General features: G+C 42.3%; 1 protein-coding gene across 1 annotated transcript; it reads right to left on the reverse strand.

The window, feature by feature from the left end:
* Positions 1-34,564: 34,564 nt before the first annotated feature.
* KCNK9 (potassium two pore domain channel subfamily K member 9) lies at positions 34,565-121,383 on the reverse strand. The gene is made up of 2 exons (XM_054385591.1): positions 120,801-121,383; positions 34,565-35,406 (listed from the first exon to the last, which is right to left on the reverse strand). Exons 1-2 carry the CDS (start codon positions 121,381-121,383, stop codon positions 34,565-34,567), a joined length of 1,425 nt encoding a protein of 474 aa, XP_054241566.1.
* Between the last annotated feature and the right edge of the window lie 513 nt (positions 121,384-121,896).

Here is a 121,896-nt window from a genome sequence, read left to right on the forward strand (position 1 = left end):
AACTTAAGAGAGATTAGAGAATACTAACAGCCACCATGTCCCCCCAACATATCCTACAGATTTCAGTACAAACTCAGACTAAAAATAAACACATCATGATTTCTACCCATTCTCCTCATCCTCATTTAGAGAAACTGCTTCAGTCAGGACACAGTGAGGAGCTATCATCATTAACATCCAAGATCCCCAGGGAATCATTTAGAGAGTAGTGACTGCAAACATCTGTATTCTGCTTCCCAGAAGTTCAGACTCCCATGTAAGTCAATACACAGTTCTCAATCTATATGATCATTTTACTCAGTAGCAGTTAATCAAAAGCCAATCCATGGGCCTAATGAGCCATGACTACCATTCAAGATTATGTGGACATGGAACAGGAACTTCTATTTTTGTTTCCAAACTTCTTCCATCTTAGGTGCATTTTGCCCTACTGTGGATACACTGGGCAGTTGAATGAAGAAAGCATTAGGAGTCAGAGGCTTCTAACCTGCTATCAATACTCCTCATAAAGAAATGTGTCTGTTCTCAGAAGATTACAAGTTTGGCTTAAAATAACAGCTTTTATGAAATGCTGGCCTCTCTGCCCAAAGGGAGACTTCCATTCATGCATTCTTTCCTTCATGACAGTGTGTGCTAGAATTATTTGATTTAATCAGCTCTCTTGCCTTTTCAAATGAGAATACCAAGCCTTTGCTGTTGATTCTGGCAGCTGGGACTTGTTCTAAGAAAAACATCAACTATGATTTGGCTAACAATTGTGTCACCAAACTCCACAGGAATACCATTGCCACCCTTCCAGCCTGCTTTGTTCAAGTAGCCATACCATTTTGGATGGTATATGGAAGATATCTTTTCTCCCTAATCAGATGTCTTTACTCCCAAATCAGAACAGAGCATGAACCAGATCCCTGCATCCAGTCTCTACAGTTTAGTCATTAGATTACTCCATTATGTGATTTTGGTCTGTACTAACTTGAGCAGTGACTGCTGCCTGCCTCATAGGGCAGTGCAGCCTCACCACTGGGGTCAGGAGGTAGCATAGACTAGTCAGGTCTCAATACACAGTTTGGACAAAATGGTTGGGAAGATGATTCAGTTATATGCATATAAGTTGTGCCATATCACCTGCTCTCACAATCAGAAGCTAAAGCAAATTTTCTTACCAGGGAAGACACAGCTGTCAAATCCAAATACACAAAGTATTCAAGAAGGGACAAAGTCTCACCTTTGCTGAAACTGTTCATTAGGCAACACACAAATTCATTATTTTTTTAATAAAAAGACCCACAACTGTGTTCACTATCTTGTCAGAGTGCTTTCAGCCCAAATCCTTGCTTTCATAGTGCTCTTGCATTGTGCAGGTCTTGAAGCTCTCTGTCATATCACAATATTACAATTCACAAGATCTTTTGAGGTTTAAAAAAATGTATTAGTACTAATCTTTCTTTTTTTTCTCTCTCTCTTCTCACCTGTGTAGTTAGCCAGATGGTAACTAAAGCAACCTGGATTTATAGTGGGATGTGCAGACTATAAAATGTTTTGTAAGTCTCTAACTCATAATATATCTGTAAGAATCTGTGGCATATACAAACCAGGAGTATAAGAGCCACTCATGAATAACACAGCTGTCCTGTGCTTTTAATGATTTAAACAGAAGCTCCAAATCTCCCTCCATCATTTCCCATCTCTATTCCCTCCCATTTCCCATCTCTAGAGCCTATACTGGATTTTCAGTAATGGCACTTTATTTTGCCTTCAGACCATGAGTAAATTTCCAGACAGCTTATGTCTAAAAGTCAAAGTTAATGATGTCAAGCAAACATTCTTGGAGGAATCAGATCTGTTTGCCAAAAAAAAATAAATCCCATAAAATTGAGGATTTCATCTCACTCTTGCTTAGTTATTGGACAAGACTTTTCCCAACAGCTATTTTGAAGTCTGATGTCTTGCATGGCAGTAACACTAGAAAATAGAGGTGGGATCTGCAAGAGGTGAGGAAGCCATCTCTGCCCGGATTCATACAGAGGTGGGAGATATGGATAAAAGGAGTCTCACAGGCAGAATACATCATTCCCATGTCTTAAGGCATTGGAGCCCAAAGCAAAGGAAGACAAATTAATTTCAGGAGCCACTTGAGGAAAAAAAAACAAAATATCAACAAAAACCCAACCTGTTTCTGTTCCTCTTGTCTTCACTGCATCTCTTTTGAGACCTGTTTCAGTCTCAGGTTCAGGGTCTTCTGTGCCACCACCAGAGGATGTTGTTTCCATTATGTGTCTGGACAGTGTCAACACAGAACTAGAAATGCTTGTCCTCTTCTCATATTGCAAAAGAAAAGACTCAAAAGCAGACAGAGAAAGTTTACTCAAGGTTACTCAGATCTGGAGAAGGGTATTGCTTTATAGCAAAATATTGTAATGTACTCATAAGCTAATTCAGTGTCTATATGAAGCCTAGGCACTTGCTGAGACTCAGCAGTGTCTGCAGGTGACTGCACTCAATAATGTGATGAGACCCTGATCTCCTGCCAAGCCAGTTCTCAGTTCAAGGATGCCTGGACACAGCAAGACATAGATTCAACCCACATTTCCAGATCCACCTCCATCACTCTTCATCTGTTTGCTCCTGCCTCGCATTGTTCTCCTTCTGCTTTGTATTTGAAGGGTCTTTATAGCCAAACATGTTTGCTTTTTACTTCCAGTGCTAGATGTACCTTTCTTTTCACAAGATAGCTTTTGCATTTCCTTTCCCTGCAGCAAATTCTTTTCAGAACTGCAACCTGTGGCATGGGCCTGGCTGTGACTGGGGCATGGCTGCACAGAGAGATTTAGCCACAATTTATCAGTTACCCTTCCAGATTCTTAACAGGCTCACTCTATCTTTTTATCACAGGAGCTTGTACATCAGCAAGGCGAAGTTACAGGCAACACCCCATGAGCAACTTTTTCCCTCGCAGGGTTTGTATCACTACCACCTGGTGATAGCAAGAGCTAGTGCAGAGTGTCAGGACACCAGCACACTGAGATCATCTTCCAAATGCTTCTCCACTGCACTAACAACAGCATGTATACAGAGATCTGCATGACTCCAATTAATAGATGAGGACACCATTTTTCAGTAAATATTGAAAAAAAAAAAAAAAGTAACAGAGAAGCCTCCAGTGCTGATGAATGCAATGTTATCCTTTCTATTAAAAAAAAAAAATCCTTGCCTGAAGTTTGTTTGCAGAGATACCTGAGCTGGATAATGCTTTGAACTCTGAGACATCGATGTCACCAATGGCTTGATGTCGAAGACTGCTGCTGTGATGCTCTGTGAACCAGGGAAATAAAAATCCTGGGATCAGGCACAAACAAAGCTGTAGAAGTTACTTGAGAAATGGAGCAGTCAGTGGTGTAATTACTTGAAAACTAAGGGATTGTGCAAGCGATGATGTCTGTGCTACACAAAAAAAAATTCAGTCCCTTCTCCTAGGAAAGGGTCCTTGATAGATTATAACAGCACATTCTGGAGAGAGAGAGATTGTCTGCCTGATGCCTAGACTTTCATTGAAGTCCAGGGTTGTGAAATGTTAGATAAGTATCACTTTCAAATTGGATTATAATTTGCAAAGGCACAACATATTCAGGGCAGAACCGTGCCAGACACCAAGATAAGGACTCCAGGAGGCTCCACTGCTTGGTAGTTTTGTGGACAAGGAAGAAGAGTGCTTGGAACATCACAGGAACATATGCATAAAGAGACCTGCTATAATTCAGCTTGAGACAAAGGTGGTTTGTCAGACATTCCAAGGCAATTGCCCTGGAGAACTGAGAAGACTGTCCAACATGCAGCTGTTTCTGGTGCTTTGGCACACCTATGTGTTATTAACACAACTATTGCTAAGTCTTATTTTCCCTTGTGTTCTGTGAAAAGCTATGGCATTCACTGCTGTTCCAGTGACCATCCTTTGAACATATTTTCATTTACCTTTTTCCCATGTAATGCATTTGTCTAAGTCCAGTAAAACAAATAAGTAGAAGAGCTGCCAGCTCTGACTCAGTGGGATGCTGGATGCCACAGGCATCTTCCCAGAGGAAGGGAGTGTGAAGGTTTCCGCAGCATGGACTGACGCATGCTTTGCCAGCTTCATGGAAAATCTGGAATTTAAATGAAGGAAATGCAGGTCTCCCTCCTAACCCAACTTCTCTGAGAGATGTCAGTGGAGTGAGTCAGAGATGAGCTGCTGTTGCTGCGTCATCACTGCAATCATTTGGGAGAAGCCCGAGTCACAGGAGAAGTTTAAGCCATCGAGCTACTCCTCACCAGAGTGCTGAGGCAGGCAGAGGAGGATGACATTCAGCTGTGGGCTCAGAAGCAATTCCCTAGTAGGATTAAGATGCTTTGAAGAAGAGGCCTCCCCTTCCCCTGGTGTTCCTTCCCTACCAAGCTTTGAATTGACCTACAAGAGGTTAAAGTCATTCACAGTGTGATAATAAATGAGAGTGTTTTAGTCTTTGAAGCCATTATAAAAAGGATGAAAGTGCACAGACTCACAAATGATTTGTGAGTTTTGTGTCCAGTTCGGTATGGAAACACGAGAAGGTGTCAAAGATTTGGATCTAGCCATTGGCTTTGCCAGAGCTTTTAGTGAACTGGATAAACCACTGACACGCAGTTTTTCTCCTATCCATGCAGGCAGTTCAAACCATTGCTTAGATACTATCAACATAGTGGAAACTACTGATCAGGCCTCACCTGACCTACGCAATTTAGGAACTTGTCTTCTCCAGAGACATACTCAAAAAAAACTCAGTATTTGTCCATCAACTTCAGCTGATGTGCATTTCATGCAACTAGCCCAAAGCAAGACTATGGAGGTGTCTGATCCCAGGTTTCTCTTGTTCATCCATAGGTCTGAATTCTGGGTATGGTATCTGCACTTTGAAAGTCTTATGGTACAGGAACACCAATAGAGGCTTGTGGTGTGTAAGAGAAGGCGGAAAAGTGGAATGTGTTCTTGGCATCATCTGTGTCTTTCTAAACTCCACATAGTTATTCTGTGGAGAATGAGACTCCAGGTGCTCTCTTGCACTCCTAAGAGGAAATGTCCAAGGGATTATTATCTGACTGGATTTTTTTCTGTATTTGAACCTGGATTGTTTCTCCTTGACCTGAATTTTATATTCCTTTTTACTCTGGTACTTGCACTTCACTATCGAATTTTTCAAGGATCCACCATTTCTCTTGACTTATGAGACAAGAGTGACAAGCCTGATTAATCACTATGTATCTCAGTCTATGACATCAATCTTTCAAGCAGGTCAAGGAGGACCTGCCATGAAAGTTATGGTCCCTTAAAAATAATTTAGACATGGAAGTTGAATTTTTCTTAGCCCTCCCCATTCCTGGCAGGATCAGCGTCCAGAAGCACAAACCCACTGTTCTCAGTTTTTCTTCCTCTGTCCCTCAATAAAACCTCCTCCTGCTTCAGTCTCTTTTCTAAAACCCATTCCTTCTTTAGGGACCTCACAGTGTTGAATTTTCCTGGACTATCATAAGTGAAGAAGACACAATGGGCATTGCTGTGGCCCATTCTCCCCTTTCACATAAGGGGAGCACTAATCCTTAGCCTTGGGGTAGCATGAGGATTCATTAACACATGTTTACACAGAGCTAACTATTAATTATTAAGTCAAGCTGCCACTGAGGGGAACAAAAGTCCTTGGCTTTCTGAATAACAGGGCAAGCACTCCTTGAAAGACTCCCACAGCCTGTTTGACAGGTGTGCAGTGTGACATGGCATGTAGGAAACTGCAACTATATTTTCCTTTAAGTCACATCAATTAAAGTCATGAGTTGGCTGAAGCTTCACCTAATAGTGTAGTACATTGGAAGGAAAACTGCAAAGCTTTGTGAAGAGATGGAGCTGTGAAGATGAGAATTTACTGGTGAAAGCTACAGACAACATGACTACTAATCAAATGGTGAATAGGGTTGTGGGGGGCGTGTGTGTGTGGGGGTGTGGGGGGGGGGGTGTGTGGGGGTGTGTGGGGGTGTGTGTGTGTGTGTTAAGAGAAAGGCATGCACAAAGAAGCGAACATTTCCCTTTTAGTAACAGTTATTTTATTAGCACAACAACAGTATGCCAATGAAAAAGTTAACAGTAAAGACAGCCCTTGTTGTTGTTACTATTTTTATTACTATTGTTGTTATTTATTCCTTGTTGCTTTTACTAATAATAGCAGTGCTGATGCACAACTCGGTATGTTATATCACTTGTATTAGTAATAGTAGTAGTAGTAGTAACAATAACAATAGTAATAGGAGCATTATTCTTAGAAACCATGGTCACAACTTCAGCTTTACTCTTAACTGAAAAAAAATCTCCTAAAGTATCTCAGCTTAGTCACACTGGAGAAACCAGTTCAGTGTGAGGAGGGAACCTTGCTGGTGATGCATGCCTACTTGAAAATAGTGTAGCATCTCTAGCACATTTCCCAAAGGTACCATGACACTATCAGATGGCAGCAGCACTTAGAACTAACCTGGGTAACAACAGCAATATGCAGCCAAATGAGTAAGGGTGGAGCACGAGGAGATCTTCATTTGGAGTGCGCTGGCTCTGCTCAGATTTACTGTCACCAGTTAACTGGGTCTGTAAGGCAACCACTTATGTGTAACTGATAGCTAGTAAAAAGAATTATTTGATGATTATCCCATTGCCTTTCCATTACTGGCCTGACCTGATAAGAAGCAGCTTCCCTATCCATCACAGCTGTGCCTGTTCTAACTGAACTCATTTTTCAGACCACTATCAGCCAGCCTTGGCTATTTTTACTCCGAGATTTATGGGGCAAATTCATCCCCTAAATTCAATTTTCTTTGATGAAAGCTTTTCTGATTTTTTTTTTCATCCTTTCCCTATTGTCTGTGAGTTATGCTTTACCTTCTTTCTCCCACATGTAGGAGATTACATTGCCTTCCTATATTTCTTTTTAACTGCTGGGATTATTCTTTTCAGAAATAATATTTTTCATTCAGATCTCACAGTAAGATTCAGGAAATCCTAAAACAAAGTAGAATCTGTGTTTGTGTATGTAGAGGTTTTTTTTTCCTTCCTCCCCAATAAACTTTGGATCAGCTGGTGAGCTGTCTGTGAGTTTTTGTAGAAGTGAGGCTCTCAGCTGATTACATGCTGGAGGATGCTCACCATTCACTTGTATTTCTGCTTCAACTATCCATTAATACCTGCAGCAGACTTGGATATGGCTGTCTGTGTTAGCCACTTTGCATCAGTTTGAACATCTCACTAAGAGGGCAAGTGAAAAATAACTTCCACAGAAGGGAAGGAAGTCCTCAGGGAAAAAAAAAATTCCCTAATAACTCAAACACCTACTCAGCTGGAAATGTTCTGTTGCACACTGTCAGCCCTAGGCAGGGATGTTACTGCAAGCCTACTGCTTCTCTCCAAACCTTCTTGGCACACAAGGCATGGAAACTGAGAAAGGATAAAATCCAATACTGTCAAACATGTCATTCAAAGCACTGGGGCCAGATCCAACCCCAGAGAACAGACTATTGAATCTCCTCTGCCATGTGCATGGGTGTAGGTGAGTTGAAACAATGAGCCAGATCAGGTGTTAGACCCTGTAGAGACATGCAAAAATAATGTCAGATCTAGAACTGGTGAATTGGAAGTTTCCTGTCATCAGGGTATGCCTCTTTCCACTGAACCTGCAGTTAGTATTTAGGATGGATGGAGACCCTTCACTCAGGAGTGCTGGATTAGATATGAGGGAACAAAAGCATTGCCCAAGCCCTGAAGATCTGGCTCTGACTTTTGCCTTTGGCATAGTATAGACATTTAAAGCCAAAAGCCCAGGATCCCATGTGCTTTCAGGGGATGCTTGCAAAGGAGCGATTTAGTCCCTCTAAATTCTGAGTTTTCAACTAATTTATTTTTTCTATTTTTTTTTCCATTCCTCAACAAAGCAGTAGCTTGCCTTGATTTTAAACATCATGACTGCTTTTAAGGGAACAAATCTCCAAAAGAAAACAAGTAATAATTCTCTGCAGTAACCAGGTCACTCCTACTTTCATAGCAGCTCTCAGTTCCTGTTTATAAAGCTCATACTCCAGCCCTCAGTGGTGACCACTTGGCAGAAGAAAGCAGTAATGCACTGCCACACCACTCCAAGTAATTATTCACTATCCCATGGCATCATAACATACTGCTGTGTTGAAACATGGTAATCTCTCACCCTCAAATCCCACCCATGTCAAGATACAGCCATAAGACAGACTTTGGTTTAAAACATTGACAAACACTCTGTGTGATGTGCTGATTACCCTTCACCACTCATCAGCAATTCAGTGGCAAAAGAGGTGACTTTGAAAGCGTCTGGCCTGAGGAGTATGGAGAAGAGCAGGAACCATCTTGCTACAGGGCACAGATAAGTGTTGGTTGAAACCACACACTAAAAAAGGCTCAAGATAAAAGCATTGCAGTGATAAATATTGCCTCATCTTCCCTCACAAGGTGCCCTCAACTCCTAGTTTGATGCCAGTCTCCTGTGGCCATCCAGCTGTATCTTCCTACCCAGCTTATTCTCATTGTTCCTTCTACCCTTCTTGCCATTGTCTTATATTCCACCCTTTTCAACTTCTGCTATAGATTGTATGTGTGTGTGTCTGATTTATGACAGCCACCAGAAATTTCACTGGATGTTACTCTTTAGGAAACAGCACTTGGATTTCAAGATCAGGTTTGTGTTTGAATAACCAGGATGCTGCTGTGCTAGAGGCTTCAGAAGGGCTCCTCTCTCTTTTTTCATCTCCCTCCCTCCCACTAAGAATCTCCCTGACAATGTTTCACCACTGGAAGGATCCCCCTCAGCTGCACTGGCACTGAGCTGGTCCCAGCTGTGGCAGACAGATCTCCCAGTAAGGGAATGCTCTCTGACATATCTTACTTTTCTAACACCCTACATGCATGCCCCAGCCCCACACCTTGAGCGCTGAATCCCACCCACCATTCCCTGGGTAAGGAGAGATGGAGATGGTGCCCCATCAAGTTCTTAACTGTTCTTCAGGTGCTGTGTTTCCCTGGGAGATACTGCTTAAGTAAATTAAGTTTCCTGGCAGAGACTCACTACAGGTGTAGATAGCTGCACATTCCCTGAGGACCATGAGAATTGGTTTTATCATTCTGCAGTGGTGTAGACCTTTGAAAGGACTAATCCTCTGCATTATACTGATCTGTCTCTCACTGAACAAGCTTTGATCGATTAAGGATGTAACTGTTTCTCACACTATCACTAACCTTCTTAACCTTGACACCAAGACAAGAACTGAGACACTCAGGGAAAGATCTGAAACCTGACAGCATGTACCTCCATAATCAGGCCAAGGAGCTCAGCTACTTTTGTTTTACTGGTAAGAACATCTGTTACAAAACTACATTATGAAAAAGAAAAAAAAAGCAGGTGCTGCACTCACTGATGCCGGTTCTCAAGTAAACTGCAATAAATGAACTGTAGCCTCCCCCAACCCAGACTATTCATGGGATACACTTGCAATCCAAGCAGCTGGCCTCTGGGCCAAGAAATTCTTCCAGGGAGAGGACCACCTTCTCAGGACAGTGTTAGTGGAATGAGCCTGTTCCTGATACCAGCCTGTTGCCTGTGTCTCTATAGATCCTTAGAGCTCTTGCAAAATCAGTGGTCTCAGCAAAAAAGCTCCTGGGTCTACTGCACATCAAAGACCTTCTGGCTTATGAGTGGCCATGAAAAGATTCTCCTTGCCCCCAAGTACCATGCTTCCAGGCATCCTGTGGGGTGTAAGGGGATGCACACTCCCATTGTCTTGGGATTTTCTGGGAACTGACCACTTTTGGAGTATCTCACAACTTCATTTTAAGGGCTGGCATGCCAAAACAATGACAAGATTTGATATTAGCTCATTATTTCTAAATCACCTCATTTCAAGGTGGCTAAGGTAAGAGCAAGTAGTAGTAATACAAGATAGAGTACATAGTGTAGGATAGTGTAGGACTAGAGAATACAGTTCAGAGAAACATTTCTATAAATATGCTACTTTCTAGTCTAGCAGGTTTCAAAGTTTCTTTCACACTCTGTGATTCAGCTAATAAGCTGAAAGTTGCTTCTCAGCCTTCTTATTCAAGGACTCACACAACCCATTCACCATCTGGCTGCCTCACAAAAGGCAACCCTTGGCTCTTTTATAATTTAAGTTTGCAATTTCTACAGATCCAGAGATTTCTAACTCAGTCAAGAAGACTGTTGCTGTATCCTATCCCCATACCATGGCTTGGCCCTGCTACCATTCCGAAGAGGAATAACATTTGGATATAGCCTGCTGCAATTTCTGTTTGTCCAGATGGTCAGTAAAGGTATTTAATGAATATTCCTGTGGTGATGGGATACATTATTGAGTCACTGTGAAATAAAATTAACTTCTTTCCTGCACTGGCTATAGTCAAATGCCAGAGTGAAGCCTCATTATTCATCTTCAGATTCCACACAGCCATGTAAACTGACAACCACATTTTATCCAGCTAAATATACAGTACTGATGTGTGTGGCCTATTATTGGATTTTGATTAAGTCTATATTTTACTGTTAAGTAGTTTGTGATTAAGTGATCCATAAATTATTTTGAGAGAAACATCATCAGAAATCCATGCTAGTTCCTACCTCTGAAACACACAGGAGTTCAGTTGGTGAGGTTCTTTGTAGCAAATATCAGAATGCCATTAGAAACAAATGGGTCTGAAGAGAGACTCAGACCTGGAGCCTAACTGGATAGACATTCAGTTCTTTGAACCTTGAGTACAGAGCAGCCCATCACTGGCTCTGTGGGTTACTCCTTCTTTGGCATATGATTTCTCCATAAATATCTTCCTATATCTCACTTCTTTTAAATTCTCTTTATTCTCTGAAGTCTTGGACTTTCCTTTCTCATTTTCAAAAGCTCATTTGTTTGATTTACCAATAGGACTGTGTATTAGCTAGAGGAACTTGCTCAGGGTCATATCCATTCAGGTTTTAAATACCTCCAAGGATAGAGACTTCATAAACTCTCTGGATGATGTGTTCCAAAGTCTATCCTGTTCTCCCTCCCCACCTTCTCCCTTCCAATCTCCCTCCTTCCAAAATAAATGTTTTCTCTTAGTTTTGAATGGAATTTCCTCTATTTACACTTCTGTCATTTCATTTTGTACTGTCACTGAGCACCGACAAGGACATCTCACATATTGCAAGATGGCTCCATCTTCTTTACTTCACCCCATCAGATATTTATACCCACGGATAAGATCTCTCAGAATCTCCTTTTCTTGAGGCTGAATAGTCCCAACTCTCAGCCTCTCTCCAATATCTGAACTAACTTTGTGGTCTTCCACTGGCCTCACTCCAGTATGCCCATGTCTCTCTTGTGTTAAGGAGCCCAGTGCTAGACACAGTGTCTCACCAGTGCTGGGTGGAAGTGAAAGATCACCTCCCTCAATTTTCTGAAAACACTCTGTTTTATAGAGCCCAGGAAGCAGCTGGCCTTTTTTTTGCTGCAAAAAGCATATTGCCTGCTCATGTGCAACTTCTTGTCCACCAGGACCTCTATATCCTTTTCTGCAAAGTTGATCTCCAGCTCCTTGCTCCCCAGCTCCTTGCTCCCCAGCCTTCACTGCTGCATGAGGTTATTTCTCCCCAGAGGTAGGACTTGGAATTTCCTTTGCTGAACTTCATGAAGTTCTGTTAACCCGTTTCTCCAGCCTGTTGAAGTAGCCTTGAAGGCAGTGCAACACTCTGGTCTCTCAAATACACCAATCAGTTTTGTATTGTGTACGTAATATAGGACACACAGAAATCTCATGTAGGACATCTCAGTACTACTTTTAGAACTAGAGGAATGAAAATTGGATACCACAGAAAGTAGCTTCAGGAATTCCTTATTAGTTCTGGATCTGAGAGTCACTCTCCCTGTCATATCTCATTATCCTCCACTGCTCACTGGAAAGACCATATTTACATATCACAGGCCCAGTACATTCACTTTATTTCAGCCTCCTCGTGTGTTATTATTATTGGTATTGATTTTCTGAGAGTTTGCAGCAGAGATGGCAAAGAGGTCTCTGCCTCACGCTCTCTGCACAGCACTCCACTCACACGTCACTGCTTTCACAAATATGAAAGCTCCATCTCAGCTCTCCACATGCCACAAAAATCTCCTAACAATGAACCTTGAAAACAAAGCCACCTCACAGCTCCTGTCTTTTTTAAAGCTGTTTGCTTGGGTTTGTGTTTGTTTCGTTGACCTGACTTTGCTGACTGAAGTTAATCTCTGCAAGGAAGTACTGAGATTTTGCTTCTTCCCTTAAAGCTGATCAGAGGACAGCATGAGTGCAGATGAGCACTTTTGTGAATCTAGGGAACATTTCTCTTCCTCCTCTGCCCTTTTGCAGGAGCTCCACTAGGAGGACCTCATTAGGAGTTCTTACTTAAGGCAGCTTCAAGCCATCTGTTGCTACAGAAGAAGGTGTCTGTTGAAAGCATTTATTTTCCTAAACAGTTACTGAACAGTTGGTGTTTGGTGTACTCCTGGAAGGCAGTCAGTGTTCAAACAGGACCTGTCTAGTAACACACTTTCAGTCCTGCTTTTTGCTAAAACACACCAAGCCTCAGGATCTGGCTGGATCCTGACAGATGTCAGTTGAACATACAAAGACCTTTCCTGGATTTGGAACAAAACTTGTGCTCTTTCTAAATTTCTTCTCAGCAACTAAAGTGGTCTCAGCCAAATGATGCACAGAACTCCGACGTTCCCAATTTCACTCCCGCTTCACAAGCTGTGGTTTCTTTTGCACTACAGAAGAGGGCACTGTTCTGATATTAGGAGATGAGGCTGTCACAAGTGGGTTTCCATTTCACTTTTCTGATGGGGTATTCTGTAAGCCAAGAATCTGTTTTGCATTCCCTGAGCATTAGACACATGGGGATCCTTAACCCTTCCTGTAATGTGTTAAAAGGCTAGTAGGACACAGAGCCTAGAGAGAGTCTTCCTCTCTGGGAAGGCAGGCCCAGATTATAGTTGAACTATTCACTGTGATGAATGCCATTGTTTGGTTTAGGATCCCTTTCCAACAGAAAGAATTCACAGCCTCTGTGTCAACCCCTAGAATCACTGGGAAGGTGGCAAGTATCACAACTATCTTTCTTTCAGGATTAACTAAAGAAGCAAACAAGTTCAGTGACCAGAGTCACTGTTTAAAGCACAAACTAGTGGCTTTTTCATAAGGACCTGATGGGAGAGGCTATGCACAGGACCTCTGTTAACAGAAACAGTCACAAGATGGCAAAAGGAAGGGCTGGGAAAGAAGGGGAAGCGAGAGAAACAGTAACCATATGAACCTGAGAGAAACAAGGCAAGATGCGGTGTTGCACTGATTTCAAAGAGGTTGTGATCTGAGCAAAGACAATAGTATCTTCTGTGTTTGGAGAAGTGGTATATTGCACATTCATTAAAAAAAAGAGTACTCTGTTAGAGAAGCATATTTAGTCTATAATCAATCAGGAAAAATATATCAATAAAATAAGACTGAATAATAAAAATATGGAAGTCATAAATTCATCAGAGTAAGAACAAGAACAAACATAGAAATATATCAGATATCTTGACATTCTTTGACTTATAGAGCTCAGAAAGTCAGCTACTCTTCTTTTTGGTAGCCAGCTTAGAGTTATTACAGAAGCTGGCCCAAAGGTGAATCTGTAGGGTCTGAGTAAGGTCTAACCCACAACTTTAGTGAGGAAAGAGCTAGAGATATAGATGTCTTTGCAAACTTCTGTGGATATTTCATTCATTCTCTTGCCTACACATTAATAACAAAACCAGTTTTACTGAAATCTTGGCCCAACTTTGAAATGGGCAAAAACAGATATTCATGTGTATGACCCATCTGAAGAACAAGCTTCAGGTTTACCATCTGCACACAGGCAAAAAAGAGGTATCAATTTATTCCCCAAGACACAGGCAATATCCATTTCTTATCCTCTTCCTTGCTGAGGGATCCTAAGCTTTTGCAAATGCTGCTGAGGTGAACACACACCTCAGAGAACAAAACTTGTGGTTAAAGAGAAGAGTGGTTTTCCCACTCTTGAGGTTGGACTAGGTGATCTCCTGAGGTACCTTCCAAACCGAAGTATCACATGATCCTGTTCTATCATTGCAATTAGCTAATGATGCTGATCTGAAGACGCATCTCATTTTCTGGCTGTTGTGGTATCAAAGGGCTCCAGAAGTAAATAATAAACACAGAGCTTGGTCAAGTGTACAGTAATGAGTCAGCCAAGGGCAATACAACAGCTGAGAGAGGAGCAGTGGGGAGATTTGCCTTACCCATTCACTATAGGCAAAATTGTGAAATTGTAGAGTCCTCTGCAAAAAGATACAACAGAAGCAACATCATTTCAGTTACCTTAAACTCAGACTAGGCTGAACACAGTGCCATAGGATAAAGGAGGCTTCTTGAAGTGCCTGTGACAGGGAATCTTAAAGGAACAAAACCATTTATGTTGGAAGCAGAACTTGATCATCTAATCTCTGACTGCAGCAGAGCCAACCTCAACGTCAGAGCAATCTGCTAAAGAGCTCTTCCAGTCAGGCTTTTGTTGTTTCAAGGTTAGTACTGAGACAACCTCTTCCAGGGTTTGACCATTCTCATTGTGATTCATTTTACCCTGGTACCTAATGGGAGTTTCACTTGCTGGAGCTTGTGTCTGTTGCTGCACATCTTTTTTTGGCTGCAGAGCTCCAACTGGAGTCTGACTCCATCTTCTCCATAATCACCCATGCAATGTAGGAATGGTCCCACATTTTTAGTGCTGGTATTGTTCTACTGAAAATCAGTTGAGTTGCACTGAGCTAAAATAAAGGCACAAATCTGATTATCCTTCTGTGGATTCAGAGAGTGGTGAAATTTTCTCCTACTTGGTGTAATAATTCTTCAATGTCTTTGTGTCATTTCCTGACTTGCTTTTCTTTACACGTCGATCTCAACACTGTCTTTCATGATACAGAGGAAAAGAACTATTTAATACCTCATATCCCAGCATCTACTCTTGGTACCTCACTGGGATATTGCCATGGAAACAGGCAAAGTTTGAAATAAAAGTGAATACACTCACTCTTCTTATTTTTCAGTAGAGACTTCAAAATTTACTGTCATATAAAACAATCCATGTACCATCTGCTTGTTGAAAACTGAATTCAAATGTTTCTTTTCTTTCCTCTGGATCTCTAAATCTCTGCCATGACATATCCCCTCAGAAGCATCTTTAGAGGTGAGTTTATGCAGCTTCCTATCCAGAAGTTAAATAGATGAGAAATATCCTTTTCTTTCAGCCATGGATGGCACAGACAAAGAATAGACTGAACCAAAGTGGAAGGCCACAGGCAGTGGAGACAAGCAGAGCCTTGAAATCAGCTGGTGCAAGAGAATTTCAGCTGTATGTCACATAGCCTCCCAGTTACATTTTGGGAAGGTTGTTTGTTTTTTTTTTTTTACATATTCATAGAATTCATATTCATACTGATAAGTGTGTGTAGGGTAGTCATAAAAAACACACTAGTATAATTTTTTTTCTCTCTGTGGTCACTTCCTCTGTGAATCTATTGAGTCAAGCATCACTGAACAGGAGAAGGGTCCTCTTTGCAGAGGCAAAAGCACATCTCCTAGATGATATGACTGTGATTTATTTAGACTGCCTTCTAATAAGGGGCACCAGAGCACAGGTGCTGATAAAGACAATGGAGATAAGCAGCCACAACCTTTTTTCCCTACTGCCTTTTGAGGTATGTAAAGCATCTCATTTTCTCTTCAAGTTACATGCTACAGCAGAGACCTAAGTCCATCTTAGGAGGTGGCTAGAAGGAAGTTAATTTCTTTTTACATCTTTGGTCATTCTCACAGTATTGAGATGCTACGAAAAATTTTGGCATCATTTTGAGTGCGGCTTTTACAACCCAGACACTTGCCTGTCACAACCTGTCTCTCTGAAATGGGCTATTGCTCTTTACACTAGTGTCAGTGTTGTGGTACACAGGGAAATTCCCCCTGACTTGAGGAGATAGTCCAAGCCCACCAGCCTCTGGCAGCTTCCTAAGGGACAGACAAGATGTGGCGATATTGATAAGTGCAGCTGTCTCTTTGCACCTGATTTCCACATCAGTGGTCAAAGAGCTTATGTCTCTATGAATTTCCACAGACCTAGGTTGACAAGGGGAGGCTTTTCCTCAAGAAGCAGAGAGAACAACCCAGCTGTTTCTGAGTTGCACTCTGCTCAGCACATAACACTGCTTTGCAGGCAACTCACAAGGCTGCAGCCATTGCAGGGCCATCCATCTCCTGCATGACTTCACCTTTCCCTGAGCTGTTACAGGCAAGAGGTGTTCAGGTAGCAGCTGCAGGCAGATGGTGTTTTCTGTTACTGTTTTGCTGGTAATCAGACAGCTACACTAATAACCATGTCCTTACAACCCTGGCTCCTGCTTATCACAGCCTTCTTGAGAATGCAAGCACACGGTGCCCTGTTCACTCAGCCATCCGTCACTTTGCCATCCTGAATGATTAATGTCTACCTACCAAAGCCTGCACACAGCATTCCCTTGGAGGCAGTGAAACTGCATGTTTGGGTCCAGTGGAAGATGGGAATAACTGTGTGATCATTTCATAAGAAGATCAGGGTGCTACTACGCTTTGCAGGAGGCAAATTTTGAGAGTTCTTAGATTATGTTCTTTTAAGCTCCCTACTAATGCATAAACATCAGGTCACATCATCCACTCTATCCATTTGGAGTTACACATTTATTGTCTCTGGAGAAGTGTTCATATTGAGAGACTATGATTTAGTAGCTGTTGTGTCACTGCTGCTGTATCTATAGAACAAGTCTTCGTTCTAGTGTGCACTCCACCACAATCTTCTTAAGGCTGGGAGGGACCTCAGGAGTCCAGTCCAACCTCCTAATCCAGGTTAAGCCAGTGCTAAATTCATACCAAATTGTTTAATTGTTTACAGCTTTCTCCTCTTCAACAGAAGGCTAAGCTTGGCTAAGGGACAAACTCCCATCCAGCTATTCTCTCACTCCCTGACAAAGTAGGGGAAAAAATAGGATGAGGAACCTCATGACTCAAGTTAAAGACAGGAAGATAACTTACTGGTTACTGCCATGGGCAAAATATCCCCCTGCTTTGGCCTGGTGCCCTCAGTGGGCTGAAGGTGGGTTTCTGCTCCAGCAGGGTCTCTCCATGGCTTCAGGGGATGCCTGTTCCTGACCTGCAACATATCCTGCCTTGATGCTCCTCCAGCCTCCCTCTGCTGCTGCTCCTCCTTGGCTTCTTCCTCCACTGCCTGCTCTTCCTTTGGCCCTGTCTGAAATCTGCTTTTCCCCACAGTGCCCCTAACTTGGCTCAGGGGCTCAGCTGTATCACAGAAGCTGCCCTGCTACCAACACCTGGGCATAGAGAGACAATACAGGTGCTGACTCATTACCTTTTCTGGACAATTACTCTCCCATCCTTTTTATCTTTGTGTTGCCTCCTTTACTCCTGCCTTCCTAGTTGGAGTAGATTTTGAATGACAGATCTTCATCTCTAAACGGCCCCTAGGTGGTGTTCCTTCTGCCTCTGACACAGCAGCAGCTGCAGACTTACCTGCTAACAGCTACTAGCAGTATATGGTAAGGTACTTTTTCCCATGAATTTCTGGTAACGCTCCTAGGAGAGTGGTGCATATTAGATTATAAACACCCCGAGGAAGCAGTTGCCTGAGACTATCTCAACTTTGATGGGACCCTTAAGGATCATCAAGTCTAATTCCCTGCTGCTCACAGAGCTACCTAAACCTAAACCATATCAGCGCATGATTCAGATGCTCAGGCTTCATGCTGTGACCACTTTTATGGCAAGCTTGTTCCAGCAACTGACCACCTTAGAATCATAGAATCATAGAATCAGTCAGGGTTGGAAGGGACCACAAGGATCATCTAGTTCCAACCCCCCTGCCATGGGCAAGGACACCTCACACTAGATCAGGATGGCCAGAGCCTCAGTGAAGAACCTTCTCAGTGAAGAACCTTTTCCTAACATCCAATCTGATCTTTTCCTGATGCAGTTTCATTCTATTTCCTTGTGTCCTGCTGCTAGTTACCAGAGAGAGATCAGCACCTCCTGCTCTGCTGTCTCTTAATTCTGCTGATTCCTCAGATGGGCTTGTTACCTGTCTTTGGGCATCCCCCTCTTCTTAAGAGCTCATAGCAGTTGAAACAGAAAGTGTATTTCTGATCCTGACCAGAACTGGGTTTGAGTTGTCTTCCCTGTGTAAGGGAATTTGACTGGGTGTAGGAGTATACCAGTTTCTTACAGAGATTTAACTGGAGTGGAGAAGGCCCAGAAATACATGCTCCATCACTACTAATTGGAAAACTACACACAGTGTAGCCACGGGCTGAAGAGAGAGATGTGGTCAGGTTTTACAGCTCACCTGATACACCACAGCTTGTTGAAACACTAACTTCATGATGGTTGTGAACATTTGTGCTCTCTCTCTCACTGAATGAAGTGTGAAGAGCTCAGGAGTACCTCCAGACCATTGTTTCCTTCAGCCATTCCACTAAAGGCTCAGAGAAACAAAAGGCAATGCTTAAAATTCCTTCAGCCCTGGACCCTACCAGATTATCTCAAGGAACACGGGGAAGTAATGGCACATTTTAAAACTCATTTGCTACAAGAAAATAGATGGCTACACAATGCTGAGACCTTTGCTCCCAATATCCACAGGGCATGGATTTAAGGAATCAAAGGCAGGCCAAAATCATTATCCAACTGTGATCACCACAAACTGTTGAGATTTCACTTCTCAAGTGGGCTCCTAGAGTTCTTCACTGTACTAAAATAGCAACTAGTCACCTGTTGTTCTTCTCAGTGGATCTGCCAGACTTCATTGACTTCTATTCGTTTGTGAATCCTGACAACACCACATCTTGCAAAGGTGTATTGGCCTATAAGGTGTTGCAAGGAGGTGGGAAAAGTTTGCAGCACAACAAATATAGCATGATTTGTGTTCTAGACTTCTCTCTCTCTCCATCCATCTCCCTTGGGAGAGCACGTGTTACTCATTGCCTGTAACATCACTGGGTGATTAATTTAAAGTGATTTAGCACCTGGGGACTCACCTTCACACAGATATTGATGGTTAGGATGTTTCCTATACTATTATCAGTACAGCAATTACAGCCCACAGATACTTGCTCTTGTACTAATGAAGCAGAAGCTATTAGCATCCACATCCACTATCTATAGTCGCAGGAGGGCTCTTCCTTGGTGACAATATCTTCTGGACAGGCAAATTTACAACATGCATGGCAAAGATCTGAACTATCTGAAGATAGTTTGGGAAGGAAAAAAATAATGTATTAGCATTAGAAGGGCAAGTGCAGCGTGAGCATGAAGTCAGAGCCAAGGACAGAATCAGGATGTCAGTGATGTGAACAGTGCTGAGATTTACCTGCTCACTGTGAGTAGCCTGGGCAGGAGAGCTGTACAAGTAGCACTAGCAAAGCATTATAACACATCAATTTGCTGGGTTGACTCAAATAAGCAAAGTTCAGTCTCAGGGTAGGCAATGCCTAGATTAAACTGCTTAGTGCATTGATGAAAAATTGAGGTAAGCTCTCTTATACAATCTGACTAATTAAATAATTCAGATTCTACTAATTGCTGCTCTGCTCTCTCCTTTCTTTTTCACCACATTTATATTCATCTGAGTCCTGTCTTAGTGATGTTGGCTTTTACACCACAGCCCAGCAGCTTGGTTCACACTGTCAGGCTCTTCCTCGAAAATACAGATCCATTTAACCCATTGGTCCAAATTTTCCTCCTGCTCAGAGTAATACAAATTCATTGAGCCAGTTAGCAGGTCTATTCAGAAACGCAGAGTCCATATCATGGTAGTCAGAACACAGTGTTGGGACATACACACTAACACAGAATACAAGCTTACTGCAGTGCTTCTCAACAGCAATGTGAGTCTAAAATGGAGGGAGGTCATCCTCTTGCTCCATCTCTGCTCCTTGTTTCCTTTTCCTCTTGGGAAAGTTATTTCAAGTCGCTTCTTCAAAGACAGAGACAGGGACAACATTCCCAAAGAATCTTAGAGGAGGAGAGTGACTGCATGTCTTAGCAACTCCCTTTTTATACACAGAATTTCTTGCATTTTATGAAGCAGAAATAATGAAAGAATAGCACAGCAAGTAGCACTAAATGTTAGCACCATCAAGAAGCGTAACTCACAGTTCGAGTTACAAAGTTGCCCACATTGCAAGTTGGCCTCTTTTCCTCTCATTCTGTGTACAACACAACAAACCTCTGCCCTAAAGCTCCACAGATGTGTCAGCATCATGCAGTTTGCCTCTTCATCCTACTATTCAAAATGCAGCTGATAACACTCATCAGGCACTGCAACAGTGAAATGCAAGATAAAGCTGCTGGTCTTGATGTACAGGACACCACTGTATGGTGTAAGCTGCTCCTCCTCACTTGAAAAGTCAGCTTCTGGCTGTTTTCTTGAGAAGGAAACAGATTAAGCTATGGTATGACACACCAAGGAGCTCTTTCTGCCCTATAGCAGTAGCAATCTAGCGACTTCTTTTTCACAGGTCCTCTACAGCAGGTAGGTGCAACGTGGAAACAGGTCAGGTCTGAAATCCGCTGTGATCAAGACATAGCATACATTCTCCTTTTAGTCAAACCTAAGTCTAATGGCATGGCTGTGGGTTGCTCCCTTTGGAAATACCAAGCTGATTCATGACTTGAACTTCCACTGTGAAACGAGACCATTAATATATGAGGTATGTAGAAGCAATGTGTCTGTTGAGTCCTTTTCTTCCTCTCAACCTTGACTAGGAGTTAGAAGGGAAAAGATTAACCTCCAGGTGGTGTCCATATAATCTGAGGTGGTATAGGTTTCTCTCTCTAGACCTGCCATCCTTTTAGAAAACAAGCAACACGCTCCCACTTCAGGCAGACCTAGAATAATTATGGAGCTAGGACAGGGCAGCTCATCTGAATCTGTATGAAGTTTTAAAGCCAAGAGTTTCCATTAATAGCCACTATGTAAGTGGCACAGTACATTGGCTTCATCTATAGGAACATTTTCTTCCTCTCCTTCAACAGTCAAAATTTCCCAGCAGTAAAATGCTGGAGCCAGGGGCAGTCTGAATATGACCAGCAACTAGTATTTTATACCTCATTCAGTGGCTGAACTTGGACTGATACACTGACTGCAGGGCTTCCAGAGCTTTTATTTTCTGCCTTTTAATGAAGCAACAGTTTTTCCCTGGCTCTGAAGATCTTAGACATATGCCTTTTTTTTTTTCCCTAAAAAAAACCTTTTGAACTTTTTTTTTCCTAAAATGATGGGATTTTTTTCCTAAAGAAACCTTTTTCTTTTTTCTCTCTCTTTTTTTTGCTCCCCTTAATAACAGAAATATAAATATTTCCTACTCTCAGCATTAAATGTTTTGGTTTCTGTTTAATTGGGCATCACTTCATCCTGGGAGAGTGAGGAAGCACAACAGGGCAGACCTCATTTACCTTTTCTGTACTTGCTCATTATTTTGTACACTTCCAGTAAAATTCCCCTCATTTGTCCACTCTCAAAAGTCACTGTTTTTACAACAGAAAAGCTGAACTAAAGACATTGCCTTGGGTAAGGAAGATGCAGAGATTTGGTCACAGCATGATTACAGACACAAGCCCATTTTCAGGGACTGAAATATTTTGTTTGCTGTCAGCCAAGCATCTGATGTGTACTGAGCAGCCTCTTGCATTTTGCTTCAGGATGTTTAATTTCTTTTGTCCTTTGAGACAGGACCCAGGCACATGGCAGTAGCCAAACCCTGAACAATCAGGCATCTGTGACTTCCATTCAGATTTGGATGAAACATTGGGAGATTTTTTCCTGCATTTTTGCCCCATCCTCTGAAGTCTAACCTTCCTGTGCTCATTAAGATGTTCACTGTACAAGGTCTTTAAATTCTCCTGCACTACGTGGGAGCCCTTTAAGATGTGGTCTTCTATTCTATATTATTGATTGCTTAATTAATTACTCTAAAAGGGTTTTTTGCTTGCAAAACGGGTGGACAGGGTTCAACACCACTTTGGCTTGCTTGTGCATGCTGGATAAATTGAGATAGCAAGTGAAATAAGATGGATAAAATAAGCTGGCAAATACCAGTCCAAAAATAAAGAAATTGTTGATCTTCATTGCTGGCAGATGTTATCCTATGAAGCACAGAAAACACAGATGAGATTGCTCAGGTATATTTATCTCTGTTGTTAAACTGTTTTTCTTGTTTCTGTGCCATAGGAACTCCTATCTTCACCATCATAAAATTAATTTTTTACAAGCATTTTTCTGTTGTTGTAACCCAGGGACTAAATGTGTATATGACACTGTGTCCCCCTCAACACATGGGATACAGTGGCTCTTCACTCATTTGTAAGGGAGTTTCATATACAGCAAGAACAGATGAAGACTATAAAAACAAGCTAATCTCACTCTAATGCAGAACAGTGACTTCTAACAAGTACTCTTTGCATTAAGGCAATGGATTCATCCTGTAGGAGCATAAAAGGTAGTTGATCTCTTTACATCACTGCATGTCATGGCAAATTTGCTACAATCACTTTTTTTATTCTAATGGTTAACTATTCTCACTGTTCACATAGACATTTTCTTTCATCAAGCCTGGTGGAAGGAAATATAAAACCTCTCATTGTCACTGTGCAGCTTCTGGCCCCAGCATCATGAAGAAAATAAAAAGGAGGGGATTCTTCCTATTGGTAAGATATTTCTCACATGTGAAATATTAGCTCTGGAAACAGAATTCTTCCATGAGCAGCAGTGTGTAGAAAACGCATTGTAAGGACAAAGTGAGGTCCTGTACTTGTGACTTACCTGGATGGCAACAACGATACAAGGTGCCCAGTGCTCCATTCCAAATGAGAAATGGTGCTTGTGCCTCTCAGCAACAATGCTGGCTAAAATTGGCACTGAGATCCACCTCCCTTCTTTTACTAGGAAGCACTAGATTAATAATTTTGTGAGCAAAACACTTATCTCCTCAAGTCAGGAGAAGTGACGCTGTTCACTTTGGCATACTAAGATCTTGCCCTTCAGCTCCACAAAGTTAAGGTGGGAGGAATCTCAACAGTTAACTCCAGTCCCCTGTGCACTGATGCTGCTCTGATGCCTCCCCTAAGCACTTTCCATTTGCTTGTTCTGCGTGGTAGTCTTCCAGGAACAGCATGGTTGGTGTTGGATGAAGGTTCATACTTCACTCTGCACGTACTTTTGTCAAAAAAAGCTTTTATTGCAATGCAAAATATCTTCTGTATATGACATCTTTCTCCCCCCTCAGCCCCCTCAAATTTAATGAGTAATCCTTTCTGGGTTTGTACATTGTGTGTGTATGTATGAATATATATACATATCTATATATCTATCAGTCTATAGATATTATATTAATACAGTCATATATAAATCTGGACCTATATAATTTTTATATACACATATCACAAGATCTCTGTGTGTGTGCATATACATATATGCACATTACATATACACTATATACACATATATGCACACACATAGATATCATATAATCATAAACATCTGTTGGTTGTCAAGGGGCTTTTCTTTAACAAAATAAGTTCCATCAGTGGATTTTACTTCTGTAGTGCAATTTTACAGGAAGTTAACATTTCCACATTCAATATAAAAGAAACAATATACATTTGAAAACGTGCCATAGGATTTTTAATGAAAAAATTAGAAAAGTGCATTATTTTACAACACTACAGTAAATGATTCCGTTGGTTGTTTGTTGTTTTTTTTTTTTTTCCTCTGTAAAGACATTGTAAAATATATACAGGGTTGCTTAGTGCATTCATTACAAAAGAAAGATGCAATCCCTTGCATAAATTACATATTGTACAGGGGTTCGCTGTCTACTTGGACTTGTAAACATTTGTGTGATACAGTTTTCATTCTTTTTGTAAGCTGCAATACATCTTATTTTCATTTGACTCCTGCTGCATTCTAACTCCAGCACGGCATTCTAAGGCCATGTGTGAAGGCATCCTCTCCCATTGTGGAGAAAGCCAGAAAAGAAATGAAAACACAAGAGTCTTGAATTTGGTTTTTTTGTAATCAGGTTATCACCGGTTTAACAAATTGCATCTTGATGCTTATGACCTGCTCTTTCTCCTTTGCTAGGACCAGCTCAACAAGTATGTTGAAGTTAGAGGTCTCAAATGAGCAGTAAAAACAGCTTCCAGGAGGTAAATTCCCTGTGCAGTCTCCACAGCCAAGCAGCTCCTCTTTCCAGATGACCTTCCTCCTAATGCTCTGTGTGCTGCACAGAAAATGTATCAACCAGGGCAGAAATTTAGAGAGTTTTGCTATATCTCAGGTTGTTGAGGGCCTTTAGAATGCCGTCAGTACACCATCGGTAAGTCCGCATATGCACATTCAAAGAAGTACAAAAATGCACCAAAAAGTGTCAAAAGATCCAAAAGAGACATAGCATCAGCACATACTCACAAACACACACATACACACACGCTTCTGTCTGAGCAGGAAGGCTCAGTCTCCAAAGTAGGAATCACAATTTAATTTCAACATGTGTGTTTGGAAGAAATCCAAGAATTTCCATATAAACTCCTTACTTCCCAAATTGAACACTTTTATCCCTGTTTCTCATAGATGAACAGTTTGTTGAAGTAAGAAATTGCACCTTGAAGAGACAGTATCCACATTCTTTTGGCCTACTGGAAACAACTTTTAAGCCCCCCTCCCATTCCCCTTTGACCTATCCAGCTCCACATAATTTCCTTTGCCATCCCATCGCTAGGGTCAAAAGCTTTCGTCAATATTCCTCGTTGGCAACAAACAGCCACACAAATCTTAACAAGTCAAGGGAAGAGTAAAAAGAAATAATTTTTTATTTCAACAGTTCACTCCTGACCTTGCAAAAAAGGAACAGATGGATTATTGGTTGTATAGCATATTATAGGAAATTTATGTGCTGTAAAAGAAAGACAAATTAGTTTATGTTCTAAAGAATGAGCCAGTCTCTCATATTTTCTGCTTATTAGCTAGTTGTAAGAAAGATTGGTAGGAAGCAGAACTCTTTCTGAAGCATGTACTAGTACTTTTTTCATACAGGGTTAACCCAACAGTATTTACATTCAAACTAATTTTGTGTTGATCAACCAAATTTGTTAAACTCCAAAAGAGCAGTACTCAGAGTGGTACCCAGGAAATTACTTAATAAACCCAACTGCTAGATTAACAGAACCTTACACCTGTTATAACCTGGACACTGGGATCCCTCTCTTGTTATGCAGATATCATATCTGTCCTCTGATATCTGAATGATATTCCTGCAATAACAAGTTATACAGAAAGTATCTGCCACAATGTAAATGCAGCTGAGCAGTTTAAAAGGAGGTAAAGTGGCATGAGAAGATCACTAAGTTGCACTGAACATACCAGTTCTGCTGGTCAGTAGCAACCACACTGCTGTACTAACCTTCCCAGGCAAATAAGAAGGGCACAGTATCAACAATGAAGAAGAATTTCCTATGGCTGCCTCTGACTGCAGTATCTCTCCAAATTGGGAACTGAAAAGATATGCTTAAAAGAAGTGATATGGCATCCACCTTTGCTGGAGAAAGTGTGTGACTGAGACATTCTTTAAAGAAAAGAGAAGTCACATGGAAATGTAAGTCACCACAGAGCAACTGTGGCTTAGATGCTGAAGAAAATGAATGTATAGTGAAGATTAAAAAAAAAAAAAAAAAGGCCCAACAACAACTGTGTGCTGCTACAAGAATCTCACATAAACATCTTTGCTCCTGTGTTGCACTTGGCAGGTCTCTTGGCAAAAAAAGGCAGCTGCCAAAGCAACCAGAAGAGTTTGGCCAGGTTCTGGTGGCCACAACCATGATGGATAGCTGTGAGCTGCTCCACAAATCCACCTGGATGACTGGCACAAAGAAGATAATGAAATGTGCCCACTACTCTTCATTCACCCACATTGCCATTTAGAAGGGGCTCTCAGAAGAAGAGCTTCAAATTAGAGGGAACAGAGAAATGTGCTAGGTCCTTAAAAAGAAACACTAGACTGAATGGCTGTGGAGCTATCAGAAGGCTCAGCCTCCAAAGTTCCTTTTCATGGTTCGTGAGGAGAATGTTGTCCTCGGCTTGTCTAGTGTGCAAGTTAGAAATCAGCCCTGCCCTCCTATACCCTCACCCAGAGACCAGGAAGAAATCCAATCTTTTGCTCTGCCATTTTTCAACCTTGCTCAGGTTGGGTTTCAGATAAGAACAAGCCACAGCATCAGTGTCCTCATTAACCCAGATTATGATACAGAAACTCAACTGTATCTTCTCCATTCTCCAAGTGGTCCAGACCTGTTAGGATCTGTATCCAGCAACCCCTGTGCCTAGAAGCATAAACTATCTCAAACAGTACAGCTGAGATACTTTGGCCATCACACCAAATGGGTATCCTGAAACACAGCCCCTTGCTCATCCAACTGCATCATCCCATCTAAGATACAACACCTGTTCTGTACAGGCAAGACAAAATTACACCCAAAGCCTATCTCCACAAAGACATTTAGACATTAGCACTATTTAACTCAGTAGGAATTCAGAGCTTTACTGCACATATTGAACCTGAGCTAAAATCCTTACCCCAGATATTCCCATGACCAGGTTCAGTCAACATGCCAAGATGATGCTTGTCAATAGGACAGCTGTGGCATGACCCCCATGTCAGCTGTGACATTACCAAACAGGCCTTTGGGAAATAACTTTGTACACTCATGATTTCAGACTCTGGGAGGCCAAAATAATTTAAACACCCTACTTCAGCTAATTTAATTAAATACTGTTATCAGATTAATTAGCCTTTTAACAATAATTATGATTTAGAAGCTGCATCCCCATGCTGCAGGGAGAGCCAGCAATAATGAATTGTTATTTCTCTAAAGGTCAGTTTTTATTATGCTTTGACATGGAGACACTGTCCAAACAGTCAATATTGTGACCTCCTGAACACAGCTGGAGAAGCTTAGCATTTCCCACACATTTCTAGGGCACAGCTCTGGGGATATGCTATCAGAGATAGGCAAGCATATCACAATCCAGATCTTTCTGAGCCACACTATGGATTTTCTGCAGGTTACAGAAGGGATGACATAACTGTTCTCTTCCAAGGAACAGTAGAGTGAAGATGCTCCATTTTCCCTGCTACCTGCCTGACACCAACATCAGTAGTGTGGTCTCACCAGTGACAAATCCACTCTACCATGAAGCAGCTACGGTCCCATCCTTCCCACACCTCCGGCTGCCCCTGCTTGGAAGTGTGCTAGCAGAAGACTAGCAAATAGAGCAAACCCAGAAGACGCTAATGGCTCTTCCTTGATTTGGAACCATGCCACAGACCTTGCCAATGTTCTACAAAAAACGAGGCAAACCACTGTGTCTCTGACTACTTATGTCATTTGTGCTTCATATTCTCCTGCTGGCCTTCTCCCAAACAAACACAGCCCCAAATTCTCCTCGCAGGCCAATGCACTGCGTCCCAGTCAGGGAAGAAGTAGCTCTCACCCATGCAGGTTTATGCACGTTGCATTTCCTATTTGATCCTCACCTACAGTTTTTAATCAATCTGTAGATTTCTTTTGTCAGTAGTAAGTAGAGTGGAACATTTCCTTCCCCAGGGTGCAGTTCTGTAGCATAATGCTTTTCATTAATAGATGAGAGGGGGAAGCACAGAATGTGGTGATTTTGGGTCTGAACATTTATGATGTGGCAAACTAATGAGTTAATGTCTGGGTAGGCAAGGGGGGAGGGCATATGGAGAAAGCCAGAGGGCCGCTGTCTATGAAATGGATCTCTTCTAGCCTCAAGTATAATGCTCTGGATACAGCAATTACTGCAAGCTGTTCCACAGACCAGATAAACAATGAATCAAAGCCAGGCTAGTGGTATCTGAACTCATGCATGAGGAAGATGCATTATAGAGCATAGTTTCAATTGTATTTGCTAGCTCCACTTGTGAATTAGCCAGCTATGATAAATGTTATCATGCTGCTGGTTGCTCTTCATTTCTCAAAGTGAACTAAAAGGCAACACAGCTTGGATCTGAATATTAATTACCAATTAAATTGCAGCATTACTCTTTCTTTTACCCTTTCACCCTCCCAATCTGTTGTGGGTGTTAATGTATGGCAGACAATACACTGTCAGAAAGCAAGGTGAGGGAGAGCTTTGGGATATTTATTAATTACAATATTCACAGAAGGAGAGATAAACAAAAGCTGAAGGCTCCAGGGATAGTGGCTCCAGCCTAAAATTAGCAGGCAGCTTTGGATGACTGGATTCCATAAACCAAAATACAGTTGCATAAATTATACAGGTTGACTGTTGTCTTTAGGTTTTTCTGCTCCTCATTAGGTTTAGGATATAGTATCTAGTAGTAAATACAAAAAGGCTTATATGCCAGTTTCAGTAAAGGAGTATAAATTAGGACTCACTGCTTAGATACCATGTTGGAAATCTGTGTAAGAAAAAAAAATACCCTTACAGTACTTTTATTTCCCTGTAGCTTACCAATTGACAGCAATATCAACTCATCAGCTTCAGAAAATGGTCCAGCAAGAGTGAGGTCAGCAGCTGTAACATCCACCTAGAGACTTCGTGGAGCTTCCAGTGTAACTGGGACACAAATGCTGAAAGCTCTTCAATTTGAAGCTTTATGTTGCACTTTTCCCCAAAGGAATACTAATATGTATATGTACATGACCTGGAAATTTGTGCAAAGGACAGTATGGTTTGACTGAAAATCAGTCAGAGGCTTTGGAGAAGCCTCTTTGGGGAAAAGAAAAAAATTACATTTTCCAATTAAATGAAAGATTTAAGACCAGTCTGAACAGGTTTAGCTTTAGTAAAGTGTCCAGTGGCTTCAGAGGAAAGTTCTGCCATGCCAGGCTTCAGAGAAGGAAAGAGTTTACTAACACCCTACTGAGCCCTTGCTTTTGGAAGCATCAGTAAAGGAAAGAGGATCACTAGCACAATACACCACAAGGAACCAGCAATGCTCAGGATGGGCCAACTGAATAAAGCCCTGGTTTCAATGAAGACAGCAGCAAAAACCTGACTGTTGAAGCAGGAACTCAATGAATCTCCTTACCAGCAGTAATCAGTAAAGCACTGTGGTATAGACCTCGATGAGCAGAGGGCAGTCTATCTCCCAGGCTTATTCTATCCAGATCAAACCACAACAGTCTTCAGTACTACCTGACCATGATTTCAGGTGGAAATAACACAACTACTCCTGCTGCTGAGAACAATTATTTTATTTCCTACTTCCTTTTTGCCCTCCTCCTACTTTTTGGGACAGTGAAAGTTCTTTTGCTATGTTCACGATCTACATCTTAAATAACTGAAACCTGCATTTTGGCAAAGGGTACCATCTGTTTTCATGGTTTTAATTCATCTTAACATCTCAGATTAGCTAGCATAAGAGTCTCAGAGCACCTTCCATCTATAATCAGTTTTTCTGCGTCCAATGTCATTCCATTTTTTCAGTGTTGATGTACTGCTGTGATGGCTAATCCTTCTCATACAACCAAGTTGGATACCAAAGTCGTATGACCTGCAGGTTGGTCAGAAAGACAATATTTCTTTTTTCAGTTCTGTGGGTATTATGCATCTCTAGTTAATGATAAGTAGCAGTGGTGTGATTCTCATTGTAATTTGTGCAATATTTCAGGCACTGATAATGTCCTGTTGAAATATGCATTAAAAAGTCCATAACATTAGTGTAGTGGACACACTCCAACACATCTCTCTGACCTGGCTTCCTCAAAAAAAATTTAAATGACTGTCTTAATTAGATCCTAATATTATCAGGAATATTACATAAAGCTAAATGAGAAGATAAACTTCAGCTGAAAACTGTTTCCACCCAAGCCCCTGTCCTCTGGTCTGCAAACACCAAATTGTTCTTGAACACTTTCATTCTCCATCTTGATTCTACTGACTGCTCTTTTTTTAGCTTTTAGCAATAAATGTTGCTAAACAAAAGCTTTCAAACCTGTCAGAAAAACAAGGAATTGCCTTGTTTGGGTTTTATTCACAATAATCTTGATTACTGCCCTGGAATTTCTTCGATTGAAGCACTAGGAAACTAACGAGACAACCTACAAACAGCCTACAATACAGGAGATTAACTTGGCTACTTTCCTTTCTTTCTTTTTAATAATGTTGTTGATCTTGTCCTAATGAGCTGTTACAGAGAAAACCAAACTGAAGTCTACTGACTAAGGTCACTGTACATCTTACCCATACATTAGCAACCAAGAAGCTGTTGTACCTTTCAAGCCAAACACCCCTTCTACACTTGTCCCACTACAGTCATCCCTTTATAGCTTATATTTGTACAAAGTTCTGGCAAAGCAGGCCCAGTTAGATCAGTCAGCATCTTCTTTACGCAGCAATGAAGCCCAAGCAGAGCCTTGTGCTTGCATTGTTCTATTAAGTTTCCTCTTTAGCTTCCATATCACAGCATGCTTAGTCAAAGCTATTTTGGTGCTTCACTGATCAAACTGATTTTTCCCTTTGATGATAATATGAAATATGATAGGCTAATAGGGTTGTTATATAATCAAAGTTGACAGCAGGGAGCTAAATTTGTGTTGTTTTGATGAAGAGCACATTAGTGTGACATAAATAGACTAATCTCATTTATTATTATTATTTCTAATGCTTAATAATAGGGAAGGGTAGGGGAAATAAGACTCTGGGGAGCAAGAGTGCATCACAAAGTGATAGCAGATGAAACATAGGGCAGGTATTTTGGATATTAGGATGTCTTCTCATAAGCTGCACTACTACTACCTGCATCTAAGCTGAATTTAAAAAGAGGAAGAAACAATCAAGAGAGGTTGTTCTGAAAGAAATAATGTCTTAAGTGAAATAAAACTACCAGAGAAAAATTTTCTATGAAAAGCAGTGCTGTGGGAAGAAAACTGGTATTCGCAATAAAGAGAGCAGACAAAAATCATCTCACCTTCCACTAACAGATTTTTCATGTGTAACTGAAAAGCTGGGATTTAACCTTGCACAAAAGCTTCCCTTTCACAATACTGTCTGTTTCAGTTCCAGACAGCCCAAGTCGTTATCCACTCATCAGTCAAGAACCAAAAAAGCAATGGAAAAGAGAGGCATTTTGAACATATTTTCACCTGGTGTACTGATGTGTACACACCAGAGTTCTTGTATTCGTGGCTGCTGGCAAAGCAAAGCCCTGCAAGAGCTCATGCGAACATCTGCATGTGTGCACGCTTGCCAGGCAAATGAGATGTCTTACTGCTTTGAATTCTCATACATAACAAAAATACAGACTGGACAGAATTGCAACTTCTTAAGATTTCTTAAGGCAGAAAATGATATAAATGTATTTTAAAATCCTAAGGAATGCAAATACATTTTAGCAAAACTCTCATGTACCCACTCATCACAGCTTTTAGACTTAGATGTATTACTACAGACATCTACCCTGGCTCCTGCATAACAATATACATAGATTTCTTCAACCACATCTATAAACTTCAACTAAGCTAAAGCAGAGCTTTTATAAAGCCATTGAGTCTTAATGCAAAGACTCTTAAGTGGCAGATAACCCATGTCATGCCAAGGTAAGTAGATCCTCTGGTTAAAAATCCCATGTATTAAAATTTACTCTTCATTTATGGTTCCAGAGGGAAGATGTAGTAACAAATCAGCTAGAGTGTGTCACAGCTTCTAGAGCTCAACATGATTTACAGGACATTTAATTATTTTTATATGCAGCAGAATTAGAATTTTCCTCTTAAAGGAAAGAAAAAGAAAAAGCTAACTAGCATTTCATGTGGTGCAACCTTTTCTCACAAAACTCTACATTTTTGGCTAAAAGTCCTGTTACCAAAGTTCTTTGTTAGGCAGACAGAGTATCACTTGAGTTCTGCAAAATCCCAAATTTACCCTACTTCTCTTATGTCAAATACACCCATCAGCTGTATGTGATACAGATACATACATTCCAGGCATTCTTTTTCTTATCTTCTTTTCAGGGAAAGAAGCCTACATTTATTTGCACTTCTGGAATATCACCAGCAAAAAGTACAAAAGCAAATTTTGACAGCACTGGGAACCTTGTGGGCCACCCTGGTGGAAACCAGCTTCTAGATGGCAACCACTGAGGTGGTTTAACATATCCTGAAACTGCTTTTCTACGTATGCTTGCTTCAGTACTTCTGCGATCAGCATTTGCTTTCAGACACAGTATCAGCACCACAACATCAATGCAAGCAGCATACTCTCCTACTGTGCTGAAGGATGCTATCCCCACGTGTTAGGCAGAAAAAGTCCTAAGTAATTTCTTCACTAATCTTACTGGAGGTTTTCATGCCACAGCAATTTACAATCCTAAAGGAAGCTGCACAGGGTAGTCAAACTGATAGATACTTGCCTTTCATTTACTTGTTGAAATACAGATATGGAAATTAGGAGAACATGAACACATTTGACACGGCTAATAATCTAAAGCCAGGGAAAAGAGAACATAGGAGGAATGACATTCCTTATTTCTCCTTATTAATGCTCTTTAAAGATGCCTCTTTGAAAGATACCAACACCCATCAGCACACAGAGCTCAGAGATGGGGCTTGTACAAAACCACACCATCTAGTTTTAAGAAAAAATAAAAAAGAAAGGGATTATTGCTTTTACACTGACAGCACTAAATGATAGAATCAGCAGGAGATGATTAGTGCCAAAAAACGATGGGGTTTGTATGGGGAGTTAACACAGAAGGTGATTAAAAGGTAGGATTATATCAGAGACAAAGGTGCAGGTTTATACAACTCCCAGTCCTACCCCTGTCAAATCAAAGATAAATCTCCCAGAGCACTAAATCCCATGTAATCATTGAAAATTCCCATTGTCTTAAAAGGGAGCTGGATTAGGCCTCTAATTCAGTTCTGTAAAGTCTGTTTGGTCCAGATTAACTGAGAGATGGACAATTTCCAAGGAACTACTCTGCAACATGGTCTCAACATTCTCCACTGCAACATGCCAGAGCAATCACTTCCAATGTTACCCTCCAAACACTGGAGTAAAACTGCTTTTGCCCATGACTGCTAAATGCCTTTTGCCTTTCCACTTGGCAAAAAAGCAATATCACATCTAATCTCACAAGTTCCCAGTGAGCCAAACACAAGATACTGTCCCTTGAATTCTTCCTGAGACCAACAAAGGCTTTCCATTATTTACAAATCAAAAGCATTTAGAGACAGTCATCTTTTAAATTTAAAACAAGGAATGCCCTTTCACTGTTAAATAAGAAAAAAATATACATCCACCTATTTATACCCATCCTAATCCAAGCATTCCAAAAAAATATGATTCCTATTCATGCAGGTAATTGCTGCACATAATAATAATAATAATAATAATAATAATAATAATAATAATAATAATAATAATAATAATAATTTTATAAATAAAATAAAAATAACAAAATACACTCTTTAGTTTCAACAATTCTCTCAATTTCTCTTAAAAATTTGACTTGAAAATTGTTGGAACATTTGAAAATTATAAACTTAAATATAGTTAAATCAATAGGATTATCTGCTTTTGATTATTAATTCCATTGCTAGTTTTTCTTGTGTTTTTATTATGCATACCGGTTTTACAAAGTGCATGCTTTATTTTGTTTTATTTTTTTCATGTTTGAACTGGCAAGCTAAATTGAGCCATCTTGTCCTGCCTTTTTAAAATGTTAATGCAATCTAAAATCTAGCATTAAAAAATTTACCATGATACACCTGGCATATTGACTGCTTATGGCGCATGCTTGTCTTGGCAAAAAAATAAAACAAATTGGCTCCCTCCCAGACTCCCCATTCCTTTTGGAAGCAATCTAAAAGTTAAAAGCAGGCTGGAACACAATTGCTTCAAGGGAAAAAGAAAATAATACCTGATGCTTTAATTTTTGTCAGATGGCACTAGTTGTGGAATTGCACGCACACGCACCCAACACGCACGCAAGCACACACACACACGCTGCAATCTGCTCATGAGGAAAATAGTTTATTAGGTCAGGAGTGCCAGTGGCACATGAAGGCTCCCAGCTGTGTGTGCAACTTTGGATTTGGTACCCACTTCACGTCACCTTGAATCCTCTGACAGCCACCGAGGGGGATAATGTAAGGCATACTTTGCTGGAACAGTAATAATCCATGCTTCATGCTCAAGAGCTGAGTCTCAGAGGAGGATTGGCTTTCTCTGCTCCCTTTGGCCTCACTCCGATTCACTCAAGGAACAAAAACCCGAAACAACAGATAAGAACTGGGGAAAACAAGGAAAGCAAACAAAGACAAATCCTTTTAAATAGACTTTCGCCTTCTCATCAGCCTGTGGTTATCTGTAAAGCTGTGCAACCCAGGTGAGATGGAGCTGACAGGAGACGGGAAAAGGCTATTTTTTAATGTGCTTGGTGAGATCTCCTCTATCTTGTAAGAGATGGAGTGAAAGTACTGGGGGTTCAGCTTCGAGCTGAATGAATTTTGGTGGGACACCACCCGGCTGGTGTACTCATGGGACCTGTAACACATGCAGGAACAAACTGACTGAAGGTCTGTCACTTCAGCCTTGTACCGTGGCCGACCATGCTGGGAGTCCTCTTGGATGTGGATAATCATGCTGTTGCGGTTCCCTGCCAGGGACGCCCGTTCCTCTGCATCCCGCCTCTCGTCCTCGCTGTTCATGGTTAAGAACCTGAGAACAACCAGATTTAGAAATGCCCCAATGACTGTCAACCCCACTAGAATGTACATAAAGCTAAAAGCCACATAGAGAGGCTTCTTTTGAAGGGCCCCTTTGGTCTGCAGGGCCACATAGTCTCCAAACCCTATCGTAGTCAATGTTATAAAGCAGTAATAGTAAGCATGGAAAAAGCTCCATTCCTCGTACTGGGAAAAGGCTGCTGCTCCAATGCAGAGTGTTCCCATGCAGGAGAAGAAACCCACAGTGACCATGTTTTCCATGGAGACCTCAGTGCTCCTCATCCCACAACACTTTTTTATGCGTTTCAAGAGGTACTTGACGAAGGTGTTCATGCGCTCGCCCAAGCTCTGGAACATGACGAGTGTCAGTGGGATTCCCAGAACCGCATAGAACATGCAAAAGGCCTTCCCTGCATCTGTCCCTGGGGCAGCATGTCCATAACCTGGGAAGTGGAACAAAAAAAAGACAGTCAGAAAGGCAGGTGATGACCACAGCTCCCCTTCATGTAAGCCACAGGAATCACAGACTCTGATGCAGCCAGATCCAAAGCTACAGGAGCGCTGCAGTCACACAATCTTTCAACCTCCACATCCTATACTTGACGCAAATAAGACATAGAACAAAGTTGTGCACACCAGAGTGGGAAAGTTGAGAGACTTGTAAGACTATATAATTTTTGTTCTCTAATGAAATTTCAACTTTGTCCTCTACCGCATGTAATAGTGGAACCTTTGGAAACAGACGGATTTTTCCACAGTATTTTTGAGAAGACTTGGAGTTGCTCTGTCCCAAAACCAGAGTACACTAATGGAATCCAAAACCTGTGACTTCTGGCAGCATAGTCTTAACAACATCTGATGACCCACCAAGCAAAGAAACGCCTTTCCAAACTCTTCCATACCGAACAATCTGCTCTCCTAAGACATCCCATGAAAGCCACTCACTGCTTGAACATCATAGGACTTCAGGGACTTAATGCCTGTTGCATCTTTAATTATTGAAGAATATACAACTTACCAGCTTGTTTTATAGCTTTTCAGCTAGTCTGGCAAAAACAATTTCCTCAGAATGATAGACTAATGCAGGACAGAGGATGTAGCACGTTTCATAGCATCGTTTACAGATGGTAAAATCATGGTTAAGTCTTTCTTCTAAATCAAACTGTAAGTGGGGAAGAGGCTGTTTGGAAATTATCCTTTCATTTCTTCACATGACACTGCTTTAAAAACTTACGTTTCCTACAGCTAAGGTTCTAAGTGACAGTACCAAAATGGGATGTCTGGGACTCACCTAGCCATGGTGTGCATTGACCATGTGGTTACTGCTGTCTAGATTCCCCTTAAAATCAATGAATAGAAATATGCTCTTCAAAAGTGCTGTTCCTCTCATCTATGCCTAAGTGTCTAAAACATGTCAATGAGTTATTCTCAGGAGACACCTATTTCTCTGCAGTCATTATTACAGAAACCTTGGGACAGAACTCAGTTCAAAATTAATCTATCTAAATGTTGGTATTTACATGTGTGCTTAGGTGACCAAACAAAGATTTAATGAAAACAGGCAGTAGGGAACTATTTAACTGACCATTCCAAGTCTACCTTATGGCAAGATGAAGAGGTATCTAGCATCATTTGAGACTCCTGATATCTCAGGACATCCATTGAGGGCTGGCAGACGAAAGCATACAGCAGACCCACACTCTTACAGATCAGAAGCTGGAGGCCAGGCAGCACCTGAGATACTCAAGGCAGAGCACACCATGGCCATTGACTGCAGACCATTCCCCTGATACTGCCTCAGCCCTGCCCATCCCTTTAGACTCAAGTTATGGACCTGATGCTCTGAATTTGTCTTATCCTTTCTTTTGAAACTGCTGACACTGTCCAATCTCTCAGTCTCCCGTGGTAAAAGATTCCAAGAAGTTCATTATCTGCTTGTGTGAAAAGGTACTACATGATTTCAAGTAGATTGCCCTGTTTCAACTAGTGTCCCTTAGCTCTAGTATTGAAGTTCTACACCTATCTTATCTACCACTTTCATGACTTCATCTAAACTCAGCTTTATCTCTGTTCTCAGTTTTCTCTTGTCTGAACTGGAGCCATAGTCTTTTTAGCTTATATAGCAGAAACCACATTCCCTTTTTTGCACCTTCTCTAGCTCTGCTACATCAGTTTTGAGGTGCAGAATCTGTAACTCTCATAGCCCTCAGGATGTGGGCACACCACAGTCTGCAGTTTTGCTAGAACTGAAGTTTGAACACCAGGCAACCTTCAAAATGAAAAGCAACAGTATACAAGAGAAATAAAATGAGAAAACCAACAAGAATGCTTTCCAAGAAGCGATAGTTTTTTCTTTATCTCAGTTCCTAGTTACTGGCAGATGGACAGGACTTAAAAACCAAATTACAAAAGAAGCACATAACTCAAATAGGAAGTTCTTTTCAGGTTACAAAACAAGGAGATTCACTCATTGCATTGGACCAGGTAGCCTGTTCATCATAAAAAGCAGTTTCTAAATTACCTGGAAAGGGAGCATCTTCAATAGATTGATGCTGGGTTTGTTCCACCTGACTGTCCCTCAATAAAGGCTATAATTGCCTCTCATTACTAAGATCAGCTTTTGAACTAGAGGGGTGTTAATTAAACCAGGGACATCTTTCCATTTTATAGCTTTAGTTACAGCTGATAAAGAGAAGGAGATCTTCAGAAAATGTGATTTTCCAGATGGTTGCAGAGATGGCAGTTGGCAGAAACAGCTTTCACTTTGGGTTCTAAAGAAAATGGTTGGGGTAAAAAAAGACTTCTTTTAGTATCACTATATCCCTCTCACTAAAGATATCTACAGGGAGGGTTTAGGAAGATTATGAAACATTAATATTATATGCTTACACACTATCTCACAATTGAACATCTAAGATTTGTCACAGACTTTGTAATTAATTGGGACTCACAGCTCTCCTGTAAGACAGGAATATATCCATATCCCTGTTTTACAGATAGGAAAGCACAGACACCAGCAGGCTATAATTACTCTGAAATTCACATAGGTAGACAGACTATCCAGAAATTTTGATTTCTATTCTACCCCATGTCATACTCACTTTCCACAATATTAGATGTATTTCACTGTATTTTCCACCATGAAGCTGGGATGGACTTTATTCATGAAGCTGGAATAAGACTTTGCAAATAGATTCATGTGCAGGGGATCAGAGTCATATATTTCTCCAGTACAACACAGCTTTAAGGAACAGGCACATCAGTCATTGCCTTCAACACTATGAAATGAGGGGTTTCAAAACACACCAGAGAAAAACTTAACTCTCCATTACTTTAGCATTACAGAATCTATCCAGCAATACACAGAACAATGCATGAAAAGCAAACTCACGTTCTCTGAAATTCAGTAAATATCAGATTTAAACCCCTGTCTTCTTAACATCAGAGACTGCCTCTGGGAACAAGGAGGTTGTCAGTGATTGCCAGAAGAAGAGGGGCACAAAGGATCATTAACTCCAGGAAGTAGCCCTCTGCCGTACAAAGGGTCAGTCTCCAAGATCTTGGGTTTTACTGTGTCAAATAACAGCAGAAGCAGAAGCAACTGCTGTGGTAGCAGATTTCAGCTACCAAAATGGAGTCTAACTTTGCCTTCATGAATGCCACAGCCCTTTACCAGGGTATAAAGAGATGGCTCTGAGTGAACCTTGAGAAATGCAAGGCTTAAAGACAAACAGAGAGGTTAAACATAACATTGGTATTTCTCATTGTTCTGTGATGAAGAAAGAAAAAAAAAAAAGATCAAATAGAAGATCTTAAATTTAGGTGTAGCAAATGCATCCCCTAGCAAGCCTAATAAGACTGAAATAACAGTGAATAAAGTATAAATGCTTTACACTGGAGCACACCTAGGTAAATACTACCTATACTACTCTAATATAGCAATGTAACCACAGCAGGAAGGCTCATCTGGTATTTAGTGAGATATAATTTGAATGACCAATGACAGTCTAAATAACTTTCACCTTGACTGGAAGTGATGTCATTAGCACTCTTTTATAATCCCTCCCAGCTGCTTAGACTTTTAAGACAGAACTCATCTGGGTTGGCACCAAGAATAATATTTTGGCATGAAGAAATGTCATGGAGTTACTTCAATTCTAGACTGCAGAGCACCAATGCACCACAAAACTGTCTTCACCTGCAGCTGCAAGCATCAAGTAGAAATCTGGGAAGGTGTTGGCAAGGGAGGCAAAAGGTCAGACCATAAGGGCTGACATCAGATTACTCTGTTGAGGTCCTCCCTGCCTTTGATTTTTCCAGGCCTTGTTTGTTCTTCAGTGGAAAGCTCTTGAAGATCATGTGTATCTGCATGTAATTCCAGAAAAGAAGACTGCTTTCTTGTTTGCCAGAGTGTATCTATGAGTCTGGGGAAAATCCACTCAGGCTCCTTCAAACTTGTTTTTCCATAGTGTCTTTCAGATGAGACACAGAGAGAAATTCCTCATTACAATCTATTTGAGGTCCATTCAGGAGGACAAGCCAAATAGCTTTTATTTCTAAAGGGATATTGTGGTGGGGTACCAGCCCATAACCTTAGAGTACAGTGGAACACAGTGCACATCTATCCTGAATCCAACAGTGACCACAAGCAGATAGCTGTGGAAGAGTACAGGAATGGTACACAGTTCCCCTAAGCATTCGTTTACCAAGCTTCATCATTTGGAGCACAGGGATTTCCTAAGCCAGACATGGTTTCACTGATTTTAGTAACACACAATGGATTTCTTTTCCATGAGCTTTTCTGTAACTGTCCCTTGAATGTGTATAAACTTTTAGCACCCAACAAGAAGGTCCACAGATCAACAATGTGTGCTTTAAAAAACACACCATCACTCCTTTCCTTCTCTCCCATTAGTATCACCTGATGTCCCCACCTGCCCTACAGAAGACACTAGGAACAATCATTCCCTATCCCCTTCTTTGTCACTCATGATTTTATGGACATTTTAACAAGAAAAATGCCATACCTGGATTTAGGGCCTAAGCAAGTATCTCTGGCACTGTTATGTGGACAGACCAGCTTGCTTAGATCTACTTCAGTGATCTTTGCATCACACTCACCTGCAGGGTATAGACAGGCCCATAACATCTGTCTTGTCCTCCAACACATTCTCTTAAACACCACCTTGCTTCTGGGGCAAAAAGGGTCTCAATAAACAGTTTCATGCTATTGCAATGATGCAGACATCCAAGAAGAAGTAAATCCATAAGAAAAAATAAAACATTATGGGGAAAAAAGTCCTGAATACATTCAGTGTGTTTCATCTATTTAGTGACCACCTCCAACAGTACAAGGCAAACTAAACTGGGACAAGGAATGGATTCCACCACCAATCTATTATTGTTCTAAAATCATTAGCAGCATTCCTGTTATGGCTTTACCAATGAGCACTGTTCCAGGCAATGTCTATTCCCAGTCCACCCATGGAGGTTAACTGGCCAGGGACCACCGCAGCTAAGCAGTACATATGTTTAGCTGTTACCAGCATTCCACACACCATCTCTGCTGACCTCCATGTCTTACAAAACACAGGTCCTGCTCTACTTAGTAGCATAGATGGAGCCTGAGTGGTGCACAGCAAAGGGTGTTTTTCTACAGCAGGCTCTGTCAGAGTTTGGGAGAGGTTTGTCTCTAGATGTGCACTGGTATCAGGCTGAATACACGGGCAATGTTGAAAGAAAAAATTAAATGTGGTAAGGGTAAGTTATTTATAGGGTGTGAGCAGGCCAGTCTGTAGCAGCCTCAGAGCAGCCTCATTCACTTTCACATTTGATGTTTGAGACATCTTGACTCTTGAAGCAACACTGAGTTATTCATGAGGGATGCTTTATTTTTTCTCAGGAGTAGGTTTCTTGCCTCATTCATCTACACATCATTCATTTCTGTGATGGAGGTTTGGGCCTGGTCATCCTTGGCAACAGCCACTGGAAAGAAAAAAACTATTCCATCTCTGTGACTCAAACCTTTCTTACTCATGCTGGCAGAGGTCCTGGCCATGAGATAATGAAATGAGGGTAACAGCACCTGTTACTCAAATGGGCAAGCATAATTCAGATTAAAGCATCTTCCTGATGTCACACACTTCAGTTCAGAGGTTCATCTATGTCAGAACACTGCCACAGAAAACAGGCTGGCTCACCACTGCATCTGCTGCTCATGCTATCAGCAGGGAGAAGAAACAATGCAGCCTTCATGGTGCAGATGAAAGAGGTTTCAGTAAGGATCAGGTAGATGCTTTATCCAACTTAATGGTAGTAACTCATTTAGCAGGACAAAGGCTTTTTCCTGTAAGGAAATTGAGAGCACATGATGGGTGCTGCTGTGTAACTACAGCAGCCTCCCAGCACATGAACACTGCTATCCACTCTCTCTTCCTGCTCCCAAATGAATGGGCTCTCCCTGAATGCTGCTGCCTTCTTCCCCAAACATCTCCAGGACTCCCTTCTCTTCCATTCTTTTGTAAGTCATTTCATTGCAGCACATAAACTCAATAAACTCTGTTACCTTGCACAACTTCCACTTCCATGCACAAAACACAGTCTGCAATATCAGGTCAAAGTGTGGCACATGGCTCCCTATAGGAACACACATCAATATGGGGCTATATCACCCTGTGTTGTGAAGATGTGGACATTGCGTAAGAGGAGGATGTGATAACCCCCAGCCGCAACTTCAAACCTGAACTCCCACGACAAGGTCAGCAGAGCTGACTCCTGCTCTGTTGCAACTGCTTCCATGTCCTAACTGCACAGGAAAGGCTATGCCACCTTGCAATCATCACTTTGCATCGCATTGAGATCTGCAGAAGACCTCCTGTTCCGGGCAGGAGGAACATAGCAGGCTTCCCTCATTTTATTTTCTCCACTATGAGCACAGATGTCTGTTCTTAATATTGGAACCAAACTTTGAAGATGTTAAGGGAAAGCATCTTCAAAAGCAGCTCTGGCCAGCTAGGCAGGCACAAATATATGCACAGGCATTGGCCAGCAAGGAAGTAAGGAAGAGAAGAAATGGATTTTCGCTGTAATCTGCTGGCCAGCAGGTGAAGACACAGACAAAGCAGATCTTGCAGGCAGGAGGGCAGCCCTGACCTATGCACAGCTGGAGTTTGGGCAGACAACTGTAGTCTCATAAATTACCCCCTGGTGCAACCATTTCTGTAAGCTCACCAGGCACACTGGATCTACTGCCTGTCAGTAAACTCAGTGTGTGACAGTCCAGGAGGAGAGCTGAAGGGCTCATCCAAAAATGACAAGTAAGACTACTGCTCAGTCAAGAGTGACAGCTTCCCTCTGCCACATTTCCTCACTCCCTCCCTTGGCCTAGTCTCCACACATTGCCTCCTGCTTTATGAAACCTGAATCTCCCACTCTGCAGCATAACTGACAGTAATCTTTTACCCATAGCTTTTCCTTCAGCCACACCAAGCTGCAGTGAGCACCAACATGGAACATGCTTTGCATTGCCCAAACTGCCTGTTGGCATAAATTCCCTCCCCAACCATTACCAGATTTTGCTAAACCATGTCCCCCCCCTTGGAAGACAAAGCCATTGGTAAAGTATAAAATCAGCTGTGCTTGGGCAACTGCTTAAGGACATAGCTCTGAACTCTTAAAGCAATAATGGCTGAGGGCATCAACTATGACAGCCTTTGGGGTAGTCCTCTTGTGGATGTAGCTTGGGAAGGCATGATTCTCACACCAATTTAAATTTCAGAAGTACAACAGCAGCAAATTAGTGACCTAGTCATGCACTGCCATGGTCATTTCTGATTCTGAGTACTTCAGATTTGGCTCATTTCATCTGGAAATCACACACAATACAGTTAGGTACTCCTTGCAAGAAGTTGCCCCTCTAGAGGAGACTTCTTTTGGTTTGCTTAAGATGATCAAATCAAATAAGGTCACCTCCATAGGACACATGAGAGAACTGCGTTTCAGAGATTCTCAAATTTATTCCTCCTTCCCTGCCTGGATTCCAAAATCAACAAGTACATGGGGCAGTCTCTCATCTGCCCTGTCAGATGCCTGCCTGTGAGGGGGGGACAAAGTTTTCCAGTTCATTAGGGGAGGGCAGTTAGAAGTGCTGATGATTCTGTCACATGCCCATCATAGCTGTGTACCCAGGCAGTTCCCACCTTCCCCACAGATGTAGAGACCTGTGAGTTTCTGTTTCACCAGGAAAAGATCTTGTTTTTCTCCTGAACTTACACCCCAATGGGAGACAGCTCCCCTGTTTTGAGAGAGATTCCTTCTGCCTAATGTGGAAGCACAGATCTGGCCATAACAATTGGCCCTTTCAGGTACCGCCTGGGTTAGTGCATGAAGGAATAGGTTTGTAAGTTTAAAAGACGACATGAGAATTTTTCTTTTTTAGTTGCTTTATTTTCATTTCTTGATAAGGACAAGTCACCAATATCTGTACCTCTGCCCATCTGTTTTTCTTCCCCAAAAGTTCTGAAGCTGCTGACCAATTTACACCGCTTGGAAGAAGTTGTAATGTGAGCTTGATAGTAATCTGTTCTGCTGGGCCTGCCATCTGGCCAACCTGTAAATACACATAAAAGGGCCAAAAATTCAACACACACATAGTGAAGCCCCAGCTGCAGTGTGATCAGCTCTTTATCTGGCCAGTTACAGGAAAGAAAGAGAAGCTGGGGGTCCTGCAAGGTGGGGTGAGATGTAAGGGCATGGGAGAAAACTGCAGAAATAGGTTGTCTCCATCATCTTACAAGAGAACATGTGAGGGAATCTCTATGTGCCTGCAAGAATGCTGATGCAGATCAGGATTGAAGAGAACTGGGGGACTTTGTGGAGTTCACAGGAAATCAAGGCTTGATTATTGCTGCTGCTCAAGAAACTACTTGTTTCTAGCAGAAGATAAACTTGAAAAACACTGCTTTAATAAAAACCAAAATATTTGAGACTTCTGCATCTCTCTACGTTTGTTGTTCTTTATTTTTCCCCTCTGCACATGAACCTTTTCCACTTTTTCTGTGCAAAATGTACACTATAAAGGTTTTTACTAAAAAAGGTCTGTAAATGACAGCAGAAATTTTCGAATGGCCACATGAAATCACTGACAACCTTTTCAGTCATTTGTATGGCATACAAGACCTGAACATGTCAAACCTCCTCTTGTTGAGCAGCCTCTACTTTTACTGCTTAGATAAGAGATCTCTGTAATCACTGACAAGTCTTTTGAATAAGATAAAACAGCATCCAAGGTAATTGCCACCTAGTGTGCACTCCCCAGGAAATCAAGGATGCCAACACTTACCAGTTAATATTGTCCAGACATGACATTGTCTACACATAGCTGCAACTTCCTCTGTTTCAAAAAAGAGGCTGGGAAGAGGGCAGAAGTTGCTCTCCTGCTCTGTGAGAAGACTAACGTTGTAAACAGCAGTCATTTGGGCCATGTTTCTTGTGTACCATTTCCCAATTCCTCCCAAAACCAACAGCAGCTCTGTTTTGGATTTCCAGCTGGGCAGTAGATGACAGCTCCCTGGACTGCATCTGAGCCTGGCCACCTTTCTGAAGAAATCAACAGTGGTAGAAGTCATCAGAGAGGCACAATACCAGCAGAGTCTATGTGCATCACAGGGACACAGCAAGAGGGATCAGCCAACAGGCTGGACTCTTGTAACAGCAAGAAAAATAAACCTCCAAGGTCCAAGGACAAGCAGGTTGATCACAACTCTTTGGAGTTCATACACCTTGGAAGCTCTGTGGTAATACCAAATGATCAAGTTTTCTGGAGCCTGCACACCACCACCTCACTGCAAAACCTCTGCATCTGAACCAGTGTGTTTTGTATCTCTTTGGCACGGAGATGCAGTCAGGTGACTGCAAAGCCCTGTAGCACCTCTGAGTCAACATTTCCCTGTGCTATTTCTGACTTCTTCTGCCTCTCCGTTCTCTGAAACAGTCAAAGGATTGACCTGAGGCTCACATCACATCTAGTCCCAAGACAAATCATGCCCAGAACAAGTTCTCAATCTGAAGAGAATCGTAGCAACCACTAGGAAAAGACTTATCAGGTCCTGTTATCCATTCCCAGGGGCCAGCATATGATTGTTCCCTACAATATATTCTCCAGGGCTTTGTCCAGTTTTGTTTAAATGATTGAAATAACAGGGTTTCTGCTCTTTCCCTCAGGAAATTATTCCCTGTCTAGCAGATCCAACTCTTAGGAAGGTTTCTTTGATACACAGCCTTTATTTTTCTACGATGCTTTTTTATCACAGAGTTCTTTTGCTAGCCCTCAATCCAACACACCCCATTTCTCTCCATCCTTACCCGTTCCTTTACACTTCTTGGAGACAGTCACAGCTTCATCCCTTAGTCAACACAAGCTATAAACAGCTCTTTGGTGCAGAATGCTGCAGCAAGGAAGACAATAGGTGTTTCACAACATATACCTAGATTCAGATTTTAAATGTTTCTCCAGAAGAAGCTGCTTATCTGATCACTTCATTGCAGTTGTTTGAGATCCATCTTGCTCTTCAGAAGATTTCAGGATCTTTTCTAGAGTTGCACACAGTCCTTATAGATGCAGGACCATGGTAGCAGGGTTATCAGTTCCCTGGAATGCAAAATACCCTCTTTGAGTATATAGGGTCTGACTAGCCATTACTGACACCCCATTAGTATAGCATCATGTCCTGATTGCCCAGCAAACATTTCCTGATGCTGTCATTTCTTTACATCCCAAAGACTCCTTCAACAGCACATGTGTGATTGCAATAAGTATTATTTTTCTTCAGTCTCCTCTAGAAATAGCAATTTGGGTGGCAATATTAATAGTTTTCTATAACAAATTTTGGTTCCTTCAAGTTTACTGGCAATGATCTGAAACTCTCCATGATGGGGGAAGATGAAGGACTAACCCCCTGCAGAGTTGGCAGGATGATCCAAACAGCACTCTGGGAGATCAGGGGAAAATATATTGTAAAGGAGTGTAGGGGCTCACATCTTAACAAGAGGCCAAAATGAATGGGTTTCTTCTTCCTTTACTATGCTGTGATGACAGAAAAGCACAAGAAATTTCTGATTTCAATTTCTTCAAATGGTTAGTTCTTTCCAAACTAAAAACTCATCATGTCTGAGACTTTGTGAACAGGATTCTGCTCTCTAACCTGGTGGATGCTGGAGACAGCTCCCACTCTGACACAGCCAGGGTCTAAGAAGCTCAATCTCAACAAAAGCCCTGCTAAACAAATGTTACTAAAGGCCAGCATGCAGCAGAGTGGCTCAAATCATTAATGAGGTAGAAACCACATCCTCTGAGCCTGTGATGTCACTGTCCACTGCAGATCACAGAGCTGCTTGCAAATCAGTATGGCATCAAATGCTGTCAGAGCTGGTCTGGTGAAACAGATGCAGTGGGACATTCAAGAAAGTGGTTCAGCTGTGCTTTCACTGAAGTAATTGCATTTCACCTCTATGACTTTCCTCTCCGTGTAGCTAAGAGACTTAGAGAACTTGCCTGGAGTTTCCTCATCTGTTTTTATTTTATGCTCTATCTACTGCAAATTGTTCCCACAGAGAAGAAAAAAAAAAGATCTTTTCAAACTTTAAAAAACTACTAATAGGCACATGGCCTTTTGAGCAGATTCTCCTTTCTGCTGTCTGAGAAACCAGGGCTTTCCCCATTCAGAAGGGCAGCTAAAGGAAAGGCTTCCCATTCCCACTGTGCTCAATTTCAGTCCCTGCTAGAAAAAAATGCCAGCAAACCACTTGGGAGACACATCTTTAACCAATACAGATAAAGTGGTAGAGGCTCTAGACAAAGTTACGCAGATACAACACTTCTTCTAGGGTAGTCTACATCTTAGCAGGTGAACCACCAATTCCTCTTCCTTCTCCTTTGCTTCCCATTCTCTGTCCCTTCATGACCATAAGGGATTAGCCAGATCAAAGTACATTTTCCTGCATCTAGATCTTTGCAGCCATAGACTTCTCTATAACAGTCTCTATAACACTGAAAAAAAAGCAATCCCAAATACATCTTCTGGCTCCAGCTGGCTGCAGTTTTGGCCAAGGCTATTTTGCCTGCAGATACTCTAATTTTGCAGAGGCAGAAGTTCAAACCTGGCTTCAGTGACCTAACAGCCAAAGCAAGTGGAGTCCATCATGATCTTCCCATTACATCACATATAGACTGAGCAGTAATTCAATTGGATTTACAGATAGATTTCATGAAAGAGGTACATGTATTTCATTGAGGAAAAAAAAAAAAGAGGGGAAAAAAGACATTTTTGGAAGTCAAAACCAAGAAAGTTAATGGAAATACATTGCCAAACACCTCTGTCCTGATCAGTTTTCTGTTGAGCCAGTTGGAACTTGGAAGTACATTTATCCTTGCGCTTTCAAACAGAAGAGCTGATCTGAGATGTGAAGGTTAGTTTTGAAACAAAATTCAGAGCTGCCTATGGGAAGATTCGCTGGAACTGCAGGATTAGGGTAATTACACCACTGGAGCTAGACTGGTCTAACTCACTGGGTTGGCACTTTCAAATGAAGCCACTCCAACACCCCTTTTTTTTTTTCTGGTAGCAATTTTTATGTCAAAGAAGCAAGTACACACCTGGACCATAGACACCATCAGTACCTCTCCTCACCAAAACAAACCCAGAGGTGTTTCTCATGGGATGCTGTTCTAGCCACAGAAACTGTTAAAGCTAACTCAGGTGTTTCAGGAACTTGAGTGTAAGAGATTAAATTCAGAACTTCCTTTCACATGCAATGAAAATCCCTCTCCTAGAAAGATGGAGGTCCACTTCAGACAGGGCTTCCATCTCCACTAATCAAGCTCTAAGGCTGTTCCAAAAGTCAATGCTTTTAGAGTAAAAAAAATCTTCCTGTTTTCAAATCAAACTTGTTCATGGTCTCTTTATTCTCATAAAAGTAAAGTCCTTAGCTCTGACAGCAATCCTTCCAGTTTGTCTTCCCTTAGTGTAATAAGGATCAGCCATATCTCACCAGTCTGAGTTGGTTGGGGTTTTGTTTTTGTTTGTTTGTTTCCCCCCTCCTAGGACAAATAAACCAGCTCCTGATAGTCTGTTGCATTAGACAGTTCCATATAATTTTGCACCTTTCCAGACTGAATTAAATTTTTTTTGTACATCAACAACCTGAATCTTGCTAGAGAAACAGAGAAATCCAATGTTCCCTTTGTACAGACTTTGAATAGTATTTCATATCATTTTAGACAGATCTTGTATACAGCACTGACAACATTTGAAATAAAGTACCACATCTCAGACCTACCTGTCTTTGTTGGCAGTACTTCAAATCCATGAGATCTTATTTTGTCTCACAGTGATGAAAATAAACTAATCTTTCTTGGTGACCATGAACTCATGGCATTGCAACTCAAGTACACATGAATTCATGGTTTAACTAGAAACAAGCATTTGAGCTAAGCTCCATGCCAGCATTAAACAGCTAGATTATAAAAAGAAGTTTTCCATATACTGCAAGCATCTCTCTGCACATGACCTGTGAAAATCAGGGTGTGCTACTGAATGTTGCAGCTGACAGGCATATTCCAATTAGTTATTCTAAATGTAGCTCAATTTAATCTGCTCAACACTTTTCCAGTTGTTAGCAAATCTTTTCCTGAAACTAGCCTGAGATCTTTCATGTCCTCTTTTATTTCTTTGTTTACAGACATCTACCTTTCCCACATCAGCCACGATAAGCACACTAAGTAGCAAGATTGCAGGAGGCAGTAGAGTGAGACACCATTTAATTCACCTGGCTAGGCATAATCAGAGCAACCTATCCCTTCAGTTTTCTATTCCCAGACAACAGGAAGAGTCCAACTAAGTGAGAAGAAATGGGGAGCCACATCTGAGGAGTTTTCTACTTAAAACCTATACCCATCACCATTTCTCTTTTGCTGGGTGGAAAACTGTCCTACTATATTATTTTAATATCATAACCATGTGTTTTCAATTTCATTTCATCTCTCAACTCCTCCATACAACATAGCTCAGGAAATGAGGCTAACAAAATACTTTGTGACATTGCTGAGCAGTCATAACCATAATTTGCACAGGTTTTTATACCTGAGAATCTCCACTGTGACCCAAGACCCCACAGTGACCAGGGTTACACAAATGACAGAATAACATGAGATGGTTCCTGCCTATTCGCAAATCTCCTCTGACACTGGGAATCAACATCTGAACTTGTCAGGGACTAATCATGAAGAACATATATCAGACTACGAGTTTGAGATCCCCCTAAAAAAAGGGCTCTGTAATGAGAAAAATTATTAATCTGTTCAAGAAGGAACACAACTCACTAGGAGGGTTATTTAAAGCTGCTTTGGACAAAACCCTGTGTAGCATCCTCCAGAACTATTCCTGTAGTGATTTAAGTCTCAGTTTCAGCTTCACTTGCAAGCTTTCAAGCTTATGTATGTAAGGAGCAGCACTGCCAAGGGTTCACTGGAGTTCCTGTCTTTAAGACATAATGACTCTCCATTGCACACCCTCTGTTCTAGTGTCATACCATTTCAACACTCCTTAGTTTGGGACTGGAGTTGCAGACACATGCTTGCTTTTAACTCTTAGTAAGGATCTTAAGACACTTTTAATGGAAGTCAAGTTTCCTCAACCACAAATTCCTGGGAATCAATATATATAATCATGTGGTAGGCTGACCTTGGATGGCCACCAAGTTGTTCTCTCACATCAACAGGGTGGGGGGAAAAGTAGGATAGAAAAGCTTGTGGCTCAAGATAAGAACAAGTAAGTTGCACAACAGTTATTAGCATCATGGGCTAAATAGGGTCAGCTTTGGGAAAAGTAATTTATTGCCAGTTAATAACAGAGCAGGATAGTAAGAAATAAAGGGAAAACTAAAAACCCCCTCCCATTACTCCTATGTTCTTCCTGGGCTTTACTTCACTCCTCCATTCCCAACTCTTCTACCTCTTCCTCCCCTCCCCACTGGAAGCAGGGGGATATGGAATAGGGATTGTTGTCTGTGCCACTCATTCCTCTTCATGATTTTCCCCTGCTCTAGCATGGGATCCCTCCCCCAGGATATAGACCTTCAAAAACTGCTCCAATAGGGATTTTCTCCATAAGCTGCAATTCTTCAAGAACTGCTCCAGCATGGGTCCTCTCCACAGGACGCGGTCCTTCCGGAACAGACTGTTCCAGTGTGGGTCCCCCATGGGCCACAGATCCTGATGGAATGGATGATATTTTTTTTTTACCCTTTCTTAAATATATCACAGAAGCACTACCATTGCTGATGACCTAAGCTTTGGCCAGTGGTGGGTCCATCTCAGAGCTGGCTGGAGCTGGCTCTGCCCAACATGGGGGCAGCTCCTAGTGTGGTCTCACAGAAGCCAGCCCTGCAACCTGCAGCTACCAAAACCTTACTACATAAACCCAATATAGATCAATAGCTACTTCTTATTTGCTTGCAAGTAATGGAAGTAACAGCTCTATTTCCAGACTTGCTACCTAATTTGCTGATGGGTCTCACTAGCTTTGCAAAGCCATAAGCAGTTTGACAGAGCTGTTGTAACCAGCTTCAAGTGCTCACACCAAAGCTGAAGCTGTTTCTGAGTCCTGAAGATGTGGCTTCCTGGCTGTGCAGCAGCAGCATTATAAATCTGGCACTGTTTTATTTATCTCTGCAGAGTACCAGCTCTCAGCTTGAGAGCCTGTCCCAGGAGAAGACTCTAGTAAGCATCAGCACATCTGCTGGGTAACCACGTTGCTTTCCTTACTAGGCAGAGAGGTGGTACATAGCCTAAAAAGAGAAAAGCAGAAAATATCCTTCAAAAGAAAAAAATATAATCTTGTTTGTCTACACTGAACCTCAGACAGACTTCTGCAGTTACTGGTCTATTTCTGCCATCACTTTCTTTTCAGATTTGTTTTCCATACCTTTTCCCTTTTCATTAGCTGTAGCCATTCCTCCTCTTCCCCTATTCTACCTACCTGCTACTCCCATGCTGTTCTTAGGCCTTCACCCTACGTGTTTTCAATTGCTTTTATCCCCCCTTTTTTGGTTCTGTTTCTCTCCCCTTTCTTGCCCACTTGAATTCATTCCCACCTACCCTTTCTTCATTCTCTCGACTACAGGAAACACCTCCCTCCTTAGGCAGGTCAACTATCATTCTTAGGTGAAGCACAATACAAAACCACCCTATAACAAGAGTTGTTCTATGACCAGAATTGCCAACTATAAACCATCAGCCTTATCCTGGCATGGTGCATTATAAACTTATCCATCCTCGGCAAAGCCACTGGCCTTTAGTTTTCACAACACAGTTAAATAGCATTTGCACAGCAGAGGTAGAGCAAAGCTATGAGGAGACACATCATGAAGTTATTAAATTAGGAAGTAAAACAACTACTGCTTGGTCAGATCAAGCATTCAAACACACTCTATAACATTTAGATTCAAAATGAAATCTCTTAGGCACTTTCCCTCCTTCCCCAGCCAAGCTGCAGGGAAATGCAGGTAGTAATAGCAAATGGGGAAAGTTACTACCAGATACGTTGGGTTTGTTCAGAAAGCAACTAGTACCACACCAGTAAAAAGGTGAACTTGATGAGGACTCCAGAGCACACACACAGCCTGTAGTCTTTCCTAATTAAACATACTTGCACATAATTAGAACTGCTCCCTCACCCCAGGACTGGATCTTCAGCTCAGAACGCCCTAAAGGAGCTCCTTTAATTTATGTTGGCTAAAAAGAAAAAGAAAAAACACAAACAAACAAAAAAACCCAAAGCCAAAGAGTCCCAGAGCCTCTGTGCATAAAAGAGGGTGTGTTAGCATAACTGGTGAGTATCTGGGCTTAGAGGCCTTGCTCACAAACAGGTTTTCCTCATGCAGACAGGTACTTGTGCATGCATCAGTAGTGACTCAAAGCCTCACTTCCTCCCCAAATCAGCTTTTGATTAACGACAGGCAATGCTCCAGAGATGGTGTCCAGAAGCGCAGACCTCCTAGGACAATCTCCCACCAACTCAGAGATACAGTCCTACGGAAACAAAATCAAGCATGCCCTACTTTGTCATCACAGAGGTGCCTCCAAACATCACACTTGGCATGATATTAGAAGAATGCTGTAGAACACAACTGTTTAAACTCATCTTTTTCCTCTCACCACCTGCGATGTGGTTTGTTCACATAAATTGGAAAAGTTTAACATCTGTCCAGCACTCCTTAAATATCTATGCCACATCAGAAGGCAAACATCAGTATCACCAATATGAAAATAGGGATCCTAATGTAGTTTTCCTTAAGAGGAAGGGAGATAAGAGACATTGACTTTAGGATAAGATCAGTAGTCCCTTGGTGTCTGTCAGTGCCAAGTGTCCTCAGCACTCAAATCATTACACAGTGCTAACACATCCTCTGGGAACTGGGTTCAACTTCTGACAACCCACTTGTAAATCCTGCTCAGCACAGCTCTGGTTCTCCACCCACTCACAGCCAAAGGAACAGACCAGGTTAATTTACTGCTGTTTAAGAACAGACACCGGCCCTCAATTTATCTCTATCAAGAGATAATACCCAAGCTCCTCAAATGAAAAGCCCTGCAGAATTTTGCCTTTGCAAATGTGAGATGGAGATTTGACAATAAAAAAGACATTTGTCTTATTAGCAGCTGAGTACTGTAGAAGGTGTTCAATCAGTTTGAATGATCTTGGACTCCTAAATTATTGATAGGCAGAGCTGGATTACACTCTCAAATGCTTTTAGCTTAATTGCCCAACCATCATTGCTTCATTTTCCTTTTCTTATGTATATAATGTTGTTGTTGTTTTGAGATTTTTTTAACCAGAGCATCTTGCCAACAGCTGACCCCCTCACTCTACTGCTGCCAGCACTGCCAGCGCTGCTCCAGGGAGGGAGTTGAAGGCCTGGCTGGGGCAGCATTCATAAGGCACAATAGGCAAGGTGGTGCCAGCAACCCCCAGAGACTGAGTGAAACTCAGGGATAGGGAGAACAGTAGTTTCCCACTATGTGAGAGACCTGTATGTGGTCCTCTTCCACCTGCCACCCACTCTGTACATTTTATAAGCTCAGTCCCCTCTCACACCTTTTACTTCATACATCTCCTTCTCTTTGCTTTATGCCCCCTTTCTCCTGCTTCCATGCAGAAATGCAATGCAGCACAGACCTGGAGCTCATCTTGGCCAGTGTATCTTCTCCAGCACTAGTTGGGTGTCTGAATGGCCCTTCTTACACCATCCTGACCCCCATATTTCTGTCATACCTTCTGAACTTTCTCCTATTTCACATCTCCACCCTCCATACATCCCAGCCTCTTCTCATGTCCCACTCATGCTCGTTTCTCAGCTCTTACACTATCTCCCCCATTTCAAAGACCGAGCCCATCCTCTCCCTCGTCCATTTGCAGCCTGGAGTGGGCAGTCCAATGTAAAAATCATCAGGATTTGGGAACACAAGCAAAATAGTTAAGGAGGGCCAACAGAGATAACAAGTGCCGTTATGTGCAGGGCTTTCAGTAATACAGTGTGCACACAAGCCCTGAACTGCATTGACCCTGATTGTTTAACTCACTGATTCACTGGGACATTAGCAGGACTAGATTCCCTGTATTTGAGCATGCTCCATGCTTGATAGACAAAGCCCATCTTAAATGTCTCTATAGCATGGTTCCTTGCAAATCCTTTGCAGGCTAATCTCAAGGAGGGAGACAAGCATAAATGGGTATATGAGGATGCAGAAGCTATTTTGCAGCAAGAGAAGAAAGAGAAAGGTAAAAGAGGCAAAAATAAATGGGAAAGGTATGAAAAAGAGGAGAAATGAGCCTAGAGAAGAGGTGAAAAAGAGAAGAGAGGATACAAAGAAAGGAGAGAGAGCAAGAAGGTAGTAAAAGGAAAACTTGATCAGACACACAAATGAATGCTTGGAAGAACACAAACTTGTGGTGCCAGATGCAAAACAGTACTTCTGTGATAACAGGAACATGATACCATCAGTACACAGTACTGGGGGATATGATCTGAGAGAGAAAAAAACAGTAACAGCAAAACTGCAGTGCAGGTGAATTACATGGCAGCTCATAAGAATTCGAAAAATGAGACCACAGTTCTAACAGGATTCATCTGAATATACACAATTTTGTGGGAAGCCGTTACAGATCTCTGCTACTGGATCCAGACATGACAAGAGATTCCTGGGAAATTATTAGACAGATAAATAACACTGGGTAAAGTGTCATTTTTCTAGATGCAAAGTGGAGAATTACTGTTTCTAGTGATACTGGAGTTCGTCCTTTCTGGATGTAACATCCCATCCTCCCAAAATAGCATCAGAGCCAGAAAAGAGCAATTCTGCTTTATACTTGGTTCAGATGAACCATGAGGATGCTTGGAAAGTGTTCACCAGTACCATTTAACTTTAAAAGGACAAACAAGTATCCAAATCCTCAATATCCAAAGCACAATGGTGAAAACTTACAGGGATTAGGAATTGAACCACTTGGTATGAAGAACACAGATGATAAAAAAAAGCAGCTTGACTTTTCTCCATAACAAATGCACAAAGAATACCTCCATTAGATTACAACACTGCCTATCACAATAGATATTCCAATTTATTGTGAGATTACAGTAATTATTCCAAGGGAAGAATTGACAGGGACATCTATAAGGAGTAGGAAGAGGGCAAATCAACAACTCCATGTCTGCTAAGTTTTCTGTATGTAGGAGTAAGATGAGAACTACCTAATAAACATTAAAATAAACAGAAGAGGGTTCTTGGGATGTGTAAGGGAAGAAGGCAGCTAGGGAACAAAGACGGGATGAGGATAAGCCATACATTAGCAGAGTATGTTGCTTTGGTTCTCAGCAGAAGAGAGTTTACTTAACCAAATAGAGACCAGTAACTGGGATAGAGACCCAGTAACAAGACCTGAACATCCTCAAATGAAGAAACCAAATATTCCTCTATCAGAGCTAAATGAACAAATAAATACAGGGGCAATTTCAGGTGTTTCTTGTTGCACTCCAGTGAGATTAATTAATATCCTCCAGAGGGAATCCCATGTGAAAATGAGGAATGCTGAAGGATTAAATAAAAAATATCAACACGTTCAGGGGGATGGGAGAGGACTGACCCACAGTTAATGGCTGTGTTTTATCACTGTGGTTGAAGAGGTGTCTGCGGCAGCTTCTGAGCAAGACAAGCCTTTCGTACGGTAACGAGGAAGCAACAAAATATCAGAGAAAGGAGTGTATGAGGGCAGGAACAGAGAGCCACAGATCTCAGCAGGCTGCAGACACAGGACAGTGTCCGGGCAACTGGCAGAGGTGCCAAAGCCTTTCTGGAGAGAGGTTTCATCCATGCAAGCACAAATGGAGCTCCTCACAGTGAGGCTTATGTTAATGGAGAAGAAAGGAATAGAATGTTTTTGTTGCAAGGAGCCTACAGTGATCATCCAGTTCAACTGCCAGACCACTTCAGGACTGATCACATGAAAGCTTGTTTTTAAGGGCATTGTCCAAATACCTGTCAAACACTGACAGGCTTTGGGGCATTGACCTTCTCTCTAGGAAGCCTGTTCCAGTGTTTGACCACCCACTAGGTAAAGAAATGCTTCCTAATGTGAAGCCTAAATCCCCAGTAACACAGCTCTGAACTATTCCCGCTCATCCTATGACTGGATATCAAGGAAAACAGATCAGCACCTCCCTCTGCTTACCCTCCTCAGGAAGCTGTAAAGAGCAACATGGTCACCCCTCAAACTCTCTCCAAACTAGTTAAGCCCAAAGCCCTCAGTTGCTCCTCTATAGGACATTCCTTCCAGCCCCTTCATCAATTTTATTGCCAAATAGCAAGTTATGAACACATCCACAATAAAGGAGGGGTCACCACAAAATAAATTGGGAGCACTGGGAAGGTTTGCACAATCACCAAGTACCCTGGACAATACAGAAGGTGAGTGTCTTTCAGGGCACAAGCTGCCAGACCCTTTCAAGCAAGCTTTGAAAAAGCTGAATATGGTGTCCTGGAATAGCTTCCATCTCTCCAGACAGAGCACAGACCTGGCCCCATTCACCTGTGCCATCCCATGCCTTCCTGCCTCTCACACACCCTAAGTGTGTGGTGGTGGTGGTGGTGTGTCCCCACCCTGCAAGGCTGATCCCTGTCCCGTTGATGTGCAGGAGATACGGAGCTGCCTTTTGACAGGTCAGTGCCAGCAGAGACAAACTGTACAGAAATGAGGAGACACTTGGCTTACACCAGAGCACATCAGAGGATGATTTCATTCACAATAAATCTCCTTCCTCCAGAAAGAGCTGCCACATAGCCCCAGTGAGACAGAGCTGCTGAAAACATCAAGATAGCCCCAGTCTGAAGACTAAGTAGCAGGTCCACTTCCTGGCAACACCACCAGATCAGAGTTAGCCTTTGTCTATCAAGGGCCTCTTGCAGCCTGAGAGCTGGCAAGATGCTGGTGCATGCCCAGATCTCAATCCCCAGCATGTTCCCAAGTCTATACCTTGCTCATGGCAGAAAAGCAAAGAGATGCTAATGGCCAGGTCATGCTCTAAGTCCTGCAGGCCAGAACAGTCTCTGCCTTACAGATTTGAGGTGCTCAGACATTAATTCAGTGGCGTACAGGTGTCTGTGGGATTAAAGTAATTTGAAATTATTTGGCATAGTGTATTAAGACAGTGACAACGAGAACCTGCATGAGCAAACACTTGTTTGGGTAAAAAAGCATACAGTTTGGGTTTTTTTTCTTTAATAAATTGAGCTTTAAAGAAAATTATAGAACCAAAGAATAGAATAGTTTGTGTTGGAAGGGACATTAAAGATCATCTAGTTATAAATCCACTGCCGTGGGCAGGGACATCTGATTAAAGGCCCATCCAATCAGGCCTTGAAGACTTTCAGGGATGGGGCATCCATAACCTCTCTAAGCAATCTGTTTCAGTGTCTCATCACAGCAATCACATTTTCCAGAGCACCTTTCAGATGTGAATTTAATTCTCCTCTTATTATTTCAGTATGGAACAATTTTGTATCATAGGGAAATCCATGCACAAACAGATCTTTTCAGCCTCTAACATGCAAACTGAGAACCTGATCTTGGCACAGCACTCCAGAAGCCAGTGAAGAATCCCTCTGCAACCAGCAAAACTAGTTGTAATGGAGCTTGGTGTCACTGCAGGGCAGTACAGTCCCTGCCACTGTTACACTTCCTTACCATAAGAACCTGCAAAGAAGTAGCCTAATACAAAAGCAAACTCCCCAGCATTGTGCAGAAATGTCAGTGCAGCTACACAGGAAAGGTTTTCTTACATGAAGCTACTGGCAAGCATTTTCCAACATATTTCCTCACATTAGTTAAGCTATTATGTCCAAGCCATTTCCTGGGGACCAGAAAACAGCTCAAAGTACCAAGGACAGAGACCATTAACCCCAGACTGTTGCTACCCACCAGCTTGAGTATCACACCACCCAAGTCCTCTTACATCCCTGGTCTAGGTCTGTAGCTGCTACCACAGTACAGATAAATTCATTTTACACAAGCAGACAGAGAAAAGGAGGGAAAAACAGAAAAAAAGGGAAAAAATAAAGAGCACTCTGGCCTTTGGCAGCAAAATGAGGGATACCCAGTGGACTGAGTTTGATAAAGTTGCAAAGGCTGAGATGAGGTCTTCTACCACCAGCCCTGGATTTTACACTTATCCTCAAAACAGGAGAGGGGAAACATCACACAAGGGAATCTATTAGCTGTACTGCTCAATGAAGCTCTTAAGATACGCCCTGTCTCCCTTGGAGAGATGCTTATTATACTCTGGGGTCTTGAGATACATTCATTTCCAGTTCTAATTTCCTATATTCACCATCCATCTCCTGGCTGCACTCTCTCTCTTTTTTCCACAAGCAAAGAGACTTCTACCCAATCCCTTTCCTCACAAAAATGTCTCCCCTTGACCCCTAACCACCTTCTCTGAGCTTTGTTAGCACTGTTGGGGTAGGAGCATAGTTTTTCAGATAAGCTCTTCAGCTCCTTTACTATTTCAAGCAACCTTGCACTTACTTGTATTCAAGCACCTAGTGTCTCCTGCACACAGAGCTTTCAGCCCCCTTTTCGACAGAGACATGGTTTATTGTCCCCTAAGTAGCCCTTCCCAGTTCCCTTTCTCAATCAGCACTGGGTAATGGTTTCCTAGGGACCATAATACTTAGCAGCACAGTAATTGAATGATATTATTAACAGCAGCAGCATCTGTGTTGTCTGTTTAATTAACTGAAGAGCAAATGAGGCCCTAAGAGTCATTAGTCTGATCCTTTATTGTTTTCCTAATGATCTGCAGCTTCTCTTATTTGATTATTGGCTAAGGATCCCCTTTACCAAAAAATACACTTTTAATGAAATAATAACAAAACAATTCTTCATACTCCTGGATGACATCTATTACATCTCTCAAGCTGCAGATTAGATAACTGTAAACTTCTACTCTAAATACCTCAAACACACCATCTCTACTACTAGCACAAAGGAAATCGAAGGCATTAACCTATGTTTCAAGGAAGGAAAGACCAAATCTGCCATAAAAGTATTGCTGCAGAGCTGCTAAGGGACAAAAGCTAAGCTCACCCTTCTATCAATTATGGGAGAGCTGTCAGGGCTGGAGGAGGCAAGACCACCTTTAGAAACTGCTGGGCACTAAGGAAGAGCTACAATAACCCAGCAGTTATGATCACACATTTTCACTCCCCCTCTGCAATGAAAAAGGGATGGGGACCAAAGGAAAAAGATATCCTCTTCATCCCTAATTGGGCTGAATTTATGGGCAGTCCAACAGCAATAGTTCCCATGTCTCTCCACTTGTGAGCTTCTTGCACAACTGGGACAGCCACCCTGCAGCACCTCAAGCCCACGGTGCAAGCAGTCATTCAACCCTGCAATTCCACTCATGCAGAGGCATTAAGTTGAATGTGGAGTCATCCACTCCACATCATCACTCCCTCCACACCCATTTAGCAGCCCTCCTGGTCAGGCATGTGGGCTGAGGTTCATTGATTGACAGCTGGTTATTGGCTTCTCTGCAAGGGGCATATGGATAATTCCATGAAGATGATCCCAAGTACAGTTCTTTAAGCTTATTAGGAAGCACAGGCAATTCATGTTAGCCAATTCAGAAAAAAATCCTATCTCAGACAGGATGGAGATCTTTATGTTTGCATGCCTAAGATATTTGCTCCCACAAATCTTAAGCAGCAAAGGCTGTCAGATACAGTCATATACAGATCTAGGGCCATATCACTGTGTGTTATATATTCTTCATGGCCAGTTCTGGAAGTGTTCACACTACATAACTCTTCTTTAACCTAATCTTGTGTAGGTGATTAAACCCCTGATCTGTTAGTCATAATGCCAACCACCAACTGTCACACTGCAGCAAGTATCCAGGCTGCCCATGTCAAAGTATGTCTTCATACCAACACTACACTAGCACTGTCATATGCTCCTGGACTTGGAGACACTGCCTCTCCAGGTACTACTTCAGAGATAACTATGCTCAAACATGGGCCTTAGGTAAGAGATATACCACCTCTTTCGTTGTCATCAATCAACAAGACACATAGATCAAGAGGAAGTGCCTGACTCCACAGTTTTGTTGAGGTTTGCAAGTGTGGTGCTTGGGTACTTTTTTTACTGACACAGAATCTTTGAACATTAAGTCCATCTTTGTTCCAAGTCCTAAATACATCTCACTTCATATCATCAGTGCCAAGAGGTCAAGCATATGAACATGACACATCATTAGTTCCAAGGCTGAGGCTTTGAGGGGAACTGTGTAAGGAGAGCTGCCTGTAACTCCCTGTAACTCCATGACCTCAATGTGAAATCCTGCAGGAGTCATTGCCTACTTAGCCAAATTGTCATTAAGGAGAAAAATAAAACCATTTTCTCCTGTGATGGCCTCATTCAGTTCAGTAGCACGTTTCATCAAACAGCTTCTGCTTGCTCATATTAAATAAATACAGAATGAAGAATGAAGAGAACTGGATCCTTGGGCTTTAAAGAGATTGGGGAAATGACTGTGTCATGATGCTAGGAATAAACAGAGAAATCAAATGAGGGAGGAAAAGAAAATGTAAAGTCTCTTGTCACCACTGGACTTCTCTGTCTCAAGAGAAATTCACAACTGTACTAAGACTTGCACTAAGATTAAATGGGTTGTGTTTCTCTGGACATTTCTTTGGAGCTCCAGACTCTTCACTAGACCAAGATCTTAGCTAGGGACTGATTCCTTAACAACTATAGAGGTCTCTGCCTCTGACTTCACGTGAAAATTCTGTTCCACTTCTAATGGAACAAGGGAGCTATTTGTAACCCCTGCCATTCCCTCTCTCCTTGGATCCTGGTGCAACAGCTGCTGGCTGCCCCCTACTTAGTGCATGGATGAAAAATAAATGAACACAAACTTTGTGGCTTCCTGTAAATTTAGGATGTATCAGTTCCTTCATACTGCCTGTAACAACACATATCATAAGAAACCAAGACAGCTGCTGTTTCCTGGATGAAGTTGCCAGCATGGCTGCTGAAAAGACCTTGGACATTTCTCCTTTTGATTCTGGAGAACTATCTACAGCTTCAAATATTTTTTTTTTTACAATCATTAAAAAAAAAAAATCTCAGAAGGTGTGATAGAAATTGGACAGGTATAATATTTCTTGTGATTCAGCTGGAGATCACCCCACCTCCAAAAGACAGCTTCTCAGCAGCACTTTGGTACAGCAGGTTCCAGTACTGACGGGAAAGGGCAGAAAAAAATGGCATGAGCTTCAGAGATGGTACACTTGAGTGAAAAGTCCAAATTATAAGAATTTTTTTCAGGTCAGCTGCTAACCAACCAAGTGACTACAGAGAGCTGTGACCTTCCAAGTTTCCTTACTGCCTCCATAAATTGGGAATAGTGGTATCTATCTATTGATAAGTGAAAATGGCTGTGGGATTTCTGAATAGCAAACACTGGAATAAAACTGTCCCAATAAACCCTGCTGATTTGTGATACTTACCAAGACTCTTCCTTGGGATAGTTACTTCTGAAGCCATCCTACTGGATTCTACTAGATCTTCTGTTCATATTATTTACAGGCAAAAATACCCATGGCTCCTCACAATACAGCTTCACATGCATTCATTTATTAGACTTCCTCACACACCATTCCTTTCTCCAGATGCCCATTTGCCCTTATCCCTTCTGTGCACTTATCTAGTTAAAAAATGCCAACTAAGTGCCACATATCTCCATGGGAGGTTATCCTCTAAACTAAAACATCTGACTGCAAATTTGTCCTGTACTCAAATGGGATTTTAACCTTCTATAATTTCCCCCCATTACCACTAAGTGCTATGCCCTTTGAGGAAGCCAAATCATCCACCTCTTTATTCAGTGTTTTCATCCATTAAATTTTTGTAGCGAGGTAGCACAAGCCTTTTTATTCATCTCATGGAAAAGCTCCCCAGATTTAACCCTCCACTAGTATTTTGCATTGCCTTCCTGTTGCTTTTTGTGTGTTTCCTGGTAATTCACTTTTTTTTTTGGTAGCAGTAAAACAAGGTTGAAATAGTTGCCCTTTCTGAAACTATTACTGTGGGAGTCCCTTTTCTTAATAGCGTACAAAACCTTCAGTCTCTTCTTTATGCTTGCAGGAAGTGTTGCACATTTTGTATCATGGCATGAAGCCATCTGCTCATCCTCTAGCACCTACAGCTATCTGGAGGTCAAGCCAAGAGTCCAGGGGGGTTCACACACAAGCTGCAATCTCTAAACTCATCTGCACAGCATCTTTCAAGTGGCATTCTGCAGAACAAAAGTACATAAAGAAAACAGGGAAGGAATAAATAGGGAAAAAAATCCAGCTCTGTGGGAAGGATCCAGGACCGACCCCTAGCAAGGTGCATTCAAAAGAAGCCCCAGCTTTCTACTAAATAATAGAACAGGTGGCCATGTCACAGGCTGTAGGAGAGTACAGCCATTGCCAAGAGGCAATGCGGGATCCAGAAACCTTGGCTCATGGTCTCTGCTCTCCATATGAAGCCAGTGAGCAAAACTACATAATCCACTTCAGCACAAGTCTCATTTCTGATCTCTGGATATAACAAGGTGGCACAACCATTGCCCATACTTGAAAGGTGCATGGGGAAAAGCTGCCTGACTTGGTTTTAAAGGGTGTTCCTTGTTGCATTTGTTCAAAGTAGCCATTATTAAAATAAGCAGAGAGCAATCCCCAACACAAGAAATCCATTGGGCAACAAAACCACTATACTGTAATCTGCAGGACCTTAACCAGTCAAAGGCTGAATTTTAGGTAACTGATTTCCAGAAAACTTGTTCTTTGCCAAAATTACTATTTCACTGGCTTTCAGAGTAAAATAGAGAACTTGGCTTATTTTGCAGATCTCTTCTGGTACATCTGTGAGAAGAGAGACAGGTAAGAAGTAACTGCCCTGCAGCTGCAGAGCAGAGATGGGGGCATGCACATGTGGTCCTCCTCCTTAATGGTTGCTATACACAGGGTATCACCTCCCATTCCTCGTATTGCCAGAGCTCCTACTGAAAAAATAGGGACATTGCTTCTTGCATTTTCTTATGTTTAGGCTGCAGAGTCATGTCACAGTCATTTTTCCTCCTGGCTATGCAGGACATAGTCATCACAGCCTGTTAAGCCCTTCACACATTAGCTCCTGGCCAATCTGATCTTCTCTGGCCCATCTGAGACAGCAGTTCCAAACCATGAGAGGACAAAGTCTGACTCTGGGTACAGAAGATCAGCCTATGGCATGTTGTGGCTGATCATGCTGTGCTAGATGCTCCTGGAATGACATGAGGTCAGTTACACTCCTACTTTGCCTTTCCAGGGAGAAGCAACTGTTAAGAGATACCAGGGATAGTTGATGGCTAATTATGATCCGTTTCCTCCTGGTGTGTTCTGGCTTGCCAATTTGGCCACCATTGGTTCCAAAAAAAATCCTGCATTTGCCCTATTTATCTTTTCCCACCTGCTTCTTTCTTTCCCATCTGTCCCTCTCTTTCCCTTTGCCTTTTCACAGCAAACTCTCTGCTCTCAGAAAACTTTCCATGTGAAAGAGACAAGCACAAGTGACTGAGCTTCCCGTGGTCATTGGATGAAAGGTTTCAGCCCCTCCACAGCACTGGTGAGCAATGGCAGGAAGACTGGCCACCTCCAAAGAACAATGCTGGCTCCTGCACCACTGGGCTTTACAGGACACTGGGGCTCTCTCAGGAAACCTAGAAGCTTCCCACAAGCACAACACTGACTCAGACACTTTGGTATAAACCTGCAGGCAAATACTGCCTCCTGAGAAGTCATTGATCTATTTTTCCCAATGTGGGTCTGACACATATTAGGGGCATTTCAAAAGGGCCACTATTCTGCTAGATGATCACAGGCAGCAGTTTCTTCTACTCAAGAGGCCATCAGCTCCTTATTTTACAATACTTTCTCCTAGAAAGCTGACAGTCTCACCTTTTGTTTTAGCCTTTTGGAGGCCTTAGTGCAGCTCACTTCACCATTCTGTGGCCAGCCAAAGACATGAAGAGAAATCTATATGGAGAAGGTGATGGTACAGCTCTCATATCACCTCCTAAAGAGCACTTCTAAGCCTGTAATAGGCAAAGGCAAGAATAACAGATTTAGAGCTACTCATACATAGCTATGTAAATACATATATATGAATATATATGCATATATGGCTATAGATACTGTAGGAACCAGCCTTGATACCAGCATCCCTCTCTCAAGCAAGTCCTGTCTGATTTTACAATGAGCTCAAATGCTTTAGCAAAACATTTTACTCCCCATCTGGCCACCTCTGTACTTCAGCAGCTCTGAAGCAAAAGCAAGGCTGTGCAGGGGAAAGCATCAACAGCAAACAAAGCAGTTTGTGAGCCTGTGACAAGAGTTAGGAGCAGAACACTGAACCAACAGCTCTACTGGCATTTAAATCACAAAGCTATCCCTTCTGCTCAGCCACAGCCTAATTGTTTCCTAAGCTGGTTAGCCTTGCATTTTGCCTATGTCCTGACTCCATATGACTGTCTCTTGCATAAAGCCTTATGTCCTGTCTATCCAGCTTGCATTCAGATTGACTCGACCATGCTGGGTTTTAGGCTGCTTTCAACAGCTGCTTATCTCATTCAGATTTACCAAATCACCTTGTAATGCTGTGTGCTTGGTAACCTCACAGCTGTCACAGCAGGAACAGACTCAAGTCCTTAATCTTTGCTGATATATAAATAATATTTTTATAAGCTGAACGCAATGAACTCCATTGTCAGGTACTAGCTAACAGATTCTTTACAGCAGAAGAAATGTCTCTCTAGTACTAAGCAATCAGTTCCCCAAAAACTTAACTCTGTGTTACTAAAGGGTAGACTTGGATTAGTCTGTGCCTCTGGAAAAGCATCAGTCAGATCTCTCCAGCTCCACCTGCTTAAGTACCTGTTAGCACTTATCTTCACCACATAACACATCTAAGATGGCCATAGGGCAACCTTCAATGCTCAGCAGTCTTGCCAAAATTTGTCATTATTAACCACAGAGAGAGGATCATGGCATGCATTCCATACCTATGAATCATTTGTATAGCAATGGTCCCCACAGGCATGGGCATGTGCCAAGTCCCTTTAGACCTGGGCTTTGGTAGACATTGGAGTACAGTATACTTTAGATTAAGACACCCAAGTTGTGACTGGCACACACCAACAGATGTTGGCAGATAAGCAAAGAAATTACTGTTTTCAAAGCAGAAGGAAATGTGGGCCAACTAAAGCAGTCACCAAGGGTACCAACTGTGTGTGCAGAACCCTTACGATGATAAAGCTTAAGGACCTAGGAGGGGGTTGGGAAGCAGTATCACTGACTGGACACCATGCACAGAACTAAATCAGTCTTGGCTAACACATTCCTAACATGTGCTTTTGGATTTTGATAAATGTTGACATGTCCACAGGGAATTAGGGACACAGTATTCACATAATGGCACAGAATTACATGACATGGAAACAGTTTCAAGCCCTATAGGAGTATAAACTGAGTGACCTCTCCTGAAACCCACGTAAGTCAAAAGTTTGCATAACATGGGGGAAAAAAAAGGCAGCTCTGCTTTAATATCATCATTATCTGATGGTTCAAAGAAGCTCTTTATGTAAAAAGACTTCCATAAGAGGTAATCAATAATTTATCTCACAGGGATGTCATCTTTCTTGATCTATGCAGGAAAGATTTTATGCTCTGGAACTCATAGCCAGAAATCTTACTGCTTTCCTCAAAATTACTCTGCTACAACTCTGAAAAGATGGCCTCATCCACCATGCAACAGGCTGCTTTTCTGCATGCTTATCAAAAGAGATAACAGACTAATTTCAGCACCTATTGTGAGAGGAGCATAACATTTCATTTCCCTGGTGGGCCTGATTTCTTCCCCTGTAATACAAGCTGCAATAAATAAGGCATCAATCCTTTCACAGGGTGGCTGGTTACAGAGCTGCTCGGTTTCACCTATGCATTTTATTGTCCTTGTTGCATTGTTTGACATTAGCCTACATTTAAATCATATTTTCTATTGAAAATTTCACTCAGAAGAAAACCACACATTTCTTGCAATCTACATTAACTACCATCACCAGTGACTCATTACCCTGCAGCAAACTGAAACAACCTGGATTATCCCATTTCATCTCCATCTCTCTGCACTCCCTATCCCTTATTACTAACCATTTCACTGCTGCCCCTTGAGATTAACTTTTTGGGGCATCAGACTGAAAGCCTCTGCATACTGACTGAAAGATGGCACGAGTCAAAATAAGGTAAATTTAGTACTTCAGGATGTGAAAGGAACATCACCAACATGCATTCACCAGCCTGCTGTAAAAAGAGATCTGGGACTTCTTCTGAAGCACTTTATCACTTGCACTTAGCAACCCAAATTTAGTAATGCCAAGGGCAACACAGGTCCCCTTCAAGGCAACACACAGAATTTGCCTCTAAACACATTCTAATTTTATATCAGACAATGAGAAATCAGTGGCCAACAAGCTCTGCCTGCCATAGATATCTTCAGCAGATCACTTATCTCACACTGCATTGAAGAAGATGGTAAAGCACCCACACTTCCCTGCAGGCAGCAGATGCCCAGGGCAGCGCAAAGAAGCTGGGGAGGAGTGGAGAGATGTGCTCTCATTTTTGGAATGGGCATAAACTCAAAATAGCCTCCTGGTAGATGAGTACATTAGTGAAGCACGACTTACCAAGCAGGAGACAAATCTATTGCATCTGAACTCTCCCCGAGAGTGAAGGAGCCAGTACCAGGAGCAGCTGTTCACACCACTGCATTTTCCACCTTTACCTCAGGTAACCTCTGGATCAGCATATAATCATCAACATATATATATATAATCATCAAGATATATACATAAAATCATCAACATATATACATAAAATCATCAAATTTTCAATATCAAGCAATGATTATAAAGACTGCAGCTCAGACTAATGCAACTGTTTGAATCCATAAACAATTTCCCAACCAGTAGCATGAAACCAGCTTAACTTCCCCTTCATCTTCCCAAAGCAGCTCCTACTCCCTCTACACCGTCCTCCACCCTGCCTAAACAGCTCCTGCTTCACTCCCACCATTTTTGCACCCATCCCAGAGCCAGGGGCAAGACCAGCCAATACTACACAGAAGAGCTCAGCCCCAGTAAGGAGACCCAGCCAGCACTTGTAGATGATATTGGAGCAGTCATGAATCTTAGCCCTACCGAGCCGGGGGGCCACCAGGCCCCCCAGCCTTTTGTCCACCATCACCAATCACCCAGTGTGCACCAGAGGGACTCACCAGTGATGAGAGGAGGACTCCTCAGCCCATAATGGGCTCAGCTTGGGGCTTCTGCTTCTCTTGGTGGGGAATTTAAAGGGGAGTGGGTGGGGTGAGCAAAGTGGCCACACCTGGGGTGGGAGGAGACTCCAACAGAGCCCAGGTGCTCTGGGATTTGAGGGGAAAAAGAGTGAAAATTGGATGGGTGGGGTGGAAAAGGGGCAGATATGGTGGGAAAGGAGAGGTGGTGGTGAGAGAAGGGGATTTTAAAATAACTTTGTTTTCCATAAATCTTCCATAATGCACAACTACTTTGCCTCCATGCAAAAAGAACAAACACATCAACGCTTCATAAAACAAAGCACAATGGTGGCTATTACAATGAAAACCTTTCCATAAGTATCATTTTGCTTGGCAGGAAAATCTGTGCTTTTCAGATCAAAATAATAAGTTTTAACAACAACAAAAAAAGTTCTCTAAAAGTGAATTTTCTCTCTGGATACCAGCAGAAAACACCAGGATGATGAAGGAACTGGAGCATATGCCCTATGGGGAGAAGCTGAGAGCCCTGGGGCTTTTTAGTCTGGAGAGAAGATTGAGAGGGGATTTAATAAATGTTTATAAACATCTGAGGGCTGGGGGTCAAGAGGGAGGGGACAGGCTCTGCTCAGTTGCACCCTGTGATAGGGCACGGGTTAATGGATATTAACCATAGCACAGGAGGTTCCACCTCAATATGAGAAGGCACTTCTTCACTGGGAGAGTCACAGAGCACTGGAACAGGCTCCCCAGAGAGGTTGTGGAGTCTCCTTCTCTGGAGACTTTCAAGACACATCTGGATGTGTTCCTGTGTGACCTGTGCTAGATTCTATGTTCCTGCTCTGGCAGGGGGGTTGGACTTGATGATCTTAGAAGGTCCCTTCCAACCCCTAACATCCTATGATGCTATGATCCTCACTGAATCTTGCTGGGGCTTTGAAAGGAGAGGATGTCAAGGCCAGGACCAGTATACTGTGCTCTACATGATTGATCAGAGACTTCCAGTTTGCTTAAAGTAGTAATGTGATGATAAAAATCCTAACAATATCCTGGTCCCTTCAACCTCAATAGCCTATAATCTTATTTAACACATTGAGGAAAAAAATACAATAAATCTCATAGTGAGCAGGCACCAGAGGGAATGTGGGCTAGAAAAGGATATTACAGTATCACTTTGGAGAGCACCCTAAATAAATCTTCGCCTGAGATGGGTAGGCAGATCAGTGCAGTGCTCCACACAAAATTGCACTGCTCTACCAGACAGTGACTCATCAACTTCTCCACTGCTGATAATCAGTCCAAGCAGGTTTCATTACAACTAGGAAGAGAAGGCAGAGAAGAAAACCATCTCTGAGCCTGGCTAGAAAACACTGCTTCACTGTCAGAATGGAGAGTTTGGACACACAGGTCCAGATCCTGCCTCTCGATCATTTTCCAATGAACAATGTGGATATTCTCCAAAGGAGAGCATTTGCAACCAGGGCATCCCAGTGCTGGGGCTCTCCAATATGAGAGACATGGGCATACTGGAGCAAGGCCATGAAGATGATTAAAGAATGAGAGCAGCTGTCACAGAGGAGGCTGAAAAAGCTGGGACTGTTTAACCTGGAGAAGGGAAGGCTCAGGGGATCTTATCCATGTGCATAAATATCTGACAGGAGAATGTTAGGAAGATGGAGGCAGACCCCTCTCAGTAGTGCCTACTGACAGGACAATGGGCACAAACTGATGTAGAAGAAATGCCATTTAAACACAAGGAACTCATTTACCGTGAGAGTGGTCAACACTAGAACAGGCTGCTCACACAGGATCTTCAGCTGGATGGGTCCCTCAGCAACCCTATTCTAGCTGACCCTGCTGGAGCTAGGGACTAGATGGTCTGCAGAGGTCCCTTCAAACTTCCATGACTCTGAGCTTCCATGAGTCTCAACCCTGTTCATCAGCTGTTCAAGGACATTAATATATCACCTACATAATCACCTTAGCTATTTAAGAGCAGATGCATGTTTAAATACATGATGAGCCTAAACAAATGCAAATTCCAGGGTATTTACACAGGTGTCTGTACCTTCCTGAGACAATGTCTAGCCATGTGCCATCACAGACTCTAGCCACAGAAGCTGGGTGTCCAGAGGTCATTTTATTTCTCTTAAAGAATATACATTTAACATACAAATCAAAGGTCTCCAGTGAAGACTCACTGGAGGGTTCTTCGGGGGCTATCCATCTGGCAAAGCCTGTGCCTCAGATTGCTCTCTCCTCTCCGGATACAGGTTGTCAAGGAATCCATATGAACGTCTTCTATAATGCCTATTACCATAGTAAGCAGGCATTGCTCAGGTAGACATACATACATTCTCAAAGCAACACCCCAGTGTATGCCATGGACTATTCTATTCTGATTTTCTCCTGCAGTTAGAGGACATCCTGTGTGTAAGATGGCAGATATGTACACAGGCAGGCAGGTAGACTGAAGACTCCCAAGACAATCTGTCTGTCCTCAATTGATTCCAAAACATCTTCTCAGGTTTTTGACTCTGCAATAAGAAGTTACTGGTTGTTTTTTGTTTAGTCTCCTTTAATCTTTTGGCTCATGATACCCATCACCTCCCTGCAATACACTCCACATGCAACTATTCACCTCCTCAGGTTGACAGCAAAATCCAGGTATCCTTTCCCCATTTGTCTTTTCCCTCGAAGCTGGGAACTTTCTGCAATTAGCCTCCCAACACATCAGCCACAAGAAGGGACACCAGGCAACTAGTCCCTTCATTGACAGCTTTTCTTCCTCAGAAGCAGTACTAACTCCCAGGCTCAGGAGGCTGCTTTGGAGGAATTGTGCTGTAAGGATTAAGGGGAAATCTTCAACCAGGGCCAGCCACGCTGTTTATAAGCATTCACCAGCTTAATCCCAGTCTCCTGGCAGGATGACAGGTGTGGTGAGTAAATTTTTTATTTCTGCTCCTTCTAAAATTTCCTTGGATGCAGAGCTCTGTACTTACCACCTTGAAATGATGTATGGAGCATTTTATGCAAATCAGACAATAAACCAGAACTTCAGCTGGAATAAATCCTCCTATATAAACTGAGGTTATATAGGTTATGCTACCCTACACCCAGCTGAAGATATATCTGAGATTTCAGTGTCCTTAAAAATAACTGACATACTCCACATTTGGGGAGATAATACCTCTGTGGTGAGTTGGAGGTCATTAGGATATCACCAATGATTACAAGAACACTGATGCATTGTGATGTTACCACTTCATCATCCTATCTAGACATCTCCAAATGACTACCACTGATTAATGTTATTTAAATCTTCCACATGCTTTTTCTCCTGGGGTGTTTTTTTTGGGTTTTGGTTGTTTTTTTCCCAATATGCCATTTCTGCTCTCTCTTACCCACTTGGAACTTCTACTAAATGGAGAAGGAAAATTCAGCCACACAGAAGTATGTAACACCAAAATGACCACTCCAGGCTCTGGACCATGCTCTCCAGCAGAAGAATCAGGCAATTCATACCCAGGGAAGGAGACAGCTAGACACAGCAATGCATATGACTTGCTCTGGAAATTAGGTAGTTGACTTCAAAAGAGCAGCATTCTTATGTGCAGAACACAGTTATTTAAGGATGTTCACAGAAGCTTTATGGTCGTCTTCAAGCTCTGGAGAGCTCATCTCACACTGAGTAAAGCACTTCGATTTCCAGGTAGGAGGGTGCTAATCTAAACCTAATTTTAATACATTGCAGCTCTCTGTAATGTTTGCAGAACAGTTTCTAAGAAAGTATGTACAGAACGAATGTTAGAGGACAGGATAGGAACAATTTGTCAGTAGATACTTGCCTTCTGCATTACTTGTCTCCTACAAAAGAATGTAATTGTATCTTGCCACCTATAAGGTCACTTTGGATTTCACATAACATCCAAATCAGGTAGAGGATGGTTTTCAGTCAAATTATCCTTCTAACTCTGCATAGTTAAATGTCCTCCTCATCACAGGTAGGGTAAGAACAGGGAGAGAGAAGACCCAGGCAAAGAACTCACACAAACCCAAAGGAATGTAATCTCAGGCAAGATGAACAGAGCATCAAGAGGACAGAGAAAAGAACAAGGCACTGACCAGGAATGGTCTATCCCAAGATCTACACACCCTTTGTAGTTTTGAGTAGCAAATGGAAAAACAAGGAGCAGATGCTGTTTAACTGCAGCAAGCACCTACAAAATCATCTGGGTTACCCCAAAGGCTATGGGGGAAGGAGGATGACGATCCTGATACAGTGATGCTGAAGGGTACAGTTTCATGTGACAACATCTCCAGGGGTAAATTCAGTTTCCCATACCCCCACCCACATGTCCCTGCCTGCCTTTGTCCATCTGTTTGACTGCTGCCATATATACCACAGCTCATCTGTCCAGCTATGCTTTTAGAAGAATAAGTAAAGAAATATGATAAAGAAATAAAGTCAATGGCACCAAGAGACTTCACTATAAGCTGCCTACCTTCTCCTTACCTTTAAACACAGTGTTATAAACATGTTAGGATAGCTGCCACTTCCTTACAGCTTATTTACAAAGGCTATCAGTACCAGTGACTCAAGCACTGAGACCAGCATCCAACCAGCACTGAAAAGCATAGGAGGTCAGTAAGTTTCCTGTTCAGCTCTTGGGTTGAAAGTTCAATTCTTACACTCCCCTTGATTCTCAATGCTGTCCATCTGGCTCATCAGTGCTTCAGATAAGGGGCTTTCTTTTCACACCTTCACGAAACATGTTTAACCTGAAAGCTGGGGCATACAGGGAAGCTCAAACTCACTTTTCTGCGTCTGTAACATAGGGCCATATTCCCCCTCTCTACATACCTTTCATGCAACAATGAACTACACAGTGACACAGAGCAAGAGTTCAAATCCAATGCTGCATCTCCTTGTAGAGGGCTCACTGCTGCCTGTGAGACAATCTTTAAAACTGAGGGGAGAAACAGGATCAGCTGCTCATGCTGGGTATTTAGTGCAACCATGCTGCAGAAGCAGGAAGCTCTGCATCACTGGCAATGAAGTCCTGTCACTTGGGCACTGCACATTGAGACAAGTTCTCAATTCCTGGTGAAACACATTCCTCAAAGGGATAAAAGTTTTCTGTTGTTCATTGCACATGTTCTTATCTCTGACTTACTGGGAAAAAAAAAAAAAGTTGTGAAATAACTACTGTGCCAGGTGGTCTGAGCATTCTATGGGAAAAGCATGAATGAAAGTGCCAGATTGTAATTCTTCCTGAGGATGGGACTGAGACATCACAATCACAGCACTCACAGACTTATCCTGTGGGCACATCAGTGGGAAACTGCATGGAATTGTGCCTCCCTATGCATCGGGGTAGCCAGCACACTGGTACACCCAGGCATTTTGAATATACAGTTACTGTATCATCTGCAGAGCCACAGGCAGCTGCGTTTTTTCGTGATAGCCCTTCTGAATTTCAAGCCCAAATGATACCCATTAAATTGTCCTCCCTTGGTCTTTACTTGTCACAGCTCTGTGCTTACTTTCATCTGGACTGGCAGGATGAAAGAGCAGAAGGGTAGTAAGGAAAGATCCATATTAGTCAAAAGCACTGTAATCCTGACAGGGAGGCCATGTGCATGTGTTGCATGTGTGTGACTGCCCATGTCTCTTCAGTTGGGCTCAGTTCTACTCCCTCTTAGAATCCAAGCACTTTAAGACAGACATCTCAAACCAGATGCCTCCTGGCATCCCTCCACCGACTCTGCCCAGTGCCTCCAAGACAGACTATGCTCACATATTTGCTTCTAGGCTTATTCAGCTGGCCACAGTGGCTTTTTCCTGATTACCTAAAAAGTACCAGTGCAGGGCAATGTGCTTCAATACTACCCCTGTGGATTTCTGATTTTGCTTGAATTCCTGCAGTTTAGAGTTTTCTTCAGAGTTGTTCAAAGGCCACAGGTATGACGAAAGTCACCACCCGAGGTGTTCCTAGGATGCTTTGGAACAGGTACAAAATCACTGCTTCTTGCCTAGTTCCTGTAGCTGTATTAGAAACCTTCCAAAGGCACAGCAGCATGGACTGAAAGGTGTAGTTTCAAAATGCCCCATCTCCTGGTGACCTGTCATCTGTGGATCACCCACATGGCCACTAAAGCCTATCAGTGCATGCCTAAGGAAGGGTCTAAGCCACACATCCACAGACACGTTAAATCTTCACACAGAAATTATCGTGATGTGACTAAGCCTGAAGAGCAATGACTGCTTTCAACCACACCCTTCTTTTTTCCTAAGGTTTTCAAATTAAACAGAACACTTCCAAAGGGGACTTAGTAAGAAGAGAGACCAATGCCTTTTAAAATCATATTGGGGGGACATTAGAAAGTTACTAATGTTCAGCACCAAGATAATTATTTCATGAAAAGAAAAGGACGTGTTTGCTTCATTTTAGAAATTGCCCATGATGAAGGATTACTATTGCTGGATTGTTGTTGCTATGAATTTGTGTAACCGCCCTGAAGCAAGGCTCATTCTCACTGAGCACCCCAGAATGACCTACCTGTCCACAGCACATGTGGATGCTAACACTAAGCATGATGTAATGAGACACAATAAGAAACACACAGGAGGGGAGAAGACAGCCTTGCTGAAAGGTCAATCTCTTGTTTTACACCCAGGGCTAGGACCCAGGAAAGTCAAAGTCAATTGCAGGAATTTAATTGCTTTATGGTGTGGCCAGGACATTTTTTGTGCCTCAGCTTTCCAATGATAACTGATGGATGGAGCATTCCCTGCCTTCTCAAGCAAAGGGGAGATGTGATCCCTCTGACACATTTGGTGAGTGTCATTAAGCATTTATTTAGCATCCAGCTAAGAATGTCCTCATCCGATTTGCTACTTTTGCAGTTAACAGCAATAGCAACAATGCTGCTGAGAAAGGAGGTGATGCAAGAGGACAGCAGATGACTTGTCAGCACCAGCTGGAGGACTCCAGTTCGCATAAGGCTGGGCCATCAGGAACCATTACAGGCAAAATGACCTATGAGGTGCCTTCGGTGGTCACATCACAACATGTACATAACGTGGCTTCAGGAAGAGAGAAAAGAACAGACAGCATATGTTCAGTCCTCCAGCAACTCATTCCCACCAACAGAGCATCTCACTCACAGCAGTGAGCATCTCGCAGCTGCCTAGAGCTTGGTGTCCCTCCCATGCCAGCACATGCATGCACAGCAGCAGTGTCCCAGCCCGTGTGTCAGCACACACAGAAGTGTCAGGTCACAGGCAATTTCTCAAGGCACTCCAGCTTTGGAGGGGTTTCACTTTGCACCTCCTCAGGAAAACTGATACACAGCTTTGCTTCCCAAGAGCTGAGATGAACGGATCTGCCTATGTTTCATTCCTGGGGTTCACATGAGCTCAAAACTTCAGTCTGAGACTGAATAAAAACTGCTAGGTCTCTCCCAGTTGCAGTCATACACAGGGAATGCCTCTCGCCCTTGCCCCAGTCATTTCACATTGGTCCAGGACACCATACACTAGGCACAGCCAACTTCAAGATAGTCTGACCTAGAGCCCAAAACTTTCATAATATATAAAGCACATGCAGACTGGAAGAAGGTAACATACGCTGCCATCACTGCTGTGTGCAGAGGATTTGTGTATAGCAATGCTTGTGAAGAGGGTGATATTTCCATAGCCTTTTCTATACCCAGTCTGACATCAGTATGCACCATCAATGTCCACATTTTCCTTCCTTTAGAGTACTAAAATACTTGATCTTTAAAATACCATATCTTTAACTAATATATATATATATATACACACACATATATTACCAAAATATATAGATGTCTCTAAGAAATACTTTGCCATTTGAGATCACACAGAATCACAGAATGCTAGGGGCTGGAAGGGACCTCAAAAGATCATCTTGTCCAACCCCCTTGCCAGAGCAGGATCACTTATACCAGGTTACACAGGAATATATCCAGGCAGGTTTTGAATATCTCCAGAGAGGGAGACTCCACAACCACCGTGGGCAGTCTGTTCCAGTGTTCTCATGATTCCATGGAACTTCCTACACCTCAGCTTCCACCCATTGCCCCTTGTTCTATCATTGGGCATCACTGCATCTCGGCAATCACCCTTTACATACTTATAAACATTAACGAGGTCACCCCTTAGTCTCCTTTTCTCCCAGCTAAAGAGCCCCAGCTCCCTCAGTCTCTCCTCATAAGGCAGATGTTCCGCAAGGTCCCTTCCAACTCAAGCCAATCTATGATTCTATTATTCTGTGATTCATTAAACTGTTTTTATTTTTTGCTTGTGTTCACAGACCTGATTCTGGACAGACCTTGTTATTAACCTCTTCTCATGCTGAGGATTCAACTCTTAGCTCTTCTCTTCACCATTGCTGAAGCTATGCTATGCCTTCTACCTCCCGCTGTAGTCACCAAATCCCATTAATAGCTTCATGTAAGGTGCTTTTTAAAAAAACATCTTGAAAATCTACATTAATCATATTTACCAACGCTCCTTTATCTGCTTTGTTCTTAATCTTCTGAGAGCAATTGCTGGGTTATTAACATTAGAGACATAACTCCTTTGTATTCAAGCGCTGCAGTCTTCAAAGACATCAGCAAAGATTAGGTGGCACTTGTTATTCTCTGTCTGTACCAAATGAAAGTGCCCATCTCTGTTTGTTCAGCATCTTAGGAGATACAGAAATGGCAGTAGAAGGAGTCATTCTTACCTTGACTGTAGACAACATGAATGAAAGCATTATTTTAACCTTTAAAAAAACAATGGAGTTTGTTACAGTTTGAAGGGGGAACTTTAGCCTAGTCCCTGACTGCAAAGAAGTAAAATAAACTACAATTGGATGTAAAAGGAAAATAATGATGAGGTCTATATAATTCATTGGATTGCTAATGGGAATACAGAGCAGAAGCAGTTCTTTCTCTTTTTGTCTTCTGTCACTTCTGCTTGCAACTTTCCTGCCTCTCTCCTGTAGCCTTGCCAGGGTTTTGACTGTTTTGACTACTGTGTGAGGCAACAGGAAGGAGGGAGGGAGTGGAAGAGGATGTGAACAGGTCCCCTGGAGCCATCCAGAGGAGTCTGAGGAGTGTCTGTGTTGCTTATAAGTTGTAACCATATATATACATATTGTGCATATATTGTATATTTTGTACATATTCATTGCATTTCATATTTCTAGAGTTTTGTTTGCTTATAAATAGAGCTTCATTTGCTTCCATCCCAAACTGAGTTAGTTTGGCAATTTTATTTTGAGGGGTAGATCTCCAAATTAGTTTAGGGGTAATTTCAACCCACCACAAGTTTTTCTGCTTTCAGTTTATACTTACCCTGGTGTTTTATTGCTTGTTTTTAAAGTAATTTCTGTTATCCTTTCAGCAACTGAACTAACAGAGGAGTCTGTAATTCTATGGATCACCCACAGTTCCTATTAAATAGATGTATACATTGGCTTCTCTCCAGTTCTCCCTAGTCAAATTATTCATCATAAATAGTATTTATTATGAATAAAGACTCATTTTGGTTAGCAGAATATTTGGGAACCATCTTGATTTTCTTTAAATGTACTGATTGTTTATAAACACTTGGTGAATAAACTTTAAGTTATTTTCAAACAGTTTTCTTTGACTCTTCACTCTTAATGGTTGGTTCCTAGCTGGTTCTCCACATCTATGATCTTTTGTAACTGCTTTATTAGGAAAGCCACAGGCTAAACATAAAAATCATTAACCAATGATAAATTGATTTATCATCACTGGACTTTGGAAACTGGAAGATGCTTTCCCAGATCCTCTGGGATATTTGCAAACAGCATGAATTAAGAAAATCATAGTGAAGTCAGCAGCTTAGTCATGAAACCTAAAACCTCTTACTCTAATTATGTTATTATTCTGTTTCTCTAGCTGATTTTGATGCTAAACAGCAGGGCTATGCATCTCCCATGTAACACTGAATTGCATAGTGCTTTCAAGACACCCAGATTTAACCAACTGCCCTGAATGGCATTTCTCTTCTGGGACCAAGTCCCTTGGAGCAAAATAAGTACCCAGTCACCTTTAGTGGGGTACAACAGTGATGTGTTCATTTCTGCACGACCATGCTGCAGCCTTACAATCCCCTTTAGTTCCAGTGCCATGTTGATTTTGGCTCCCTCTTTCAATTTCTGTGTTGCCCTTCCCTTCTCTAACTATTCCACTGGCAAAGCATGAGCAAATAAGGAAAAACCCTCCAAAACAGGATCCTGGATTACCTGTGACTCCAGTGTCAGGAGAGTCTTTTAGTTGCTTTGATGTGATATACTCACAGGGGAGACATTATCTCTGAAATATTCTGGCTCACAGAGCTTTGCTTGTGGGAATAGTTCAATGGTACTCAGAAATTAAAACTCAAAAAAGGAAAGGGATTCCCTCCCACACATCTCTTCTCACCCTGCCACCCAAACCCTTTCCAATTCATTATGAATACAGCTTTGGAGTGAAGATTGATGCAAACAAGTAATTAAACTCCTCTGCAGTCTGTTTATTGCTCATGATTGCCTCCCTTTCACCTTGACGGTCCAGTATTTAGAGTCAATGCAAGTAGCCTGCAACTATGAAGGAGATGAATCAACTGTTTATTAACCCAAGCAGGAAATGAATTCGGAAATGATGCATCACTGGAAAGCTCACAAAGCTTTATGAGAAGCCTGACCACCTCCACATGAGTGAAGCCAGTAGGAGGGGTCCTCACCTCTATGGAAAGAGGAGTGAGAGTTTCTGTCTGCCTTGCTACAAAACTACAAGTCAAGAGAAGGAATGATATATTTTGCATTCATTTTTATACATGAATTCACCAATAAATTGGGGAGCATATTACTGCCATTGATTTGCTGCCATTATAAATTTTATGTACACAGAATGGAAAAAAAAAATCACAACAGTTGGAGACTTCATGTTAGGAAAAGTGATGCCATACAGCTTCCCTCAGTACTTCTTTATGGCCAAGCACAAAAGCTGGAGGGGGAGAGAAAGAGATACAGAGAAAGGGGAAATACTTGGCCTTGTTTCTGTGCTGTTTACTGCACCACTAAATCAAAAAACCTTTCAGGTTCTGATTTATTACCATTTTATGTACCCAAGTTTTCCACTGACTTCCAGCAGTAAAATCTTCGAGGCCTGCGGTCACATAGTTCAGTGGAAGCCAGGCAATCTGTGCTTTTATTAGCAGGTATTCAATCAGCATGTGTTAGGAGATTTTTCAGCTGGACATCTCACATCTATCTGTTTGATTTAACCTGCAAGTAGATAGTCCATCTTTCACAAGATAAACAACTGACCACTATAAGGGCTGCAGACCACTAATAAGACCCCGGCTGGCTTCGGTTGTATCCTCTGCATCCATTTACCCATCTGCCAAGCAGCACAGCCAAAATCTCCAGTGCCTAGTGCCTTGCACACCAGCTGGAGACTTGCTGACAAGGGTTAAGTTGCGAGGTGATGGACCCCAAAGCATCATTTGGATTTGGCTTTTTCTCTCACAGCTCGATGGTGCACGCTTGAGACAGCACTCAGTGGAGATGGCTGCATCTCAGAAAGGTGGTAACAACCTCTAAGAGGTGGGCCGAGAAATGTGAGATAAAGGACTCCCATTACTACCATATTCATTTCACAGGGGAAAAAACAGGATCTGAAGACCCTGCTCATAATTTATTCCTTATTTATACTGTCTTTAAAATGGAAATCTAAGCAGGTATGTATGGGGTCAACTCTCTTCATCTCTCTCTCTCTGCTTGTGTATAAGCAAGTTTAAATCAGATTTGGCATAAAATAATAGTGACATACTGTTGTCATTGGGGTTACAAGCTCATGCAAGATGGTGGGTTGTTGAAGAGTGAAACAGCATTCCTCCTGGAGGATTTCCAACGTTATAAACACTAGGCAATGAGACCTTCTGACATCAGCGAGACAGTGAGCTGTTTGGGAGAGGGAGGAGAGTGCTTACACAACCCTCATGGCAAGTCAGGATCAGAACTAGAAGGCAGACACAGCTGAGTTAATTTTTAGTCCTCCAATTAGTCTCCCCACTTTGGGACTGAGCAGTTGGGAAATTCCTAGTCTTCAACTGGTCACATCATCCAGACAAGGCAGAAGGCATTAAATCTGTATCCTCAGAAGAACTTTAGAACACTTTAGGTTAGCATTTCATCTAAGAGCAGATCTGATGTGTCTTCCCACCCTCCAGATAAAGAAAAGCAAGCTCAGAAATTTTATGAAGAGAAAACATCAACAAAGAGAGAGAATACCAGAGACCCCTGACTGATGTGGAATGGGAAATATTTAGGATCTTTAAGGATTAGATGTACTCTCCATGTTCCCAGTGAAGCTCACAGCTCAGCAAGTCCAGCACAGACACCAGTTAGCCCCCACCTTCCTGTCAACCCTCCAGTGAGGCCTCAGCTCTGCATTTTCAGAGGAAATGGATCAGCCATCAACCATATTCAGGATGACACTGAGCAAGATGCAGAGATCAGCAGATCTTAGAAGAATGCTGTAGGAAAAGCAGACTGACCGTCAGTACCTGATCTCACTCTTCTGCAAAGGCTCAGCATCTACTGAGGACCTACTCAAAGGATTATGGTCAACATTTTGCAGTCTGTCAGGAGCTCGAGATGTTAGCTTGGGAATTTTTCATGGCCTATCTGCACCTCTATCAGCAGCTCTTCACTGCCCCTCGCCTGTATTAACCTCTTGATCTAGAAGGGATTTTTGTCGTTACCGATACCTTCTTTCCCATCAAACTCATTTCATATTATTCTGCTAAACTTCATGGTGCCAGGAGTTAAGACATATCCAGGAGACATTAGTGGACTTGCAGATATTATTTGACCCCTGCTGGGTCCACCAGAACGTTGCAGAGCATTTCAGCAGATAAGTCAGACGCATTGTGCTGCTATTTCAGTTACACTGCAAAGCTCCCAGAAAGTTCACTTGGGATGGAGGTTTAGAGTTCACAGCTTCACCCCTCAGATAAGGACACTTCCACTACCCAGACCTGAGGTGCTGCCAGGTTCCTCTGCCTCAGGGAACTCTCTACATCAAAGACCATTTACAAGAGCACAGTGAAACATCACTTCATGGAGCCTGTGTCTCAACACCAGCCTGCACAACCTCGTCCTGCAATCTGGGCTAGCTTTATGTTTCCAAGTGGAAAACTGAGAATACTGAGAAACTGAGATACTCTCTACTAGAGACTTCTCAAATAAAGACATTGGTATGGTCATACAGTTGTGGTTAGATGGATGTAATTCCTTCTCTATGATAGTCAAGGTTTGTCCTTGCAAGGGCTGCCAGATGTGAAACATACTCTCCTTCCTATTTGGAATAGCTAAAATCTGGGTTTTGATGAAGTCTGGTAATCCAAGAAAGGTAAGGTCAGGCTTTGGCTTCTGAGTAGCACACAGCCTGAACAGTTCAAAAGCCACTCACATTTCTGGAACAAGGCAATATGAGACACAGACTTCAGTAAATTGAACGCTTAGTTTTATAAATAATCACGGAATGGTGGAGGTGGGAAGGAGCCCCTGGAAGTCTTCTTGAACTTCACCCTGCAGGACTGCCTACAGTCTGTTGCTCAGGACCATGTTGGGACAATTTCTGAATGTCTCCAAGGATGAAAACCCCACAACCTCCTTGGGCAACTTGTTCAGTGCTTGGTTATCCTCAGAGTGAAGAAAAAAGAAATTGTTTCGTGATATTCAGATGCACTCCTCATCTGGTCCTGTTCACTGTAAAGATTATGTCTCTGGTACTGGGGAGCCCAGAACCGAAACAAAGAACACCTGAGACTACCCAGGACTTGTGAGACCAGATGCATTGGAATATCCAACAGAGCCAAATGAGCAACAAACCCTTGAGAAACTACCATCATCTCCCACAATAAACTATTCCTGAATCCTCCCATCTCTTCACCTCCCAGTGACAATGATGCATCCCAAAGATCACAGGCTTTGCAGAACAATTTGGTACGTGACCTAGTGGGTTAGGAAAATCTGTCACCCCTATCCTGCAGCTTGAAAAGAAGTTGAAGTTTCTGAGGCAGATTCAGGCATATTTCTGCTTTGCATTTACTACTTGAGCTTTGCTGTCTGAGACCTTGGCTTTGTTGCAGGTACCAATTCTTGTGCAGATGTTTCTTTTAAATAAAAGGGCACCCAAGGCATTGGTAAAGTTACAATTCTGTCATCTGACATTTAAATAAAAATCAATCTTTCAAGCTCTTTGCTCATTAAATAGAAGAGAAAAGTCCTCAGGTTCTCCAGGTATCTAATCTAAGTGGAAGAATGAAAAATCATGAATGTCCTTGCTTTCATGAATATCAGCTAACATTTTTGCCTCCAGTTCTGGCATACTTCCATCTACCCAAGGAGACAGAGACATGACTCTAATATTGAACCCATCCATGGCACTTCCTGGAGCCACATGCAATGTTGAACATATGGACCAGATTCTGTTTTCACACTAGCGCACACGAGGATTAACCTCCCCAAGGTCACAAAGAGTTTGTCTCCAGCAATAAGCTAAACACAGTGTTTCTTGATGTAGTACCTAAATCACTAGGAAGAATTGCAGCACAACTGGATCCCAGATCTCCTACTGGAGAGGTAATCACTTCCCAGTGTTGTTTTAGCATAAGAAGAGGTGAGGTGTCCAGAGGCTTCAGCCACAGGTACCAGCCTGTTCATTTTTGCACTTGGTTTTTTTACATTGCACTTGCATTTTTACATTTGGTTTCGTATGGATAAGGCTATGTCATTTTCTCATGTCAGACAAATGCAAAAGAATTACGACCCAGAACTGTGCAATGAAATCCAGAAGCCACTGGGTAAAATATGGTATAGCCACCATGACACTTGTTTTCATTTTCTTCTGTCCACAATTTGCTAAAATGCTACCAAACCAGATCACCTCTATGACTTCTGGCACTGATTTAGAGAGAATTCTCACTCACTTGCACAAAAGATGGGAAGCTGCTCACAAACTTTGCACTAATCAGCACCTCTCAGATTTATTAATTTCTCTGAAGGGTTTCTAACTTTCGCTCACCTTCCATTTCATATTTTCCTCTTTCCTGGAATAATAAAAGCTCCAACAATATTACCCATCACTCACCTCATATCTATTCCCTTGTAATTCATGCCTCATTCTGTGCTTTCCTGCAACCCCAAGTAGTTCAAGGTTGAATTCTATAATAACTCTTTTCTAGTTTAAATACTTCTAACACCTTAGTGTTGGTCTCCGGTTAGTTACATCTGAATGAAAATGTTTTCAGATATGTTACAAGAAAGGAGGACTTCTGAAATTTAAGATTACTACTTCAAGAGACTTGAAGTTTTGGGGTATGCTAATCAAAGATCTGATACTAGGAGACCTCTGTGAATTCCTGTTAAACCCACAGAAAGACTGTGTAATTGCAAAAAAATACCTAAATGTCTTCTCTCTGTAGTAACTAAAAGTGGCACCTTAAAAATTCCCAAAAGTTTCATTCACACCAATATCCTGCAGTTCTGATCCTTACCCAGATATCTGATCCTTTTGGTTGTGCCAAAGTGCTCAAGAAAGTTGGATTTTTTTTAAAGACATTTCCAGTATTTCTTTCCTTATTTTAAAAAATAAAATGAAACAAAACAAATCAAAACAATCCCCCCAAAAAAGAACAAAAAGCAGGTCCTAAGTAAAACCACACTATTTTGCAGAACAACACATGTCATCCTTACATTAGTAAGGAAAACAGTTAAATTATTCTATGTAAGTGATAAACAGGAGATTCTGGGTACTATAAAGAAAAGCTGAGAGAGTTGGGATTATTCAGTCTGGAGAAAAGAAGGCTCAAGGAAGGTCTTTCAGTACTTAAAGGGGCCTATAAGAAAGATGGGAATGGGATTTTTAGCAGGGCCTGGTGCAATAGGCCAAGGGGTGATGTTTTAAACTAAAAGAGGGGAGATTTAGGCTGGATATAAGGAAAAATATTTTTACAATGATAGTGATGAGGCACCGGAGCAGTTTGCAAGAGAGGCAGCAGATGCCCTGAAATTCAAAATCAGGTTGGATGGGGCTCTGAGCAACCTGATCTAGTTAAAGATGTCCTTCCTTATTGCTGGAGGTTTGGACTAGACAACCTGTAAAGTTTCCTTCCAACTCAAAACATTCTATGATTCTCTCTTGGCCCCTCTCTCCCTCATACACTGTTTCTTCTTGCATGATTATAAGGAACAATATTGCTATGACATTTAGTCTGAGAGCCTGCTGATCTCACCATCTCTAGCTACAGAGTAACAGCAATTAAAAAATGGCAGCTCAGTTGCTCTGAATGTCTTTTTCACATGCTGAACACAGAATAAAAGAGTTTATTTGCTTGTGGGAACTCCAGCAGTCCTATTCTCAGCACAGACTCTGGCCTGGACCGGGTCACACAGCCAGCACACAGGCAAGGCAAACTTTAGGAGAACTTCTTTATGTCAGACGTTAATCTTCATCACAAAAAGATTGAATTCAGTTTCATGTCTTCCCTCGGAGCTCAATTAAATTTTCACAACCTGAAGCAGCTGAACTGTTCCATTTGCCCATGGAGTGTAGCTGTGACAACCTTGTTAAAATCTTTTCAGCAACTGCTCTCAAAAGAAGAGACCATGCCTGGTCTCAGATTACCAGGGAGGAACAGAGTGGGCTTAATCCCATTTTTGTACTAGTAGCCGAAGAACTGAGATGGAAGAAGTCCCATCATATTTTATGCCTTATCTCACACTGGCCTGAAAAAAATGGTACGGAGAAACCCAGGTGCACAGGTCTCTCTGCTCAGGAGCTAAACTGCAGCTTTTTCAGAGGAAACATCAAACTGAAAGCTGAGGGAAACTGTAATTAGGAATAAAGTTTTGGAGGAAGTCACTACAAAGCAAGCTTGCTACTCCTACCCTATGCAAATGATGGAGGTGGTTGGGGCAGCAACTCATGTTGCTGAGCATGGTCAACCTCCAAGCTCTGCCCTGTCTTCCAAGGACAATTAATTCCAGCTTCAAGCTGGAACAACCTCTGAGCGTGCAGCACCAACAGAGAAGCCAGAGATGGAGGCAGGGTGGCAAAACTGCTTACATGGAGCAAATTCCGTTAACATACAATTGAAATGGTTGGCAATCACTGAACAGGAGAGGCATTCTTGCACAGTAATTTGGCTTGGCTGCAACTTACAGCTTTACACCCATGCTGTCCTGCTAATGGAGGCTGTGCTGATGCATATTTGATGGCTTCACTGTGTAGTATGCAACAATGTGTTGAGCTAATAAGTCAATGGCTGATAAACCCAGCTAAGCTAATTTGCCACTAGCCAATTCCTTCAGGAAAAAAAAAAAAGAATTATCATGCACAACAGCATTTCAACACTTGGGTTAACAATTAGCACTTTTGGAGGCATTTTGGCACTCCCACAGAACTGTACCAACATTAGTGTTACAGCTGAAACTAAAATTTAGTTGTAAACAGAATTTTCCTGAGGTTTTGCACCATTCAAGAGGGGTGGACTCCTCAGAGTTTACATTATAACAATGATAAATCCATCTAATTCAGTTGGTATGAATAACAATGGGTAGGTTAAAATAATTCAGTTGGAGTATTGAAAACCTGCTATCTTGCAGCAGAGTTGTTTTGTGCTTTCTTGGCTCTTGGCTGCTGGATCTTGCTGCTTCTCTTGTGGGATTTGGGCTGTACCATCTTCCTTCTGACCTTGGGCCTTTTCTATTTAGTTTCTGTAGGAGGTACAAGGGGAAGGAGGAAGCTGAGCTTCCTTGGGGCCCTCTGTCCCTAAGGCAGGGGGGGAAGAACTGTGGGGGGGGGAAAGGGGAACTTATGCAAAGCTGTTAATGTATATACATAAATAGGTATAATAAATATGTATATATGCAAATACATTTTGTACACGTTTATTGCAATTTATACTGTTTTATTTAGGGGGTTTGTAAATACAAATCCATTTTTACTTTCAAATTCTGAGTGTGGTGCTTGCTCTCTGGGGCCAGATTTACCGAAACATAAATGGTTGGGGGGGATCTAATCCTCCGTAAATTGGAGGGAGCTAATCCTCATGAAGGATTCAGAAAGGCAAGCAGTGGGTATTTTTCTAGCTAGTGGAGGAAACTGAGCCAGTAACCTTAATCCAGTTGCTCAGAATGATCCAACAAAACAAAGGACAAAAGGAACAAAAAGAAGAGGACCTCCATCCGAAATTTACTTACTGAACTGGATTGTCAGGTCAGCAACTGACCTTTCAGGGAGGTTTCTCTGTCCCTTTGAATGTCTCTTGATAGAAGGATAAAGCCAGGATAACATCAGTTTCAGCAGTTTTGACTTTTCACATGGTTTCCAGGAGAAACCTTCTCCTTCAGGTTTAACCCACAACAGAGCACTAGTTTAATTTTGCCGCAGGTACAAAATGCTCTTGTTACAGCCAAAGGCAGATTTCCTGAAGCACACAAGATCTCTAGTTGTCCCAATGCCACTTCATTAGTCCTACAGTTCCAAGTGAGGACACATGGGATGCAGCTGTAAGGCCTCAGAGGCTTCTTGGACTAGGAAGATGGAACCAACAAATTCACACTGTAAGGTAACAGTGAATTAGTCACGCATTTGTGTTAGAAGCAATGATTGTACATACAAATTGGAGAGCAAGGCTGGAGACTAGACCCACAGAAAGAGACCTGCAGGTTTGGGTTGATGACATTGAAAACAAGTTGACCGTGTGCCCTGGCAGCAAAAAGGGCCAACTGTGTCCTGGGGTGAGCCAGTGAAGGGAGATGATTGTCCCACTCTTCACAGAACTGGTGCAGCCTCACCTCAAGTACTGCATGCAGTTCTGGGTGCCACAAAAGGACATCAAACTATTAGAGGGTGTCCAGAGGAGGGTGACCAAGATGGCAAAAGATCATCAGGGCAAGACACAGAGAAGTGATTGAGGTCACTTGGCATGTTCAGCTTGACTTCATCAAGTCAGCCAGTGGAGGGGGAGGTGCTGATCTCCACTCTCTAGTGACCAATGACAGGACACAATGACATGGAATGAAACTGTGTCAGGGGAGGTTCAGACTGGACATTAGGGAAAGGTTGTTCACTGAGAGGGTGGCCACTCACTGAAACAGGCTCCCCACAAAAGTGGTCACAGCACGATGCCTGTCAGAGTTCAAGGGCTGTATGGAAAGCCCTATGATTTAGTTTTAGGTTGTTCTGTGAGGAGCAGGAAGTTGGACTCAATGGTCCTTATGGGTCCCTACCAACTTGACACGTTCTACGATTTCTATTCTATGAGTCTGTTACACTACACCAGTGCAGGCACTTCTAGGACTATTGATCCCACGTGTGTGACTGTTTCATACTAATAGCTTGGGGTGGAAGTTAGATCATAACGGACTACTAATAGAAAGAACAAACAGCAAGTATTGTTTCAATTTCATAATTTTCATCTAACATTTTATTACACCTTCTTTAGGAGAAAAAAAAAAACAAACAAAACCAAAACAAACAAAAAACCTTTGTCTTTGCTAGAATTCACTATTACATTTCCTCTTTCCACCAAACATCATTTTGCTGAAGATACTAAAAATGGTCTCCTACGATTATGATAAAGTAGAGGCACTCCTGAATAGTCAAATCAAAGGAAAAATGGGAGAGAAATGAATCTGTTGATGAAAAGTTGAATGATTCAGACAAGGGAATTGATTATTTGAGTCAATTCCATCAGAATGTGAATGTAATTGTTGTTCTTCAATTTCACTCTCTTTTATTGAAACCTTGTCTAGAAAGTTTAAAAAAAAATCATTGCCTTAACAAAATATCAACAGAGACCTAATTCTGAACAGTTGCTGTGGAATTCTTTGGTCAGCCTGAACATGTTTTTAACTAACACTTAAAAGAAGTACTTCAGTTCACATTTTCTCCTGACTTTCGGTACTACAGACTCCTTGAGTTAGAAGTAATGTGTCTATTTTTTTAATATTTTTTTTATAGTCTTCAAAATGAAAAGTATAAAAGCAGTATTTGCTTATCCTATTTTATTGAATATCTATTAACCAGAATGAAAAATTATTTGTATTTAATTACTGACACGTTCAATCAGGTATGGAGTTTTTTATTTTGTAGGTACTTCATGGTCACTAAATAGGTTAAATTTAACTAGATACTGGCTAATAAACTGCGTATTATGAATGTGATACTTTATTATGAATGAGATCTACACATACTGAAAAGATTTTACATGGTATCTCATTGTTCTTTTAATCTACACAGAACTAGAACTCTTGGCATGCAGAGGACTTAGCCACTAGCTGTTATTCCTGGTTTGTCATCACTGCCTGAAAGTTTGTTAATTTTTTATCATTCACCAAAAATTTTGAAATTATACTTTAAAGAAGAACAAGAAAGGCTATCCAATTCCAACCCCAGTGAGCTTCATGATTACAGAGAAGGGGGAAAGTTTGTTGATAAGAACTGTTAGACCAGCCAACTTCAGGTCAGGTCTGTTCAGTAGGTATTTTACTGTAACAAGTGCCAAAGCCTCTCTGATGCCCACCAGAATTATTCTACTGCCCAGGAGCTGCAGTAACCTCAGAGCACAACTCTACAGGGGTGCTGAAAAGAATCAAATGCACTTGTTAAAGAACGTGCTCTAATCTTTAGCACTCAGTCCATTAAAGGGACAAAAATTTCCTACATAAATCCCATTGGTTAGAAAAACATAATGAGTAAAAATATACTTTCTGACAGCATCTTAGAGACTTATTTTTGGGTGTCATGCACAGCATGGAGCAGTCTCCACAACAAAACATCTTCTTGCCACATGAGACACACAAGTATTCTGAGAATATTTTCACTGAGAGTGAATATTTTCACTCATGGGTTGACCTCAGATTTCCCAAATGGTCTTACATTGGTTTCCAGTCTGCTTCAAATTTGGAATTAAAAAATATGCTATCAAGTGAATAAACTCTTCACTGGAAAAGAGGAAACCACCTCAAATATTACTCCTTGTTCATTATAAGCAGTTAAGTGATTTCAATCACATTGAGTGAGAGATTTCAAGCCTGTCTCAAGCAGGACATATACAGTCAGACTGCATAAAATGAAGAGGGAAATACCAGAAAATAATCCCATTGTAAAAGTCCAGCCCAGGTGCCAAAGAGAAATCCAATAGAGAATCTGTCAGTCTGTGCACGTCCCAGCTGAACATGTAATTTAAACAGGGGAAAGACCGTCTCTACGGAGTGTCAAGCAAAATAGAAGCTGAGAAAGGACAGTTCAAAAGCCAACGTCCTGAAATGGGAACTCTACAAATAAATTGGCATCCCCATAGCTTCTCATCTGCGCTTTGCTTTTCATTCACTGACTCACCAGGACTTGGCCAAGGCCCTACTGACAAGGCAAAGACTTCTGTCCTCTCTTCCATCTCAGAGAGGCTAATGAGGCCCTCCAAATGTCACCATAAAGTTAATTAAACACAGTAACACTGGCCTAGGAGATGCGTACTGATAAATCATTAGCATTTCCTCCTATAACCCCTTTTATGAAACCCATGTAATTTGGAGACACCCTACAAAACACACATTTAATCCCTCCCCTCCACAGAACCCACTCACAAGGTTGACAACAGTCCCCACATTGCAGTCTAACTGATATTGCTATTCTCTGCAGATGGTTTTTCTTTATCACCATAACCCACTCTTTTGGGGAAGTAAGGAAGGGGAGTGGGATGGTAGGAGGAATGAATCTAAAATTCCCCAGCAAATTCAGAAAAAAAAAGAGAAGCTTAATCAAGCACATCCCTCAAAGCTGCAAAAGTCTTAACATCTCAGCCAGAAACAAGTGTTACCTAGAGACATGAGACTACACTCACAAAAAGTGGGAGTTTGGTTTGGCCAGGAATCCAGAGTCAATAGGAACATTCAATTATGATGTCCAAATGGTGCAACAGGCACAATCCAATTACACACAAGTGCCCCTCCTGCCTGCCTTCTATACCCTCTCTCCAGTGATGGCTTGTGCTAAAACAGCCAGCCTAAATGAGAAGTGTTTGTACCCTCTTGACCATCTGAAATCTCTATTAACCTGAAGTCTTTCCTAAAAAACTAACACCAAAAATAAATCAGTTATAATTGTTTACAATAACATTTGGTTTCCTTTCCTGGTTTGCTTTTGCCTTTTTTTTTTTTTTTTTTTTAAATCCCAGAGTCCACAGCAGGCTTAAAAACTGATTTTTCAGAGTACCTGGGGTTGTGGGATTTTTTTGCGTTACAGGCATTGGTGGATGCCTTATTCTACCAGAAAAAAAATCAACCCCGGAGAAAGGACATGGCAAGGGGGGCACACGCGTGCTGAAGATCAGAAATGCTTTTCTTATCTATGGCTTTCTTACGAAAAGAAATAAAAGGAAAAGAGGAGGGCTGGGGAGAAAGCCTTTGAAACCCTACGGAGACAGGCAGGGAGCGGGAAACCAATGTGCCTCTGGAGGGAGCTCGGGAACCACAGTTCACGCCCCACCCCCCCCAGCGAGTCAGTCTCCATCTCGCTGTCTGTGCTGCGAAACCGGGAAAGCAGCCTGCTCTCCCCTTTGTCTCTCGTTTGAGGAATAAGCATCATCTTCCCCTTGAAATTCAGTTTGGAAACACCGGTACCTACTTCACAGCACTTTGACAGCTATCCTGAATATAAATAGAAAAACAAGGGCTGAGCAAACTCCTATCAGGCTCTGCACCGTTGCTCTCAACCACAGTGTCTGTTTGGGGGTGCTACCTGTGCATGGGATCAGAAAAAGTGAGGGCTAGATCCCCAGCCAAGGCATCCCAGGCACCACCACAACTACCAGTATTGATGCCAAAGTTGGTGGCACATTATCTACCAGCTCCTGTGTGTTCTCTTACAGTCTCAGGCACTTTGAACAGTTCTGAATTAATTCATCTTAAAATCTCTTGGTCATTTGGTGCCCTTCTCAGCTTTCTCTGTCAATATTATCACTGAAGGCTAGAATAGTCTGTTCATATCCAACAGTGAAACACAGCTCCTTGAATACCTCTTGCTCAGAAAACCCTATAGGGAATACACATTAAGCATCTTCTCACTCCACTGGGAAGGTGAATCTGTGGCCCTGTCCCCATCCCCCTTGCTGGTCTGATTTTGGACTTTGAGCTGTAATGGTCCTTGAGGTTAGTTAAGCTGAGCTTGGGAAAAGCCACGTTTCTGAACAGCAGAAAGAAATACGAAGGCAGACAGCCTAAGTTGTAGATGTTGGTTTTGATTCCAGACATCCCCAGTTCAATATGCTACTTGCTGATGTAGTTGCACCACTCTTGCATTCACACACCAGGGAAAGCAAAATTAAAATCACTAATGAAATATAATTGACATGAATGTTTTGGATGAAAAAATGAGAAGCAAAAGGCTCACCTGTGATTGCCTCTCCACATTACTCCCTGACCCAGAAAAGGATAACTAATTGTACAAGATAAGAAAATCCAAAGTGGGAAAGAACTGACTAACAAAGGGAGATTAACACAATCAAATAATTATATGGTTTGACTATATCTAACCTATGGTGAGGCCTTCTTAACAGTCTGTAAATATTGGGAGGACTGAACACTTCACTTGAGGCAGCAAAGCTAGCAAGCACTGAAGGAATTTATGAAATAGAAAATGCAGGCTAAAAATTAAGAGCTTACTCCAAACTCTGGGCCTATGCATCAGTGGAACAGTTCATCAAGGAAAGTGATATTTCCTGAGAAACCTTATTTAATACTCAGAACTGACATCTGCGAGGATTCAGTGGAAATCAGTGGAGGAACCTGCAGGCTCCAGCGTGCAGCTTCACACTAACTGCTTAACATAGTGTGTTTGCAAATTGTAACACTGCTGTTACAACTGATACTGTGCAATTTTTTTAGCAGCTCTATACTAAAGAGGAAAAAAACATCATTCCAGCTACAAAAAGAAGCAGCTCTACTCTGCTCTTCAGTGACAGACCCCTTGCTGAAGGTTTTCTATTCCTTTCTGCTAATATTATAGATGGGTTCCAGTCCCTTGCTCTTGCTCCTATGATCCTCTGGAAGCACAAGTAGAAAGAATCATGAGGGGCCTGAAAACCACCATGGCTGGTGAGGGAGCAGCTTTGCAGAAAAAGATCTGAGGGTCCTGGTGAGCAAGAAGTTGACGAGGAGCAGCAACAAGGGCCACAAGGTTGCATTAGTAAGAGTATAAGTAGCAGGTTGAGAGAAGAAAGCTGTACATCTAGAGGTGAACAGCACAATGAGAGGCAATGGTCACAAACTGCAGAGAGAGAAACTTAAATTAAGCATTAGGATCAAAATCTTTCCAGCAAACACCAAACAGGGGCAGAGAAACTGTGCAGATTTCCAGATGCTTAAAAATCTGTATTGGATTGCCACTGGAATAAATCAAGACTGGGTCTGCTTGGGGGAGAGGCTTGGACTGATGACCAACAGAGGTCTCTTCCAACCTAAACCATTCTGTGGTTCTATGTAAGGAGCTCACTTTGAACCAAAATTGGGAGCAAAATCAGGAGCAAGAGCACTCAGAAGCACAAACTGGATTTCAAGCTGTATAAGAAAAAACTCATAGAAATTATTCTCCTTCCCATAACAGTTTAAAGATCCCAACTGGGCCAGACAGCTAGTCAAAATCCCAGAGATACAAATGTAAATCTAATACCACCTTTGTATGTTCCCCTTTGGCACCCACTCGCCAAGCTGCCTTCAAGACACACACATCCCAGCCTACAGATTCTGCAATGTACAAGTGGGAAATCCATATGACCCTAGGAAAATACATGGGCTTTTCTTCTTCTCCTCTACAAAACAAGCACAGGTGCATCAGCTTTTCACCACAGTGAATTTTAAATATGAGTGTGGGAACCAGGACAAAACAAAGTAGTAAGTCCACAGTTACCATCATGCCCTGGTAAAAAAGCAGCCCCTTTTTTCTCAAGGTGCCATGTCTTCTGATTTCATTTAGAGGGACCGTTATTTTACTATTCCTAGTAAATTAAGAGTCACTGCAGTGGGGTAGCTAAACTGGTAGCTGAACTGGTAGCTGAACTGTCTCATGTGTCACCAGTAAAGTTGTTTCTCATGTGCTGAGTGCAGGATATTAGTGGAGGTGACTGTCATGAGGGAGAAAGCACTGTTTGATTTCCAGAATCCAGCTGAGTTTATGCAATTGGCAGTGGAAAAAAAAAGACACACTGTTGACTTGAAAATCAAGCAAACCCAGTCTAGAACTCACTGAGGAGGAATAAATATGGAGTCCCAAGATGCCTTTTATAGAAGCACTTTACCATGGATAAACACACTTTGGAACAAGGCATTTTTCCAACTCCATCTTCCTTGTGTTGATGTTGTATTTCCACCAGGAACAGGGAGCTTCTTATAGCTTTTTTTGTCAGTTAGATAAGAACTGGTTTTGCTAAGTGCCCTCATCCCCACCTCACCAGGGACATTTCTGAAGGCCTTACTGCTTGAAAACCAACAAAGAGTGAATGACTCCATATCATGAACCAGTCCCAGCTCATCAGAGAGACAAACTGTCAGGCTCATTGAGGTTGGCTGAGTCACAACATCATTGCTTTCGTCTTTGTGATGCATGTCAGGAATAAAAGGAAAAGCACTACAGTTACATTATTCCTGCTCACAGGATATTGTAAAAAGTATTAGATGAATTCAAAGTGGCAAAGCACAATACTGGGCTCCCTGAAGTTTTTTGTAATGAAGTTCCTACTTCAACAGCCCAGGGTATGTTCAGAGGGAGCCATCATCTGCCCACCAGGCCTTACCTGCCAGCTTCCTTCCTCAGTGCCCAGAACTCCTGTGACCTTATGCACAGCTTTCAAACAGTTTTCTTAGACTCCTTTCACAGGTGCCTGGCTTAGAAGTGGCCAAGAAAGATGCCTTCCTTAAACACCCAGAACAATGTGACAAATATTTAGATTACTCTCTGCAGCTTTCCAGCAGGAACTACTCTTCCAGAGTGTGAGGAATGTCAGTCTCCTGCCTACAACATACACCTGAAGCAAATCTGTGAGGACAGACCTGTCCTCATCACTTGAGCTAAACAAGACATTCCCTCTCCTCTCTTCCTCTTTGCCTGCTTAGATTTTACCAAGAATACAGATCCCAGGATATATGTCAAGTTCCCATTGCATCTACAGGGACTTATTAAGGAGCTCCCACTCACTTTAGGAACAGAACTGACTGCACTGGGATTGTGCTCAACTTCAGTGCCAGAGTGAGGGTTGTTCTCTGGGAGACAGACAGGACACCCAGCTGGATTCCGTCGCAGCAATGAGGGCAGGTACTGAATATACAGTAATTTTACTGTATTTTTTATTTAAGGTATCAATTCAGCTCAGCATTTCTTAGGAGCAGGATGAAGTTTCAGGCTGAAAGTACCATCATTAGAGTAAGTGACACAGGAAGGACTTGAATCCTGACATCCCAACCATCAAGGTTCCAATACCAGTATTTCCTTCACTTGGACTTACTCTTCTCTACACATCTTAATGAGCCATTAGCAAAGCAGTAACATGAATATTACCCAAGTCACTATGTTTACTACCAGACTAGAACATCTACTTCTTGAATACATGCTCTCTTTGGAGGAGCAAGAAGTACAAAGAGGAACCATCCCAGAAAAAGAGATCAATTTGAAAACCAGGGAAAATCCACACAAACACCATACAACTGAGGTGTTAAACCCAAGCAGCCACATTCTGATACAGCACTCTTACCACACCACCATGGTCTTCATTACTTGTGAATAAAAGGTCACAGGGCAGGGAAAACATTAACCTGTGCTAGGATTAAATACTTGCAGCTTTCTGTGAAACCTGAAGCCTAGGGTTTTCTGGGTATGTTTTGAATATCTCAGGCTAGCACCTAGTTTTGGAGGCTATGGTTCTGATATATAACAGTTGCCTCCTGTTTAATCCTTCAGCATCAGACAAAACGTGGACTAAAAATCAAAGAGACCAAAGGGAAGGAGGCTTGAGATACAAGAAAAAAAGAAAGTAATACAAAGGGAGTAAGGTTATCAGTGTTAGAGTTTTTTTAAAAAAGCAAGTAGGGGGTGATTTGGCAGTGTAGAAGTCTTCAGAGAATAAGGCTACCTTTTTTTCCAAGACTGGCTCAAGCCAATTTATATTCTACTCTACAAACCATAGATTCTTTCCTTTCCCATTTGTCAAGCAGGATGATTTTTATGCCATTTTATTCCTGATCCACCATCTAGCACTAAGATGAACTGATTATAAACTATCTTTTTTTGTGTATTTTGTCGTACAAGTTGGCAATACTGTTTAAAAATGCCATTTGTAACCAGTTGGTGGCCATGTAACACAGTAAGCATTTCTATAAGAGTGCTTCCACAATGTTCTCGTGTAGAAGACCACCATTACCACATAGCATGCAATGGAGCACTTCTAATTCTACCTGATACCAATCAGCTCCACTTTCTAGTGTAGGCAGTAACACAGTACAGCAATAATATGAGATGGTAATTTAGGCTGCTGCTTTTTCTTAGGTGGATTTCTACCAGACTGTCTACCTTAATTCTCTCTGCCCATGAAAACCTCTTTGGGAGAAAGAGTGTGAATTTGTAAAAGAAGAAAAAAAAAAAAAACTCCAGGAATTTAGAGAGCAATAGGAGATGCATACAGAAATTGAAGTAACACATGAGTTCATTGGATTTGAGTTGGCTTTTGAAACCCTAGCCAAGGCCTTTGACACCGTCCCCCACGGCAAACTCCTGGCCAAGCTGTCAGCCCATGGCTTGGACAGGTGCACTCTGTGCTGGGTTAAGAACTGGCCAGAGGGCCAGGCCCAGAGAGTGATGGTGAATGGTGCCACATCCAGCTGGCAACCTGTCACTAGTGGTGTCCCTCAGGGATCAGTGCTGGGCCCCATCCTGTTCTTTATTGATGATCTGGATGAGGGGATTGAGTCCATCATCAGTAAGTTTGCAGATGACACCAAGCTGGAGGCGGGTGTTGATCTATTAGAGGGTAGGAGGGTTCTGCAGAAGGACTGTGACTGGATGGTCAGATGGGCAGAGTCCAGCAGCATAAGATTTAATACGTCTAAGTGCCAGGTTCTACACAATGGCCACAACAACCCCATGCAGGGTCAGAGTGGCTGGAGAGCAGCCAGGGAGAAAGGGACCTGGGAGTACTGGTTGACAGTAGGCTGAATATGAGCCAGCAGTGTGCCCAGGTGGCCAAGAAGGCCAATGGCATCCTGGCCTGGACCAGGAATAGTGTGGCCAGAAGGAGCAGGGAAGTCATTCTGCCTCTGTACTCAGCACTGCTTAGACCACACCTTGAGTACTGTGTCCACTTCTGGGCCCCTCAGTTTAAGAAGGATGTTTTGTTGCTTGAACGTGTCCAGAGAAGGGCAACAAAGCTGTTGAGGGGTCTGGAGCACAAGCCCTATGAGGAGCAGCTGAGGGAGCTGTGATTGTTTAGCCAGCCTGGAGGAGGTTCAGGAGAGACCTTATTGCCATCTACAAAAGGGAGGCTGTAGCCAGGTGGGGGTTAATCTCTTCTCCCAGGCAACCAGTGACAGAACGAGACAACAGTTTCAAGCTGCACCAGGGGAGGTTTAGGCTGGATGTTAGCAAGAAATTCTTCACAAAAAGAGTGATTTGCCATTGGAATGGGCTGCCCAGGGAGATGGTGGAGTCACTGTCCCTGGGAAGTGCTTAAAGTAAGACTGGATGAGGCACTTAGTGCCATGGTTTAGTTGATTAGATGGTGTTGGGTGATAGGTTGGACTTTATGATCTTGAAGGTCTTTTCTAACCTGGTTAATTCTGTGATTCTGTGATCTATATATTATGCACTGCACAAATGTAGTAAGAGATAAGGGAAGGGCTCTTTCTCAGTGTAGACTGCACATGTAAGGGAAGAGGGAGGTACTGTTACACCTGTTTCACTTGTAGGAAACTCAAACACAGTCACATCAAGGGTAGCACTAAATTCCCTGGGCACCCAGAGCGGAGTTAGATCAATGCGTTATGTGTTGGAGTAAAATTCAAAACCTTGTCTCAGGGGCTTGGGAGATGTGGCTGTCGTAACTGTTAAAGTATTGTATTCAAATAATAAAAACCCAGAATCAGTGCAGGGAATAAAAAATAGAGTCAAAGCCTTCTTTCTCATCTGATCACCATACTATAGCATCACGTCTCCCTCCCTTCTGTTCTCTCTTATTGGATCCTTTTCTATGGCTCATTTTTAACACTATAGGTAGGAAGTATTTATTCCCAACCTCCTCTTGCTTCAAGAAACCTCTTACTTTTCATCCCAAGGATGCCTAAATGTGTGTTAGGTGTTGAGGTGGTAAGAGAGGGGTGGTTCTGCACACATGCAAAACTGCAACTGTTCTAACTGGAAGAGCTAAAACACTGAATGAAACAAATAAAACAGCAGAGGCATCAGAAGAATACAGGTTAGGCCACCTGAGCACCTAAGAGGAGACATGAAGCCACCTCATTTACATCTCAAAACACCAGCAATGACAAGACCATGTTGGCTTTATAGCAGATGGGATCTGGGACATCCTCGTGTTTCTGGGGTTGGAGGCCCTGGTTCTTAACTCAGGCTCCCAGAGAGCTGTGCCAACTTTTCCTGAACTATTCAATCCCTCACACTTGAAAAAATATTGAATTTCATTGTGCTGTTCCATTCACAGCATCTCCAAGTCTAGAAGAAGAGAAGCATGCACCTTGCCCATGTCCTTTATGATTTCTGTAATGCATTCCCTAAAAAGTCTCTTTTCCCTCTCCCCTTTGCATTTCCATTGCAGGTGGCTATTTGCCATAACAGAGAAAAGCAGCACAGGCAGCACACTAAAGAAGCCCAGAGCTGGTGACAAAGCACTGCAGAAGTTAACACAGCCCTGAGATGCCAGTCAGCTCTGTCATCTCCAGACAAAAGCAACAAGGAAGCAAATAACTGAGATATTTTCCATTTTCCTTTTGAATTTGCCCTGGGAACTACTGACTTTTCACAGACTTGCATAGGTTGTGCTCTCCCTTATCATCATCAGGACTCATCTTTCTGAGCTAATCTGCCCGGTGTGCTTTCTTTAGCCATAACACCACTAAGGCAATTAACATTTCCCTTTAAGTTTTCTGAGTCAAGGTAAAAGCACTCAACCTGCAGAGTGCTGCTTTCATCAGCAAGGACTGTTGTGTTTTTCAAGGGGTACAGGAGGATCCTTAAACAGCCAAATATACCCAGGCACAGTGACAGCTTTGTAAGGGAAGGCAGTACATAAATAAAACCAGACTGAGGGTCCTGGCAATGGACATCCTAAGAACTGATGAAGGAGGGCAACAGCAAGCCATGGATTTTCTACCTAGGAGCTGAGGAGGAAACTGTAATCTCCACACAATACAAAATAACCTTCTATTTCTTAGCTGCTAAATTTGTTGCAAGTCCTAAAGCTTTTTGCCTGTAACAAAACAAAGCAAAGGGGTAAAAAAGGTAAAGAGGGCCTGTCCTACCTCATCCCAGACAATATGCTCCTGATACATTTGGCGCACCAAACCCAGAAGAGGTGCATGTCAGCATGTCCACCCTATGACAGGGCATACCATGGTCCTAGAATGAGACAGCACCATGCCTTCTAGTTGCTGAAAAGCATGCTGAAAACATGACGCCACATGCCAGGCAAATCCAGTCATGTGGCCAGCTAAAGATGTTTAACACATGGGGATTGTGGGGAGCAACATACAAAAGATCAGCCACACAGAAGGAGAGAGCAAGAAGATAGCCAACCCTATCCTCGATGTGCAACACTGACAGGCAAGCAGCATGTCTCAGTACCAGCCCAGAAGGACCACAACTGAAAATGAGAAACATCCTATCTCTGCAGAGGGTGTTAAGGCAGGTGGGATCATACAAGGAAGAGCTGAAGAGCTTGGCACAAACCCTGGAGGACGGCTGGGAGAGGGGATGGCTATGAGTGATGTGAAAACCTGACTCCCAGAAGTTGCACTGAGATCCACCAACTCATTCCACATAGCTCCCCAAACAGACACATTTCCTTTTCTTAGAAGCACAGATGTCTATATATATTTGAATCACTGCTCTAGTCAGGGGTTGTACTAGCTGTAAATTTTGAAACTAGGGGGAGGGAGAAGGCACTGAAGATTCCAATATGTAATTTTCTCTTTTTTGGCTTATTAGATTATACCCTTGTTTAAGAACTAACTGTTCTTTTACTTGGTGTCCTTTTGGCAACCATCTCTACCTAGCAATATGTGGGTGTGTGCACTCCCCCAAGTTTGCTTGTACTTGCATTGCAAGTTCAAATGAAATATAGCTCAGAAATTGTACTCTTGCAGTCCAGGAGCAGGAGGTTTCAGAGCAATTAATCACTAAAATGAAGAAAACGCAATGACTGGCACTGTAGAGGAAGAGAAAAAAAATGTGAACTCAGAGCACTACTGAAACGTGCTCAAAATACACAAAGCAGAGAAGCAGCATGTCTGCCTCAGCACTATAGCGATGGCAGAGGAACATCACAGCAGCTTCGAGTTGTGCTGCTCACAATCAAAATTCTTCTTTGGGGCAATGCAGCCAGCAGAGTGGATTTGGGTGGTTCCTTCTTCCCTGAGCTAATTCTGCTCTCTTGTCACACGAGTAATAACAACAACATTTAGTACTCCCTGAATGTGGTTTAACCTAGAGAACAGCTCCAGGAAAGCTTATGTGGCCCTGCCCCCAGACTGAAAACAGAAGCATCAGCGTTATCTGACACACATTGGTGACAGCAGCTTCCCTCCTTAGAGGTCCCTTTCAAGACACCCAAAGCTGGAAAGTGTCTGCAAATCCAGCTGAAGTCGTTAAGAAGAATACGGATTTGGAAAATTGGGATTGCATATTATTGATCAATGACCTATCTTCAATGCCACAGGTCTAGTATTTCTACTTGGACATTATCTAAGCCTGCTAAGCTACAACTGTTTCTACAGTCAAATACCTTCCCAAGTCAGAACAGTGGGAAGAGTTTTACAACCTTCCCATCAGAGTTTTAACCCAAATGTTTGCTGAAAAGTGTTGGTGACCACTATAAACAGCTGTTACTAATGAGGCTAATGCTAGAATACTGAACCTAGTGCAGAGAACACACAGAACCTGTAGATTCAAGCAGTACTGTGCTGGTATGCTTCAACCCTGCCTACATTTCAGCTTTGTGACCTATGTGAACCTCTTATGTTCTATTAGACCGTATCACAGACAGCTGTGCAGTGCAGGTAGCCTTGGAACCTATGGTAGTGCTTATTGCTGGAGGCTTTAAAAATAAAATATTTAACTGCAGACTCTTTCAGAAACAACAGTGCATCCCGCATCCAATTCCCCATAACCATGCAAGGCAAAAAGAACGTCCTCAGCCAAATTCAATTACCATTGGCATCTCAGGAAAGGTCAATCAAATCCTAACCGTTCCAAACAGCACTCCTATAAGCTTCAATGTTCTATACCTGCAGGCTACCCCATTCAGGTGAAATATCCTCACCTGTCTTAAAAAAGCATCAAAGGAAACCAAGGTCAACATTTCTCTTCTGAGTAGTACAATATGTCAAGAACTTTGCCTTTCTCTCTCTATTGACTTCTCTGTTTCCCCCCATCTCCAAGGTTTTCATGACTACACAGCCCAGATCCATCCTTCCTAGCTCCCATTTCTCATCACCCACTTCCCCATCTGCAATGCCATTTGTGCCAGCTGTGACTAGTATTTTTTGGCTTCTTCAAAAACTGTCTCCAGGCATTGTCCTCAAATCATCTTGGACACCAAACATGTCCCCAAATGAATCCACAAAGCCAGTATCTTTCTTGGGATAAGTTCTTCAGCTAGTGAGTGATGGTGGCAACTGAGAGCAATCACCAGGATATAACTGTGATTATTTTCATTATTTCTTCCCTTTCCATCCTATTACTTGTTGCACTCATTTGTGTCTTTTTCAAAGCAACAGAAATTTCTCCAAGGCACTGACTTACTCCTGTGCTTTACAGGTATTCATCAAGCTCCTGTGAATATCAACAGGAGTTGGTACCTCATGAGTCACCATACAGAGAAAACAGTTTTAACTTGTGTGTACAAGCAGGCCACAAGCTACTGCAACTTTCATTATTATTTTACATGGTGACTTACTCCCTCCGAAGTAACAGGAGAGGAAAATCTTCCAAGAGAGGTTTATGTGACAGGCAGCTGAAAAGGTGGATTACCAGAGATTTCAAAGTTATCGGGCATCTGTACCACTTCTTTTCAAACTGTCCTGAAAGGTGTATTTTTCACATGTGCTTCAATGACTTCACACCCCAAACAACCTGTTTTTAAAACCACACTTGGCACGTACAAGCTTACTTGGCTTGGAAACTAACCTCCTAAGTGCAAAAGCTACTTTTGAAAATGGAGCTTTAGTTCTGTGGTCTTCTACACACTTTTTTGAAATTACCCTGAATTTCATGCTGGTACAGAGCCCAGTGCAGAAGGGCTTGAATCCAAGGACAGGACCAATCATAATAACTGGCTCCAAGTTTCAGAGTGACAGATCAGAAGAAAACCAACATCAAATCCAATTGCAGATATAGCTGTGCTGTTGTCACTGCCAAGTGGTGAGGCACACAATTCAGCATATAGCAATTCACCTTCTTCCCAGGTGAGCCTGACAGTCTGTGATGAGTATCACACCAGGATCTCAAAGGCTTCAAAATATAGCAGAAAGGCACAAAGGATAGAGTTCCATGTATGTAGGCACCTCCATTGGGTTCCCCATATCAACAGGCCCTCGGTTTTTTGGAAGAACCCTCAATGATGCCAGATACAGTGTCTCTGCTGCACCTCTCCCATCCCATGCTAAACTCTAGTCCATTCCATCGCTGCATCACTGCCTTCTTACATTTTCCTGAAACTACTGTCTCTTTGTTACTTTGAATGACAAAACCAAAGACAGTGCTGCCTGACACTGCAACAGCCCAGGGGGTTGAAGAGCACTCACAGCTCAATCTCAGATGAAACAAGAGATGAATGAGAAAAAGGTGGGAATACATATGCAACAAGGTAGGGGCTTCTGCCTACTCAGCCTCGACACAATCCTACCTATGGTTAAGACCACCAGCCAAACTCCAACAGCTGGCCTCTGACTCCATTTCCTGTTGCACTGGGATCAAAGGAGAACCAGGAGCCGAGACCGCACCACCTCCACATGAGTGCTGCTACCTCTCCATTGGGCCTCTGTGCCTGATGGAGCCTTGTGATTATGTTCACCTCCAGTCACTTCAAATTTATGCTCAGTCCATCTTACTATTACCTCCTCTTCCCCAAACTCAGGGAATGTTCTCAAGAATGTTTCCCAAATTAGTGCCTTGCAGTATTAGAGAATCAATATCTTCTAACAACATAGATTTCATCCCCAGACCCCCAATCAGCTCTGAAAAGGAGCTTTGCTGATTTCAAAATGCATGTGATAGGACAAGAGGGAATGGATTGAAGCTTGAGGAGGGTAGATTTGCAATGGATATTAGGAAGAAATTCTTTATAGTGAGGGTGGTGACACACTGGAACAGGTTGCCCAGGGAGGTTATGGATGCCCTCTCCTTGGAGCTGTTTAAGACCAAGCTGGATGAGACCTTGAGTAATCTGGTCTAGTGGAGGGTGTCCCTGCCCTTTAATGTCCCTTAGAACCCAAACCATTCTATGAATCTGTGTACTGCTTTCCATCTGGATACATAGAGCAGGTTGATGTTGGCCCATGTGCACCATCATTTTACCCCTGGCTAAGGATCGTATTTGGAATTAGTAAGTGGATCCAGCCATCAATCCATTCTCACTGGCCCCTGTCTCCATTCTCTTCTTTCTTTTAACCCTCCGCTCTACTCCAATAAAGGAAGAAAGTGGAAATTTTACACTACCCCAGTGTCTGACCCTAAGAGCTTGCTAGTCCATTCCTAGGATGCTCTACAGTAAATAAAGCAAAGGTTGGTCCTACCTTAGATCAGCCCATGGGTGAAATTAAAGTGTGTGACATTAGTGAACACCGTACTAGAACTACAGAAAAGACTGCAGACCCACAGATGAGTCATGAAATCTGTCTCTTCCAGTGCTCTAATTACATTGTTCATCCAAGAAAAGCCTGTCTTGGAGCCATTACGTCAGAATCTGTTCTCCCATAGCTGTAAATCCCTCATAACTCAGGGAAGTCAATCGATTCATAGTGGTGTAAGCAAAATCAAGTGCAATGCACTTGCACAGCCTTTGATCTTTCTCTCTTTCTCTAAACACAAGCTCAGAGAATACCATTAAAGAAACAAAGAAACCCAGGACCCAGGACTCACACATGCTGCAGGCACTCTGAGCAGCAAGATCTACAACATCAGGCACTGCAGCTGGGACATGAAGAAGCCAGAGACAAAAGCATTCTGTCTCCCATGCAAGATGAAAGGCTGAGGACCACCCAGACAGCCTAGGGACACTTGTAATAGGACTGGAGCCTGTCACATTAAAAGGTTACACACAAAAGAAAATAAATTATCTATCTATACATCTATCTATTTAGATTTCAAGTAATTCTACCTTTCCAACTAGAAAAGCAAACACAGTGCAGCACAGGTCTTGCAGCTCTCCAGCAGAGTCATTGATTATGGGCAGCTTTTCTGGTCACTAGAAGTCTGAAGATCACCAAAAAACCCAGCAATGGTCCATTTTGTCCTAATGGACATTTCCGGCTTCTTCCTTTTCTTCAAAGTTGCTGCCGGGCAGGAAAACTTGCCAACTTCTCCTTGGCAAAGAGCTCTGCACTGTGAATGGAAGTCACCATTCAAAAGACATAGGATGTTCCCCCAGTGTCATGTATATTATGCTAGCAATCACATAATGGCCTTGGGTCACAAGGAGCACTTTGTCCTTTTAAACCTAACACAGCTTCCACAGGTCTTCTGGTCGGAAAGATCACCAACCAATTGCTTTGTCTGCTGTCCTGTTTCTTGCCTCCTGGATCAACAGGACCATCAAGTTCGCAAAGGAAGAGAAGAGGGAATTCCTTCAGCAGCCAAGAACAGCTTGGCTTGAACAAATTCAATAGAGAAGCCTGCAGAGTGGCTTCGGTATTACTGATTGCGTTGGAAGATGTGAAAACTAAAGGAAGGAGGCCATGAGGCATAAATTGGAAAGCATAAGGACATTCCTCCGTCTAGGATTTCCTCCAAGCAGAAGAGCAGTTGAGGAATATAAAGCTTTTAGGATGCAGAAAGTTGAAAGGCTGTCCTTTCTTGGACATCCTGAACTTAACAATTGTTTTTGCAAAGTAATTTTTTAAGTCAGCAAAGATGACTCAGGAAAAAATTGCTTTTGAGGAGTTGTTTCTAACAATGTTATAACACCCACAAATATATAACCATTTTGCAATTTCTTTGGTTCAGTTAATGCTTTTTTGGGGGACGGGAGGGGAAAACTTCTGCTATTTAATATGAATCTTGTCAGACCTTCTGTCCAAGGCTGCATTTGAGATACCACCTCCAAGTTCTGAAATAAGATCCTCTGGATTATGCATTTTCCACAGCACTGAAATGTGCACAGTATGATGGAGAGAGCAACAGAGATATCTGTAATGGCTAATGTGGAACTGTATTGATTTTGTTGGTTATATGATGTTTGTTTACTTTTTTAAGCCCTGTTTGAGAACACTTTCTGTTCCTTTCAGGCTACTGCCACATTTTCCATTTGCTACAAGAGCTAATATTGATGCTACACTGTGTGTGTGTGAATTTGAGGCGTGAGTAGGAGGGGATGCTTCCTTCAAATACAGGCTCTCCAGACCAGATTCTGCACATATTCCTCTCAGTTTAAAGCTCACAAATACACCCAAACAACGAAGTTCCACGGGATTTACAGAGAGCAACTGTGATCAGAATGTGTCCCAGTCTGTCAGGATCCACCATTTTTGTGTTGGGAAAGATGTAGGTGGTGTTTCCCACTCCCTGTTACGGAACGGGGTGGGAACACAATACCACAGGGGAATAAAAAAGCAGCTTTACAGTGAACTGATAAATGAACAGGAATTAACAGGGTGGTGGGAAGGGAATGAATCAGCTAGTCCCAAGGAAGACAAAGAAATTTTTCAGACACTACCCTGGATCTCACCCACTCAGACACAGCATCTTTTCTGGGTCCCTGTAATACATCATCTCTTCTTCTCATAAAAACCTCATCTTACAATATCAAGAAAATCTGTAAGAAAGACCCTGCCAGGAGCAGAACACCTGATCTCACACTCAACCAGTGATGGGGGCCATGTCACCCAAGGCATCCAAAATTATTTCTGTGTAAATGAAGCCTTGACCAACTCTGAAGTTCAGAAATTACAGAATCCAACCAAAGTTTTGGCACTTGCACGTCCAGAATTAAAGAAAAATTAATCCAAGCTATGGAACATGAAGAAATAAATGATCATGGTCACTAATACTACTTCAAGAGCAGCATGTATCTGTCTCACTGTTATGGTAAAAGATCCACTTGAAACCCATGAAGGGGGAAGCAGGTCTTGAAATACAAAACTTGGAGGCATTAGAGAGGCTTGATGGTTTCTTCTGGGAAACAAAAATGTGCTTTTGGTCTTAAAATCTGTGTAGTAAATTATCTGTTCTCCCCTTGGTGCAGGCAAGTAATTCCTCTCACTTTAATGGACAATTTTATGGCTGCTAATAACATTTGTAGCTAAGATAATGACAAGGATAATCAAATCCCATGCTTGAGGGCATAAACTGATTGCTGCAGGGGTTAGCAACAAAATCACCATTGTCATATATTGCACAGGTGTATTATGGAATACATTTCCATCTTCCAAAGTAGAAAGCCATTGGTGTCTGCCAAGATAATAGATCAGGTGATTGTCTGCGTTATGGAAATTGGTCTTGTATGCATGGGATTTAGGGAATGAGGAGAAACCTCTTTGTTTCAGCATGACAGGACTTGTAACCCAAAATCCAAAAGGAGTGGAGGCTGCAAGATGCATATGGATTCCTGTTCCAGTGGAACAGCTACCTAGGAGGCAAGTTCAGCCTTGACCAAAACAAAGTCCACTGCTAGATAGCAAGTGCTGCTGTACATTTAGCATAGTACTCATAAACATCCATAGAGTGTCTAATCCCAGAAGCTGAGGGCTGGGAGAAACCTAGTAAATTATCTGACCTGTTTCAGAATGCTTAGATCCTCAGTCTGTCACTTAGGGGTTACTCAACTCATCAATCAATTCCCGTAGAGCAGCTATCAGCCAACCACTCCTAGGAACACATGGCTTGAAGGGACATCAGCAGGTTTGAGGTAGGTCTGAAGAAGGCTGAAGTATACCAAGGCCATGTGTGATGGGCAACTATCTAACTCATTCAGATATATATCCTACTACTGCCACTTTGGAGGTTTGGTACAGATCCTATCACAGCTGTTTTCACAGCTGGCAATGAACCTACATCTGCCCTGCTGAAGATTAAACCTTGGGTATATATGTAGAAAAAACTTATCACTGTCCTCTTTATAGCAATCTTTCATGTATTTGAAGATTGTTATTATTCCTCCCTTCATATATTTCTTGTCCAAACTAAACAATCTCTGTCCACTTCATGATGAATACAGAACAAGTTTTTCTCTTGACAATTTGATTTTTCTCTTTCTTTCTCAAAAGACTGTGCACCCAAAATTGGACAGAGTTTTCAAGCTTACCAATACCAACAAAACAGAATAGCTACTTTCTGTTACTTACTTACATCCAACACTTGCCTGTTTTGAACATCTCACACCAATGGCCCATATTGCAACTGCAATCCATTTTATCAGCATGGTGTTACAGTACTTGCATCTACTCAGTTCACATCATTTTTCTATGTGTGCATTTGATGTTTCCTTCTGCCACGTAATACTTTCCACTTGTCTTTATTGAAGTTCATCACATAGATTTCAGACTATTTATCCAATTTATCAAAATCACTGCATTCTGCTCCTGCTCTCTAAAGTGCTAGCCACCTCTCTCACAATTAATGTACTCTGTTCTATCAGCTAAGCTATTAATGGGAAAACTGAATAGTACCCACCAGAAGACAGATTCCTGTATGACTGTACATGTTATGTGCATCCAGTTTGACAAAAAGTATTGATCAGTATTTTGCCTTTCTTTTTTTTCAATCCTGTTGTGAAATTACCTGGTAGTAGATTTAGTTGGGAGCAACTGGGTTTGTGATTTCTGCCCCATCTACAACCACCTGCACAGTGTATGTGCTTTTCACACCTGATAAGTCCAGCCACAGTGCAACCTCTAGTTCACAGTGTGTGTATGTCCAGACCTTGCACCCACCTGTGGCAAGTCAATCCAGTCTGTGTTTTTCTACTGTAATTATGAGAACTCAGTGCCATTATAATGCCACACATACAATAAATGTCACGATCTACTGCTCTCCCACTATCAGCTAGCTACTGGGAAAAAAAAAAAAAAAAAAAAAAAAAGCAAAACCCCAGAGAAGTCCAACATAAGTTACTCAAGAAAAAAATTGTGTTTGTTCCAGCTTGTCCCCTAGGTACTTTCACACCAATTGGTGAACAGCTTGGTCAAATATCTTTCTGAGTATCAAATTTAGGCTGAGTGAGCATTAACTCCCCCTGTTCTCTCCTGTCCCTTTTTTAAAGATCCACAGCATGTTTGTTTTTCCCTGCAACAGCCACTGGTAGAACTGTTCAAACAGCAGTCATAAAAAAATGGTGCCACTGTTGACAGTGAACAGTTGCTGCTTAGAGAAGAGGTTTGATTCTTATGCAGATATTCAGCTGAAGACAAAATTGTAGGATGCACTTATGATCCCTCAGGGAAGTAAGAACCTTCAGCAAAAAAGGACAAGATAAACTTACATGGATCCCAAGCAAGATCCAAGACAAACTTCAAACAGCTTGTGTGTGTACAGAACCATTAATAATAAGGCAAGAGAAGTCTAGGCCATACCTTGCCGCAAGGCAGGATGGCAATGCATAGGTCATTCTTGACAGATGCTTGTCTATCCTGTTCTTCAAGATCTAGTAAAGAAGAGCCCACACCCTCCCCAGGCAATGTATTTCAGTGTTTCATTAGTATCAGTGCTAAAAGATTTTTTTTCTCTGTGGCCACTCTAATGCTTGCTTGCTGTTGTTTAACAGATTTTCTTATTCACTGTACCACACTCAAGTTCTTTAGGAACAGACCTGGTTTTGACCAGATGTGAAAAGCTCCCCAGGCTGGATTGTTTTCAAAGAGATCACGGAAATATTTTTTAACTGCTCATCACTCAATCTGCAGTCAGCTTTCAGCTAGTCATCCACATCAGGTACAGATATGCTCAAGAACCAGCAACTTCTTTTGTGATACCTATCACTAGATACTCAAAGCCAAGTATCGCATGCCATCCACATCTTCAGTACCATGAGCCTTTACTGTAGCCCTTCTTGAGAAGAAAAAAACCTTCTGAAACCTTTAAACATCACACAATAACAGCAACGAGGTAAGACTGAGGTTTTATGAAAAATTATCTTTGGTGCCAGTCCAACAAGTCAAACTAGAGCTGAATGTAACCCATACAGATTAAGCTATGACAAGTGGTACAAATGTTTTAAAAGAAAAAATAATTGTGGGGGGATATTTGTGAAGAAAACAAACCCAAAGTCATTCTGAATCATACCTGGTGCTTCTCAAGCATTAAAATAAGATTCTTAGATGTTAGTACATAAATGAACTGGCTTTTACACTGATGATTTGCCTCTGTTGGCCTATGCCAGTAGGTATCTGCTTATGCTGTTTCCTCTGACTGGCAAAGCGCACTCACTAAGGTAAGCATATTGCTAATAAAGTCCTAACTGTTTTGAAAAGTGCCCTTTAAATAATAGGCCTTTTACTACTAGGCAGAATGCATTTTAAGAGCAAATCATAAGCTTCAGTCTTTGTTGCCAACAGACTGGATGATCATTTGTTTGTCAGATAAAAATACCAGAAGAGAATGTAAAAGCTGATAGGGCATCAATACAGACTGAACACCTATCATCTCCTTCCTCTTCTCAGGATGTTCATTCTCACCTGAAACAGCAAAGGAGGGGAGAAACTTTGGAGAGAGTTTGAGAAGATTCTTAATCTATCACTTGAAAGGTCAGCTGAAGAATACAGGTCAAATCACTGGGATTTCCACGTGCTTCCAATGGCACAGATCCAGTGTTGCTGTTTTAACTATCAGTTGCCTTGAAATGGCTTTGTCTCATTCCTAACACTCTTAAGTAATAATGAAAACAAAGACTGCAGATGTTAACTCATATTTAGTGTCCAAGAGCAAACAAATAGTAAATCAGGGACTTTTATTAAGGATGTGGCAGATTGATGGTAGGTAGATCCTCTTCAAATGTCAGAAGAGACTCCCCAAATGCTGGTCCTCAGACTTCCACATCCCAAAATATGCTTTTTACCTTTTTGCCACTCTAGGGCAACCTAGCTTTCTAGGGTATGAATGATCCTGAATAATGTTGAAAGGACATCCTTCTACTTATTCTAGTCCTCAACAGAAAATAAGGCTTTACCTGGTAAGGAAATCTAAAACTCTTGATCCACCTCTGGAACCCCAAAAACTTCCAAAAGGTCAGAAGGTGGACTGAGGTGCACTGAGATTTTAAGCCACCCCTGCAAGTATGACATGTTTCTCTGATGGAAGACTGTAATGGTGAGTTCAATAATCTCTGTTTCACAAAGTTTTAAAACACTTCAGATGCAATATCTTACATGACACAGCCTACATACAGAGCCATACAGTCAGGTCTCCACATCCTTCCTGCTGTTGGAGTTCATTTCATTGCAGGACCCTAGTTTCCAGAACAAAGTTAATCTAAATACCAAACAGCAGATTTTCAAGAATGATTGCTGCCAATAACACTACTTGCACTAAGTTTCACCATACAGTCCAAACTACTAACAGCTAACAGTAACTATTCACTAGTTCAAGTAATAGAGGCCTAGACCTTTGAAACAAGGCTACTTAACACCTTCTTCAGACCTTCTGGTTCTGAAAAGTTCCAGATGGGTGTGAAATACAGAAAACTGACAACTCAGAACTCTAGGGAGTCACAGTTTTGTTACAACAGTTAATTTCTGATACAGTCCCCATAGCAATGGTCTGTGATGATTTAAACATGGGAGGAGGCCATTCTTTCTAGAGGACATTGACATTAAAAAAAAAAAAAAAAGAGCATGGAAGAAATAAAATATTCCTTTTGCACCCAAAACATGTCTGTAATGAGTTAATGGCAGCATGCATCAGAAATTGCTGACGGGGCCAACTACCTTGGGAGTAGATCTCTTTTATTTTTACCTTCCCTTCAGTATGTCAAGAATATTCCTAAATTAGGAGTCTACAACTTTTCCTCACAGCTAATCTCCTGCACTATACAGTTAGAGAGGGCTGCAGTTTCATTCATCAATCTGTGCCCTAAAGCTCTGTGAAATTTCCCTTTCTGAGAAGGCTCATGCATCTAGCAAAGGAAGCATCCTCTTCTGTGATGGGAGATCAAGGAGACAACTTCCCATCAGACACCTTTTAATTCCACTACCTGCCTGCTTTTGTCATAAGTCCTTTCTTGCTTGTGCAAGGAATTGAGAGGACAATATAGTCTATTTCCTGCTAATCATCCTAATAAGTAACAAATACATGAGTCCTTAATAGAAATGTATCTTTCACTGACATGCCCTAATCATCTTCATAGTGAAAGCAGTCAAAAAGGATACTGAACCCTTTAACCAACTGATGACTCCATAAGCCTCTTGTGGCAATTGGATAGATTTTTTTTTAAAAAGTCCCTTAATTCCTTAAAAAAGAAAAACAATAATAAGAAATTAGGAGATTTTTTCCTTGAAATAACAAAAAGAAAAGATGTGTTCATTACACTTGAGAAAAAGGCATCTCAGTAGATCAGAAGAGCTTGAATCAGAAGAGGCTAGATCAGAAGAGACTGTTAACTGTCTGGCAGCAATGAAAGAAGACAAAATTTTAAAAAACAACAGCACCAAAACAAATAAATGGAATAAAAAGCAGCAGCATTCCTCCTCTAGATATCTCTTTGCTCCAAGATTAAGGCATTCAGTAAACAGGTAGCTGAGCTTTTCATTTTCAAATTAAAAAAAAAAAAATAAATGCCAAAGTCTACATATCTTTAATTCCACAAACCCTGTTTGCTTCATTATTTTTAAAAAAATAAATCTGAAAACTGCTATTACAGATATTTCCCAGAGTTGGTCTGCTATAGGATATAGCTCTTTGCATTGTAGAACTCGTGTCAAATAATGGTCTGACCCAAAACTACCCTTACTAAAAATATTCTGTCCGTTATTTATGACAGACTTCGGATCAAATCTTTATTTCACTAATCCATAGACCCTCTCACTTTAATCAAAGGAACTGACATAGGTAAACCACTGACAGTATCTTTGATTAGTTGTAGCTAATGAAGTCATAGACACCTGGTAGGGTATAGGTAACCTGGGGGAAGGACTTTATCCATACATTTTAACTTGAAGTCAGTAGATTCTATGGACTATAACCCAGAGAATCTAATGAATGCAAAATAATTTGCATCACAGCATTCTATGTATGTGAAATTTTGGAAGTAGTCCATGGACTTCACTCGAAAATACCCATAAGCCAAAAAGAGACAAATAGACCTGCCACACACAGCAAACATCTGCTGCAAGTAACCTCTTAGTTCAACTTAGAAGCAGCAATGACTCTGCTGATCAGTGCTGCATCACCAGCAAGTGTCCTTGGTAGCACCTGTTACAAGAGTCCTTTATCCGGATGTAGTCAAGGATCTTCAGTAAAATCCACAGAAACCTAAAGGGTCTTTGACAGAAGATGCAGCAATAACAGAGGTAATTACCCAAAACCGCATATGCTCCTTCATGTGACTGTGATGGTTTGAAACTGTCTTTTTAATTTTTCCTTGCAAAGTTCAGAACAGAGAAAGTGAAAGAATGTAAATAAGTCACTATTGGGTGTAAGAAAGCAAAATAACGATTGTTCTAAACACTTCCATTGGATAGATAGAAATGTTTAAGAACTATTACCCAAAACAAAGTAGGCATTCGGCACATTCTGCGTTCGGCAGTGGGGGCAGCTGCTGGGCTGTCTGGCTGCTGTTTCTTCTTCTCTTCTGGCTGAAGATAACACACTGACCTTGGCAGCTAAGTTAACAACTTTCTGCTTAACTAACTCTGCTTCTCTGTCCAGGGGGGTCTGGGGGGAAGCTCCTGGGAGAGAGAGGCCCCTTTGGGAGGGTCCCCTTGGGGGGAAGCAAAGGGAGATCGGTTGTGCTTTTTCTGTTGATTGTATATATTTGTGAATGTCGTGAATTTTGTATATTTGTACATATTCATTGCATTTCATTGTAGATTTTAGACTCTGCTTGTAAATACAGCTTTTCATTTGCTTCCAGACTGGGCTAGCCTGGTTATTGTCAGTGGGGGGGGGGAATTTCAGCTCACACTGATACACTTTTTATTTTTTGGCGCCCAACGTGGGGCTCGATTGCTTGTTTGATTTATTTCTGCTCAGATTAGGAAGCAAAATGAAGCTGTTTTGGATTCTGAGTCATTCTATTTCATCTATTATCGGTGCAATTGTCTACAGATGGGCCATTTCTTGCATGATAGACAAGATTGTGAGATATGTGGCATATAAGTCATTTCTTTGGGTTAAGAACAAGTTACTGAATGTTGGTGAATTCTGTTGTGGTCTTATTGGGCTAAGAAGCTATGGTAACTCAACTATGGATCTGCTAGCAGACACATATGAGTTTGTTACTCCTCTTACAACTACAGAGGGTCTTTGGAACCAGTGGTACCCTAGATATCTTGTGCTTGCCTTAATTTTGTTGCTTCTTGGAATAATCATATGGCTACTGATAGCACTGTGTCAGGAAAGACATAAGGCTACTTGCTCTTCCAACTCTGCTGTGAATGTGAAAACCAAGCCAGTAAATTTGGTGGCCACTGTAACCAGAAAGTGTAAAGGAGATGCAGATGCTGCAGGAGATGGTGCAGATGGAGATGAGGGTCCTTCTACTCAGGGTCCCTCTCTTAAGAAAGATCCTTCTGATGAGGAAGAGAGGGTTAGCCTTAAAACTCTGGTAGACCTCTTGAGACCCCACATGGATGATGGAGATGTAGGTCAGGATGTAGACCCTGGTAGATTAGCAACTGCTGGCAGAGCCTCTGAACTCAAGGAAATTCAACGGAGGATTACAACAGGATTATGGGGACAGCAACCTCAGGATGATGATGATGAGGATGACATACAGTCAGCTAATGCACCCAGACAGGAAATTAGACATGTGAGGAAGGATTACATCAGAGGAGATAATGAGCCAGTCCTGTCTTGGCTAGCCAGGTGTTTTGATATGGGAGCCCCAGCATTGGTGGTAGGCGACAAGTCGGCCTCTCAGTTGGGGATGCTCTCAAAGGATACTGGCATAGACAGGCACCTAGGCAAGTGCATTGGTAAAGTTTCTCTGTGGGCACGCCTCCTACTGGCAGTCTCGCTGAGGTACCCCAGCAGAGATGATTTACCATGGAACCCTAAGCCTTGGACCACAATAGCTGCAGGGAAGATCGAACACTACAACGGTTTGCTGAAAACCACTCTCAAAGCCATGGGGGGTGGATCTTTGAAAAACTGGGAGAAACATTTAGCACAAGCAACCTGGTTGGTGAATAGTAGAGGTTCAGTGAATCGAGCTGGACCTGCCCAATCAGATTTGTTGCGAAAGGAAGAAGGTGATAGAGTTCCTGTTATCAGAGAAAAGAATCTGTTAGGCAAAACTGTTTGGGTATTTACTCCTTCAGGAGAGGCCAAACCTGTCCGAGGGGTGGTTTCTGCTGAAGGTCCTGGTCACACCTATTGGGTGATGCAAGAAAATGGTGAAATTCAGTGTATTCCACAAAGAAATCTAACTTTGGCTGAGAGAGGTTAAATTCAGAGTGTTGCGCAGATACAGCATCGCGCCCAAGAGGAGAGTTCATGAGATCTATGGTGCACGAACCCTGAGAGCCCTGAGTCACCTGAGAGTCCCTGTTCCTTCCTTCGCTCCATCTGCGAGGAAACAAGCTGTTTGCTGTTTTTCCTGTGATTTGACTCTTTTGAATCATCTACATCTGAAATAGCTGGAATGGACTATGGTCTTTATTCACCTATTGTTGTAGATATTATTTTGGATTAGATAGATGATAGTAGCAGCCAATGGAATTGTTTAGAAGGGGTGGACTGTGATGGTTTGAAACTGTCTTTTTAATTTTTCCTTGCAAAGTTCAGAACAGAGAAAGTGAAAGAATGTAAATAAGTCACTATTGGGTGTAAGAAAGCAAAATAACGATTGTTCTAAACACTTCCATTGGATAGATAGAAATGTTTAAGAACTATTACCCAAAACAAAGTAGGCATTCTGCACATTCTGCGTTCTGCAGTGGGGGCAGTTGCTGGGCTGTCTGGCTGCTGTTTCTTCTTCTCTTCTGGCTGAAGATAACACACTGACCTTGGCAGCTAAGTTAACAACTTTCTGCTTAACTAACTCTGCTTCTCTGTCCAGGGGGGTCTGGGGGGAAGCTCCTGGGAGAGAGAGGCCCCTTTGGGAGGGTCCCCTTGGGGGGAAGCAAAGGGAGATCGGTTGTGCTTTTTCTGTTGATTGTATATATTTGTGAATGTCGTGAATTTTGTATATTTGTACATATTCATTGCATTTCATTGTAGATTTTAGACTCTGCTTGTAAATACAGCTTTTCATTTGCTTCCAGACTGGGCTAGCCTGGTTATTGTCGGTGGGGGGGGGAATTTCAGCTCACACTGACACAGTGACGGAGCTCCAATTTCTGCTATTATTTGATGTCAGAAAAGCTAAGCTACAGAGTTTGCTAATATCACATGAATTCATCGTGGATCTTTGCCTTTAGTTCATCTTCACTGTTTAATCTGGGTATAAACTAACGCCTTGTAGTCTGAAAGGCAGAAGCAAGCTGGTTGGCAATTACAAATAGTTCCCAACCTGAATCTTCAGAAAGTCATTTTACTCTCTTGTCTCTAAATTGAAGATAATTTTTACACAGAGGTGTTGTGAAGATGAATCACCTAATGTCAGTACAGCATTCTGAATATAAAGTGCTGTGTAACTCCAGCTCAATGCCACGAGTGTGGCTTTCAGCATCTGTGAAAGAATATGCTCCAGCACTGAAGGAAGTAAGCACCTCAGGTCAGGCTGCCTTGAAGGGGAGACCACAGTATTTTGGTCCTTGCTTTATGCCAGACCAGCAACATCTGTCCCAAACCCCAAGGTGTCCAAAAGGCAAGATCTCCATCTTTAGATGCTGTTCCCAGAGAAAGCAAAGGGATTTTAATTCTTTTGAGTTGAAGTAGGCATAAGTCCATAGCTAACAGCTAAATTTCTTCCCTTCCTCTTAGTCTAGAATAACTTCCCTCCCTCCCAGTTCTGCCCTGTAAATTACTGCTTGCCATCCTTGTATCAGCAGGATCATTTTCTTCTTCACCTAACTTCATTCCCAACATCCTTAACTTGTAGCCTCCTCAGCGAGTAAATACAGGTATTTCTATGCTGACACTTGCAAAGGTACACAAATGGGTTTAGTGCATAGAAAAATAATCAATAATCAAAGACCAAATAGCAGAGAAAATGGAATTTCAAAGATCTTTGGTTTTCTTTCTTAAGGAAAACAAGTTACTCCAGGAACAATTAGAACTCAAGACAGGAAAGAAGGAATATTTGGAACATCATAGAACATAAAATTGATATAGACTTCATGAGGTGAAGTACCTCCACAAAGGCAAAAGCAACTGTAACTCATACATTTCTGACAGATTTTTGTCTAAACTCCTTTTAAAATACTCCAATAATGGAGATTCCACAGCCTCCTTAGGCAACCTCTTCCAGCACACAACCACTCTGACAGCTGGAAAGAGCTTCCTCATGTCTAATCTAAATCTCACTTGGTTCAGTTAAAGGAATTATGAATAGTTAGGAAGGAATGAAAGAGCACCAAATCCTAAGACATTACAAGATACCAATTTCTCAAGCCTGGTTACACTAAATAAATCTGCTGACACCATCACCCAGAAGAGTGCCTAGAGGTTTCTCAATGCTTCCCAAAAAATCTTTTCAGACTCTTATTGGATATTGCATTTGCACTGCCAGCAAGATGTACAGTAGGAAGTTGCAGTTCAGCATCAGTCTGAGCTGTATTTTTGCCCTGCTTATCAGTGATTTTTAAAAAGCCTTTGCTAACGTGCCTCTGGCAAGAATGTGAGGTATCACTGCAAAACCAGTTTTCAAGAACTTAAAGGCTGTTTCTACAAACACACAAGCAAAGTACCCACAAAGTCCTCTCAGCGTTAGCAGAACACTATTCTGGATATTTTAGGGGTTTGTTTGGGTTTTTTTAATCTCCACAAGACAAAGAACAAAGTGTGAAAAGAGCCCACAGAATATTTTGGTTATGCAGGGGATCAAAATCCTACCCACAGTTCATCTTCATGTGGCTTGTCGAAGCTGATATCTTCCTTACCTGGGAGATGATCATGAACAACAGACATTCAAGTCCTGACCATCCAGTATTCTCCAGCAAAGCTTCAGATAGTGTAAATGAATAGATTAATTACTTCAGTACATCTACAAACATTCCTATCACCAGCAAATCTTGCTTTCTGCTTTCATCTGGCTTTGATAATAATAGTGTGGCCTTAATGTACTCTTGTGCTTCTTTGGTTTTTCATATATGACCTTCATGGTCCTGGCAAGTCATGAATGCAAAACTTAACTGACGAAAGTATTGCTGTCTTTATTCTCTACCTTTCCCTTTTCATTTCATGTTTTCTTCCTTTCTTTTCATTGAAAATTGTTTATCTGCCATGAAACCCTACTCAAAGCTTTTCAACAGGACAACTTTAAATGCTACTATCCACCAAAATCCAAAAGTAGACTCAAAACATCAGAGCAATACTGACAAAATAATTCACACATTAAAATGCTTATGTCCTCTTCTAAGACAGATTAGAGACATTGCCACACTACTAGTGTTTTTATACCCATTTTACAGAACAGTAAAGTAATGTAGAAAAAGGATATGGAGACTTAACTACTATCCTGGAGTGGATTTAAATGTGTGTTTGCTTAGTTCATTAATATAGATTCAAACTCCCTGTCAGGCCACCATCTGCCAGAAGTATGCAATCTCCTCATCTGGATGTAGACAGTTCCCAAGTGTGTAGCTACTCAGTAGCTAAACAGCTGCCAAAAGAATCACAGAATAGATGTATGTTCCATTCACCATTACAGGTATTGCTCCATGTGCTTAAAAAATATTTTGCCTACGTACATCAGGATAATTCAATCACTGATTGCAGCAGGTTTGTAACTGAAAACCAAGGCCTGAAATCTGGGAAAAGTAACTAGCAAATCACAGTACACATGGTCTTAATTTTGCTCCCCTTGCAGTCACTTCTCAGAAAAAAAAAAAATCCTCAATCTGTTTGTTGTTTCAGTTCATTTTAGGGTGACATAAACAGCTTTCAGTTCTTTACGTTCTGCACAAGCCTCCAGAAATATTCAGTGTTTACTAGAGCTTGGTGGTGTTAAATCAAGTATGACTATCACCCTTTAAGGCCTAAATGATGGAGCGATATCTGCACCAATAACACATTTTGACAGTGTTGACACCTACTTACATAGAAGCAGTTTGCTCACTCTTCTAAATCTGTAGAAAAGGCCATTAAAAGTTAGTACGAATCCTAAGAATTAACTTTTATTTGGAAAAGTTCTTTCATTCATCATATCCAGCCTCTTGGTGAACTCTGTGGCATATTTTACAGTGTATCTCATAAAAGACAAGTAGCTGTATGAGAACTTGATTATATCACTCTCTGTCATCACTGTGGCTGTATAACTGGAAATGGATATGTAATTACACTATCTATCTCTGAAGCGAGAATAATCCTGAACTGAACTAAGCAACTGGTGAGGACCAAGAACAGCTTATTACTCCTTTTTGAAAGCTTAAAAACTTTCACAGAATTCAAACATGACCAAAACTTTATGAAAGCTGGGTATTCTTTTGTTAGTGGATTTTAAGAGCAGACTCATTGAATGCCATAGTACCTGCAGTTGATCTCTTGCTCTTGAGGAGCAGAAATAATGTTGTGTCCCACATGATAAAAACTTGTTTCCTTTTAAGTGATCACTATTCACTTCTTTGTTCGAGCACTCAGCTTGACAATTGAGCAACAGCCCCCTACCACCTTCTAAATAAAAACCAAATGTCATAAATTGAACATCTTTCCTATGAAGAAAGACTGAGAGACCTGAGACTGTTTAGTCTTGAGAAGGCTGAGAGGGGATCTTATCAACATCTGTAAATATTTGAGGTGTGGGTGTCCAGATGAATGTGATAGTCTCTTTTTAGTGGTGTATAGTGATAGGACAAGGGAAAACGAGTACGAGTGAGAACACAGGAGGTTCCGCCTTAACAAAGTAGACACTTGTTTACCATGAGGTTGATGGTGTACTGGAACAGGGTGCACAGAGAGGTTGTAGAGTCTTCTTCTCTGAAGACTTTCAAAACCCACCTGGATGTGTTCCTGTGCAGCCTGCCCTAGGTTTGGCAGGAGGCCTGGACTCTATCATCTCTAGAGGTCACTTCCAACCCCTAATACTGTGATTCTGTTATTCTGTAATTAGGAGAAATGGGAGAGCTGACCAAAGCTCAGCACTGTCACCTCGCACAGGAGGATTCTAGTTCCTCATCCTCCCATCCTAACAGGTCTTTAATGCTGTATTTTCCCGGAAAGCCACAAGGTTAGACTTTATGACCCTGGAGGTCTTCTCCAACCCTTACGGCTTTGTGATTGCTGCCGGGCAGGGAGGCGACGGCCGCCGGGGCGCCGGCTGGAGCTGTCCCTTCAGCACCACGGCCCGGCCCCGCCCGCCCCGCGTTCCCCGACCCCGAGAAGCCGGCTCGGACACGGGGCTCCCGTCCGCCAGCGTGTTCATGGCCAGCGACACACGGTTGCGATTGAACTAAAGCCCCAGAAGCTTAAATCAAGCCCGTGGAGAGGTAATGGTTTCAGATATGTTGCTAGCACAGCAGTATCGAGGAGAACAGCTAAATTAGACAGGAATTGGTCTGCTCTCACACACATTGCTGCACTCGGTGGTCTACCGATAACTATTGCAGTTCTCTGGAGAGAAGTTTTGTGGAGACAGATGAACCTCTAGACTAGGCAATTCACTCTGTTTTAAAAACTATCCAGTGATGGTTAGTTTGATGCACTTTGCAGGGGCATCTACTGACTTATAGTACGTTCACTACTGTGTGCACCACTCCATATGCTTCTTGAAGTGTGTCTGGTTTCAGGGGCTGAAGGAAATGTTTGTGAGAGTGTACACACAGATGTGTAGGAAACACAGAGGAAGAAATCTTCTCTTCTTTTCCTGAGAACTTAAAAAGCAATCCTTCCCCTCTATGAACCAAATTATTTTAGCATCAATAAGAATTAAAGAAAAGCCTTCCAACCTTCCACATTCACTTCTAGAGACTACCAGTAGACCAGATAATAGCTTAAAGCTGCTTTGGTAGTGAAGATACGCAAAATAGAAGTGTGCTAGACAAGATACAGATAGATAGTAACTATTACTAAACTTCTGAAGATGGATCACATATCCTCTCAGAGCAGAGTTTTCCAAACAATCAATACAGAATGACTGTCTGTCTGCACCATTCTTTACAATCACTCTTCCTCCCAGTAGTTCCCTGTAGCTATACACACTTTAAACAATTCTGACATGCCAAAGAACCTCTGTCTACAGCAATGCACACTCTCCTCTGCATGCTGAGGTGCTCCAAGTTTCCAAACAAATCCCAGCTCTTTGCAGGAGAAAATGATAGAGCTTCCCAAGCAAGCTGTGTGTGTTTCCAGATAAAATACAATAAAAACAGCAAACTACTCTAAAAACAGCCCTACCTGTCATCAACTGAGCTTCAGAACACAGGAAGTATTGCAGCCACTTCTCAGGCAGAAGGATGGGCACTGTGAGTGCACCAATGTGTGCATGGAAGCCTGTTGTAATCCAGAGAGACACAACAGTCCAATATTCACTGAGCACAAATAAGGGACAAGAAACAGATTGAGAAACACAGAATCACTGACCAAAGGAGGAAGGAGAATTCTGAAATGGTAATGAACAGGAAATCTAAGTCACCAGCCAAAGTTACATTCTACTTTTTATTCTTTGACCTAGTAATATATGCATTTCATATAAATATACCTAATAATAGGAGAGAAAATGATCCCTCAGAAAAATCTTATTTTTGCAAGGGCAAATTGGTTTCCTATTCTCAGATTGTCTTTCAAAGGAAATGTTTTAGTGCCTCAGGTAAAGCACAGTCAAACACAAACTGAGTAGACACTGCTCAGAGGACAGCTGACAGCACAGTCTGCTGAAAAATGTCATCATCTTTAGGTTCCAGTATGCGAATTTGTTGCAGCAAGTCCCAAATGGCAAAAAGATCAAGTCCTTTTGTGCTAATAAGTGAATCCGTCTTTCATGTCCTGCTCAGTGTAATGCACTATCAAACAGCCTCTGAGCTGGAGAGGTATTTTCAGATCTCCCCATATATTAGGAGGGAACATCTAGAAGACTATTTTCAATTGCCTCAGTAAATCCACCTTAATGAACATAAAACCAGGAAGAACAAACATGCCCATCAAGACAAAGAGTTGTAGCACAGTTTGGTGCGCACTCCACAGCCTCCACTTATGGTATTTATTTTTACAAAGAGAAGCAAACTTTATACTCAACACTCCGCTTTAACTGAGGGAAGCAGAGAAGTACAAAATGACAGCCTGTGGCTGTGTCCACTGACTGTCCCTCAACCATCCTGGGCAATGGCATGTCTGGGAAGCTGGGCAGCACGGACGTGACAGCAGGCATCATTCTGCCAGTTGGGCCATGTGCCCACAAAGAGGAGACACAGACTCTGACCTGCTGGCACATCACTCAGTCCAGCTGCAATAAAACTTCAGGAACACACAGGGAATGCCAAAGAGAAGACCAGCAGTGGGACCACAGCTGTGGGAACCCATACCACAGCCCTTGCCAACACTGAAACAAAGTTTGTAAAAGCAGGGCTATGCTTGGCTTACATCAAGGGCTCTTGCAGATGATCCAGTTCCTATGCCCTCATTTTTCTCACCCTCTTGCTACCACCTTTTAACTAAGTTTTCCACCTGTCTCTTAAGCAAAGGCACAAGGAGGAGTGTAGCAACAGGGCCTCCTCATTCCTGAGGTGAACCCCAGAAGACTCTTTCCTCCCCCTAGCCACCCAAGCCACGGATGGATGGTAGCCACCTGGTCAGCACCAATCTCCCCACCAGGCCAGCCCCACTCCTCTCCAGTCCCACACAGAGTATACAAGCTCCATCGCCAGGGGAAGAGGTGCAGGGCACTGACAAGTCCAACAAGTGCCCATGAAGAGCAATGAATTGCATAACACGGGAGGGAAGCTAAAAAACTCATCCAGCACTTAACTCCTTGCATGCCATCGCTCCCCTGCCCCTCTCCCTTTTTCCCAACTAGGGGGACTTTTGCGCCCCAGCCTGCGAGGGCCTCCTCAAGGTGAGACACTCACCGATAGTCGTGATGACTGTGATGGCAAAGTAGAAGGAACCAGCAAATTTCCACTGGACGCCAGCCCGGTGGGGCTCGGACTGCATGATCACCAACTCCAGCTGCCGGTAGTCCTCGCTGGTGATGTTGTACTTTCCCTTGAGCCGGATCTCCTCGGCTTTGAGTTTCTCCTCCTCTCGCATCTCGTTGTCGGACTCCAGGGCATCAAAGACGGCAGCCCCGACCAGTAGGTAGGTGAACGTGCAGATGATGAGGGACAGGGTCCGCACGTTCTGCCTCTTCATGGCCGCCAGCAAGGGGCGAGTGAGGGGACCATGTCCCCCCCTGGCCGCCCGGGGATCCGACAGGCCGCAGCAGCCGCAGCAAAGGGGCAGCTGCCGGGAGGGCTGGCGGCTCTCGCCGCCACCACCGCTGCTCCGGGGCAGCTTGCGCTGCGGCGGCGGCCGGTCTCCGCCCGCCTGCTCGGGCTCCTGGGAGGAGGAGAGACACAGGAGGCTGCTGGAGCGCCGAGACCAGGTGCCCTGGAGCCGGGAAACTCTGCGCAGCACCTGCCCAAACCAAGCCGTCCCAGGGCGCAGGGCCATCCAGGGCACCCCCTCTCCTCCCCAGCACCGAGGCCAGGGGCAGGGGGTACCCGCCGTGGGAAGGGGGCACTGGGCGGCGCCCCGCCGAGGGGCCGGCGGCCCCGGGCCGGAGTCCTGAGGCGGGCGGGTCCCTGCGAGAAGTTGGTAGGGCGGCACGGGAAAGGGTACCCCGCAGCCCAGTCGGGGCGCGGCGGGGAGGCGGAGAACGCCGCCGTCCCAAGTTTCTTCAGGCGGCGCGCCGGGGCCGGGGCGGGCCGGGTGGTGACAGCGCGTCCATCCGCGGGGAGGGCGCGCAGGGGACGAGGGGCGGCGGGCGCCCGGGCTCCGGCCGTCGGGGGCGGCCCGCGGGAGCCCGACCCACCGCGGCCCCAGCTGCCTGAGGGAAAGCCGGCCGGGCAGGTCGGGACGGGCTGGGTGCTTTATTCCTTCCGCCGCGGCGCGATGCGGGCGGCGAGGAGTCGGGCTGCTGCAGGTGGCTGCGGTGAGGGTAGCGGAGCGGCGTCCGGTGCGGCG

Source organism: Indicator indicator, chromosome 12 (assembly GCF_027791375.1).
Source record: "Indicator indicator isolate 239-I01 chromosome 12, UM_Iind_1.1, whole genome shotgun sequence".
Taxonomy (NCBI): Eukaryota; Metazoa; Chordata; class Aves; order Piciformes; family Indicatoridae; genus Indicator; species Indicator indicator.

Bases quoted from the DNA above. Each gene is read 5' to 3' on its own strand.
- KCNK9 (XM_054385591.1), bottom strand. From the start codon at position 121,383: ATGGCCCTGCGCCCTGGGACGGCTTGGTTTGGGCAGGTGCTGCGCAGA. The intron at 35,407-120,800 runs GTGAGTGTCTCA...TCCACTTCCCAG, and splicing joins CACAGTCATCACGACTATCG to GTTATGGACATGCTGCCCCA.